Genomic DNA, 133,780 nt, shown 5'->3' with positions numbered 1-133,780 from the left:
TCCCGGCGGCGGGCGGCGCGGGGCGGCCCCTGGCGGGCGGGGCGGCGGGGACGGGCCTGGCCCACACACGGCGACGTGGGGACACAAACACACAAACAGCCCTAAATCCCAGCCACAGGATGTCCCGGGAGAGTGGCGGCCCCACCCCTGAAAGTGTCCAAAGCCAGGCTGGAAGGGGCTCCTGGTCTAGTGGGAGGTGTTCCTTGCCATGGCAGGGGGTTGGAAGTGGGTGATTTCAAAATGCCCTTCCAGCCAAAGCCATTCTGGGATCCCAGAGCTCATGGTGCAGGGCTGTGCTCAGGCCATTCTGGAATGTTTCTAGTGAGGGAGACTCCGCAGCCCCTCCGGACAATCTGTTCCTGTACACAGTCACTGCACAGGAAAGTTTTTCCTCATTTTCAGGCGAAACCTCCCGTGCATCGCTTTGTGCCCATTGTCCCTTGTCCTATTGCTTGGCACCGCTGAGCAGAGCCTGGTTCATGTTCGTGGCACCCTCCCTGCAGACACGGACAGACGTGATGAGTGCCCTCTCAGCTGTCTCTGCTCAAGGCTGGATGGGCCTGGCTGGTGTTTGAGCACAGGGGAAGGACACAGACCTTGAAAGGGTCACAGGAAAAAGTGTGTTTGTGGCCTTTGTAGTCTCAGAAAGGGACTCAAATGTGTTACACCAGAGCCTGTGCCTCAAAACAAGTAGATGACAAATAATGGGGGCTCTGAACATCCCTGGTTTCAGTTGTATTTCATCCGGGATGGTGGGGAAGTCATACCTGACTCTGGCCTGTGTTCACCTACTTCTCATTTTGTTTTTCTTGATGTTTCTCCATCTGTTAATTAAGTATCTTTGATTTTGTCTTTCCTGACCTCGCACAGCAAACACTGCCAGTGCTGGAGCATGTTCCCTCCCTTGGGAACATCAAGTGGAGATGGTGGCAGAAGGGCTGGGTGGTCCCCACGTGTCCCCACTGACCCTGGTCCTGCCCTGCTCTCCCTCCTCACCAGGGCTGCCCACAAATTGTCTGTGCCACATTACAGATGGGGCATTGACTGTCATAGCCCTGTGTGTGGAGCCCTTGAGGTTCATCCCCAGTTGATACCTGCTGTCAAACCCTTTTGTTATCCTTGCAACTCTATCTATATCACCCACTGTATTCCCTTGGAAGCTGGCAATGAGATAAAAGCACAGTTGGTGCTTTTGGAGTGGAACACAGCTGGTGGTTGGGCAGGCACAGGGTGCTTGGCTCCTGCAAAGGGCATTTTTGGGTGCCCAGGGCTATCCTGTGGGATGCAGGATCCCACCCAATCTCCTGGACCATGCTTGCTGTACAGCTGAGCTCCTCCAGACACATTTTGACGTTATTTGTTGGAATTGGGGTTTAAGCACAACACTTTTGGCTGGTGCTTCTGTTTTGGAGTTGTGCTTTGCATCTGGGTGATGGGAGAAACAGTTCCCTTGACTCTTTTGGCATTGTGTATTCCCAAGACTGGCTTCTGTATATTGGGCATGAATTATTGAGGAGCTCACTGGAAGAAACAGTTGCCTGCTGTGTTTTTGATAAGTGCTAGTATTTTTTACATTGATTCTGACTTCCCCCTCCCCTTTCATTTATTGGCTTGTAGTTATAGTATTTTAGAATAAACAAAGGAAAAACTGTGTTTTAACTTGGCAGTTCCTTTGTTTTTTTAGGAGCAGTCATTTTTTCCTTTGTCTTCTGTTTCTCTTTTGGAGCCACAATCACTTTTGTATCGATTGCGCAAGGAGCAGTGGCTGTGATGTTTTGCAGGGAGCAGCACGCTGATCTCTTGCAGCAGTGTTTATGTTATTTGCCTCTTGGCCTTTGCATTTGCTCAGAGGCCTATTAATTAGTTTTATTTATGACACACTTTTAGGCATCTTGCATTTTTTTTTTTTTTCTCTGCATCTTGTCCCCAGCTCTATTCCTTAGGCAGCGTGCTCTGGAGCTAAGGAATGCTGTTTATTCTTTGCATGCCTTGTTTGGGAAGAAAAGGATGCTTGGGGTTTTTTCTGCTAAGTAAGGCTGATGTTCCAAGTGCTCAGGCATTGCACACACGGGTGAATGTGGCTTGTGTGAGTGGCTGAGCTGGGATTAGCTCACAAAAATTGAAGACGGAAAAAATTGAACCAGCTCCAACATACAGTTATTGCAGACAGTCCCTCCAGCGATGGGTGGAAGGTGGAAAGTATGTGCAGCTCCCTTGTAAGCAGATAACCTGGCTGTCACCATAGCTCTTCTCCTAATCCCTAATAAAGATTGGTTTGCAGCCACAGCTGGAGGTCTGCCCTCTTCCAAAATTCACATCATTTGTAACCATTATAGTTCTGGCCATTCTCACTGTCCACAGAAACACCCACACCCTGTCAGCCTCGCTGGATTTGGTATCCTCAGCTCATTGTGGCAGTAAAAGCCACAGATTCATTATGTACTGTGGGAGAAAAATTTCTTCATTCTCCCATTTCTGGATTTGCCACTTTTTAATTGGCTAAAAAATAAGCTGTTAGGTGTGAGAAGACTAAGGGAACTGAGTTTTAATTTTCCTGGGTTTAGTTATTACTGAAATGTCGTGTTTTGGTTTGTAACCATATGAAACACTAGTTAATTACCCCACACAGCATTTTTTGCCTGTAAATATTTGCCTATGTTTTCATATTTATGTGTATTTCAGGAGAAACAGGGAGAAAAGGAGCTGGGTACACACATGTGACATTCACTACTAAATGTGAAAAAAAACCTCAGGGAGAACACTTATATCTCAAATATTTAAGTGATGAAATAAGGCCTTGTGGTGACCATAATTAAGTGAGGTCTTACAGTATTCAAAAGGATCCAAATAAATTTTTTTTTTTTCAAAAAGGGATCTCAAATAATTGTTTCCTTCCTTACAAGGGCACCAGGGCAGTGAGGAGCCCAGTGATGGCCCCTAGTATCTCTTTCTTGGAGTGACAGTGTGGACGTGCTGCAGGTGGGGTCCCGAGCCCGTGCTGCCCTGGTGATGGTCACATGCATCCAGAGCTTTGTTTGCTCCTTGCAGTTTCCTGGGCTGGGCACATCTTGTGTGGTCGGTGCCCCAGACAGTGGTGATGGGCATCCCAAGTGATGCCACCCTCCTCATTATCATTTTTGTAGCTGTGGGAGGCCACAAACAGGGCTGGAAGTGCAACTACAGATTTCCAGATCGCCTCCTTCCCCAGTAGCAGCTGTTAATTATTAAATGCTACCCAGAGCAAGGTGGCTTTTTTATGCATCTGTGTGATGTTGCTCCTGCCTGTGTCCTGGCTCTTGGAGCCGTGCCCAGGCCACCCCGATGTCCAGCAGGACAGTCAGACTCAGCGTGTCCATCTGGAGCTGAGCTGCCACAAGGTGCCAGTGTTTCAGAGCAGTAACTGCACGGTGTCTCTGCCTTCTGAGTGCTTTGCTGGGCTGTTTTACCCTCTCAGGGTGCCAAGTGAAGCCCTGCTATTGCTGAATGTTGACTGAAATCTTTGGGGACTGCCAGCCTTCTGCAGGGTCACAGACCACCGAAAACCTGCTGTGTCCCCTCCCCAGCCACTGCCTGGTTTGCAGACCCCTGTGTCCAGCCAGACACCACTTTGCTGCTGGCAGGGATGTGTAACATACCTGTTATGGCACTGTCAGGAGCCAAGTATTTTGCTTGCCAGTGTCATCAAGGGAGCCGGGGACTTTATCACCAATCCCTCTGCTTGTCCAGCTCTGCTGAGTGCAGGGGCTCCTCTCTCCCAGCCCATAAAGGGAAAAGCTCCTGTCACTCAGGGTATGTGGCACTTTCCAGCAGCAGGTCACAGAGTGCTCCCCTTTCCTCTCCAAGGAGGTCCTGCAGCCCTACTTGGCTCTCCTGGGCTTCAGAGACAGGGACCATGCTGGCACTGTGAGCATCCTCTGCCAGCAGATCAGGATCTGCAGCAGGACCCAGGATTGGACCCAGGTGCTGCTGAGTGATTTTAATTCCCATTGCAGGAGGCATGAAGGGCCCTGGAAGCCGTTGGACCTGTCCATGCTCTAACAAAAAGCTCTTTATGCGCAGCCACCACGCTGTGAGCTGCAGGCTCACCTCAGCAATACCAATTACGCTTTCATACCTTGCTGTCATCCTCAGGCATCTTCAAGGCCAGTGCATTTGTTTCATTTGCAGGGCTGGTTTAACTGAACTTGGGAAAAGATGGCACTTGAATCACGTCTGGCTTCATTCTTCGCCCTTCAGTAGTGGAAGTGTTGACAGCAATACTCACAGTGGCACTGTATAAGCATACAAGTGTTAGGCATTGATTTCTTCTGAATAAGCTCCTAGAAGTTGCCTGTTTTCCTAGGTAATTATTGTTGGCATAGGTATGGCTGTTGTCTCAGGAAGTCTGGCTCTCAGAAACTACAGTCTGTGTCAGCAGGGAACGAAAAGCACAGGGTCGAGCTTTCTGCTAGTACAGCTCCACAGGCTGGCTGGTGTTAAACAAGCTCTGGCACCAGCATAAAAACAGCTAGAAAAATGCCTTGGAGTGGGATTTCTGCATCTCTTGAACCTCTCTGATATTCTTTTATCATCCTTTCTGTGGTTACCAATTGCATCTGATCAGCCAAGTATCTGTTTCACAGCAATTAGTGTCTTTTCTTCCCTTGCATATTTTCAAATCAGTAAATCCTTGTTTTGAAGGACAACATTTTACATAGTGTCCAAATTAAGTCTTTTGCAGCATTAGAGTCAGGGTGCTCCAACGAACAGACATGCTGGGGGAGTTTATTACCCTGGAAAGAGAGGGCTCCTGCATCATTACTTAGAGATCTGAAAAGCTATTAATGTGTAATGGCCATGAGAAATCAAACTGACAGGTAGGGGCAGTGGAGGAGCCTCTTCCTTTGCTCCACACCTCTGGCAGCCCTGGGTGCAGGGAAGGGTGATGGCATACTGCTGCCTGAGGCTGGATATATTTAACACCATTGCCTCAGGAAACCTCAGGGGAGAGGCTCTTTCTGAACAGGTGAGAACCCAGTGGATTTGGTGCCATGAAGACGTGCAGCAAGTGACAGCTCCTGGGTGAAATGGCTGTAATGGGGAGTGGGGGAATGCTGGCACAGGGAAGTGAAATCCTGCTCGGTGTCTGTCCCATCATCAAACCAAGAGACACTGAAATGGCATTTATGGAGATGTGTAAATACAGACACACACACACAAATGTTTTATGCTTAAGCCTTTTGTTTCAGATCCTGTGTTCCAGCTCGCCTGTTACAATGCAGAAAGGAGGGTCCATGGGAGATGGTAGCCTGCTAGTCTGAAATCAAAGTGAGGTCTGTTTATTGCATCTTGTCTCCTAAGTATCAATTTAGTTAGAGAAAACAGATACTCTAGACCAACCCACTGATGTATTTGTTTCATACACAGCAACAGCACCCAGTGTTTCCCATGATAAATGGTGTCAATATTATCACAGGCCAGTGCTCGATCTGGCCCACATGGAGCACAAATATTGATACCTCCTCCAGACTGATGTAACAGTTTTAGGGAGGTACCATGCATAGAGTAAGGTGTGCTGCTGTTTAAGGTACCCTATTATGTGTAGAAATCCACAAATCTGCATTAATTTGGTGGCTCCAGCTATGTGTCAATGTCTGCCTTTTTTTTTAGGTAATTTGTGCTGTATGCTTTCACCCCATGGTTACTTTTATTATATATGGATCCTTCTGTTGGGCACTTCTCTGTTGACTATGATTACTGCCACATCAACTGAAAACGCTCCTGTACTGTATAATTAACTTTATCTGCTTTGCTACAATGCCTCTCACTGGTAATTACACACACTTCAGCTCTTTCACTACATTTTTAAGAAGTGCTGATTACTCTTGCCCAGCCTCTGTCCAAACTGGAGGGGTTTTACATGCCTAAAATGATATCTTTTTCCTTTCAGCCCTGGCATAATCTGGATATTGATTGTAGTACATATAATGTGATCTTTAAATAAACCATCTGTTTGGAATACACTGAGGTTTATGTGTCCTGGTGGCAAAAAGCTTGTTTAAATCCTCAGGTTGTTGGCGGGTTGATGTGATAGTTATCAGTTACTGACATAATTTGAAATGAAGAGCAAGGAATTTGAAATCTTTCAGTCACTTGGGAAGCTACTCCATTTTCTTCTTCCTTAGCTCAGCCCTCTCAGCCTTCCCTGCGGTTCCAGAGTGACTTTTGTCCTTTGATGATTTTTTGTAAGCCTCTTTTTCTCAAGCAATAGTCTCATGCGATTACACCCTCTGCCATCAGCCTGTGTTTCTGTGCTCTAATGCCTTTGAAGCCCTTGGTCAGCTTGAACCAAATCTGATCGATGTCATGAGCTCTTAGTAATGTCCAATTCCTCGAAGTTGCGGGAGATCAGGGAGGGCGGATCCAAACTGGGAGGATTAGCCATTCTGCTAACCCACACCATCCTGCCTGCAGTGAGGGGATTCCTGTGCCTTTTGCTCAGCTGGTGTTTAGGGAATGTGTCCAGCAGTGAAGATTGCTGTGTGGCCATTGCAGGGTGCATGAAGGGATGGGAAACACATAGGAGTGAGGAGAAGAGGAAGGAAGAGCTGGGGATGGCACAGAGTGGGGAGTAGGGATATGGGATCCATGGAAAAGCAACCTTTATCCCTGACTGCTCACATAGCAGTAGCTGCCACTGTAATTGCAAATATTGATGTATTTTCCACAGCTTCTGTTCAAACACACAGCCTGGGGTTTTTTGTTTGGGGTTTTTTTTCACTCTTTATAACACAAGTGATTTTCACATCATGCAAGGAAAAGCACTTGGCTGAGAAGTGTTGTGCAATTTCTACTGAGATCTCACAGCAAACAAAGCACACATCTATTAATTAAGGCAAAGGGTGTTTGACACAAACAATAGTGTGATGATTTAATATTGTGTTGTTTTCTAAAATAAACCTAGTGTTGAAGTGACCACAGTCTGGTAAGTTCACAGGACAAGGTATTTCCCTAAAATATGTGGGAATTTAGCTCTGGCTGTTTCTGCAGACTGAACACCTACCTGGAGAACACCTGTGAAATGCCCATTGGCTTGAACACCAATTTAACTGTGCAAGGTGCTCTTGTTCCCTTCTCCTGGGTGCACCTCTGAGTCCCAGGGTAGGATTTCAGGGTACATACAATGCTGTGCCCTTGTGCCCAGACACTGATCTCCCTAAATGTTTTGCTTTTACTAATGGGCAAGTTGCTAGCCTGAGAAACTTCAGTTTTGGTGAAAATAGCTGGATTGTTACTTTAGGGGTTTTAATGTTGGTTTTAATAAGTGAGCAGAAAATTCAAACCATCTGGAATTGAGAGTCTGTCTCTGTGCAGTGCTAGAGGATCCTCCTCAGCTGAAGGAAAGAGCATTGCCATTGCACAGAGTGACTTTGGGAAGCAGAGAACTCAGGTGCCCTGAAAGATAAATACCTCCAGTGTATTTCTTTCTTTTATTTGCAAGACTAACTCTCCTTTCACTGAGTAGGAATATCCGTCACCCGATAGAGGTGAGGAAAACTCTCCAGATGATTTACATCATGTCTTGAGATCAAGCCTTCAAAGGTCAGAGAGAAAGGCCTTAAGCAAGGAAGGTGTGATTTAGCCCTTTATAAATGCTACTCTTATTAGTGGCATTACGTCAATGTAGGTGACTTCTGGTTGCATATTTAATCTTCCTGAGCTTCGACCTGCAGCCAGCTGCACTCCTCCCCCTTTGCTACATCTTTTTTCTCTCTTAAGTACTGGTCGTTACCATCTCTTGGTAACACATGGCACAAAATTCCATGAGAGAAAGAAACAAAAGGAAAAATCCTAACCCCCAACACCAACCTCTAAAATCCCCCCCACAACTCATGTGAACCTGCTGCAATGCTGGAACACCTCTGGTGCTCACCTTGAACTCTTGTCTTGCCTGCTGAAACACACTCATTGGCACTTACTAGAGCATATATACTATTTGCTGTGGCAGGATTATTCCTGGTTAATTCACTGTTTATTCCAGTGTGGCACAAGAATTGGGGTGGGATTATCCTGGCCACAGCCAGCAGCAAGTACTGTTGAGTGATGTAACATATATTCTGCTGCTTCTCTTAGCTTCCTCCAGCTAACACTTTTCTCTGTTACAACACAATTCATTACTCTCCAGGTCCATAAACCACCCTTTAACGTTTTTCTAGTGTGGCCTGCATAACAGTACCTCCACATCTCACTTGCTTTCCTCTGTGTTCACGCTGAATTCTGCCCTGTCATTCCCAGCATCATTACATGAGGCTGTACCTGCTGCTCCACTTTCTGGACTGGCACCCCTGCTCCTTCCCCTGTGCTTGCAGCTCCTTGTACCAGCAATTTTGGCTGGAAGAATATCCCTGTATGTGCCACCATCCGTCTGGCACAGGGAGGTGTTCCTTGGAGCAAGGAAAAGGCACTTTGTGAAATGCAGTTTGCTGCTTTTTTGAGCAGAGACGAAGGTGTCTGGTTTGTGGCCATCTCTGCTTGCTGGGAATTGCTGACTGCCTCCCCGTCGGCTGGAGGCTCTCTGGCACAAATCCATTCTGCTGTCGGGTGCTGGATCTCACCCTCTCTGTGTGTTCTCTGGTCACAGCCATCCTTGGGCAGATGCCATTTAGACACTGGTCCAACTCATCAGACAACTTGCTTTCCTGCTCAAGGCCTTGGACTTCAGTCAAGTTAACCTCTGAAAAGCCCTCTCATCTTCAGTTGGATGCAGGAAGGATTTCATTTGTGCTGCCTTTGCTTTTCAATTTTTTTTTTTCCAGTAGTATATATATATTGTGTATACACCTATATATGTATGCATACTCTATGTACTTAAAAGTATGCACTCTGTGCTCTGTGTAATCACACACACATGCATTAGTTTATCTGTCTGTCTATACATCTGTACGTATGTGTATTGTAAATCTTGTAGGAGTCATACTTGCATTCATTTTTCTCTCAGAGATTTTTTTTTTCCTGGAGTATTCCCTGAGCCACAGTTTTGTGGTTTGCCCCATTTTTCCCTTTAAAATCCATTTTCCAAGAACATCTAAAATTACTAAGCTGTTTATTCAGTTGCCTTTTAATGTCTAGAACCTTTGCAAAGAAATATTCCAGAGCAGCTATTTTCAGCTACCTTTTTCATACCTACTTGTGTTTTGTGCTGCTTTACTTGTAGTTTCCATGACAATTATCCCCAGAGTTAGAGGCAGCCTTGTCCTCCATTGCTGTTTTGCAAAGCAGCCATTGCTCTTGCCCACTTGAGACTCTGAGTGCAGAAGTTCATGTTTAATACAAGTTTTTATTTCCATAACTTCTCTATATCCCACTAGCACTACTTGGGTTCTGCAGGTTGCTGTAATATATATAGCATCCTGCCTATTTGCCATGGTAATGATCTGGAGGGCAGAGACATCCCATCCTCAAAAGGAGAAGCATATTCTGGCTGGTGGAAGAGGACACAATGTCCACAGAAGGACTGACACAAAGGATTAGCTTCACCTGCTGCAAGGAACCCACTGCCCCACAGTGCCCTGGAGCCAGGTTTGGTTCCTGGTAGGATGGAAGAGGAAGGTGGGCACAGTGGCTTTGTGCAGAACCTGAGCCCTGGCTGGCTCCTGCCCCCCTTCCCCCAACACCAGCTCCCCACTGGGCACAGCCTCTGTTTGGCCACATCCTCCCTCCTGGGCACAGGATGCCACTTTCTTCCTGCACAGTTGTTCAAACATGAAAATAATGTACTTTTAATATTTTGGACTGTATACTGTTCAATATATATTTCAGTATCTTTTAATGTTATTATCATTTTGGTGTTTTTCTCTTGCTCATTCTCCTTTTCCTGTTTTCTCCATCCTACCTCTAGTGACTCACAGCAATTTTTGAAGTGCCCAGCAGCAATCCTTTGATATATTAGCCTTATACATTTCCTTATCTATTCAGTCTGGTACGTGTAACTGAGCTTTCTGTATGATCTACTCTCAGTCCTGCCAGTACCTCCTCACCCTTTCTGTGCATCTTTTTTTTTCTTTAGTTGACTGTTTCCTTCCAATTTTCCATGTGCTGTCTCCTTTCATTCTTACCTACTTGCATCCTTTCCACCCACCACCCCCAGTTTCCTCTCTTGAATCCACTTAAGTGTAATCTAAAACATACTGCTTGAAAGTGGAAGCCCAGAGAAATATTTGCTCTGGCTCTCGCTAGCACCTCTCAATGCCAGTGAGCTCTGGGACAGTGGATTCTCAGCCCTGCAGTAAAATGAGCTTTTCCTGTAAGTTTAAAATTTGATTCTTTCTCACAAGCTACAGTCAAAGTGATTGTCAGCTCAAAAAGTACCTTTTAACTAAATTCAATGGAATGCATTCAGAGCAGACTTTTGAATTTCCACATGATAAGATTAATTACAATTAGCAGCTTGTTACTGAAACAGAAAACATCCAGAATGCCACAATATTTGAAATTGTATTTTAAGGAAAAAACACCGATCAGAGAAAAAAGCTTCAAAGTCCAAACTGATTATCTTCTTAAAGAGTCTTAATAGTTTGTAAGATAAATGGGAATGAAGAACTAGGGGAAAGAGAGCTCTTGGAGAGAGAGTGTGATCTGCCACAGCACATGAGCTGTGAGTGATTCAGTACTGAATAGCCCCAAATTACCAACCCACCCACCCAAATGGCACCAGTGACCAATGGCCCAAATGCCACCACTGACCAACGGACTGACTTGGCTTGTAGTGTGGCAAGGGAGACTGAGAGCTCCCATTTCAGGTGACTATGGGATAATGAATGTGGCTGCTAGTTACTGAGAGCAGCTCTTCAAAGCTCCTGAAATGTTTGTTCATCCTTGTATTTGCTGTTACTCATCTCATCCTTAGTCAGATGAAATGCAGGGTTTTGCAGTCATGCGGGGTGAATTGCTGGCTAAGTTCCTTGACTTGTTCCACTGGCTGCTGGAGGTGATCTGCACAGATGCACTTTGTCAGTCTGATCCTTGTACTGTGTATTGCTCACTGTGAGATCCAGCCCAGCTGCAGCAGGGTTTGAGGCAATATTCCTTCTCTGATGTGCCTCACCAGGGACACCCCCTTGTGGGTACCTTTGGCAGTAAGGGGTTAACTTCCCTTTCCTGAGGATCATTCCTGTTTGATGTTCTCCTGTCCCCATGCTCCGCTGTGTATCCAGCCCCTGCTCCTTGGTACAGCCTTGGTAAGAGCTCCATTTCCAAAATGCCCCATGCTCAGGGCTGTACCCAGCCCTGGTTGTGCCAGGATGCCCAGCTGGACTCCTCCATGGGCAGTGAGTGGCTGCTTGCCCGGTATGACATTGTCTATCCACACTTCTTCCCAGCTCAGCCTGGATTGTTGGATGGGCTGTGGGGAAGTACAAGCGGTAGCAGAAGAAATCAGAGGAAAGAAGGAGTGGAGGACCAACCTGTACATTGACCAGCCCCCACCATGCACCACAGATTTGTCTCAAAGCATTAGCCAGGAGTGGGGCTGGGACCCTGAAAAAGGGCTAGGGTGAGCAATGGGGAGACAAGGAAGAGAAGGGGATTGTAACCAGGCTGGTGAGGTGGGCCTGGAAATTGCATCTGGGAGCTGAAGCTCCCAGACTGCATCTTTCCTGTGTGGTTGGACTTGCCACAGTGCCCCAGGGATGTGGATTTTGGAGGCAGTCATGCCTCTTGTCGAGCATTGGTGTTTATGGCCTGCTGTGGTTTTGGCACACAGTCCCTGTTTCAGCTTCTCCCCAGATGCATGGTTTGGGTATGAAGGTTCCCTGTGGCATGGGGGTCTGCTCTAAAAGTCTGAAGGCTGCATGGGCATTGTCACTGGTGACTTTTCCAGAATCCCTTTCCAAAGAAGATGGAGCCAAGGTGTGGCTGCCCTGCAGTCCCTTCTGTTGGTACAAGGCAGCTAATATTTTATTCCAAGTAGGACTAATGATGAAAATGTGCTGGACACTGGAAAGAGATGTCTTGAGCACACAAAGCAGCTTACAAGCCTGAGAAGCAAGGAGGGAATTTTTCATTTGGCAGAATAACACGCATAGCAAGCACTCTTGTTTTTAATAAGCTCACAAAGCTTTCTTGAAAGCTAGGGATTTTTTTCCATCCTGAACACATGAGGTATTTTCATTTCATAATGAATGTATATTACGTCCAACTTCCAGAAAGCCTTTCACATGAAAACAAACAAAAAAAAAAAGAGCAAAGAATATTTCAGATACTGAAGTGAACAGGGTGGAAGTAATCATGAAACAAAATGCTGGAATATTTTCTCTGTGCTCAGAGATTGTGTGGCATCTTGTATTGTCTGAAACAGCACCAGATAATAATCACAAGTGCAAATCTCTCAGGCTGGGGCAACAGGGAGAGGAGCCAATCTCTGTGTCTCCATAGAGCTGGAAGAAATTTCAGATATTTCTGTTTGTCTGCAGAACAGCTGGGGACTTCTCAGACATGAATCTAATTAAGCATATTCCTTGCTACAAACACTTCAAGTCCTATTTCTGAGATCCAAATGTCTTTCCAAAATGAAGCCGTAGGAATATAGCTTTCATGGAGCCTGCTTTTTCTAATTTGGTCTGGGCAAAATTAAATTACAGTTATAAGCTCAGAGGAGAATTTACTGAAGTCAATAATATTGATTGATATTTGGGTATCAGCATAATGCCATGCATTAGTGATAGCTGAATTTAATCCACAGGCCCACGAGGGCTGCCAGAAGCAATGTGGGTATTGGATTGGACAGTGACATTTGACATGCCTGGTCCCCTCCATCCAGCATGGGTGTCCTCCCCACCATTTGGTACTGGTGCCTGTCCCTGCCTCCTGCCCTGCCCTGGGTTTGCAGGTGGTCAGGCTAGGATCAAAACTCAAGTATTAAATATTTTCTTTTTTTTTTTTCCTCTGTTTGCCAAATCCCAAGGTTTAAGATGCAGCATTTATTTTCTCAGTAGAGAAAAGGACTTGCCAGAGCAAAGGGCTTAACTGGAGCCATTTCATTCTGCTGGGATATGAAGTGGTGCAAGCCTGGCTGCCTGAGCACAGTGTGAGCAGCCAGGCTCCAGCCTTGGCATGTCCCTGCTCCCTCTGGCACTGGGCATACTGAGATCCTTCAGCTGTTTTCATGGCACAAAGCCCTGGTGGCACAAACTCTCTGCATGGCTCTGTGGACTGGCTGCTCGTTTGGCAACCACACCCAGAACACAGGGCAACTATGCCCAGATCAGCCCTGCCACCCCCTCTCTGAGAGCCCGCGGGAGCCCCAGCCCCACCACAGCAAACCATCAACTTCCAGTCTGCAGCCACTTTGTTTTAAACTCTGGGTTTCAAACCAATCCAGAACAGAAAGAACATTCCTTCCCGCTTGCTTTCTTCTGTTTGGTTTGTTTTGTGGCACAAGATTGCCGCTGACTTCTCTGCTGCTTGTGGAACTGCCCTCTCTGGAATTCCTGCAGATTTGAAGGAATCTTTTCCTGCTGATATTGCAGGGAGTACACTAATCTGAGCAAAAATCCCAGTATTGATGTATTCATTAGAGTTTTCATCTTTTCCTTGCTGTATTTATTCCTCTCATAATCCAGCTGAAGCCAAACATGCGGGAGGCTGGTCCTGGGTTTCAGGTCCTGCTCTCTGATGCAGGTCACAGCCACAGCCATGGCAAGGCTCATTGGCAAAGCCGCATTTCCTCAGACCATCTCATGCAACTGGAAAAAACAGATAAGCTTTCAGTCAATAAGCTTGGGTCTCTTTATATGCAAAGTTATTTGTCTGTGCTCCTCAGAGAGTTTGATTTGTGTTCATTTGCATGTACCAAGTATAGTGAAACCCAGTGAATTCTCCTGACATGTTTTCACTCCTGCAAGAAACATGATGGGAAGTGGAAGATACGATCATCTCCCTCCCTAGTGGCATCAGTAAGTATCACACATATCAGATTAAACCCTTGACATTTTTCCAACAGTGTGAAATTTGCTTGAAGATGCTGGAAAATGAGTTATAGATGTGAAAGCAAGTCTTGGAATATGAATGCAAACATGTTAACCCTAAAACCAGCGTAATTTGCTTTTTCTGAAATCCTGGTGTGTGGAGCTGGAGGAGCTGGCAGGGAGAACTCCCAGCACAGAGCCTGGGGGTGAGTAAGATGTGGGCCATGAGACAGAAATGCCTTTTGGCTCCTGAGCAGCGATGGACAGCTAAATCCTGCCCAGTGATCCTGAGGGGTGCACCCCAGCAGTGAGGGGGGACATCACTTGGGGGTAGCTGGGTGGTGTCAGGTGTGTTCCTGCCCCAGTACTGGGTGCAAACTCCAGTGTCATTGTGGCCCCTGAGGAGAGCTGCCCAGCTTTGCATGAGGAAAAAAAAATACACTTTTCAGCTGAAAAGATAAAATCCCTTAGCTGCAGTATGATCATCCACCTGCAAAAGATTTCAGGAAAGATGCAGGTCGGTCGGGGATTTGAGGTGCTCTTGTGGGTAGAACTGAGCCTTTGATGTAGAATTTAAGTCAGGACTCTTTTATGTCTTACAATGAGACTGATTTTAGTGTTTTTACTGCAAAAACTCTCCAGTAGGTTTTCAGACACTTCTTCCTCTGACATGCTGAAGCTGAAAGGCACACTAGGGTAATGATTTTGGATTTTCCATGCTTGCATTTGGGATCTGTCATGTTCTGGTGGTGAAACCTCATCCTGGTAGAATAACCCCATTTGAGCATGGCACATCCCACTCAGTCCCTGTCTTGGGGATGGTTTATTATCCCATACCATTTCTGGGGTTTTTGATCTGTTTTGTTTTGTTGTGCCCAGGGTGGCTGCTGTCCCTGCTCCAGCCTCCATCCTGCCTGGCTCTGGGGCTGTTGCAATAAACAGGAGCCAAGCTGGGGTTTCTGGAGGGAGTTGGGTGCGGGTGAGAGGCAGCCTTTCCTTTGAGCGTTCTGTTCCACTGGACACACGCGGCCGGTACCTCTGACCAGGGATCCTGCTGGATTTTTTTGGTTTGTTTTTTTTTTTTTTTTTTTTTTTTTTTTTTTTTGTCTTTGGCACTGTGACTGAGCTTGCCAGCTTGCTTTTGCTGCTTTGTTGTCGGGAAGCCCAGAGCCAGTGCGTGCCCTGCCAGGACTCAGGAGCAACTCAGGAGCATCCTTGTTTTCCCACTGGGAGCTGCCCCCACCCTCCGCACAGCCCGGACCCAGGGATCAGCCAGTGAGAAATCCCAAGGAGTCTCTCGTTCTGCCATGTTTGGGAGCTGCTGCTGCCCAGTCCCTGCCGTGCCTCTTCTGCTGCTCCGGGTTTTTTGCTACACTGGAGCCATTTCACCCTCTGCCTGCCAGGCCGTCCCTCAGTCTGGGTACAGCTGCCGACTTTCTGCTGCCTCTTGCTTGTTGCTCTGGGGGAGCCCGCTTTGCCATACCAGCTTGCTGCTTCAAAGGTTTCTTGCTACAGCCCCTTTCGCTCTCCAGAGGAGCACCAGGACCAGCTGTCCCTGTGAGTTGTGAAGGCCGCCCTTTCTCCATCCCTCTCTGCCGCCCGCCTGCCATCACTGCGTGAGGGAGGCGGCCGAGCCCGCGCCACAGCGCCCCCTGCAGGTGCGGGGGAATCAGCTCAGCCCTGCCCGGCCGGGAGCCAGCAGCGCCCCTGCTGGCCGCGCTGGGCTAAGCTGGGCTGGGCCGGGCTGGGCTGGGCTGGGCTGGGAAAGGCTCCACAGCCTCCATGGCTAGCACTTGTTCCACTTTCTGTGGTTAATAAACAGCTGGTTTTCTTCACTTTCATCCCCTGTGATCTGTTTCTCTCACTGGCAGAAGAAAAGAGAGATATTGATATTTTCTCCTTAGAGGAAATGCTCATCCCAGGGCATTTCCTCCTGAAATTTGTCTAAAAACTGAGGCAGTCCCATTCTGCCTCCTCCATGGATTGCACAGGGCAGCAGTGAGCAGCAGCAGCAGAACAAAAGCTGAGAGACACAAGAAATATTGTGCATTTTAAAGAACAGACTAATTGTAATCCAGAGGAATTGTTGAGGCAATTACACTGTTCAAAGCGCTTTCAGTGCCTCTTAATAATTTCTTCTGCATTATCCTCTTGCTCCCTTGGAGATGACCAAGCCAGAAGTTGATTGCAACTGCTGCTTGTGAGAGTGCAGCGGTTCCTTGGGAGCCATTAGGGATACAGCATCTGCTGGAGTTGCCATGGAGATGCCAAGACTGATTGTAAGCCAGGTGAAGTGCTCCTGCTGCTGCTGGCTCATCCCTCCTGGGGGACATGGCCACACAGCCTGACACTGCGCTGGGAGCACCAGCAGCCTGAGCCTGGGCACTGCAGGGAGGGATCAGAGCCAGGCGCTGCTGGCTGGAGCAGGACCCATCACCAGAGTGGTGAAGCTGTTGGGAGCAATACAGACATGTCTGAGATGTACATTTGCAAAAGGAGATTGGCCACAGGAGGGGTTTGCTACACCAGGTCTCTGTCCCAAATATCCTGGGTTTTGTAGGTTCTCTCAGGTTGGTGTCACTGACCTGGCCAGGAGTTGCTCCAAGGGAGCCGTGCCTGTCACGGGGTGTTTATACCCAGAGGAGGAGGAGGAAACTCCTTTTGGGGTTGTGTTGTAGCAGTGAGAAATCTGGTCTTTCAAAATCTGGCAAGCACAGTGTGACTTGAAGTACAGTCTGAGCATAAATTAGCTGTGAACACATTTGTCTGTGGCAGAGGGAAGGTGGCTCTTTGGCAGCAGGTGGCTTGGCTTGCTTTTATGCAACAGATATTTTGTCTTCACTTAATAAACAGATAAAAAGGTGATGCAGTTGACATCAGGCTCATCTATTCTGAGATCTGGCATTTGGGAACATGGTTTCACTGCCTGGATTTGCCTGGAAGCGTGTACCATTTCACAGGCAGGAAGGTCCTTCACTGTTAATAAATTCTGACTGAGATTTAATTGCAAGATAAGCAGGTGCCCTCTGTGCCCCAGCTTTTCACTGCAGCCACTGCCTGCACTTGTGGTTTGCCTGAAAAATCTGACTTGCACCCAGTGCTGCCCTCTCCTATCTTTCTATCTATCTATCTATCTATCTATCTATCTATCTGCATATATATATATATATCTCCTACTTTATAAATATCCTGCCCTGACACAGTGATCACCTCCTTTCAAAGTTAAAACAGTTCTTACATGTTTCAGTCATCAGACTGAAGGTCAAGAATCCTTTTTTTTGTCTTCTTTTGAGAATGGTAATGGAAAAAAAAATATTACCAGATATGAAAACAGGGTCAAAAAGTTGCAGATAAATGGGACAGAGCATCAAGTGAAGTGACAGGAGACCTAATTATGGGATTGAAGCTGTGGCATGAAATGGGTAAAAATCTCCCAGGAATTTGTATCTCCTTTTCTTTTTTTTCCCCAAAGAACTTTAAATGCTCTTTTCTTTTCTCACCCGAACCTTTTAGAAATCAGTATATTTTTAGCTCAAAGTTGGAGACAAGGACCCAATGGCCTTGGCATTAAACGTTTCAGTTTTCCAAAAACAATTGGAGAGGTGTTCGCATTTCCCTCCTGGTATTCAGGACTGGGTGACTGACCTTGGAAATGTGGGGGAAGTCAAGGAAAACCATTGGGCTTTTTTCCTACCATTTTAAATTGGAGTTTATAATCACCACCACCACACACCCAGCTGTACTTTATACCAGCTACTCACTTCATGTGCTTAATTTAGAAGGGCAAAATTGTGTGGCACCAAAATATTATACCATGATTGCAGTTGTCAGTTCATCCTTGCTGTGTGTGGGTGGAATGGGCCGTGTGGACCTGTGGTGGGAGGTGTTCCATGGCAGGGGAAGTGGAACTGGGCGATCTTTGAGGTCCTTTACAGCCCAAACATTCCAAGATTCTGTGTTTGCAGAGTCATGTTTGCACACCCAGGAGTGACCGCTCACATTCATGCTCAAGGACTTGTCCATCCAAAAGGTCAAACTTGCTGGTGCAAGTGGCATTTGACAGGAGAGATGGGTCAGCCAGCCACAAACCTCAGAAATTCAGGCTTCTGGAATACAGAGACACACAGACTGAGGGAGGAAATTAGCAATCAGGTTAAGGTTGAGAAAATGCCCCCCGTGCCTTGTGCTGTTTTGTGAGAAGAAGTGTGTGCTCTGCAGGTGGGCAGAGGCCTGGGAAGATGCTGGTGGGCAATCCATTTGCACAGTCCTGTGCTGGGAAAGTGGTGGTAATGCATCAGTGAGAGGGAAATATTACTTTGTGGGTATGTAGTGTCCTCCCACTGCTCCCGAGGCTCCTCATTTCCCAAGATTCTATGAATAAATAATGCAGTATGAAAATACAGGCAAGGTGTTTATCAGGGCTGTTGGATGGAAGCATATCTGGAGCTGATTTTGAACTGGCTGTTCTTCCTATAGGTTAATGTAGTGGCTTTTGGGAACATCACTTCTCTGGAAAACTGTGCATGCTGGTGGGGAGAGGGTATCATGCTGGTCCCAGAACAGGCTTATCTTTAGGAAAGAGTACTGGGAAATCTTTCTTCACTTTGGTGAAATGATTACTGCCTTATCATTCAGAGCTTGAGGGATATATCCATGCTGTTATTATAACAAGTTATTTCTTCACAGTTCTTCATATAAATGGTGGAGGCTGTGATGTCTGTGTGTGTATGTGCGGGAGAGGGAGAGCCTTGTGCCTCTGTAAATGAAAATCCATTTGTTTTCTGTGCTGGAGGTGGATGCTCAGTGCCAGGCAGAGGCTGCTTGCTCTGGTGATCACAGTGAGTCAGTTCAAGGTGTAAAGCTGCAGGCACCAGGAGGGAGAAACAACCTCCCAGATCCTAAAGCTGCCCAAAGCAGCAGCTCAGGGTACCTGGGAGGCTCCCTGTTTCTGCAGCAGAGCTTGTTGCTGGTTCTGTGGGGAGAGAATCCAGACGGAAACAAACCAGGGCCATGCTGGGGTGCTTACACCACTGTTCCAGTCCCCAGAGCAGGACCCTGGGCAGCCTCCTCTCCCTGGCTTGTGGACAAACACTGGCCCCAGGACAGACCCTCAAACCAGTTCTTTATTCCCAGCAAACCAGGGATTTGAGCTCCACTTTGATGCCAACAGGCAGGGAGCCTGCTGGTGGTGCTGGAGGAGATCCACACCGCAGTCCTCCCAGTCTCTATCCAGGTGTGGAGCTGGAGGTGCCTTCTTTGTTGGTGGCTGCACTGAAGTCTTTCAGGCTTTAGCATCTTCCTCAATGACAAGTGAGTGGGGATTTATTGGGAGGTGGAGTCTTCTCTGCCAAGAGCAGAGTGACAGCCCCTCACAGAGACCCAGAGGAACAGGGGGAGCTCTCCATCCAGCAGATTGTTAAAAAATCATTTCATGAGAAGGCAGAAATCCTGCTCTTAGAAAGGCTGTGTCACTTGCTAACCACTGTTTTTCACTTCCAGCCAACCCATGTCACATGGAGGATGCTCTGATTGTCTTGCCAAAAGATAGGTCCAGGCCACACCAAGGGGAAAGCGTTGATGTAGGTACCAGCCCTTTTTTGTTTTTATAATGAACAAAACCTCAGACTTCTGGGGTCCACATGTGCAGGGACAGAGGATTTACCTCCTGGAGAGGACCCTGTTCCCAAGCACTTGGTGCTTACAGCATCAGTGTTTGATCTTGGAGCCTCACTTGCTGCCTTCAAGCCTTGGCACAAACTCCTACTCAATTTTCTATTATTTTTGCCCATTCTTTAGCTTGTTTCATTCCTCATCCCAGTTTTCTCCTGTACATGTGATTGAATCCAATACTGCTCCCTGGCCAATTATGGAGATCTGGAATATTGCATTGAACTCTGACCTTAAAACTGTCACCTGTGGGAAAAAAAATTGCATTACCCGTGGAAATAAAATCAAAATTTAAATTTCACTGAAAGGAAAAATGAGGATTGAGCAATTTTCGTTGTAGTCTTCACATCTTAAACCAATCTTAATATTCTAGCAATAATTTTGGGTTGTTTTGACCTGAAAGAATCAAAGTCTTTCTTTTCTGACAAGGCTGACAGATGCTTTGACTGATGACAGCAAAAATCAGGTCTTTTAGTTTAAGAAATGTTACAACATGATTTGCATACAAACAGGGACTGAGACAAGCTCTTGAAAATCTCTTGCAGTTGCAAATCCTGACATTGGAGATGAATAAAAGGAATTTTATTCCCTGAGCCCAGTGGATGCTCAGCAATAATGACATTGTCATAAACATTGGTTTGAAACTCCAAATTATGAAAGTGAAACTGGGAGATTTTTGCCTTTTCCCCCTAGACAGGCTCTCCCCACCCTCTCCCAGCTGTTAACAATCCAGGAGCATTAAAGGCAGGGATTTCTGGGGCTGCAGTGGAGCCCTGTGGGGAGCCAGGCTTGTTTGCTCCACTTCTCTGTGCATCCCAAATCAACTTCTCCTCTTTGCATCTTTTGCCGTAAACAATTATGTTCATAAATATGCAAAGATTTGCCTGCTCTGAGCAAAACTCTCTTCTGTCACAACTGGGGCAGGTTGTGAAGCCAGGCACACTTATTCCCAGCACTATGAATTCCAAAATGAACTGCTGGAAGGCCAAGTGTTGGGAGAGGAGGCTGCTCTAGTGCTCCTGCCCAGGAGCTGCCTTGCTGTGTGCCCAGCGAGGAGAAAGCTTCTCCCCTTCCCCTTTCACTTCCTCTTCTCCTTTGCCTTTCTGCTTTTCCCTTGCCCATTTATTTTTCCCTTTTCCCTTTCCCTTTTCTTTTCCTTTTTCCTTTTTCCTTTTTCCTTTCCTTTTCCCTTTCCCTTCCTTTTCCTTTTTTCCCTTTTCCTTTTCCTTTCCCTTTTTTCATTCCCTTCAGGCTGGCAGACCCCACCAGTGCTGCCAGCTGAGCCATCTCCAGGCTGGGCCCACACCAGCTCTTTTGGAGGGTCTCATTGGGCTTCCCCACGCTCAAACGCTGCTGTGCCGAGGCCTGGCCTTCCTGGCATATAAAAAATTTGCCATTTCACCCATGATGATTCACCCAAGGATGAAGTTTTTAACTCTTCAGTGGTGGGTGAGCAGAGGGGTGTAGAGCTGCAGGGGGGGCACAGGGCAGCATCACATCTGTTGGACCAAAATCTCAAAATTTTTCATCTAAGCCGTGAGGATTTTGCAGTGACTCTCCTGGCTCCCCTTTGCTCCCGTGTGGTCACATGAACAGAGAGCAGTGTGAGATGCAAGTGTTTCACTCAACGTTTTAAAACTGTTTGCTACAGGAGTTTATGAATTTAGTAAAATTTCCTAAATAGTCACAAACTGCTCAGCAGGCACATGATGAAGGATGGAGTGGATAGAGGGAGCAGGATTTACTATTTTGAAGAGTCATCACGTAAATTATTCAGCATCCCTAATGTGCCCAGCTGTGTTTACTGTCCTGGGCCAGGAGCTCCAGAGGCTGCTGCTCCCAACAATGAGCAATTCTGCTGCTTTGGCTTTTGGTGAGGAGTCAAGGTCAGACCTACGCCAGGCAGATGGGGCAGGAGGATGAGGGGGGCTCATTGGAAGCATCTGACAGGAAAAATCTCCATTGGGCCAGTACATGAATGGCCTTTCTGACAGGCACTCTGTGCACTGTGAATGAGCAGTGATAATTACAGAATTGCAGCAGCTCCAGATGTTTTGTGTATGTTTCAGTCTTCATTTGTTTGTTTTCTGTGCCAAGTTACTTGGGATACCGAAAAATGTAAATAATGAATATGTGATGAGCAGCAAGAATGAATCCCTGCCCTGCCTCCCTCTTCCAATAAAGCTAATTAATCCAAGTACCAAAATAAAAACTGCTTGAATCTGCTCCAGCATCAGCCATGAAAGCGTTCTCATGAGCAGATAATTGACAATTAAGGCCCAACTTACAGAAAAGAAGAAAAAACCCAAGTTTTATAGAGCTAAAGCTCTATAGCAGCAACGATCTAAGGGAGGAAACAACTCTGATAGAAATTGCTGGCATGCAGTGCCAACAAAGCTGGCTCAAACCCTGAGCCACTGGTTTAAATCAGAACTCATTTGCCAGCCTCCTTCACCCCAGATTTTTTAAGTTCCTTGTTGTTGAAAGCACGATTGTGGTGGAGGTTTGGAGATGGGGAAACTGAGGCACGGAGCACACGCAGGGCTGGCAGCTGAAGGGATCCCTGTGCCTGGGGGGAGTGGGTCGCCTGGCTGGGTTTGGCAGAGAGCAGGGCATGTGCTGGTGTGTTCACTGCCTGATGCACAGCCAGCCTGGCTCAGGGCTGCTTTCTCCTGGGTGTTGGTTTGGGATCCCAGTCCAGAGGGCTGTGCTCTTGACTGCAGGAATTACATGGGATATACATACATACAGACATATACTGTGATCTGATGTGTGCTCTTCAGAGTTTAATGCTTTATTTAGACTGAATTAACTTGCTTCACAGGGCTTTGTTTATCCATTTTAATAAATCATCTCTTTCAGCTAAATCTTGCCTTAAGAGTTGATCATATCCAGAGCCTCTAAGAGCACAGCAGATATAAATATTTGCTTTTACAAGGGGAAAGCTCTCCTGAGAATGCTTTAGCAACTGACTGGGTTTGCCTAGAACAAGGAAACTGGTAATTTGCTGAGTGCATAATAAGAAGTGAAGAAGCAGAAAGGTGGGGCTGCCTTTGGTCACTGACCTGAGGGCCAGTGTCCCATAGGTGGGTAAACCTTTAACCTGGCTTCCTCTGCTCCTCCCAGCTGAGGATGAAGGCTGGCTGCAGATGAAGCTGATGCTTTAACACAGAGGGAACACACAGCACAACACTGGAGTCCATTGTTGATGGGCAGAGGCAGCAAATTCAAATCATTTGAACTCTTTAATTTTTCTTCCCTCCTCAGAGATTCAGACAAACTTGCGGACGCTTTTGAAAAGGGGCCCCAGCTCTCCAGTGACTGCCCTTTGTACTCAAATCGCATCTGAATTCCTGAATAGTTTTAAGGATCTAGGTTAAAAGTGTATTGCATAAAAAAAGAAAAAAAAAAGAAAAAAAAGGGCTAATCTTTAAAATAAAATCCTCTGGAATTGCTGTAGTTAATGAGCTTTTCTGGACATGGAGGATGGTCATCTAATAAGTGGCAGATAATCTTCAGGAGAACGAGGACAGCCTAGATTTCAGGAATAGCATCATTGTATGTAAATGCAAGGAACTGGGAGCTTTTTTTAGCCTGAAAGAGCAAAGTTCATCAGATACCAGGGCAGTTCAAAGCCCAGGAGCCCAGACTAGCTGAGAGCTGGGGAGGGGGCACAGCAGCAGTGCCAGGTGGGTGCTGCCAGCCCCATCCCGCATAGGCATGGATTTTTTGGGTATAAAACTGAGAGGGTACATGTGTGTCTGTTTCTCAGGAGCAGTTGGTCTTTGCCAAACTGAGGTAATTTATTAACCCTCCACTCAGCAATGCTGTCCCTCCCTTCAAAAGCAACTAGGCTTTCAAAGCCAGAGTGCTTTGGGCTATGCCAGAGTCTCTTGGGCCTTCAGCAAACGTGGGATTATCTGTGGATGATAACTTCCAGAAAATGTGCTGCTGAACATTTCTAACTTTACACTTCTGATCTTTCTGCAGAGGCTTTGCTCATCTCATTATGCTGTATCTGCCAGGTTCAAGGCTTTTGGCTTCCTGAAAAGAAAAAAGCCTTAGGTGTGCTAGAAGCTTCCCTGCACAGCTCTAGTGGTTTTTGGGCCAACATGTTGTCATGCTGGGGTGTTTCAGGTGTTGCAGGGACCTTAGAGCCTCCCATGCCTGCTGGGGACCATGGGTGTGAAGGATGCTGTGCTCCCACCATCACACGAGTCATGGCCAAGCATGTGATGCAAACCTTGGCTTTGCCATGGAGGTTAACACCAGCCCATCCCATGCTAACACTGGGTGGGTTTTGCCAAGGAATTTCTGGAGAAAAAAAAAGGGGGGAAAAAAGAGATATTTTACAGAAGAAAATTGTGGTAGCAATAGACCTGATCAGATTTAATTATTTTTGTAAGCAACAGTGACAGCGTGCCAGGCTGGCTCTGGCAGCACAGCTGCCTGGAGGAGCCCAGCAAAAAGCTTTCTGCTTGGCCAAACCAGGGACGCTGCTGGTGACCCCAGGAGAACTGGGGGCCTCTGACACTCACCCTGAGCTTTGGGTGGGGTCACTTTCAACAGTTCTGGAGACGCAAAAGCAAACGTCAGCACATGGGCCCCGCTTCCATGGGCACACAGAGGGGAATCAGCAGGGCCAGATGGCAATGGAGCAAGATTTTACAGACTTGTAGCTCCATCCCTCAAGCTCAGTGGGTTTGTCAGAAATAGTTAATCATACTCCAAGTGGGCTAAGCAGAAAAAAAACCCCTTCTTTTTTCTTTTTCAATCACGTGCCTCAAAGTGTACTGGACTTCTGGAGCCCATATGAAAAATCAAAAGAGTTTGGAAGCTGCATTTGCATTTATTGCTGAAATTTGTACCAACTTTGACTTTCCTAGAAAATGTGATCTGCCACTTTTCTGTGGGGCTGGTGAAGGATCCATCAGAGGAGAACATCACTCTTTTTTCCCCTGTTTGTTGCCCATCTGTTCCAATTCCAGCACTGCATTAAAACTGGGGTGCATTGCAGGGATGCAGAGATGCTCTCCAGTGAGGAGAACCAAGAGCTGCTTCCAGCAGCAAAACCATTGTGTGAACAGAGGCACTGTACCTGGGATTTTAGTAGAAAAACTGCATGTGCAGAGTGCTGCAATTCTGCTGCAAGGAGTCTCTAAAGTTGTCCTGTTACCCCTGGGGAGAGGCAGCAAGCAGGGAAAGGGGGAAGGCTGGGATTAGTTTTTTACCATTTCCTGAGCAATCCAAGCTCCTGCTGCACAAGAGCAGCTCAGCTGTGCCAGAGCTGACAGACACTCGTTGTGCTTTTAATCACTGACAATGAATTAAACTGTGCATATTTAATTCCAATTATAGAATAACCTGTAGTTACAGTGTCATATTTGTTGCTGTAAGCAATACCCCTATCCAGCTTAACAGGTCTGTTTTGGAAAGCATGGAAAGATCTGAGAACTTCTAAGAAAAGGCTGTTATTTATACATTTTAGGTTGATAGTCTCCCCTAGTATGCCAGAGGCCCAGCAGGGATTTCAGCTGAGCTGTGCTGGCTTTCACCAGGTCAAGACTTCAAAAGGTGTGTGGATATGGCTCTTGGGAATATCCTTTAGTGGTGAACATGGTGCTGTTGGGTTGTTCTTGCTCAAAGATTTTAGAGTTTTTTTCCAGCCTTAATGAATCTATGATGTGGCTTTTTAAACAACAAATAATGGGTCCAGGTGTTACAACAGTGGGTCACCAACCCTGGGGAAGGTGTGTGGTGTGCAGGAGAAGCTCCTCCACCAAAACCATGCCAATGATGGAGCTGAGCTGGTTTTTGTGCTTTCATTGCAAGACCAGCTCAGTAAAAATCAAGTTTTCTACTCATGATTAACCAACACTCCTTAAGAGCAAAAAATGTACACAAGACTCTTCCCTTTGGATGAATATTTCCATTTATTCCAACTGGAAAAAACATTTTTTTAAATATATTTAAGTATCATTTCTTTTTTTTTTTCTTTTTAAAGGAATAATAATTATCACATTGTCCTTTACAAACAACAAAAAAAATTCCTAGCAATAGTCTGTGGTATGGAGACATCCATCTTCTAGATTTTTCTGCATCTGCTGCTTTGAGTAGGCATGGGGGTGTCCCTGTGTGTGCCCAGGGCTGCCAGTGCCATCCCTGCAGCGGGATCCACATTCCCAGGGTGCAGGGAGGGGCTGCCCCAAGGTGCAGGGACACCCTGAGGTGCCAGCAGCACATGGGGCGAGGGCAGTGCAGCTGCTTAAGCTCTCAGCCCTCCTGTGGCTCAAAGCCCAGCCTTATCTTAACCCCACAGGTGCTCTGGCACCAAGAGCCCCTTTTGCAAACTTGCTCCTTTATGGGAAGCACCGGGACAACCTGGCCTTGGCTTGCAGCTGGGATGGCAGAACCCCAATGGATTAAAGCACACAGAGAACAAACTCACATCCACCAGAATACAACACAGCTGAGCCCTATGCAGGGGCCCTCTGCCACGGCGAGGGGCTGGGCTGAGCCCCCCAGGGGACAGCCCTGGCCTCAGACAGCCCCAGAGGGGCCAGGGAATCTCGCCAGGCAGGAGGGGCCCATGGGGAGCAGTTTGCAGGTGTTCTCACATGTCGTAGGCAGGAGGCAATACTGAGACTTCCACTTGGTAATGAACAGCAGTTAACCCAGGAGACTAGAGCACCATAAGACAAGTCTATATTCAAAACAACGTCATGCTGACATCACACAATTGCACCATTTACACTTTATTTACTCCAAATAATAGTTCAATGTTTAGTAACTTCAGCGTTCTCTACAGAGGTGTGAAATTCCTTCTCCAGCTTTGGTAATTTACAATGTTGCAGACATTTGGTAGTTCTGGTCTTTCCTATTTAATAATAATAATAATAATAATAATTTTTTAAAAGGCCCTTTTGCAGCTGTCAGGGGTTCCTGTATCTGACTGATGGAGTGTACCTGCAAATCATAGGATTCAAAATGCCACTGAGGCTTGTCAAGATTTAATGAATCAAAAAACATTCTGTTTATTGGCCAGGACCAAAACAAATAAACAGAAAAAAAAAGGTTAAAACAAAAAAAACCCTCAAAACCAATAAAAACTCAGACTCTCACTGATAAACTTAAGTGATGATGAAATGGAAAGGGGGTTCCAAAGTACTGTTTGGTTAGCTCTGACTGAAAACAATTCTGAACGTGCATGCATTTTCCCAGTGACTCCTAAGATATAGAAATTCCTCTGATATTACAAAATACAAAAATATTTTCTCCAAACTCTCATTTACATCGCATTTACAACAATCATGGAAATAACTTAGGCTCCCACACTGTCCAAGAGACAAATCACCTACCAACATGGCTAATGGAAAACAAAACTGTGGTGGAAAGCAAAACCTACCAGCAAACTGATGCTGAGAGTCAACAGTGGCAACCAAAACGTACGGACAAACAGAGCTCAAGGGGGTGGCAGTATCTGGGAGAAGGAAGAGAAACTACTGGGTAAATATTACAGGCTAAAGTGAACTTTTAAAATTTTTATCTCCAAAGTAAGATGTGCAAAATATATTCACTGTGCCCAGGATTATGACTATTTATAGAAGCCGGTCTACAACCTTCTTAACAAATCCCTACTCTTCGGGCCTTTTTTTTTTGTTACAATAAAAGCACTTACATGATCTAAAACAGTGCAAGATCGTGAGTTAATTTACATTCTCCCAAGGTGCCTGGCAAGGATGCCATTAGGATATGATACAGTTCTTGCTCTTCTGTCTTTTCCGGCTGTGCAACTGTCCCCTGGCCCCCACCGTGGAAGACTTGGGCATGCTGTACGAGCCGTACTTGTGCAGCAGCTCCTCGCTGGTCACGTACCGGAGGCGGGCAGGCTGCGGAATGGGCTCCCCGAGGAAATAGCCCTCGTTGTCGGACTCCGAGGAGGAGGAGCAGGTGGAGCACCAGTCGTATTCGGCAAAGTAGGGCCCCCATCTCTCGCCCAAGTGGTTCTGCAAGGCAAGATCCGACACCGTCCGGGGACAGTGGCCGTAGACATCCCTGCAGGGACCCTGCTCCATCGTCTCCCTGCAGCTCCTCTGGTGCACGAACGGGTCGTAGTCGTCCCTGGCTCGGAGCGAGGGTCTCTCCTTGAGGCGGTAGCACTGCTCGCTGGCCAGGTGCAGGGCGTTGTCGGAGCGGGAGCGCCGGGAGCGCCGGGGCCGGTGCGGGCGGTAGTGCCGGTCGTCGTCGCGGAGCACGGTTCTGCGGCGCGTGCGCTCGCTCATGGGGGTGTGCCTCGGGATCTCCTGCGCCCCCAGCTTGCCCCCGGGCACCCCGCTGCCGTAGTCGAAGCTCTGGTGCATCCGCCCGTGCGCCGGCCGCTCTTGGTAGCCCAGGGGGCTGGCGAGGTCGTGCAGGGTGGGCTCCATGTCCTGGTACTGCTGCACCGACAGCAGGCTGCGCACGGACTCGGCGCTGCGGAACTGCATGGAGGAGTTCAGGGTGCCCATGTTGCTCATCTTCTCCGAGACGTTCATGCCCGAGTCTTTGCTCAGGTCAGGCATGGAGAACCTGGAGAGGTGCTCCTGGCGCTTGGCTCCGCCGTCTGCTGAGAGGCCTTTGCAGGAAAAGGGTAAAGGGAAAAAAAAAAAAAAAAAAATTAAGAAAGAGAATTTTCTGTCAGCCAAGATGCAGGGTGGAGGCTGGTTTTGGTCCAAGACTTTTGCTTTAAAAAGTAACTCAATGGTATTGATCCTGTCCTGAAGAGCCCTTTTTAAGAAGAGAGAAGAGGACTTTAATTTTTTTTTTAAAGAGCAGGCAGTTCCTCCTTTGGGGAAATCACACCAATTTAAGGTGTTTTGAGTTGGACTCCAAGCTGCTTTTCACGACTTCCTTTCCCATATGTCTACACTGTCTGCGACTTGATAGGAATAACCAACGATGCCAGGGAGAAATCATGCATCAGAGGTAACCTGAGGCCTCCTGCACGCCGAGCTAACTAGGGTGCCATGATCCAGCACTCACACCTTCTGCAATGACAACACATTTTGGAGGACTAAACAATGTCAGTGGCAGATGAAAACATGGCCACTGAGTTAATTCAGGGCTGTCACTATGCTGCACCTCACAGGCCCCCTGAATGACACCCGTGCAGAGACCAAAGCTGCAGTTGGGTTTCCCAGGAAGCAAGGAAACACCCGAGCACCAGAGGGTCTGCTGGAGCTTCCTGTGAGCAGCAGGACAATGGGATGGCCAGACTATCCCTGCAGATATCCAGGGAGTTGTGCATGGGCAGGAGCCAGAAACGTGAGCTCCACCTTGATGGGCTGCCCTGCTTGGGAAGGTGACCCATTAGACCTCTCCAATGTGCCAACGAGCCCTGAGCTCCTGCAAGGTGCTTTCCTTCAGCCCAGGAAGCCTTCACCTGGCAGAAGGGAAGAAGTGGGGTGTCTGCTCAGCACCTGCCTGTCAACAAGAAACTCAATGCACCCCACGGTGCCCTAGTCCTTAGCCTGTTTCATGGGTATTTCCTGACTATTTTCTGGCTATTCCTGTTGGCTTGACAACTGGCAGCAGTCACTGGTTGCATTGCAAGCTCAGGACAAGATGTTTCGCAAGTTATTTCAAAGAAAGCCCGTTCCACCCCAAATCAAACGTGGAATGTTTGCTTTGGCACCCTTCTCCCCGTCCCTCTCCGACAACATCGTGGTGCAGACCCAACACAGCACCGTCAGCAGAATTTCCAACATGACACACAGCCTTTATGCAATCACCAACAACTTATGACTTTGTAAATTAATTATAAAAAATAACAACCCAGCCCACAATTGAAGAATAAAGCCTTTTTTCCCCTTAACAAAAGCTGTTTGCATTTCATCAAGAGCTCGGCTCCTTTCACATTAGCTGCTGCTGCTAAACCTGAACAAGAACAAGGGTTGCTGTCACTAACCCCATTCAAGAGCTGCTTGAGGGTTTCCTTGGGCTCGGCCTTGAAAAGATCAACAGATCCTGCAAAGCTGGGCAGAGTTTTCCAAATCCTGCTTTTGGTGATATCAGGCAGAGCTTTAGTCATTTCTGGCCCTCACAGGGTTTGGATTTGCTCCCTGAGTCCCAGCTTCTTTGTTTTTCTGTTGTTAATGGGGATGGTTTTGGAGTTTATGATTACAGAGGAAGGTAAAGTGAAGGATCCCTGAACACCACAGGAAGGGGGAGAGGCTGGGTTAAAAAGAAGGGAAAGCCACACTTTTTTTTTAAAAGGACACACTTTTCAAGTCAACTTCATGCTTTCTTTTTTCCTCCCTAAGTCACACTGACTTTGAGGGAGCAAGCTCAACCCCACCCACTGCCCTTCCTGTCCCCTTTGAAGACCTGTCCCCCCACACTCCACACTCCCATCATGTTTCTCCTCCTCGCTGGAGCTGCAATTTTCTGCCTGTGAACCCAGCAGAGGTATCTGTCACAACAGGCACTGCTCCCCATGTCCCTCCTGTGCCACTGTGGAGGATTCCAGCAGCCCCAGGGGAGGGAAAAGCAACTTGGGAACATGCACAAAGACTTCCTGAAAAGCCGGAGCAACAGCGGGACTGCCGGCAGAGCTGATCACAATGAGAATCTTGGCTGTTGACAGCCCAATGTGGCCTTAATCACATCTGTCACACAATAGCTGACACCAAGGAAAATGAGCCCTCGGTGACATTTATGCAGCACTTCATTAAGGAAGCCGCTGCAGCTCCGCAAGAAGAACGAGCAACAGCAGCGCCGTGCACAAACACAGCTCCAGCACCACAGGATGCTTCTGTGCCATCAGCACATTGATTCTGGCAGCACCATTAAAAAGGGGCTGACCTTGCCTCACTCACAGGGGTGTGGTGTGAGCTGGTGCTTTGCTCCCAGCTCCAGCCACATCAGATGGTACCCGTGGGTCTCAGCTGCCCCTCACTGCCATCTCCCTCCTGTGCTCCTGCATCCAGCAAGAACAGAACGAGTGTCTGGGCACAAGCACTGGAGACATGGCAAGAGTGAAACAGTATTTTTGAATTAAACAAGACATATCTGCGTCCTTCACATCACAGAGAGGAATGATGTGGCCAAGATCAAGCAGGACGACCAGGAGGGAAACCTGTTTCATTTTGTGTGGAGTAAATCAAGCTGTGATAAGCAAGGTGCTCCAGCTCGGGAAGGGCAAAGCCAGAGCTTCACTGGTTAAGTTTGTGCAGGACAGGGGTCTGCAGCCCCTCACACACCTCCAGCAGACAACCATGAGTGCTTTAGTCTCTTCCCCTTAGAAGGCAGCACGGGGCAGTGAGTTCAGACAAGGATCCTGTGACCACGTGAATGGCTCATGCTCGGAGTGTGAGGTTTAATCAGTCATGGGGATGTTTCTGGCTGATCATTCAGACAGCTTGATTATAATTAAGCACAAACATTCTGAGATCTTGATTTGCTGTGGAAATGCTGATTGTAAGAGGAATCCAGCACTGAACATGTCCATCACTGTTGCCAGCACACAGAACTCAGGGTGTGATGGAGCCTGTGCTCAGGAGGCTCCGATGCAAAGCCAGTCCGACATTCAGTGGCTTCATATCTCCATGTGACAGAGTAGAAAAGGCTCTATGCTGAGGGCAAAATGTGTCTTTCCAGGTAGGCTGGGCAGGCTGCACATGCACAAGCCTTTTCTTTTGGGAGCCATACTTGGAAGTGACCGAGCAAGCCGTGCAGCTGGGACAGAGAAACTTTATTTTATCTCCTCAGGGTGACAGCGAAGGATTTATTCCACTTGCTCAGGAGCAAAGCTCTGCTTTTCCAGCTGAAGGCACTGAGAGCTCTGCATGTGCCCACAGCAGGTTACAGGTCCAGGATGCAATTTACAATCCTTGCAGAACACAAAGGTGTCTCCAGGCTGAATTTGACATTTATGCCAAGGCATCATGAGCAGGGCTAGGCCCAGATTAGTCTTTCTAAGGTCTCAAAATGTCCCTCTCTATGGCTCTCTGTGGAGTCACAAGACCTCAGGAGGCATAGTGGGAGCAAGCCAAGAGTGCTCCAGTCTGACCGCAGTGAGATCAGGGGATAGCAATAACCATTTGTCAAAAAAAATTTCATCTAGAAAACATGACCTGGGAATAAAGTTTTAAAGAGCAGAGGTTGTTTAGTCTAGAGCAGAGAAAGCTGAAGGGGATATAGTAACAACCTTCAAAGGCAGAAAAAAATGCTTGCAAAGAGGAGGGAACACATTATTCTCCAGGTCTGCTGACTCCTGCAATGAAAGTTTTAGATTGGAGAAGAAGAAAACTCTTGCTGTGTAATCACAGCAGAGGGTGACTGGGGCAGGCTCTGGCACTGGAGGGTTTCCCTGGCACCCAAAGGCAGTGGGTGCCCAGGCACATGCAGGCTGTCTCCAGATTCCCACTCCCACACTGCCCTGGATGGGGCGAAGGTGGCACCAACCCTCGTGTCCTGAGGTCATTTGCCATTCCAGAGCTACACCCATCCATGAGCTGCCAGTATTTACGTGCTGCTGTTGCAGCTCCTGCTTAATGAAATGTTTCATCTGGGAACACAGCTAATAACCCAAGAGAGCTGCAGTCTGGAAGAGCACACGAGGTGAGACCCCACCATGCAGCCCTGACTTTCTCCTAATGAAGAAATGTGAGATTCTGTTTCCCAAGGCCATCCAAGGGAGCAGGAGCCCTGCTCTGGCCCGTGGTGTGGGGTGGTTGTTACCACATCACCAGGACCATTCCAAGGGTGCAAACCCAGGTATAACATGCTGACTCCACCAAAATTTACTTCTGCATGATGACACTGTTGGCTGCCCCAGAGGCTCACGCACTGGAGGAGATGTCACTGCTGCCTCCAGCACGGTGCTTCGGCCAGTGGCTGTCCTGGAGCCAGACTGGTGCCAGCACCACAGCACACACAGACACAGCAGGTTTTTCTGCTGCTGCTCTCCACTGCATGGGGCTGCCAGGCTCAATATTTCACCCAGGAGCCATGGAAACACAGGCTCTCCCAATGAGCACAAGGGAAAGCTGCAGCTTGGCTGTGGGTGCTCGATATAGAAGTGGAGCTAGCTGCAGCACCAAGAACACCAAGCAGCTCTCTGGTTAACATTCAGGCTCACTAAGAACACCCTGTACCATCCCCTCTGAAGTCTGTCCCCACCCCTCCTGAGAACCATGTTTATCCCATAAACACTGCCAAGGGAATTAACACCCGAATAAGCAAAGCCACAGCACAAAGTCACCCCAGGAGAACATCACCTCTACAGCCTCGCCACAACAAAGCACTCGGAGTGCTTCAGTCCCACTGTGTGCTTTGGTAAACAGGGGCTGCAAGTTGCATTATGAATTATTAAAGCACTCAGCAAATGACAGCAGAGAGGCCCCAGAGAACGTGTGGGCTGGGTGTGAGGCTGGGAATGGAGCCCCCATGAGGAGAAGCAGCTCCGAGCCCCCATTTAATCAAACTCCCTGTGAAGCTGTGCTAACACGGGGTGAGCCAGCATCCCACTGCAGGAGGGCACCAGCCAGGGAATGCAAAATATCCTGACATAGGATATTGCAAACAACTAGGGCTATGCTGACGCTTGCTTCTTGCCTTAACATTTATCACAGCAGACACACACATCTGTGCATCACAGCTCTCACCACAGAGCCCCACAGAGGCGCCTGCCAGCACCAAAACCCAGCACCCAGCCCTGACAGCCAATGTTTAAATGCAGCTACAGATGCACAGGAGGATACAGCACAGGGTCTCTTGTGTCCAGCCCCCTGTGCCAGAGCCTTCTCTCTCACACAGCATCAGGCATCCTCACCATCCCTCAAACAGGGTTTATTTCAAGGTCAGTCTATAGAACTAAAAAGAAATTTAAGAAGAAAACAGCCTGCACAGAGCTTTGTTTATAGCTCAGCCCTGTCTCACTTCTGAACGACCTCAGGGCATGCAGAAATAAAGCAGAACCTTCATGTAACTGGAAATCATGGAAAATAAACAATCTGGGGGAAAGCACAGGCCCCACCAAGTGGGTCACAGTCCCACCAGCCACCCATGGTATGTCCCCATGTGTGACCCATGGATGTCATTTGGTATTTCCCACCCAATGAGTCCTTTCCTTGGTGGAAGAAGTCTCTTGCTGCTTAGAAAAGAGTTGGATTTTAACCTGGAAGCCCCCATATAGCTCCTTTATCAGCACTCCCATCTCCTGCACCCTCCCCAGCTGATGGCCAACAAGCCATGTTGGGGATGATGCTTCCCCCAAGAACATCTTCCAGAGTCCACTTTGGTTGTCCCTCTGGTTTGCGTTACCCCACCTGCACTGTCCATGTGTGACACTGAAGGGGTGAAGACATGCAAGAGGTTGGCCCCACAGCAGGCACACCAAACCTCCCACTGTTGAGTGGCAAAAGGTAAGTGAGGGGGAGAAGAAATATTCCTGACAGTTTTACAGTGGTTTGGCACTGGGCCTTTGGGGTGGAAAACCTTTATCTTCACACTGGTTTTGAAATTATCTGTTTTGGATTAGGAAATGTTATACCTGTGCCTCAAAATTGCAAGAATTCCCCCCAGGGGAAGATCTTCCAGCTTGGAAGCACTTTTGTGCTGGCTGTGTCTGGGAGAAAGAGAGTGATAAGAACATGGTGGAGAGCTGGGAGCTCCTTTTTTTCACAGAAAAACTCAGGAACAGCCAATGTGTCACTTTCTGCACTGCCTAACTCAGCTGGAGCACTTGGGGCAGCCACCCTCTCCAGCCCAGGGGAGAGAGGAGCACATGGGGAGGGAGATCAGCATCCAGACCCCTCACTGCCATCCCTGAGCACGTTCAGGAGCTGCTCCCAAGCCCCCAGTGCAGGAGAGGCTGGGTTAATTAATGTCTCTCCAGAAAATACCACCCTGGCCCTTAGTCAGGGCTTGTTCTTACCCTCACCTGCCCTGCAGCTTTTAGCTCCTCTGCAGGCAGAGGAAGAAAAGGGACTGGAGACAGATGACGCTGTTCTGTCACTCTGCACTCAGACGTGCAGGGATCAGCCCTGTTCTCTCTGCTTTCTGGTTATATCACACTTGTCTAGTCCTGGAAAAATAAACTATTTGGGGCCTTTGGGCATCACACAACACATGATGACAAGCACAGTGTGTGCCATACAAACGAAATCACATTCCACCCTGTAACAGCACCAGTTTAACATATTTTTAAACTAGATTTATGCCTGTGACAGATGTTCCCCTCACCCAAACTCATTTTCTCAAGGAATCCTTAAAATCTGTTTCTCCTTTAGCACGCAGCAGTGTCAGCATTCAACATGACTTTTACCTCCAAAAGGCTCCTGCTCTCTGTAAGCAGCACACAAAGGGACTGTTCCCAGAGAACAACATTTAGCCTGCAGGTACTGTCTTAAATGGGCTATTTGACCAGCTGTCGTTTTGTTGAAATAACTGCTTAGAATCAGCAGAGCTCAGCTCCTGATTTCCAATTCCACTGCCAGGCACATGCAGCAACTGCAAAACCTTTCTGGAAGGAAACACAAACAGAGAGAGCAGGACTGATGGGCCAAGTATCTTTTGGGAAGTGATTAACCTCTGGTAGGATCAGGCTTCTCATCATGAGCAAACCTGCCTAAGACGGACAAATTGCATCTTAGTATTGTCCCAATTGTTTAATGCAGGGAGCTACAAGGCAAACATTGCTACAGGATCCACTGGTTTTTGTTCTTGTTACTGCCATTAAAAAAACAAACAACCCAAAACCCCCAAAAGTAGACAAAGGAAGCACAATATAAAAGATAATATAAAAGAAAATCAGCAAAAATGAGCTCTCTCTTAGAAAACAGGCTGAGAAATGTTGTTTCCTTTTTGCTTCTCCATCTAATGGCCATGTAGTGCAGGAGGATACAGTCTAAGAAGCTGTAGCAGACTGGAGTCTGTTGCAGCCTTCAGCTGATGGCAGAATAGGGTTTTTCAAATAAAAACATGGAAGGGAAGGAGAGATGCCCTCCACCAGCAGGAGACACTGCCCTTTGCCACTGGATGTGCTTAAATCCCATCAGCATTTGTGGCAATTACACAAGCACAAACCAGAGGACAGCAGAGACACTCCCACCTAATTCCAACCCCAACACAGAGCACAAGCAGGGTCACAGCCACCTCTGCCACTGACATGCCTGCCGTTGCACACTGCCCATGGTGACAGCAGAGCACAGCCCAGCACTGTAAGGGCACGTGCCCAGGATTAACAGCGTGTCTCACCTCTTTACTAACCCGTGGGGAATTGGCTTTAAAGCGATTAAATAGAGCCTTTTGGTAAGGCAGAAACCTGGGGTCTTGCAGGAGATTGGGGTCATGTAGATCTTGACCCACACAATGGCTGACCCTGAAATATTACAGGGAGCAACATCTGCTCACGGCAGGCAGCCTTCCGGCCAAAGGCCAGGGATTAGTGCTGCACAGCCCTGAGTTATCTGCATTGCTGACTGTCTCTGCTTAATTAGCAGTTCACTCGTAGCAGAAACATCACAGCAAAATCCGCTGCCAGGGAGGTACCAGCTTTTAACATGTGCTCTCCAGGTCAGGGACTGTTTGCCCTTCAGCTCCTTGTAAAAAACAGACTGTTTTCAGTGATGCCATAAAACCTTAGATGGATGCGGTGTTAATTATTTCAAAGTGAAAGGTGGAGCAACTCTGCAGCACTGGTAGCTCAAAGGGACTTTGTATGTGGATGCCTGGGAGGTTCTGGCAAAGCAGGACTGGAGGATGCAGGTTGGAGGACATGGGGTGAGCCAGACCCCCATGCTGGGGCTGGGGGGAGCTCTGGCTGTGGCGTGATCAGCCACAGCAGGGAGTGCAGGGATGGGAAAAGGCAGGCAGCAGGGTGCTGTGCCCTGACATCACTTGACCAAAAACCTGCTCTCTCACAGACCTCATCCAGGTCACCAAATCTCCCTGTACTCAAAACACTGCCAATTAAATGGGATGATAATTGTGCCCTCCATAATTGCAGACATGGCCCTGGGGGAGCTGCCTGTTGCTGCTGCAGTGCCCCTAGCTCAGCTGAGCCAGCTCCCAGAGCAAGGAAAATTATTAGAACCTTACACATTAATAAAAATATTATCACCTCACTCTGCAGAGGAACTATGAACACTCACTGCAAGCCCCATCACGCTGAGCATCTGCTCCAGAAAGCTGGAACACAGCAAGCCATTAAGGCAGTCACTGCCCCTGAGGAAACTCAGACTCTGGCTCTGTATGGTGGACAGATGCCTTTGGGAGGTCTCCCTCCCAGCATTTTAAAAAGGCGTTTCTAAAATGAAAGGCAGAATGTTTTTCACTGTGATATGGAAGCCTTGCCATATTTTCTGTGTCTTGACCTATATCCCCAATAATATGTTACACTTCAGCTCCAAAGCATGCAACAACCTCTCTACTGCTCAGGGATTGCTCATCCAAGCTTGGTGTTGCTCAAGACTCTTTGTACTTATGGGGTTTACACAACAAGTTTTCAGGAACACAAAAGGCTTTGGAAATGTGGAGCTTTGTTAGGGAAACCCTGTTTTGGAGAGCAATTCCCAATTCCCTTGCCATTTCACATCTATTTTTCCTCTGTGTATATCTGAGACTGTGTAAGCAAAGCCCTTCCCAGCTCATTAGCTTCTCCTCTCCCCCACCCACCCCCATTTTTCCTCTTGCTGGATAGGGAGATCCTGGCTGAAACAGAGATCATTTCACATCTTGGCACAGGGCTGGCAGCTTCCCTAAACAAACACACCAAACCCCAGATGAGGAGGCACGGGCATAGCAGAACAAACCTGTCCACCCAGGCAGGGCAGAGCCCAGAACTGGGATTCTGGGGGGCTCAGCTCCCTGTGGGCAATCCTCACCACCCACTGCCAGCAACCTGTGGGGGATCCTCAGGACCAGGCACAAACACCCCACAGGCCCCTCCCTGCCAGCAATAAGGCAGAAGGGCTCCATGTTGCAGGGGGTCAGATGCAGGACCTGCCCAGATCTAAGCAATGATTGGCTGGAACAGGGAGAAGCCAGGGGAGCCGCAAAGAAAAAAGCAAGGCAGCTTCTCTGGTGAGCAAACCAGGCTCAGAATTATTACAAAACTACTCTTTTCTGAGCAGTTTTGTGCTGAGGGACGTGGGAGCTGTGGTGGGCGAGCAGAAGCAGAGCAGGCTGCAGGAAGGACAGAGCCTGCCCAGCGCCAGCTGCAGACCAGAGCCGCACACAGACACGTCCGTGCACACACACACCCATCCCTGCAGCCACGAGTGAAACCCAAACATGTTTAGGGTGAGAGGACTGAGAAATATGACCCTGGGATGTGCTCGTGAGAAACAAGCTCAGCCTGATGGGACGAGCATCTTGCCTGTCTTTACCCTGCAGTTTCTACCAAGGGGCTGGGGAAGAGGAATTAAAGAGTTGCGCATAGAGGGGGAGGAATTTCTTTTAACTAGTCACGTGCTTGAGGACTGCATAACATTCAAAAGGGGTTAACTGGGCCTATTTCAAGGCATTTAAAAATATTTTCAGCCTGCAAGGGCAGCTGACAGCAGTCCTTCAAGTACTGAAATCTGGAATCTGCCTCTTCGTTAGCAGTTGGCCTTGATTTTCCCCCTCTCTTCACAAAAGGGAGCATTAAAGAGTTTGAAAACATTTGTTTTGATCTGCACAGAAAGGCCAGCCATCTATAAAGCTCTGCATTTGGTAAACAAGAAAGCAAATGGAAAGGAACTGTCAGGCTTGTCAGGACCTGGCAGATAAGCCTGTGTCACTGAGGCTTGGTTACCCTCATATTGGGAAGACACCAGAACACAAGGGATTCAGTTGCATGGAGGGTGTGCCAGGGTGGTCTCCAGGTGGCAGGAGCAGGGGTGACATACCTGTAGCATTGGAGAGTGCCAGGGACTCCATGGAGCCCCGGGGAGTCTGCTCGGTGGGCGTCAGGTCCTCTGTGAACTTGAGGGCATTGATGGGGTGACGGGTGCGGCACTGTGATGCTGGCATCCCACCCTCCTCTTCCTCTTCATACTTGGGGACTTTGACACTTCCTCTGGTCTCTGGGAAGCTCTGGTTGGACATGTCACTGTAGCTCTCCTGCGAGCGGAGCCTCCCTGAGTAGTAGTCTTCTCTGCAGTCCTGGATGAAGCTGCCACCGTGGCTCTTCATGGCCAGCGAGGAGCTCCTCTTTTGGTTGCTGAAGTGTTTTGCCCATAAATCCGACTGCGAGCCTGGGACCTGGGTGGGGTTATAGGAGGTTCTTATGTTGCACTGGCTGAGAAGCTGCAAGGGGGTTTGAGACTGGCTTTGCTCCATTTTGCCCCCATAGTGATAGAGCTCATCCCGGCTCCTCCACAGGTGGTCCCTGTTGAGGCTGGGTGTCTGGCTGGCCAGGCTCAGCAGATCCATCTGCAGGGACAGCGGGTCCACGTCGGTGGAGAGGCGGTTGGAGGTGACCTGCAGCTGGTTGCAGGGGCTGCGTGCCCCCTCCTCGCCCTTCCCCTTGTTCTTGCCGATCTTGGCGCTGCGGCGCGATTCCTTGGCTCGCGCGCTCTGGAAAGCCGAGTCGGAAGAGTCGGAGCCATTGGGGTCATCACCAATGCTGCAGGCCCTGGAGCAGAAGATCTGCCCCTGCTTGGGCAGGAAGGGCCGTCCCAGCAGCGACTTCTTGCACTGGGCGCAGCAGAAGCAGGTCTCGGTGGCGTGCCAGTGCTGGCCGTCGTACGTCATCTGGCCCTGGTCAATACCTGGAGGGAGAGGATCACAGTGTCAGGGTCATTTAGCACTGCACCATTAACACCTGCATCAAGGCCAGGCAGGGTCGGCTTCTGAGCAATCTGGTCTAGTGGAAAGCGTCCCTGCTGGTGGTGGTGGCTGGAATGAGATGACCTTTAAGGTCCCTTAGGAGTGACATGCACTCAGCCTCACTCTTGAGAGCCCTTTTTCAGGATTTCTCCAATGCATGAAGTTAATCTCATTTTTAATTCCTCCCAATTCTAATTCCAGGCCTTTGCTTGGGAGTTACTCAGTGTTGGGAAAGGCAGCAGAACCATGCCTCAAGCTATTTTGTATTAAACGGGGATATTTCCGATCATAAAGCAAAGGAATGCAAGAAGTTCTCCATAAAGTCCTTGAAGTAAAAGCAATATGCTGCTTATTAAAAAAAAAAAAAAAGCCTCCAGCTAAACCATAATGAGGAATTTGTTCTGCCTTAGTTAAGTATGTAACAGAACAGATGACAACCCTGTCCCTTGCTGCTACTGTGGTCCCATCCTAACTTTATTTTGGCTTCAAAAGAGCTGGCCCCAGGGGCTGAGCACACATCCTTGCCTTGCACCCAGCCACATTTCCTGGGTTGCTTCACCAGGCCCCACTTGGGTTCAGAAAAAGAATTTACACAGACAGCCAGCCAAACCCCTGGGAGCAACATCTGCACAGTGCTCTCAGTCAGAGCCGTGAGCAAAGCTCCAGAGGTTTCAGTTATGACATTTGCACGCTTGTTTAAGCTGCTGTTCCTGGCCAAAGCCCTTGCTGCCCCCGTTCCCTGAGAAACTGCCACGCACGGTGTGGGCTGGCTGGCACGGCGGGTGCTACACCACATGTGCACAGCACGTGCCTGCTCACCCGCTGTGGGGCCAAGTGCTGCCAGGTAACTTATAAATGAACACCGTGTTAATGGTCTGGTTTATTCCAAGCTAAATTAGGTTTAGTATAATAGGTTTTTTCCTCCCCTTATAGTGAGCAAAATGCTTTTATACAGATGGGAGTGCTATACTGTGGGCAAAAGAGAGACAAGATGGTGGGTGGGATTTAATCAGCTCCTTTTCCACTGCCCAAAGCCATTTTGCAGAGGAAGGAGTGCAGCCTCCATACTCCATCCTCACCTACCCAACCCAAGCCTTACAAGGCTTCATCACATGCTTACCTCTGATTTATGCAGCTTGTTGGCACAGTGCTCAGTTTACTACTATGAGAGACCTGCAGCAAAATGGTTGCAGTCCCTCCTTTGCTAGAAATGTGCAAATATCCACCAAACCAGACAATTTACCCTGAAAACCTGACAGTCAGCAGTCTCCAGCGGGCCAGCTGGAGTGAAGGACAGCAGATGGGAGAAGCACAAGAGAAGGGACCATGCAAAAAACATTATCAGCTGCTTTTTCACCTTTCTGCAGCTGAGCTTTTGGGAAGGATGTGCTGCAGGTCACAGTAGATGCATCTTCCAAGTGCTTCACTGAAAACCCTGTGTTTCCCCTCCCTGTGCCATCTGGCTGCTGCACAGCAGGAAAATGTTGGTTTTTTTTTTTTTTTTTTTTCTGCAGCATATTAAGTATTTGAACAGCTCACCTCCATGGACAAAGGAAGGACTGTCTGCGTGCTTGCTGTGCTCAGCCAAGTGGCAAAGGGAGCTGGGGAGAGCAGCAAGGGGCTTCCCAGCCCACCCAGCTTGGGGACATCTAGCCCCCTGACTGAAGTGCATTTTAAATCACTGTTCTAGAAACACAAATTGACCCTGATGCATTATTTCTTTCTCTCTGAGAACATCTATCTGCAAGTTGATTGAAAAAGGCCCAGAAACAATAATGATGCCTAATGAACAAGCATCTTTTCTGACAGTAGCTCATCAAATCATGTGATCCTTTGCCAAGCTTAGATGGGAAAAATCTGAGTCAAAGAGCCAGGCTGTTTACAGGAAAAAGAGATTTAAAGGGAAAAAAATGTGCCAGAGAAATTTTATTATGCCAGAGAAAGCTTCCACTAGCTGCCACTGCTCCTGAAGTTGCCCTCTGATAATCCTCGCCTCTCTGACTACAAAAAGGAATAAACAGCAGTTTAACCAAATAAATCACCATGTCACCTCCTTGGTGGGATGGGAGAGAGGCATAAACACATTTGGTAGCCCCAGCCATGCACAGTCCTGCCCGCAGCCCCACGGTGCTGTCAAGAACTCAACGCAACAGCTCCTGTCAGCAGCAAGCCCCAGCGGGCCGTGCCCCCCGCGCGTACCGATGTGCTGGGCGCAGGTGTCGCAGTACTCGGCGTACAGGGACTCGAAGCAGCTGCAGCAGTAGGGCCTCCCATCCTTCATGATGTAGCGCTGGCCCCCCAGAACCGTCTCGCACTCGAAGCAGCAGAAATGCTTCATGTGCCAGTGCCGCCCTTCGGCCTCGGTGCACTCGTCGGCAAAAATGATCTGCGGGAAGAAACACAAGTGTGGAACGGAGCTGGTCGGAAAAGGGACCCGGGATGCAGACACCAACCTTTGTGTCTCCTGTCCTGCATGGCAGCTGGGCCCCTTTGTTGATGCACCCTCCAAATTTTACAGCTCACTCCTCCAGTCCTGCATGGGAAACTCCCATAGTTTGGTTTGTGGCAGGGGCACCCATCATTTCTTAGGAAAATCCATTAAAATGCAAATTCCTCAGAAGCGTGTTAGTGCCCAGACTACAAAGTGTTAAGGCAGAGCTGCAGTAATGTGCTCGTGAGCTCACCCATCAAACAGAGAGGTCGATCAGGGTAATAAACACACTTATATACAACCTATCGATCTGGTGGACTTCTGAAGAACAGAGCAGCTGCTTACTGGAACACATTTACTCATCTCTGAACAGAGACCTGACCACAAAGCATGAGCAAAAACACAAGGAAAAGTGGAAGCTCTCTAGAAAGAAGAAAATATGGTGGAACCTTGGCTCCTCATCTTGCTGCTACCCCAGCCTGGCTGACTGTAAAGGTGATTGCAGTCATTATACCAGTGGGGAAACTGAGGCACAGAGCACTGTTAAGGATGAGCTGAAGAAGCAGCCATCTAAAATGTCTTCAGCAAATACTTTCTTGCTGTGTCTTCTTCTCATCCCCACCCCATCTCAACTCCCAAAGCCAAGGGAGCCAGCAGACTCAGATCTGCTCCCTGGTTCTCTACGCTGGCACAGAATACACCAAAAGCTTTTCCCTTGCAGATCCTCCTACCCCTGAATTACTGCTTCTCACAATTAGTACTTGATGTTTTAGGGGAAGAAAAGCATGCTGAAGAATGAGCTGAATGAAAGAATTAAATAAGAATTTGCAGGGATAAAAAATACATGAAAAAAAACCTACCCAGCCTAAGCTACAAAGAAATAGAGCCGGTTGAACGGTTAGGGCTGTCTTTCACTGGTAACACTACAAATTTAATTGGACACATACATCAATGCTCTTTATATTTGAAGTGCATATAGCCTTGGATATTTACTATTACATGCTTACAAGGATGGGACGTGGTATTTTACAGTATATACGGTTTTCCACTCTATGGTTTTCATACCTAAAAACCAGAGCAATTTCCTTCACCAGCCTTTTAAACAGAGATTGACAACTGAGAAGTGCTCAGAGGCGACTCTGTATGGTTTTCTATCTCAGTTTTGTATTCTATTTGTTCAGCTTCCTATAGCCTGTTAATCGCCTCTCTCAAAGCCTATTTCAGCTCGGCGTGTACTGAGACATGACTGACTTGTAAGAAATACAGCCCTCATCCCACCAGGGGCTTCTTCTGGGGCAATGGAGGAGAAGGGAGGATCACTACACTCAGCTGGGCTAAAATCACAAAGACAGGGGGCTGTGCTTCTACTTAAAACACTCATGGAAACCCCCCAGCTTCCTGTGTGTAGATGAGGCCCTAACTCATAACAGTCCTAGGCAGACTGCAACCAAGAATATTTGAAACCTCAGGAAAAGCTTGCTCGAATCCTTGGCACAACCAAGCCACCAGTTTGGTGTGCATGACTCCATGAAAAAGTCAGGGATGGAGGGGAAATGCCACCCAACCCTCTGTGCCACCCAGCAGGCGGCAGCTCATGGCAGATGCTGTCTCTTACCTCATCGCATGCGGCGCAGCGGGGCTTGAGGCACTCGGCGTGGTGCCTGCCACAGTAGATCTTCCCATCCTGGTAGAAGTAGATCAGGTCGACCAGCAGCTCATTGCAGACACTGCAGATGAAGCAGGGAGGGTGCCAGCAGACGCCGTGTCCCGCACGTGAGGCGAAGACGGCCATGTCCCCTCCATTGATCTGGCCGCCGCACTGCCAGAAAAGCCAGGGATTAACGGAGGCGTGTGGGTGACCCCACTGCCCCCATCACCTACAGGATGCTCTCACAATCAGTGCCCTGCACAATGCCAGGAGCTGAACTGACAACTCCATGTTAAATATCCTGAAAGGTGCCCTGACACACTCCAGCACTCACACCTGGCAGGGCCACAGGCAGATGCTTGTTTCGTGATTGTGAAATGGTGTCACTTGGAAGGGACCTGAAGATCATCCAGTTCCAATCCCCATGCCATGGGCAGGGACATCTTCTACCACTCCAGGTTCCTCAAAGCCTCATCCAATCTGGCCTGAACACTTTCAGGGATGAAGTAGCTGCAGCTTCCCTAGGCAACCTGTGCCATTGCCTCAACACCCTCACAGGAAAGGATTTCTTTCTAATATCCAACCTAAACATGCCCTTTGTCAGTTTAAAGCCATTCCCTCTATCAATATATGCCCTTGTAAAAAGTCCCTGTTCCGCTCTCATGTAGTCCATTTAGGTACTGGAAAAGTTTTTGAAGCACCCCAGAAACTTCTCTTCTCCAGGGTGAACAACCCAACTCTCTCAGCCTGTCTTCAGAGGAGATGTGTTTCACTTAACTTGGGTGATGCAGGTACCAGTTCATCAGCCACTACCTACCTGCTCACAGATGGCTCCTGTCATGGTTACAGGGAATGGCCGGACATTGCCTCTCCCTAAATTTTCTCTCTTCCTCTGGTTGCTGAAGAGTTTGAGCTCCCTCTTCTCCTCCTCATCCAGTGAATTGCAATAGCGAACCTAAAAAACACAAGTGATGCTCAGTGCCTGGGGTGTCCCTGGCTCGCTGCCCTGTGAGGCAGGGATGTTCCATGGGTCCTGCAAACCTCTGCCCTTGGCTGTGGGGAGGCTGGAGAAACAATGGGCTTCAGATATCTGGGGTTTGGTCACAATTTCAAGAGGCTGAGATGAGAAAAAAGGGCAGGAGGATTGTTGCTCTTTGGGTACTCAATTTGTAGAAAAGTCTTAAAAGCAGGGTTCTCAGAGACCCACCCAGAGACCAGCAACTGGACTGATGGGTTTTCCTGCTTTCTCCATCAGCCTCCTGTGGCAGAGGTCTTAATAATATTCCACTGGCATTTCTAGAGCACAGACCCTTTTCTCTGCACGAAAGACAGAGTTCCAGTGACTTGTGAACTATTCTTCCAGCACAGGATCAAGCCTGCTCATTTGCAAAACCTCTGCATTGCAAGGTAATAAGGAAATAAGTAAAATAAAAGGATACAAACAATGAATGATGCAATTTCCCTGAAGCTTATAAAACTCTGAGGTTTTCCTGGCTATTTCCATCCTGCAGGCTTAGCCCTTGGCTGGTTGCATTTCAATGGGGAATACAACTGAAGAGCCAGGGAGGTCAAATGTAGCACCAGTGCCCAATCCACCCTCCGTTACTTGGGAGAGCAGGCTCATGGAGCTGAGCAGGGTTATTCACATGAGCAACCAGCACACCTTGAATGTTAAAAGGAGGAAAACTGAGCATGAAGGGAAACTGGATGCAAAATCTGTCAATTTGCAGAAAATACACACAGACCTACAAGTCCAACTTGCAGGAAAACAGGCTGCAGTACCAGCATTTGTGTGTATTTATTCTTATGTTTTTTGGCTGTCAGAGGCTGTGGGTTTCCAGCAGCTGCCAGGGAAGCAGGCAGGCAGGTTGGGACCCAAGGGTGTACAGGAAGAAGTCCCTTCTTTGTGCCTAGAGCTCCCCCCATGCTGACAGTGCTGTGCCCATGGCACCCAGCCACACGCAGGCAAACTTGTTAAAATCTGACTGAGATCAAACAAGTTACCTGCATGTATTTCCCAGAGTGGCTTCTTCAGAAAGTAGCATGAAAATATTTTTTTTTTTTGTTTACACAGGGAAATTTTGTGGGTTACCAGAAGCCATTGTTCTCACTGGTGAGATCAGGACGTCAAAAACCAGACCCTTTTTGCTGCCTCACGTCATTCCTGCGAGATGCAAGAAGGTTTATTTTGCTCTGACTGGTTTTGACTCAACCTGTGGCCTCTCAGGCTCTCCCAGCTCGCAATGCTCAGCCCAGAAAGCCCCTCCTTAGCACACTCACTCCCACTCCAAGGTGAGTCGGAAGCAGCACCTGGGAAAAGGCTTTTGCAACTTTGGATCTGTCTCTAGATAATCTCAACAGCATTCCAAGCCACTTTTAACGGGGCCCTGGCCTCCAAGGGCTGAGGAAACGCTTTTATTTCAGACAACTGAAGAAAGACGACTTAAAAAAAATTTAACTTTAGAAACAAACAACTCCCCACCTCCAACAATCAAAGCAGGAAGCAAATACAGCAACTTAAATAGCAACATGACTGAAATTCAAGTATATCCCCCTGAAGAGCAAAAGGAGTTAAGAAAGGAAAGCCACGCTTCCCACAAGCAACCCCAGGAGGAGCGTCCGTTCCCCATCCGCAGCCCTGCCGATGTCCAAGGACATTTTCTGGATACTGACCTCATTGTCATGTGGTGGCAGCTGGTGAAGAAGTTGCTTTATGCGAGATTTTTCTCCCGGGCTGTTGACATAGGGAACCTTGTCCTCGGGCAGGCAGCTGTAGTACTGGTGCACCTACGGAACAAAAGAGGGGACTGCAGTGGGGTTCCCTGGCCGAGCCCATGCCCCTGTGCCCGGCCAGCAACCACCCCCCGAGGCAGCAAGCACTGGGTCTTCCCCAAGATTCCGAGCAGAGAAACACTGCCAGGAGCTGCTTCAGGTTTGTTTTCTTTTCTCCTTCAAGGCAGGGGGGTGGCAGCCCCGGCGAGGTGGGCACGTTACCGTTTGCTCTGTCAGCCTCCATAGCGTGAGCATTGCGCCGGCTGCGGGGATGTGTCGGCACCTGCCTCGGCAGGGAGGTTAAAAAGGCTGCGCCCCAGCAGTCTCCGTGTTGCCGGCTATCTCAGCCTCCACCTCCATCAAACCCCTGAGGGCTTTTTTCTGCAGCAATTTGTGGAAATAAACAGCAGATAAAATCTGTTGGAAGGCTTAGTTTTTCTCTTTCGTCTCAGAGCGTGTAATTAAAATCAGCTATTAAAAAGGCTGAGGAACAGCGTGCCCGACGCTGGGAGCGCAGTGCAGCCCGGAGAGGAAGCACACCCTGAACCCCAGCATCTCTCCTCCGACTGCCACACCTGGGATGTGCACTCAAGGGCCGGGCCAGCACCAGGAGGGGACTTGCTGGCTGAGGATCCGCTCCAGAATGGCCACAGGGACACTGAACAGCTTGGGAAGAACCAGGAGAAGGTAAAGGTAAGCTCAGCTGGGATTGGGCTTCACTGCAGCCCCAGATGTCTCCGGATGCTTGGGCAGAAGCAGAGGGCTGGCTAGCTTCCTTAAATCTGCTCCTGGCTGGAGAGATGCAGGCTGTTCTCCCAGTGTGCACAGCTCTCTGCCTTTGCCATGGTGGGATTAGCCCCGAGATGCTCCCTCAGCTATCAGCAATTCATTCTGGAGTGGCTGCACTGCCTGCAGCTTTCACAGGGCTTTTCCCAAATAACACTTCATTTGCAGTGGTTTCTGATCAGCTTTGTCCCTTGCTGTATGCTTTGGACTTTGGCCTAGAAAGCACCACCTGGGCCAGCTCTCTCCAGAGAAGCCCCCCCTGCCTGCACAGCCCCACAGCATCTGCAGATCACAGGGTGCTGCGGGCCACTGGGAGGAGTGGGGACACGGGCTGGGTTACACAGGGCTGGCTGGCAGAGGAGCTCACCCATGGGCTTGCAGGCTGATGGGGGTGGCTCACACACAGTTACCTTCTACAAAAAGGAATACCCTTTTATTCCAAAATAACTATCCAAATCTAGCTTTATTCAGGAATAATTGCTCTGCATTCATCTCACTCCCTGCTCTCATTCAGAACTACCTGAGAGCAAGAGCTGCTCCAGTGATTTTCTCAATTTATGGTTCCTCCCAAACCGATGTCACCATCCACCTTTCCCCATCATCAGGCTTTCCAGAAAGGGAGATTTTAGCAGATTTCCACAGGCAGGTCTGCAGTGCTGATGACAGGGGAACTGCTTGTGTTGCAAAGCTGAGGAACATGCTGAGCATATGCCACTGCAAAACCCTAAAATTGTTTTGCTAAGGCGCAGCAGAAACAGACCCACCAGCTATGGAAACTGTCAAAGAAAGAATGGCTGCGAAATATTTTGTTATGTTAAAAAGAAAACAAACTACATACATTAGAATACTTACTTTGCATTTATAGAGCATGCTTCATCCAGGAACATCAAAGCACATTAAAAACTAAAATTCTTATGACATGCTACACAAGGTAGCAAATATACACATTGCAAAGGACGAATTGTAGCATCATGACGTTAAATGAGTTCCCTAAGTTCATGCAGCAAGTCTGCAGCAGTGTTTTTGAGTTGAAAATCTCCCTGCAATGCCCTGGCTGCCACACCAGACCCTTTCCTGGGCTGCCAGGCTCCCACACGGCCACGCTGTGCGTGCCCAGCCAGCACACACTCCTGTGGCTTCTCCTGCCAAATTCCCCACGTGCAGAGAGGCTGTACACTGTGCCCTGTGCTCACATTGGTTAGCTTGTGTTTTGATTTCTTGCAATGTTTTGATTTCTTGCAAATGCAATGAAGCTTTTTTGCCCACCCAGTCCTTGAAGTCGGTGGAGACCATAAATTACTTTTTTTTTTTTTAAGAGCTGCCAAATTACTACAGCAACGAGCCCCAAGACGCTCACCCTGGGCAAAAACCAAGGATGGGAGCTCTTCCTTCAGCTGCCTGGGTGCTGCCTTCCCGGAGCACAATCCAGCAGGACGTACGTGCCCAGCTCTGCTCCTGCTTCCGCTGGGAAGTTTTCCATTTACTCCCAGCAGGACTGCAGGAACTGGTTCCCATCACACCAGCAAACATAGCTTGGCAGGGATGGGCAATTTGGTTTGAGAAGCAAAACAAAATAAATACAACAGGCTCCAACCTGTGCTCTGTTGCCTGAAATAACCTGAAAGGGTTTGTTTTGGATCTGCATCAGCTACAGGGACCTTCTAGAGGAGTGCTCATGGAGAGGATGGAGCAGAGGCAGTCGCCAATCCTTGTCCAGTACCTGTGGAACATCTCACGGGGAGAAAACCCTTACGCCTGCCAACAGCTTTCTGCAGCCACCAGCCCATTCTGGGGAAAGTCTGGAACCAGAGGGATGCACAGATCCTTTCACCCGGGACATCACTTCTATCCCAGGAGATCCATCCAGAGGGCAGACGAAGAGCAGAAGGACACTCCTTGCCCAGGCTGACATTAGGCCACGCCTGTGCATGTAACTCTCTCTCATCCATCACCCTGATCCCATGGCATGAACCCAGCTCCTTGGATGGGAGACCCAAGACTGGGAGGGACAGGGTCACAGGCTGCCAGCCTTCCTGCCTCTGTGCCCAGGTCTGTGCGATGCTCAAAAATATAGAAGGAAAAGGGGATTCTTAGATCAACCTGGCTTTTCAGGGAAAAAGCCTGCAGAAAGTGTTGACTTGCTGGGAAACTAAAACTGCTCAGTCTGCACTTTGCTTTTGTACAAAAGGTCACTGTTTTATGGAAAAGTAACTCCTCCTCCATCCAGCTCTGTGTTGCAGCATGCACAAGCCTTGTAGCTGGCGAGCCTTGCAGGGCCAGGGCCAGACCCCCCACGTGCCTGCTGATGGCTCCTCACTGCCCTTACAGGCTCTGCCACAGGAGTTCACCCAGATAAGGGTAACAGTGCAAGCAATGACCCCAGAGAGATAACATTTCCTCTTTAAACTATGCAGTATCTGTAACTGTTTTATTATTAAATACTTCTGCTGTACAACCCAGCAGCTCTGCATCCTCCCACTTCCCCTCACAACAGATTTGCTCTGCCCGTGGTTATCCCAACAAGCATCATTAACACACAGGAGCCCCTTGTGGGGCTGGACTAGGTTTCATCCTCAGTTTTCCCATTTTTCCCACTTCACTCTGACTTCTGCTCACATCTGCATGAGAGAAATCCCAAAAGAGACTGGAAAACATCACCCTGAGTTAAAATAAAGCTTCACACAACATCTCAAGGTTGCAGATGCTATGGGCAAGGTCTGGCACTGGACACAGGGACAGCTGTGGGTGCTAGCCTGTAGGTGCCATGGGATGCTGGCAGGCTGGGCAAGCTCCATCCTGCCCCAGAGAAGTCCCACTTGGACAGGCTCCATGCTACCAGAACCTGGCACAGCAGATTCCCAAGGTATTATTCTCACCTTCACAAGGAAAATGTCCAAACAACAAGTTTTGCTAACAAAAACTGATATATTTTGGAAATTAACAGCTGCTTGATGCTAAAAGGGAGGAGGGGAAAAGGGGGAGGTAGAAATTAAAAAAGTAACAAACCAGGAGAAAGGAAAGAACATAATGTAAAGACAGGGTAGGAAAAAACCTTTAAACTGGAGCCAACTTTATTCAAAGGCACTGAGGAGAGTAATTACATTAGTTTACAAATGCCTTTGTGCTCTGTGGTCTTCTTAGGAGTATGTTTCCAGTTTAACTTTGACAGTTTACAAACCTACCCTGGCCCTGCTAAATAAAGGCAGGACTACAGCATGTCCTGATGGTCCCAGGGTGACCAAAGACAAAACCCACATGAGCATATCTGTGAGCAAAGCCTTACACCTTCTAGAAGGAAAAGTTTGCAAACATCCTGTAAATTCAAGCTATTGGCGAAGGATCTCTTTGATCAATGAATTAAAGTAGGTGGAGGGGAAATATCATATTTCTTAGGCCACAAATTGCTGTTGGGAAGTAGCATTTGGTCGTACTCGCCCTGAGCACAACACCCCTTCCTAAAGCACCCACCAAACCGGGCTGTTTGGGATGACTGCATGGCTGGGATGGACTACAAAGGAGCTCACAGTGTCCTGGCACGGGTGCTGACTTGCTCAGCCCTCACAGCTCCAGCTGGGCAATCCTGCCTGGCTCTCCTGAAACCAAACCAACTGCAAAACCAACTGCAAGGCTTTTCAAAGAGCCCTGTGAGAGCAGGACGTGCTGGCCTGTGCGCAGTAGCATGCCTGAACGCAGATGTCCCCAAAAAGGGGGACCTCGGTGAGTGAGCCAGCACTCAGGCACAGTGCAGTAAAGCATCACAAAACACAGCATTCCCCAGTGTCCCCCCCGTACCCAGGACAGCATCATTTCCCCTGGGAATGTGCCAGGGTACCACAGCCCTGGCAGCCCATTCCATGACAGCCAGGGATGTCCCGTGGCAGCACAGGGAGCTGGTGGCACATTGATGTGTGTGTGCTCAATTGTGGCCCCTTCTCCTGGCTCACTGCTGCGTGCAAACTCCCACGGGATCTGGCTGCTGAGGGAAGAAGGCAGCCAGTGGCTCTGACAAGCCTGTGCTGGCCTGGGCGAGCAGGGCTGCTCCTGTGGCTTGCCTGCTCCTCCCCAGTGCCAGCTTCTGAACAGCACACGTCAGGCTTTAATGATCCTTTACACTGAGCACTTAAAATTGACAGAGAAACAAACCTGATGCTTTTGTATGTCTTTTGTATGTCCTGCTTGGAAAACCAAGGGGGAAAAAATCCCAAACAAACCACATGCAAATAACCTTCCCAATATGTCTGTGAAATATTGTTCTTGTACACACTGACTCACACACAAGCTCCACAGATGACAGCACGTGTGAGCCTGGAAAACGGGTTCAGTGTGCTTTGGCCCGAGTCTGGCACGTCCTCCTTTTCCAAGGCCATTAGGATACAAAGCCCTGATTTATTTTTTTGAAGCAAAACAATCCTTACAGCAGGGCCAGATGCTCTGAAATGAAGAGTGGGAACTGCTGGCTGGCTCTGCCAAGTGTGGGGATGCAGGCAGGCACCCTGGAGGGATCCCGAGTGTCCCCTGAGAGCCCAGAGCCCCGCTGGGAGCAGGCCTGTGTCACCCCCAGAGCCGCGAGCGCCCATCCCGGCACACGGCAGTGGGAGGCAGATGCAATCCTGGCGCCGGGCAGTCCGGCATCCCGCAACGCCGCGCTTGCTCTTGGAAACCCGCTCCTAAGGCAGAGGGACAAAGGCAGGGAACAAAGGAAAAATCATTTTTCTAAGTGCTATTTGTTCTGGCACGCTCTGCGGCTTTCCGCACGCTCCTCTCCCACGGCAGCCGAGGCGTCGGAGCGCTGCTGCTCCCCAGTCGAGGACGACATCCCTCCCTGCCAAGCCTTTGGAGCAGCTCTCGGCTGTAAGAGATCCCGCGGAAGCGCTGCTTCCTGCTGGCATCAAAGAGGAACATTTCAATGAAGGCCCTATGTCCACACGTTTTAGACTTGTGAAAGCCTATGACATGATTTTTCTTTTTTTTTTTTTTTTTTAAGCAGAAATTGAATTTGGATTTAAAAGAGCCAGATCAGTGCTTTCAACAGCGTCGAGAGCGGTCTATGCTGCGAGGTCCATGCAGGGCTCAGGGTCCCCTGGAGCACCAGGAATGATAATGATAACGATCATCTGCTGCATTGATCATCACTGATCATTCCCCTGGGTATCCCACATAACATGCTCTTGGGATTTCTAAGGGGCAGCACGCTTGCATAACACTGCAACTCAGAAAAGCTGTAATTGCACACTGGAATAAAGCTCCAGGAGAAGTCTCTGTTGGGTAGGCCAGGGTTTTTCAGTTTCCTTTTCCACTCCCTGCTCCTCCCCAGCCTCTCACCTCTGCTGACCTCCACACATACTCTTCAAATTTCAGAATTGAGCAAACCATGTCAGGTGAGAGTGGTTTGATTTCTGTGACCCACCAAAAGTAGCTGATTCCTTCCCTGACAATAAGATTGTTCAAGGATTAAGTAATTTTTTCAGCTTCCACTGGCTCACCACAATCAGGGCAACACCCCAGGATATAGAAATGGAGCAAATGTCCAGACATGGTTTTGCCATTGGCTCTTTTGCAGCATGGGATGTGCTCACACTTCATCTACTCCGTTCCAGGGCAGGGGAACAGCTCCAGGACCTCTTACCCCACTCCAGCTGCCCCCAAGCCATGCAGCACCGGCATCACACACAGAGAAAGCATTCCGTGTGCAGGACTGCTGCTCCATCCAGCAGCTGGGAAGCATTCGGCACAGTCCGATGCCTGGAGGCTGGATTTAGACAGCTCCAGCCTTGAAATAAGAGCCGCTAACTGCCGGGCTATTTAGATACTGAGAGAGTTCACCGGGGAGGTGATGGACTTAGCCTACCTCAAAGTGAAACTGGAGAGCTTTTCAAAAGGTGCTGAAAGGCAGCTTTTGGGTAAAATACTCCAGCGTGCACATGTGTAAGCGGGCAAAATGAGAGGCAGCTGCAGCTCCTGGGAGCAGGGTACACGAGGAACAGCTTCCCCTCGGGGCCATCAGCTTTCCATCCACGCTGCTCTGCTCTCAGGATCTACAGCAAGGAAGAGCTCTTCATGGACCTTTTGTCCTTCCTCTACCAGGCTGTAAATTAGTTTGTCTGCTTCCCACTTCTACACAGGTGTGGGGGACAGGGTCGCTTTGGTCTGTTTTACTCCTTCCTTGCCCCATGCAAGCCTTCAGTCTCTTGAGGAGTGAAACAGTTTGCTGAACTCAGAGGGCTCAAGAAAGAACAAGATGGTACAATGACCGTGGCACAATGACAGGCACAAGTGAGACACACGTCCCCCAGAGATGCCTGGCCCAGATAATGTACTTTCTGCCTCACCAGAATGGTGAAAACCTTTATGTAAGGTGTAAATGCGTGTTCAGTGTGGGTTCATCTCCGTTCTCCTTTCCTCACTTTGTGACCTGAACAGCAACTGATGAAACTTGAAGGTTTTATAACTCAAGCCCTTGCAACAGGTCTTGCAAAATATCCAGAAGAAGGATTAACATGCATGCTAGCCCCTGGATAAATTCCCTGTGACAGCTACAAGTTTCACACCACTGCCAAGCTCTTGAGGTCCAAGCTCTAATGGCTGCCTTAGAGAAAAATGGTCCCCTGAACCTTCATGCTGCTAATTTTAGCTCAGATGAGATTTTCATAACTTTTTAAGGGACTCAACCAGAGCAACTGTGTTGACAACAAGAGGGAATTAAGTTCTTACAGCACATGCAAGGGTCTCAGATGCTGGCATGCCAGAGCCATACAAAAAAGCCACAGCAAGGCTGAAGTAGAGCCCCATCTTTTGTTTAATTGGAAATTTCTGCCCATAACCAGCTGCTCCTAATACTGAGACACAATAAAGACAGAAATCCTAAAAAATCCCTTGTATTCAGAAATTCAAAGTGGCATGTTATAACCCCTCTGGATTTCTCCAAACCACAGGCCCAAGGAATTCAAGGCTGCACATTCACATGTATTTACACATGCCTTGCCTAAAAATGTGAAAAACAATCACAAAAGGACTTATTTTCAAGCATCTGCCCTCAAACTTATGTCAGTGCAAGGAGGATCAGCTGTCACACTGCCAGCCCCAGCAGACAAACTGGCTCCCAAAGATGTCTTCCTCTGCCTCTGCAGCCAGGCTCAGCCTGGGATTTTGCTTTGCTGAGGACACACTTCTAAAGGTGTTTGCCCATTTCAAGACTTTGACACATTTCTTTATCCAGCCATTGAACTACAGGCAGAAGAAAAGAGCATTTCACAAAGCCCATGTCCCTGCTTCTGTACAACCATCTCTGCCATTCCCATCTGCATCCCTATCTTCCAGAAGAGAAGTCCCTCTTCTGCCATAAAACAACTTCTCATTCAATCCAACCCAAGTGGGATTGGAGCCTCCGAGCCATCCTCTGTAGCTGATTGCTACTACAAGGAACTCTGTTTCCTTATCACATTGTGATTTATGGAGCTCAGTCCTGGGATTTTACCTGTCACTTTCCTGGCTTGCAGGTTGTTGCTGAGCATTACACCTCTGATGGTCTCAAACTTCTTCCAATTTCCTGCCTGAATGCATTTGGAGACAGTTTATGTCTATGTTCTTGGATAACTGCTCTTCCCCCTCTAATGAACAGGGGGAAGAACAATTCTAATGAACAATTTGCTAGGCTGGACAAACTAAGCTCTTGTAGGCTCCTCAATGAAATAACAATTCCAGTGTCCTTCCAGTTTATGCCCCTCTTTCTTGAGCAGACATGTCATACATTTTAGTTGGTCTACCAGAACAATTTTTATCATACCTTTTAAATTACTATCCTAATCCCTGTGTTATAAACGTATTTAGAAATATATTACATTTATGACTTTTGAGTAAAGCCCTTTTTAGCCTTACACACCGTAAGACTTTTTAGTTTTACACACTGATGAGCCATAATATAAGGGATAACTTCCAGCTCCACTCCTCATTACAATGTTTGGATCAGTATCTGTGAACACCAGACCAATGCTTTTTTTGTCTTCAGTACTGGCACTGAGTAACCAACATGATTTTCACTATGGCATGTACCACAGACCAGCTGAGGCCTGAGTTAGTATCCAGGAGTACAGTGAGACCTTATAGGTTTGAGTCGATTCCCCTATATATGACAGCAATTTAAGCTTTGGATTGAAGGGATTCTTCAAATACTGAAATGACCTTTGGACACTGCCAAAAACAATGTCATGTTTGCAGGCCAACTCCTCCCCACTGAAATCCTGCAAATTGCAGTGTTGAGTGAGACATGAGCGCTGTCTCCCAAGAATAGTGAGGTAGGGAGGCTGTCGTCCAAGTAAAATAAGAAATTTGCATTAGTCTTTCAGGGGAACACTTACCTCCCCAGTTCATATACTGCACTGAGATTTTAATAAAGTAGAATATTGCGGAAAAAGTTGTTTCATTTAATCTGTTTCACATCCAAAAAAATACAACAGCTAAACAGCAGGAGGCACAGAAAAATTCCCTGTCTGTTAATCTGTATTTTCAGCCCAGCCTGACAGCAGTACCCTCAGCCAGGGCAGAGCCCACCAGCTGCTCCATGGCAGGCACCAGCCTTGCAGAGGCTCCACATCACGTGCACACACCTGACTCAGTGACCAAAAAGCCACACATCTGCCTGCAGACTGACACGTCCCCAGTGAGTTGCTGCAGAGGCATCTCCTACCCCTGTGGGAGGTAAATGGCCCCTCCTGCACTATGGGGCATCCCCAGCCATGGGACAACCATTCTGTGATTCCATGAAATTCAGGGTGCTGCTCTTCACCAGGGACAAAGGCCAGGCCTGCAGTGTGGCTCCTGCACAGCCCAGGGAAGTCACACCTCGTTTTTGTCATCTCAGTGGCTCATCCAACACGTGAAAAGTCATGACAGGGCTGGCACATGAGCTCTGCTGGGTGGATTTCAGGGCCTGTCTCTGGCTCTGCTTATGGCTCATCTTTATCTCCATGGTGATTAGACACAGGTCTGAAGTGGCAAATTTGCAGAAAGGCCCAGTGATGCAGACTGAGGAATATACTGACAAAACAAGTGTTTGGACTGAGGAGCACCATGACCTCTGCAAGAAACAGATGCTGGAAGAACCTAAAATTACATTAACCTGAGTGATGCATGAGATGTCAGTAGCTACTGGGAGAGCTAATGGACTTCCATTTCCTCCTGAGCATCCCAAACTCCCTGATGCCACATTTAAAGAGCACCTAAGGGATCAAAGAAGCACACGGGTCTCCTGGAATATGCCACCTTCATGCTGAAAGTGGGTTTCAATCACTACCCATGCCATGATGTACTCATTAGAGACCATGTATACCTGGTCAGGTGCCACCTGTCACAAAATACCTGTATTTCCACCCAAAGCTACAGCAACATGGGCCAGCTTGTGCTCCAGAAGCTGCTGACACATCTGGTCAGAAACCAGCAATGAGAGCAGGTGGCACCAGCTTGGGGGTGGCCCTCCAATGGCATCCCCCAAACTCAACCAGTCCACGTTGTCACAGCATGAAGGACCAGCAAAGCCACTTCAGAACCATCTGCATTTCTCCACACACCACGTCTTGTACCTCCTGTGAGGCAAAAAGAGAGCCTCTGACATAAGGGAGGTGACAGAAAATAAGGCTGCTGCCTGATTTGCACTGTTGGATGGCACCAAGTGAAACACATGGTGCTGTGGAGTTTCAAGTGAGCACTGAGCAAGGCTTATAAAGACAAGGGAAAAAAAAAAAAAAGAAACAAGCTACCAAACAACTGGATTTTCTCTAATCAGACAGTTAATATTTACAGCCTACGGGTGGAGCCAAAATATTTCAGGAAATTCCTAAGCCTGTCTGAATAAAAGCACAGGAAAACACAGCACTTAAGGACAGCAACTATGGCAGTAAGAATGAAAGCTTTCCACCCCCTTCCAGCCTCCTTACAGTTTAAAATTATTGCCATATCATATCATACTGCAATTATCAAGACTAAGCTCATTTTACCATCTCCACTGCAAATGAAGTTCTGACTTGAACATATAAAGGACCAGCGTAAAAAATCAAAGGAATCATGTAAACTGGAAGGAGCAGAATCAATGCACGCTCCACAGAGCACACTGAGGTCTAATCCATCCCACTCAATCCTGCACCAAGAGACTTGAGCTTTATTTAAGCTATTCCTTCCAGCAAGGCATAAACATCATACTAGGAAAACCCAAACCACAAAGCTTTTGGCCCATTTTTCAGAGTTATCTACCAGCTTTGACTGTCTGCCCTGGACTCACCACAGAGAAGAGCAGTCCAGGAGGGCAGAACACAACACTGAGCCCCTGGGAAACACTTGAGTCCCATCGCCTCTTTCCCAGTGAAACATTAGATATGTCTTTTCCCTTGCACAACCACAAGAAATCCCATCCTGGAGGTATTTTGTTTCCCCCCTCTCAATTACCAATTACATCCACAGACGCAGAAAACCACAGGTCCTGCAAGGATCACATGTCTGTTTTGTTCCATTTGAGCACTCAGACCCTGCAAAGCCTCTCTAGTGCACCCAGAAACAACCACACACAACAAGTGCTTGCACCCCTAGAAAAAAAAAAATCAGGTAAACTATTTTGAAAGGACATGCAAAACCAATTATTCTCTGGTAGCTGGGTGGTGTCATCGTTACCTGCTCAGGCTTCAGGCCGGGGGGCACCCAGGCATACTCCTCCAAAGCACAGCCTGAGTCGTCGTCAGAAGTTGAATTCCTCTGGAAGTCAAACATGAGCTTCGTGACTGTCTTCTCCATCTCCAAAGGCATAACTGTTACAATGTGCTCTTCCTGGGAGCACTTACAGTGAAGGCAAATCTTCCTGTAAGGTGAGCAGAGAGAAAAAGAGATGCCTGTTGAGCAGAGCTTTAAATCAGAATGTTATTCCTGCCAGTCGTTGGCCTGCAGAGACTAAACTCAACCCTTTCTTATCCTCAGGCATTTTCTAACAGAGGATTTGTCTCTCTTATGAGGAAATAAAACTCCATATTTGCTGGAACAACACTTGGCAATCCATCTGAGTCAGACTGCCCAATGTTTGGGGATATGCAATTGCTTGTCCCTTTACTGCACCATGCAGAGTATTTCCAGGGGCCAGCACAGGCACAGGCCAGGCCTGGTGGGGGTCAACTTGCCAGCCAGAACTGCAGTCATTACTGAATTTAGGACAACTGAGCACTTTGCTAAAATGGGAAATGGTGGATTGACTGGGAAGCTGTGAATGACAAGTCTCTTTAGCATGCTGATAGCATAAATTTGCTTATTAAAGTAGCATAAAAATTGATTATAGTCTGAACATATAAAGCTAAATTAAATTAAGGGAGGCTACAAAGCCCACAGTCACACTGCAATGGAATCTTAACCACCTGGCTCGGTGGCACACACCACAGCTCAGCAGCACTGGAGGAAAGCACAAGAACTGAAAGAACAGCCCACAGAGATTGCCATTCAACAGCCATTAGCTTAATTCACTGCAACTATCAGCTGTTCTTAATACTTCTTTAAAGGGGCTGTTCCTGCAGCCTGTGGCCTGTGACAGACTTTCTTCACAGGCTTGAACCTGAATTTTTACCTGCAGGGCTGCCAGGACAGTACAGACTCATAGAATGGTTTGGGTTGAAAGGAACCTTAAAGGTGATTCAGTTCCAACATCTCCTGCCATGGGCAGGGACACCTCCCACCAGACCAGGCTGCTCAGGGCTCCATCCAGCCTGTCCTTGAACACTTCAAGGGATGGGACATCTGCAAGTTCTCCAGACAATGTGTGTTAGGGCCCCACCCCTCTCACAGTAAAGAATGCCTTCCTAATATCCAATCTAAACCTACTCTGCCTCAGTTTAAATCCATTCCCCCTTGTCCTAACACCATAATGCCCTTGTATAAAGTCCTCCAGCAATCCTGTAGGCTCCTGCAGGTACTAAAAGACTGATAAGGTCACCACGGAGCCTTCTCTTCTCCAGGCTGAACAATCCCAGTTGTCTCAGCCTTTCCTCACAGGACGGGTGTTTCATCCCTCTAATCACCACACCCCTTCACCACGGTAACAGCGAAGGACAAACCCGGCTGAAAACATCTCCTGACAAAGAAAAAGAGGTTAAAGGGAATGCTGATAAATTGGCTTCTATTTCTGAAAACTCCATGCTTTTCCACAGGCTGGGTCAATGGTATCTATTTTAGAACAACCACACAGGATTCTGAATTAATTTGCACTAATGAAGCACCACTGACTTCTGAGGAATGAGATAAGGTTTCACTTGGGTAGCAGAAGGGAGACATCTCAGGAATAAGAAGGTACCACACAAAATCAAGGGAAAATGTACAGTTGCTATTGCAGGTTTCTCTGCTCTGCGGTAAAGTCAAGAAATTCAGAGGGAAGCAATAGTTAAACCCAGGGGCTGGAATTTTTAAACACCTTTCCTTCTCTTTCACTGCTGTGTACAAGCCAGCTAAGCATAGCATAGCTCAGATCCAGCTTCAAGTCTAAATTTCCATTTGGCCATTACAGCACAAAAAACGCACTCTAGCAAAAGTCAAGAGGCTCCGTTAAGTCAAGCCAGGGAGATTTGCCAGATTTTCCCATTTCCTGCCTTTCATCAGATCTGAACCACACAGCAACCCCCACACACTCCAGCGTCTGGTTTGCGTCCAGTCGGGGAGTCTCGGCATCACCTCTGGCTGTTTCCTTAAAAAATAATCAAGGTACCATTTCATGTGAATATTTTAATTAATCAGCTACTGTGGAAGGGTGTGGAAGGGGTACTCTGCCTCAGCAAAGTCGCTGGTATCACTGCTGTTTCCATCTCATTTTGTGATACGATTAAAAGCAGCTTAATAGGAAACAAGATTTTAAGAATAATTCGTGGAGCCCCAGATTTGGCCCTAGAGTTAGTTATTCTACAGCAGTTCAGGACTTAACCAAATTTTGACTTTTGGGATATTGATCGTGCGCTTCAAAGGAGGACAAAGCCAGGCACAGGCTTCCTCCTCCTTCCCACGCTAGATACATCTGCTTCAGGAGATGGGACACAGCAGGAGAGCATCAGACATCTTGGCTTTTAATAAATTAAATAAATCAGGACTTGTAATAACGGCGTCAAAGACTGAATAGGTGAGATATGTGATCAGTTGGACCCCAGAGATCACTCCCACCCCCCCAGCTCACACCTCGTACAGCCAGGAGCCTGAGGACGGGTCAGGAAGCTGGTTTACCCCACCCTCCCTCCTGCCCCATCCCAGGCAAGCAAGTACTGCTGGTGAGTGGCTGCTCTAGTCAGAAAAGCAAAGGATGAAAACAACACAGGTAGCCTGTCTACTCAGTAGTGATGTCCCCAAGCCAGGACAACTTTGCACCATTAAAACCTGACCATCTCCAGGCATGGGGCTTCTGCCACCTCCCTGGGCAAGCTGTACAAAATTCAAGATCTTGTCTCAGATATTCAGCTTTTTCCCCCTCATTAAAAGCAGATGATTAACAGCTTTAATTACAATTTTCTTTACATTAGGATATGTTGTTTCATGGGAACAATACCCAGTGTCCTAGGAGTGTCTTTCCACTTCTGTGATCAGGTTTCCATGACTTCTTCACATAGGTCTCACTTACTCAACTTTATTTTATCATCTTCCAGCTCACTATAATTAAAAATAATTCCCCATAGCAAAAATTTAATATCAGAATGTACATTTCAAATGTGAGATGAGGTTGAAAAAAATCTTTTCCCCTGCTGCACTCAGAGCAGAGCAGCACAAAGCAAGACAATGCACGTGTCAGCACTCGCCTGTGCCTGCAGTGCCCACAGTGACAATGTGGGTGCCACAGAGGTGAGCTGGTGGGTGTTGGAGAGGAGCAGGGCCATGGCTGGCAGCCTGCCTGGCTGCTCCTGCCACCAGCAGCTCCTTAGTCCCTACTGCAGGAAGAGCAGCACAGCCTGCAGATGCTCAGCCCATCCGTGTGTCACACACCTCACCCTGGACAAGGAGCTGCAGCCCACGTGCGGTGGCACCTCCTCCAAAGAGAAACCCCTTAGCTTGGCTCTGGCCAAGCCTCACCACCACCAAAGCCTCAGCAACAACAACCTCTGCAGCCTTGCACAACTTGAGAAGAGAGCAGGCAGCCAGGTTTTATTTAGGAAGAATAAATTAACACCAATCACTGTCTGGAAATCCCGTCTTCATTCACGAGCCTTTCCATCTTGCTCCCATCCCAGGTCTGCAAGCTTGTCTCAGGGAAGAATCAGAGATATCACGAGCACAACGAAGCAAGGATGGCTGACAGCATGACTGGCTGTGAGCACAGAGGGTGAATAAAGGAGCTTTTAAGCAGCTGTAGCTTGTGGACAGGGAGGAAAGGCAAGTGGGAGCCAGCCGGCAGGCAGGCTGCTGCAGGAGGCACGGGCTGGGGAGCATCGGCAGGGCTGCTCTGCACAGAGCTGCACACAGAGCTGTCCTGTACTGGGGCCAGGACGGCGGGAAGCAAATGGGGAGAAAAAGAACATTTCCTGGTGTCAGATTTAGCTGGAAAGGAGCCTGCCTTGAATTGACTTCACATGGTACAAAGCAGCAACGTCTCAGAAACAGACTGAAAAATTTCTTCTCCTCAAGGCCAGTGAAGTTACAAGATGGATGTGTTTTATTTTGCACTGGCTGCTTTTACGTGGTGCTCCTGGCACAGTGGGCAAGTCCTCTCCTCAGAGGAGACTCTAAGCCCACTTCCAGTCACATCCTACCCACACACTGGTGCAGGAGGAAGGTGCAAATAGATCCACCGCCCCACGCCAGCCCTTTTCTCTCTACAGATGAAAACAGGTACACAAGGGGAATCTGAAGAAAACAGGAATCCAACACACCAAGGAGAGAACATGGCTTCAAAGTACCTCTTGTTTGGGATGCTGAAGTACACTCCCAGCTTTGGTCCACCTACGTGGACCTCGACAGGAAGCCAACTGACCTCGAGGTCTCTGGGATGAGGCAGTCCCTTGTTGTACAACCCTGTTAGCAAAGCACAGCCTCTGCCATCTCTGGAGCCTCCCGCAGCCCGTTCATCTCAGCAATGGCACCAACAAAAAGCTAAACCATGCTGAAAACACTGGTGCTGTGCAAGAGGCTCTGGAGACAGCTGTGAGCATGACCCCAGCTTTCTGAAGAGAGATGAGGTCTCCCTGCTGTGAAAAACTAGCAGACTCCAATTCGAGAAAGCATGAGCAGAGCTGAAAAGTCAGGGAAGAGAGATGGAGGGCAGCCTGTCATCACGGCAAAGGGGGTCCTTGCCAACAGTGTGTAGCTCCAGCAAAGGAGCCAGGTAAGCTGTCCTCTCCCAGGGAACAGCCTGTATGTCTGCCTTTTGGGATGGGACTCCCTAGGATGCTGAAGGCAGCATGCCCCTGCCTGCAGGAAAAGCTCCTGGCCACAGGGCTCTTCTCCTCCCGTTCAGTGAGTGGGCATGCAGAACATAACACAGCAAAGAGCACCAAGGCAAAGCCTGCCCAGGCTGAGATCCACAAATATTCTGAGAAAAGGCAGAGCCCAACGCCTCCCAGCAACAGCAGGAATGAAGGCAGAGTTTAAAATTGTGGCAGAAATGTTAAAATTCCTCTTGGACAAAGAAGGAACTCGGTAAACAGCCCTTATCACCCACCAGCGGGTGCTTATCTCTGCTTCTCACTTGTTTCTTCTGGGATGGAAATAAATGGGCTGTATCAGGGAGCAGCTCCCTCTCCAGACAAAGCGAGAAGCCGGAATGCCATGGCCCTGCACGGCCATGTGATGCCTCTGCTGTGCTCCCTAATACAGGATTTGCATGCATTTGTGCACACATTAACATGCAATATTCGGAATCCCTCAAAAAGCAATTGTCTGCTCTGCTCAGATGGGGTGTGTAAATGCAGACGGACAATTCCCTCCTCACTTGGCTTAGGACACACGTGGCAGCCTGATCTCTCTCCAGCATCCTGCCATCATTCTCAGTGCAATAAGGCTTCTGGGTCAGCCATCAGTCAGTAAATCACAAAACCCCAAGACCTCTTGGAAAAGGGAGAGGATGCTCAGGATTTGGGGCAGCTCCTATGACCCCTGAGTCTCTTAACGAGGGTGTCTTAATATCCCTGCTTGTTATCTCCTCCCCTCAATTCAGAGTTAATGAGGCATCTTCCCATCCCAAGTGAGCTCCAGCCATACAGACCTGTTTCTCAAGATCTCACAGGCAGGGCAAATATTTACCTAAATGGAAAAATTAACAGCCCTTCACTGCCATAGGGAGAGCCCAGCAGTTCTTCTCCAGCACAGGGAAACTGAGGCATGGAGCAACCACAAACAGCACCCAGCTGTGGTTTCCCCATGGACTTCCGAATCATCAGAGGAGCCCCAAGCTTTTGTGCTCAAAACAGACATTCAGGCTGAAGTTCTGCCTCTTTCTCCAACTTCTCTAACACTGTATTTTGAACTAAGTGGTCCCAGCAGTTCTCATCCAGCTGCTACCCATGGCTCAGGGCCCGTGGATCTCAGTGACAAAGGCGCACCTCTCCAGATAAAACATTGCAACTTCCTAGCTCTTCCAGTCACTGCACCTGAAAAAACCCCAACCTGTCAGTAGGAATGAAATGCAAAGACTCTGTGTTACCTGGGTTTAAATGGAAGCTTAGCAAAATCTTTTACCTGCCCACTGTGGTGCAGAAGGAGGAGCAGGTGAATTAGACGTGGGTACCTAAAATAGCAGGAATTCAAAGTCTGAGGACAAGGTGCCCTTGGTGGCCTGCAAGGACAGTCAAGGGATGCCAACATTCACTTGACACAACATGTTGTGGGAACAGCTGGCTTGATAGATCAACATCAGGTGGTAGCAACAGAGCTGGCAGAACAATAATGCCAGGAAATCAAGGAAGAGAGAAATAATCCAGCCACCAAACTGGTTGCATCCTACAGATACAAGTCCCCCAGATCCCGAAGGCCATAAGAAAAGCACATGTGGCCATCCATCTGCATGAAGGTCCACATTAGGTGAGGAGGCACTAAGAGGATGGAGGAGTTGCAAATCAGACTCTTCTCCATCTTCCCCATCCGTTTTTTGCCTCCCCCCTCAATTTGCTCAAGGCAAGTCAACTTTCTTTACAGTATTGTTTTATTTGTAGTTCCCCCTTGACCCCTGCAGTGCCAGGAGCAGCAGTTGTGAAGGTATCCAGGATGGCACTGAAGCTTTTATGACAAAGCCCATTTCCAGTCCTGGAAAAATTCTCCTCTCCGGTTTGTCCATGTTTGGCCTCAGGCTGGAGACTAATTTTAATTTTAAAACTCATCCTTTACCAATGCAAAAGCTATTCTTGCTTAATTAAGAAAAATAAGAATAAAAAAAGAACTATCCCCAGTACTGCCAGATGCAGCCAAATATGAGCAAAAGCAGCCTTTGAGGATTTTCCATTTGTTCTGCTTCCATCATGAATCAGGACCACTCCTTTCACAAGCAGGTAGAACACCTGCCCGTGGGTTCCACTGTCCCCAAACCACTGCCTCCCTGAGGCACAGCCTGGGGCAGCCTCCAGGCTGCTCCCAACCCTGCTGTGCTCTGAGGCACCACATGGCAGAGAACAACCATCAGCACACCAGGGGCAGACCAGGAAATTTGAACAAAACACAACACAATGCACAAACCCCGAGATTCCTCTTCTGATCTGTCTGGTGCCCTCTTTAGGCAAACAAGGAGTCACAGAACCACAGACCAAAGCTGTGGCCAGATGTTTCAGCAACACCCCAGGATGAGAATGAAAACATGACCAATCTTTCCATCCTGTGGTTAAACCACAGTGGGGGATCTGGGGTGCATCACAGGCCATTGTGGAGAGCCCAGGTGCACCCCAGTGCTCTGCAGTGAACACAGGTCCCTGCTTGGCCTCCAGTTTCTCCTTGTGAGCTGGGTAAGAGCAGCAGGGTGTTGAAACACCCTCTTGACCTCAGCCACAGTGCCAGGCTGCTCCCATGAGCCACAACCCCTGACACAAACTGTGAAAATTCTGATGCATAAAGATGAGATGGTTAAATTAAAGGGTATTAATAACTCAGCAGCTCTCAGAAGAACCCTCAACTTGGATCTCTCAGGATATTTTGCAAAGGATTCAATAATTTTTTTTCATAATAGAGATTAGACAGAAGTGGGCAAAGTGCTACACCCACGTGAGCTGCAGATCAAGCAAAGGTGGGAGAGAGAAGGGGCAAAAGAAGCTGCAGTGAGCCCCAGCCTGTTGCCCAGCCATGCTACCAGGAAAAAAGGCATCCAACAGGCTGCTCCCTCACATCCAAGACGATGGAGGCAGCCTGCCAGCTCACAGGCTTACCGCTACTCTCAGCATATTTATATTAGGGTTGGTTTTTTTCCCCTTAAAGATCCAGCTCTCAGCATACAGAAACAGTAATAACCACATATTTTTCCTCAGTCATGGAGAAGAAATGTAAACCACTAGTTTACAAGTTGAAGAGAAGAACAGGCTCAGCAGCAGCAGTAATAACCCTGAAGCTGGTGGGCAAACAATGCTGAAGGCAAGCTCATGATTATAAAAGGCAGAAGGTACAGGACGGGCAGATGCAGGGGCTGTGGACACCTAAGAGGGTTTGGTGTCCCCCACAGCAGGACAACCCCAAAACCATGGATCCCAGAGACCAATGGGGCCTCTGGCTGATGGGGATGGGACAGGGAAGACACTGGAGGAGCAGGGCCCTGAGGAACTCTCCCTCTGGGCTCCCCATCCAAGAGCCAATGTGGGTCTGTGCAACAAAGCCCTCCCCTAGAGGGTTATCTTGTCAGATTTTAATTATAGCATTGGGTGGCTTTCCAGCCTAACAAGATGCAGAGCTGTATCACAGGAGGTCCTTTCTGCTTTGTTCTTAGCTGAAGATGAAAATTCTCAAGTTTTAATAACTCTGGGCTCTCCACAGGCAGTATTTATCTTCCTGCCTGTCTCTTTCCCCCATGCCATCCCAGGCTCCAAGCCCATCACTCCAGACTAGCTAAGCTAAGTGAGTTCCCAATGACGTGCCCCAGGGCTGTACAGGCTATTTTAAGGCCCTTCACTTGTATTTGCAGCATGACAAGCAGAAACCACGGGAGCCAGTAAACATGCTGCAATCCAAGCATCTCACAGGCCACACATCCCAAAGGAAAATAACCTGGCTGATGGGCAAAGCGCTCAGAAGCAGGACGAGCTAGGCTGAAAATTGTCATTATTTCAGAAGTTAAGGCTCAGCCGGTGTCCCCCGAGGCAGGCAATACTGACCCGCATGTGACAGCAAACACTGCCAGCCTGATCCGAGCCTGTGCTGGCTGAGCCCAGCCGGGCTGCCAGCAGCAAATGCGCAAGGCTGCCTCATTCTGTTAAGCCGAGTCTGGCTGGCAGAAAACACACAACGGGAGAAGATTAAAATGCGAAGCAAAATATAATCTTGTTAGCTGCAGACAGTTTTACTTTACAAATCTTTATCACTGGCTCAAGCCGGCACCCTTATGAACACACAATGCAGTGATGCGAGTCATGTAAGTGCTCCCACAGCAGGCGAAATAATCGCCGAATGAAAATAAGTCAGATAAGTTACAAGATAAGAGAGCTAAAACTGAAAGGATGACACTACATCTGGCGCAAATAATTATTTTGGCATTATTCTGTCCTGCGCTAATCCTCAACTGCTCAAAAAGATTCAATCACTGTTTAGCACCGCCAAGGACTCATGACTAGAAAACAAAGAATAACTGGATTAAAATCTTTCCACGGTCACAGGTCACGTCTGTGTCACATCTGCTTAAAATGTTCCTTCAAGGGACAACAAAAAAAAAGGAAATTGGACTTGAAAAGATTGCACTGAAAAACATAACCCCTCGGCTGCAGTTCTAGGTTGGTTTATAGTTTGCCATTCTGGCATGAACAACAAGGGCTTAGAAAGATTATTACTTTAAAACTTCCTATTCTCAGGAAGGCAAAACCACCAAAATAAACATCTGAACGGCAGCATCCTCATTCACAGCCTCAGCCTCCATCCAGTCTGCTCAGAAAATGTGCAGAAAATCCAGGCTTCTAGGGGCTGCATTTACCAGAGCAGTACAATTAACACCAAGAGATGAAGATTTTTTAACTCCTATTAGAGCCAGCTGAGCCCTCCTATTATTTTTAAAACGAGAACTCCATTACAACAGCATCAGCATTTCTCCCTGACATCCTGCAGCTGCAGAAACACAATTTAACAATTAACCTTATACATCCATAAACACGGAGAACAGCAAAGGCTGGGAAAACAGCGCAGCCCCTCGCAGCTCACCACCAGCAGCACACCGAGCAAAGTTAACACTGCGCGCATCCATGGAATGCTCCTCATTCCTCCTCCTCCTCTTCTTCCCTTCTACTTTCTATCCCTTCTAAAAACCCACGGCTGGCCAAAGGCAGCTCCTTACCTGTTCCCACTGGCGATGACAGCGCAGGAGGGAAGGCTCTAGGAGCTGCCCAGCTGTCCTAGCTGTGCCCGGTGCCTGCGGGCTGGCGGCTGCTCGCAGGACCAGCCGGAGCACCGCAGTGCCATAAAGCATCCCTCGCTCCTGCTCGGGGCTTTGTGGAAGCCTTTCCGAGCAGGCACGCACCGAGCACGGCGCGTTCCCGAAGGAAACCTGCCCTGGAAAATCGTGCCTTTCCTGCCCCGCGTCCGCAGCTTGCGCGTCAGTCGCCTCGCTTTGAAATCCGGAGGGTCCCTCCCTCTCTGCTCCCGATCCGAAGGGACCCAGCAGCTCCCCCCTCCAGCCTGCCTTTCACTAAGTGACCCCCGGAGGTGGCGAGAGGATGTCCAATTTGCTCGCCGAGCGCAGGGCATTAACGAGGAGCGATGCAGCCCACGGAGAATAATTGGCGGCGCGGGAGCGGCGCGGGGCTCTGCTGTTGCATTGCTCTCCTCTCCTGCATGTTAATGAGCAATGATGTCAGCAAGCCAAAGTCACCGCATCCCGCCCGGACCGCCGCCACGGCCCGGCCACCCGCCCCTTTATTTACATGGGAATCAGCCCCGAAATCAATACATCCTCTGGGCTGCTTGGGCAATGGGAGAGGGGGAAAAAAAAAATCCTCCTCGCTCACTTGCGTGTTTCAAAGAGTTGGCTGCGCACCAGCAGCCTAAATTGAATGGTGTGAAGACGTTAATTATCCTTCCCTTCTTATTTGATGCTGACCGAACCTCAACTTGCTGTCAAACTTCAGGTACCGCTTCTTAGGTACGCGGGCTATTAACGCAATGATCCGCTGGCTCCGAGCAATGCATCCTTTTTCTCCTGTCTTTCAATGCCCTCTCAATTATCTTCTACACTAGTTTGCTATGATTCCCTACTGGCTTTTAGACGCAGAATGTTTGTGACCAGCAGGGCTAAATATTCTGGGGAATACAAGTTATTAGCGTGGCATTTCGGTCACTGCATTTTTAATACATTTCCTCTCACACAGCCAGATGAACGATTTACACCTTTATATGTGTGTCCCAGATGAGTACTGCGAACCCCAGGAATACACCACCTCATCGGGGATGCTAAGCCTCTTCCCTCTGTGTTTCCTTCCCCTTGGAAAAGAAAATGCAGAGAAGGAGCTATGCTGCCAAATCCCTCCTGCTGCTCTTTAAGTCCGTTGTTTGGGAATTCGGTGGTCACAAATGAATAATTCGAGTCATCTGGAGGACAGTGTACTTCTCAGTTTATAGCATTTGCAAAAAATGCGTGAAATTAAAAAAACACATTTCTGTGGACTCAAAAAAACCCCACAGAAAGCAAATAAAATTTTCCCAACACACAGCGCTTCTTGTTGATGAATACACCTGGTCCAGGTAGCTGGGCTCGAAAACTGCAGATTGAGATGGAGGCTGAAATGCACTTTAAACTCTGGGTGGGATCCCGAGACAAGAGGCCATGAACTGCCAACCTTTGGGATAACAAAGGACATGAAGATGGGGGATGCCAGCCAGAGAGGGGGATGCCGCTGAGAGACATGGCAGGAACTGGGAATTGCCGACCGACCTTTTGGGTAACAAAGGAGTTGAAAACCAGTGATACTAGTGAGGTGGATGGACAGAAAAAGGAGAGCAGGAGATGGAAAATGACTGGGAGGAAGGGCTAGACTGGGAGAGGATAAAAGCCCAGGAGTTCCTTTCTTGGAGGGTTCTCAGAGGCACCAGCTTGGGCTACGTCTGTGTTGCTGCTCTGGGAATAAATGGCTTTATGGAACAGGACATCTGAGACTGCTGTGGGAAACCTGGGGCTGAACCGGTGAGGAAACCTGGTCTGGCTGTGAGTGGGGTGTGTGGGGAAGCCAAGCGGGGCTCAAGGCTCACTGGAGCTGCTGCCGCGAAGGGACTTCAGTCCCAGAAGTCAAAGTCTGTGGCCTTGGGAGTGTGACTGCCAGAGAGTCTTGTGAATGGTCAGACTGGGAAGTTTCCTTAACATTCTGCTGCATGCTCCTGACTTTTGATGCCTGACTCCAGATTTCAGAGCCCTTGATTTTGGCAATATTAGCTATGTTTACAGAACACAGAAGGATGCAGAAACTACAGCTGTGAGTCTTTCTGCAGCCTCAAATGCCTTAAATTGTTATTATTAAGGCTCATAAATTAGGTTTAATTACATGGAATTACACACAAAATCTCAAGGATGAGATCTGCAGCTGGGACAAACCAGCCCAGCTCTAAGAACCTCCCCAACTTACTCAGCCAAGTGGGACAAACCAAGAATGTGCAGTGATCTGAACTTTTTTTTTTTTTTCATTTATATTAAGTCTGAGAAGCAAGTTCAAGAGTTGAGCACTGACTCTTAGTGCATCCAGCCAGATCAGACCTTCCTTTCATGGAGCAGGGGCTTCTGCTAGAGATGGCTGAAGTGCTGAGGATGGTCTCCTTCAACTACAAACAACAGAACTTGTAGGAAAAATCTTCCCTGATTCTTCAGCTTCCTAAACTGGCCCATTTTGCCCCTTCCAGCCTGAATCAGCGCTGCAGGCAGGCTGTCAATCTTGCCTCTCTGTGGTTAATGTGCCATGGCCCCAAGATGATTTACTTTTCCTCTTACACTCAGAACATGTTAATTACAACACAAAGGGAATGAGACAAAACTGAACTGGGCAGAAGCAAACAAGGAAGCCTGCTTATAAAATGATAATGTTGAGCAGAAATGCTGTAGAGCAGAAATGACGTGTGTTCCTTGGAAACATATCCCTAAAAGCAGGCAGCAGTGACTCGGGGCTACAAACAGCACAAGGAACACATCCTGCTCCATAGGGCACGTCCTGTAGACACTCATTTTCACCCAACATGAGTAAAAATGTCTGACTTTATCAGCATTAACTTCCAAGCAGGAAAGGCCCTTCAGCTGCAAACACTTTTCTCTATTTGTGCTCCAATGGTCTCTATCAGCCGGCCTCACCCTCAGGGGAAAGGTTGGTAAGGCATGAGTGTCCAACCCCACACTTCTTCTGCAACACCCTCTGTGCCACCATCTACAGCAGCTTCAATCACCCTGCACCAGCCTGACAGGATCCCACCCCAGGGCACGTGGCACTGTCATCCCCACACAACCAACCACCCTAAAGGCGAGTCCTGCTTGGCTTGCTTGGCCAACTGATCATCTGCACAAAGGGATCATACCAGGAACTGCAAAGTTTTCAGTGTAAGTTCACAAAGATAAAGTGGGAGTGAGAATCACAAACTGAAGTAAAAGATCAGTAAAAGACCAATGTCTGTAACACTTCAGCTGCAGGGCTAGCTGTGAGCAGAAGAGCTTTGTGTCTCCAAACGGTGTCTCTGACTGTCATCGTTCCTGACAGACTTCTTGTTCCAATACTTGCAAATCTAAATATCCACAAAATCCAACGAACAGCCTCTTCTGAGACAAGAAATCAGATCAGAAGCTGTGTAACGTTTGGACACACAACTGTCTCAGGGAAATGGAAATGAGCCTTCCTGCTTTGAAAGCTGCCGGTTTGCTGGCAATTGCTCCATATTACCGTTACCTACTGTGAGGCTTGTGAAAAGGTCATGTGTTGGAATAACTCCAGAAGGCACACAAGATTTCTTGACGGATTCTGCACATTATGCAGGTGAAATGGCTGTTTCATTAGGCAGCAAGGAGAATACTGAGCTGGTGGGGCACATTATCAAAGGTTAGGTGAAAGACTTGCACCATTAGAAGGATGGATGCTGACAACTCCCAGCAATGAAGCAAACGACCAGCAGGAAAAAGCTACTAAAATAAAGAAAGATCAAGAGCAGGAAGCCCCTGCTTCAATGCAGGGGTGTGAGACAGACAGCTCAGCTTGTAAATGTAGCACCATCTTTCTTCCCTTTGTTGCTAGCTTTAACGACAAGGAGTCAAACCCAGTCAACTCTAAACTTTCTGCCATTTGCACAAACTCAGACCTGTGGCTAATTTAACAAATCATTGCAAGAGCCCATGTTTCATAAATGCTGTGTTTTATCACCTTGATATATTGGTTGTCTGTCAATCAATAGAGTTCCACGTGACAATGTTGACTCTCCTGATGACAATGGGCTGCACAGCAGAGCCACACGCAGCAACAGCAGACTGGTGTCCTCAAGGTCACTGGGCTACTAACCTGATGAATGTCAGATCAAGTGGCCTTTCTGAATTATTTAGTGAGCATCCTCTGCTGCAGCATACCAGGGCACTGCACAACACTGCTACCTTGGGATGTCACAAGAGGCTTCAGACTCTGCCATCCCAAAATGCTGCCCACAGGGACAGACTGTCCACTGTACATCACACACCACCAGCCTGTTCTGGACCAGGGGGGGTGCAGGTCCCCACCACCACTGAGCTCATCCTGGCTCACAACCACAGGCATTGTAAAAGATTACTTTCCCATCACTTTTCTGACCACAGAAATGAAGGATTGGACACTACAGTGGCATTTTCCTGCACTGTTCCCACGCTCACCCTGTAATTTGCAGAGCAATCCCCACTGGCAGAGCCAGTGCTCCCAGCCCAATGCCAGCACAGGATGAGTCCAGTGTGGTCCCTGGGTACAAAGCAGTGATAAGCAGCTGAACAACAGGCTGGAGAGGGCACAGCTTTGCAAACACTGCATGGGAAAGGCAAGATGACTGCAAAAAGCTGTTAGTGACAGGGAAGGGAAATGACCCTGTGTGGCAGGGTAAAGCCCCACTCTGCCCAGCCAAATACCTGGCTCTTCAGGAGACACACAAGCATGTGCACAAAGTATGGGGAAAACCCCTTGGAGAATCTGAGTCATGAAATACAGGTCAGGACTTCAAATGCAGATGAGCTTTGTTTTGTCTTTATTCTTTTTGAGCAAGGTAGCAAACGCTTCCTCACGGCTCTCAATGCTAGAAGCAGGGATGCCTTATCTCAAATAAAAATGGGACAGACAGAGAGGCAGAGAGACGAACATCAGACGCAGATCATTAATCCCCAAACTTGGCCTCCTCCACTTTTCCTCAGGGTTGCCATTTGTACCTTCCTGTGGCTGCTGCCTGAGACCAACCACAACAGACCCAGTCTTCCGGCTGTCACCACTGCTGCCTTCCACTCATTTTTGGCAGAGCCACGGGTAAGGATCTGTGCTGTCAGTCTGCAAGGAGGAATTTAGTTTTTAAGACACCATCGAGCCCAGCAGTAGCTGACGCAGAAGGGAGGTACAGCCCATATGCACTGCAGCTGATTCTGGAGACACTTTTCTGTGTTTTCTACCAGCTCACCCAGAGAGACAGGCCTGACCCTGGCTGGCACCTTCGGGTGCACGGCCAGAGCTGGACAGTGAGGTGTGGCCATGAGCTCACGCTGTGCTGCCCATGTCCTCTGGCAGCACTGAACCACATAAATGCAGGGATGATCAGCACACTGTGCTGATGCTCCTGAGCATCACTGCCTGGTACCCCAATCCTCTCCATGGCAGGGCACCCCAAAAGGACCCTCACCCACTGACCGTGCCTACCCCAGCACTGCACGCCCCGGTGCACACAGAGCACACCACAACAGGGTTTCATCAATCACTATCTCTTCCTCTCTCTCTCTTTTTTTTTTTAATCACCTTAATGTAAGAAGCTTTAGAGAGCTTAACACAATAAGGCTTTCATAGCCTCCAGCTTCCACTCGGCACTAATATGTTTTTTACTTTTATATGCTGAAATCAAATTTGTAACTGAATGTGAACAATCCGGATGCTCCTGTGGTTTTCTCCCCTTTGCTAGCCTGATAGGGTTCTCATCTGAAGACTTTAATTGTGTCCTTTAATGATGTCTACAAAAGCCTCATTAAAGCAGTCTATCGTAATTTAAGCTAAATAAACTCAACACAGTTATTTTTGTAATCATATCTTTTTCTTGGGACCTTTCCACAAACAATAAAGTGTTCACTGAAAATACGTTACAAAGGAAATGCATAAATCTTCAGCTTATCTGGTGGTATGTTGTCCAAAGATCTAAACCTTTGATCAGCAACAAATTAATTTTCCATTTACACAAAACAGAAGATGTATTTTCAGGATAACCAACTAACCCTGCATTGACATGTGCCTTGGCAGCAGCTCAGGACTCCCTCGCTGCCGCCCTTCTCACTGCCTGACACTGTCAGGGTCGCTGTCACATCAGATGATTTTTATTTTATTTTTTGGCTTCAAACCTGTCTGACAGAGTGTTTCGGGTCAGTGGTTATGCACTGAGGATTTCTTGCCTTAAGTCACTGAGCTCTCCTCTGCACTAGTCATGCACTGCCTGTCCCCACCACCAAAGCTGTGCATTCCCCAGGACCAGGGGGATTGACCACCTCCATGCTCAGAGTCCAGTCTTGAACAAGTGACACAAGCCTGGTTTTTACCTCTTTAAACTACACTGTACACATCTTCCCTGGCTGCCAGCAGGATTTTGGTGCTTCCCTCACTTTGGCTGGCACCACATGAGCCCCTGCTCCCAGTCAGGTCCTGCAGGGCTGCACAAACCTCTGACACCAGCAGAGGTCTGAGATGGCCATGCTTCTACTCCCACCCAGGAGACACAGAGCCAACTAAGGGAAAAGACCTGTTTGCTGCTTGCACCTAAACTGTGTTAAATGCACAGGGAGGTGGCAAATTCAGTATGTTTTTGGATCCAGCCAATTCTCTCAAATGATGTCAGGGAGGGAATCATGCACGCTGGGTCATGAACAAGAAGGGGCTTTTGCAAGTCTTAAATTTCCCCGTGTATCTGCAAGCACAGGGAGATCAGACATAGTCAGGAATGCAGCTGGCTCCTCAGCTCCCAACAGAGCAGTAGGAAGAAAGGTGCCCAAATGGGTTTTTATTTCACACCTGAGAACAAGAAGTGGCCCTGGATGACACAAAACCAGCTAGTGCCAGCAGATGGACTAGCATGTGCTGTTCCAGTACACCCCAAATTCCACAAGACTTCTACAATCAAGCCAATCTTGCTTTAAAAATAACCCTCCAAAACACAGAAAACAATACAATTCTGAAAAGTGGCATCTTTATTTAAGCTTGGGTGGTTTCTCAGCCCCAGCCCTCTTAGGATCATGGCCCAGTGCCCTTCCTGGAATGCACAGAGAGGGTTGTCCTGTCTTAGGCAATGGCAAGGTTCCCAGTCTGGCTGTCCCACTGGTTGAAGCTGGATAGAGCTCCAGTATCCTCCAGACAGCCTGGCAACTGCACACACATGACAGGAGATGTTTGCTATTCTTCCCTTTGTTTTAATTAATAATAACAACTTGTTATCGTGGTTTGACATTTGTTCATACTTAGGAATAAATTGCTTCCTTGAATGATATGCTGAGATTACAACAGGCTTTCTGTGTTTCTGTTGGTTTTAGTAGCTCATAACAAACCATGAAATTCATTACTCTTGCCACAAGCACCCACGAGATGTGCCAACCAGGGTGTGATTTATACACAGCTCAACTCATGGAAATTAAAAGGTTTTAATGTTGCCTACAAGAAGTCCAAGGTTTGAAATTTTATACAGCTGAATTACAGAAAAAGAGAATCCCAAATGCAAGCCACTGCATTGTTTTATCTGCCTCAGGACTCAACATTAAAGTCAGAGTAAAAATAATTCACTGAATATTAATTGTGTAATTTGGACAGCATTTTTAGTGATAAGCCTTCTGGCCTGCAAGTTACTTCATTCTCATCTGTTTTTAACTGCTTTGAAGCTATCAAAAGGATGGTATTTAACAGCAAAACTTCTCTGCTAAATTGTAATTCGTCAAAGCATTCTCACTGAAAGGAATCACTAGAGAACAGCCTGTGCCTCCCCATCCTTAATAGGAATGGGCTGTCAGTCATACTCCAGTCCCATCTCTCCATGCCGTGTCAAGCCTTGTACATCAAACCCAATACACAAATCGCCAGCTCCATCAAGATCATTAGAGCTGCTCAGCCCGTCAGGGAAAGGTCAGCGCGTCACTGCCTGCTCCAAACACAGCATCAATCACAGCCCTCATCAAAGGCGGCCTCGGCGGCAGCTGGAAACCTGCATCCCTTCCTCCTGCAGCAGCCTGTCATCCCCTAAACCTTCTTCTCCTCTTGTACAACACGGCCAGGCTTTTATCTTATCATCATCTAGAGGGAAATGCAACTATATAGTCTGCTCTGGGAACAGGGGGATCAGCGGGAAGCAGCACCTGCAGGGAGGGATTAAGACTGTATCAGGAGAGGGCTGGCCAGAAACGTGGCCACTGATTCCTGCACTGGCCACTCTCTCCTCCATGGGGTCCCACTGATTCCTGCACTGGCTCTCTCCTCCACAGGGTCCCATTGATTCTTGCACTGGCTCCCTCCTCCACGGGGTCCCACAGTGTCTCCACTCCCCTGGATGGGTCCAATGCAGGCAGTGTCACAAGAGCATCCATTCTCACTGTGCCAGACTAGACCCACACACCTGGAAACAGTCCTAGGGAAGGCTCAAAGCCATCCTGTAAGATGCTGTTGCTTCCATCATAGCCACACTGAGGCATGGCTTGCAGAGAGACCACATTACCCTGCCAGGCTGCTGCTGGCCTTCCACCAGCCTGAGCCTCAGCTGTGGGGCTTATGTAAGCACACGAGGGCATCCTGCTCACAGCTCAAGTACCAGGAGGGGTGGAGAAACCCAATGGCTGGCAATTAACAGGGGACACCAGCATTATTGAATGCTATGGCTCCCACCAGCCACTGCTCATTAAACATGATGAAACTACAGGCCAGTAATTCCTCTTTTTTCTCCTACCAAGCTCTGTCAAACATGCAGCAGTATCTTCAAAGGGCAAAGTGAAGATGTTTGCTAAACACGAGCATACTAAGTACATCAGCCTTTTAGAAGCAGCTATTGCTGCTGCAGACTTACTGAGTCCCATTGTTTTGTGACTCAGCCAGCTTCTTTGGAAGCTGAGCTTCTTTGGGCTGTTCTGCAAAGCCAGCACTCCGTGACAAGGTGTAACCCCTCCCCAGGGAAATAGAAAACAGGTGGGCATCCTAGGAGTGGGGCTTTCTTTCTGCTGAGTGTTTAACTTACAGTGTCTCCTTGCAACAAAACAACAGCAGTTTGGGGTCAGCTCAGCAGCTGACTGAAGGCAGGGTTAGCCAGGCTCCTGCAGCAGAGGGTTGAAGCTATTTCTGGAAAACTGTGGATGGGTTAAAGCTGGGAACCTTCCTGAAGCATGCCCTGACTGGAAGGGACTGCTCTGACCAGTAGTTAGCTGGTTGCACTGGTACAGGGCAAAAAAGAAAAAAAAAGTAGGAAGACAGTCCTCTTCCCCCCATCCCAAACAAACTGGCATGCTCCAGACCAGGGTGGCTCACCTGGCTGCGACTTTCAGAAATGTGGAGTTGCAGAGTAAGGGCAACAGCTCCCTTTTCCATGGCCTTAATTCAAAGCAAACAGCTCAACCCCCACATCCCTTCTCTGTACAAACTGCGACCATTCTCTTGTGTCAGCAGGGAGAAGCAGAGGGGGAGCACCATCAGGCTCTCTGGGGCAATAAGCACTTCAAACCTATCTCAAAGGGATGAGCAACCATGGATGGCCAACCTGACAGATGGGGGAAGGAGAAGGGGAGCTCAGATACCAGCGAGACAATTGTAATTAGTGTAATAAGCAGCAATCACAGCCCAGCAGCTGCCTTGCCCTCCCTGAGCGCACGCACCGGCACCAACCATGGCCAAGGATTTTGACACTTGCTGCACTCTGAACGTCTCTGCTGTGAAAAAAGTTCTGACTTAGATAGTTTTCATTCCACACAAGACAGAGCAGAGCACGTACGTGCTTTTCCAGCCTCTCCACCTCCACCTGAGTGAGCAGCACCGTATGCTTACAGAAGGGACATGAAATTAGGTTTAGTTTTGATGTCAACTATGATTTTGCCTGTGACTTTGACCAAAATGTTGTTTCCTCTATGTTGAGGCAAACCTGCCATACTCAACTTTCTGAAGTACCTGAAGCCCCAGAGACAAGCTGTTCTACACAAAACGGCAAAACATGACAAATACAATTTTCGGTGGGCATGTACAACCATCCTCCACTGATGGCTATTTGTCTGATGTACTTCCCTGACACATCTTTAAGCTAAATTCTTTTGAAGCACAGTGAAGTTGTCAGTGAGCATATATCACCGAAAAAACTATGTTCTTCCACCAGTTTTAGGAGCTGGATCAACATCCACAGTCAGCACAAGGGTTTCAAATCTGCTGATGTGACAAGCTACAGGACCTAAATTGCAAAAATATGCTGTGGCTTAGACCCAGACTAATTCTGAGTAATTTCTGGTGCTCAAGCTCCAGGAGAGAATGCTCTTCTCACTTCCTTTCTGTTATCCCTAGGTCTAATGGAGGTGGTCAGGGGAAGCAGTCAGATTCTCAGGGTGTCTGCTTATTTTGGCAGTAGTTAAGGATTCAGTTCCCAATGATTTTTAGTGGGTGTTAAGACACTCAGAAAGTATCTGCTGTGAAGATGTTTGGAGGTATGAGCTCGAAGCTCTTCAAGCAAGGGAATATTTCCTGCAGTGCTTAAGAAAATGAGAGTATGAAGACAACAAATAAGGACAAGCTCGGAGAGCAGAAAATGTTCATGTTGAGTAAATTTAACCCCTCATGAAAGGAAGAAGCCCAAGCTGGGCAGGAAGGTTCAGGAGTAACTGCAACAGGAGGTCTGCTGAATGTTCCCTGAATGACCAGTTAGGCAGTGAAAAGTCAAATTAATCAAAGCCATCTACATGGGATGCCACAAGGCATCGCTTCGTGCACAGTGAAAAACAGGACAAAGCAGAGGCTGAGGCCCAGTGAGAGCTCTGTCTGCTGCACACCTGGCACAAACCACACCTCTGTCCTGACTGCCATCAGGAGCTCGTTTCTCATACAAAGGACAGGGGACAGGTATCAGGAAGCCAAGAGCACAGCTACAGTCAGATCTTCCACTTGCTGCTCTGCTGAATGGTTCCAGTGGAAATCAGTGGGGGTTTCAAGTACATAAATGGATCACAAGAGACGTCCACATTGAATCCATTTGCTAATTAGCCAAGATTAACATTTATCTTATCCAACAGGCATTCAGGTAAAGGAGGTAATTCTCTCTCTGTATGTCCCTTTTACACTTGTTAAAAAGTAGGACAAAGCTGTCTCCTGATGGCAGTAATCCTAAGAGGAACTTTCTCTCCACCAGGGAAGGTGCCCGTGGGCATAGCCTGATCTGGGCATGTCACTTGCTCTGGCTGGACAGGACCAGCATCATGGACCTTCAGCCCCTAATCCCAAATCTGGCAGACCTGTGCAACCATTGCAGCTTTTGACATGAGCCTGAGACCAGTCTTGGGCTCACAGTACTGGTCCAGGACAAGGCATCCTAAAATCTAACACAAGACCCCGTGTCATCTCGAAGGAAAATTTAAACCATCAGGCTGCTACTGCTTCAGACCTTCCATTAACACTGGGAAATCTAACACACTTTGCTGTGATCCTCTATCTGAGGATGCAATGGCCAGCAAGTGAATGTATTTCAACCATTTAAATAGCTTCACTTAACAAATATAAGAAACCCTTTTGAGTTATAGCACCAGAGTAATTTGATACCTCCTATGCTGTTAATGAAGCAAGCATTAATAACATTTTATCATCAGTTCTAATCTTCCTGGCATCATTTCATGCCCACAGAAAACTCTGTAACTCAGTACCTACAGCTCATGTTGGATGAGGCCCCTGGCCACAGCTGGTTTCCAGCACTCTGAGAACTCAATCTCTGCTAATCCCAGCCCTTTACATCAACTCAGAGCAATCTAAAAAGGAGACACATGAAGTCACTTAGGCTTATCTCTCTAATTGCCTGCCTGTGAACCAGGGGTTCAGTGTCAGCCACTTGCACTCTCATAAGACAAAGCAGCCAGAAAAATCAGACCTAAAATATTCACCACAAGCATTTTGAGAACGGTAAGTGAAACTACCAAAATCCTGCTTACTGCTGCAGCTCCAAATGCAACGCCAGCTACACGTCTGGTAACAAAGGCAGCGTTCATGCCTTCCCTCTGCTGCAGCCCTTTCCAGGTCTGTGGCTGTGCAACACAGACTCCAATTCTCTCAGCAGCTTTCTTGAACTGCCCAGTGACAACAGAGTGAAAATGTTAATGAATACTGTCCTATAAATACTTAATGCACATTTTCCAGCGAGTCCTGCTGTGATTAAATAGCCACCTCATTACTCAGTACCATCCTTCTCTCTTTTTTATCTTTGCATGAAATACCAAGAGTTGGAACTATACCCGTACAATCGAGCTGCTGGAAACATCACTGCATAAACCAACACCAACAGGGCAAAATCCAAACACAGATTTCCAAGGAATGCAAAGAGAAATCGAACCCTGTTAAGAGCAAATATTTCCCCTCAGCTACCTCCTCCCAGGATCAGCAGAGGAAGAAAAGCAGAGGGGACAAGCCTGCAATATATTTTCTTCTTGAGTCTAGCTTATTTGGTTTTACTGTCTTTTTCCATTGCATTGGAGGCCCTTGTGACAATGGGGGTCCACTGCAGGTATGCTGTGGATACATGAAACTCTGGGTACCACTCTGGGGCTGGCTCTGCTCTGACACCAACTCCTCAACAGCTGCAACAGGAACTCTGCTGTTCTCCCCCATCTGTGGCTTGGAGGGTGTCCATGATTTGTCCAAGGTTACACAAGCAATCCAGGACAGACAAGTATGGGAACATGGATCACCCAGAGGCATTGCTGTATCAGTGACCAAAGCACAGCTGACCACAAGATCCACCACCCCTGCCTGCACAACATCATGACAATAATTTTGGAATCACGACATACAAATATTAGGATATTGTTTTCTAGACCATTACAATTCCCATATTCGACTCCTTCCCACTAACCCTCAGCTATTTCACAAACCAGCCCAAAAGCTGCAATTCCCCTGGGATAGCCAAGACCACAAGAGTAATGCTGAGAGCCCAGAGCCAGCCGGGGTTGGCAGCAATGGGGCTGGGGGTTTGTGTGTGCTGCCAAACGCGACACGTGGGATTTCCAGCACTGCCATCCAAGCAGGTCCCAGCTGCAGTGAGTGCTGGCGCTGGAGACACGTCTGTGCTGCTGCTCCCTGTGGTTTTGCTTTGCAGGGCAATGCTCTGCCTTTCACACAGGCCATGGGAAATGTTTCCTCTGACAGAGGAAAGTCATACAGTCCACATTCATGCCAAATGGCTAAAAATGTAGAAGACTCAAAGGACTAAAGCTTGTGTACATCAGAACTTTTGGTAATTCCTCCCAAATACATAATTTTTTGGCACAGATGCTTCAATGTAACTGAAGGGCAAGCATTTAGTTCCATTTTAGCTGGGAGAGTCCCAGCTCTTGTTGCTCTGATTTAAATATGGAAGCAGGCTCATTACGCAATATGTGTTTCAGCGAGTTCTGCACCAGGGAGAGTGTGAAGCTCAGGCTAACGAAGGGAATATCATTAAAATAATAAACAGTACTAAAGCAGGAACAAATAGACTGGTCTGAAGCACGGGCTGCTGCCACATATCACAAGGGGTCTCCAAAGAGAAACATTTGAGTCTCTTTGAGATGCAGGAAAAAGCGCAGCAGAGGATGGTGTGTGGGGAACACTGGTGAGGAATTGGTGCCAGCTGGAGAGGTTGCTTTTGAAATGCTATGTGGAGACACTGGGCAGCCAACACAGTGCCACGTGCTAATGCATGGGAAAAGTAAAGACCACTGGCCATAAAAAAGTGCTTTATCCCCTCCAGAACTGGTCCTGAGACACAACCCCAGCCACAGTCCAGCTAATAAACACAAAGGACCTCTTCAACTCATTTTGTTTGTCTGCATGACACAGATGCCAGGAATAAACGTACATCTACATCTCATTTCAAATTCGTGCTGCCAGGAGAGTCAGCCCACAAGAAGCAGCAACATCTCCTGGAGTCAGAACTGCACATGCCAGCACATTTCCACTGCCACCCTTTAAAAGAGAGAAAAAAAAAAAACCAACAAACTTTTCCCCCCTTCTCTGGGTGAACAAATAGAGTAATTTAAGGTGTAAGCAGATGAAGTAGCTAATTAAGGAAATAACTGATAACTTAAATCAAGATCATTAGAGCAAGCAGCATGTTGCTGCCATTACTTAAATGGCAGCTGAGCTAAAACATGCTCACTCAACCTGAGACTTCAAAATCTACAGTCAGCCTGATCCACACAGGGAGAGCTTCCCATGTCACCCCACCAGTGGGGCCAAAGCCACTGAGGAAAACACTCAAATCTCCTGCTAATTTCCTACAGTCTGAACATTTAATCATCCCCAGCCACCACCATAAAAATCCCAAGTGAATAATTCACATGTTGAGAGAAATTCGCAATAAGCAGCAGCAGCAGGGTCTTCTGCCCTAAGAAGCAGCCCCTGCCTGTTTTTGGCAGCAGGGAGAACAAACCCTCTGCAAAAATAAAATCAAATATGTTGGGCCATATGAATTTTGCTTCTGGCATCTTGTGCTGACTGTGCTCCTCAGCCAGCTGCTCGCAGGATGGACTCCGGGATTTCTCTACCCACCCCCAAGGTGGTGGCACACCAGTGCCATATCTCTCACTAATTATTCCACCAGTTACACAGACAAAACATCTGCTGAAGGAGGGAAGGAATCCTAAAGTATACAAATAATTTGCACTGCCTAAACAAAGGCAAATAGAGGATGCTGTTAAACCCCCCACCCCCCCGCCTAGCAAACAGACCCAGGAGCTCTGCCCACAGGCTGTGGCTTCCTCTGCCTTCTCCAGCAGGAATGAATACTTGTTTCCAACCAAAACCACAGTTTGTTACTAACACAGCCTCCTTCTGTTTAATTCCTAAATTATCCTAAAGCAACTGAATTCAGCAAGTTGATTAAGTACTTAAAACACTTTGTTTCCTTCAAAAGCTTTTGTTTTGCCTGAAAGAAAATTGGAGTTTTTCTCCTGAATTCATATTAACAAAGGCATAAGAAATCAAACATCCCAAAGTTAAAATAACCCTTTATCCTGCATTAAACACAGCTGCCAAAGACCCAAAATCCACATTCTGTCATTCCACACATATCCTTGCAACAGCTGAGAAGACACACAGCAGGTCTGGAAACTCAGAGCTGAAGATAAGCTGCAGCCTCCCGCAGGGTTTACTCTTCATGGGCTTTAAAGAGAGTGAAAAAGCAGGAGCAGCTCAGGGACTGGCGACAGAAGTCATGTCTGCATCAAGGAAAAGTTTTACTGCGTCTGGATATTCAGGCAAATATTAGCAGAGGATACAGCACAACCCTGCTCCTGTGCCTGGCCCCCGACAGCCCCTGCCTGCAAAGGGAACCGATGCTCGCAAAGGCAGGCAGGAATCAGAGCTGAAAGAGAAAACCATCTCCTAATGCAAACATTTGCAGAGCATTAAAGCCACTTATACTTTCAGATGCTGTAAATGCGGCACGATTACTTACCCCGGCTAAACAGGCATTCACAGGCTGGAACAGCCCCATGGAAGGGCTCAGGACAGAGGCAAGGAGCGGCAGGACAGACCCTGGAGCATCTTCTCAGTGCTGGCAGAAGGGAGCTGGGGCTGCCTGTGCCCTGCCAGTGGCTGTGGTCATCTGGGGAGGGCAGCGTCCTGGCGGCTGCCCCAGCTGCCGGAGCGACGCCCACAGCAGTTTGAGCTTATTGGTGAAAATCCTAAACCCTGATCCAATCCTGTCCCTCTACCCAAATGTAGCTCTCTGCAGAGGCAACATCCTTCCCGGTTTTGACTAGCGGTATGAAAGCGAAGTTACCTTGCCAATGTATAAATCACACAAAGAGAAGCAATAAAAACCACCCCCATGCTCAAATTTACTTCTCCTCTTTCTCACAAAAAAAAAAAAGTTGCTTATTTACTTACCAACAGCCATGTGAGAGCATTGAAGAAAGCTGGCAACTCTCAGCCTGTATCGCCAGATCAAAAAGTATGGTAAATATCAGGATGCCAATAAAAAGACTGCTTGTAAGAAAGCTCCTGTCACATCTGGGGCAGAACTGTAACAAGCACGGAGAAGGTTTGCAGAAACCGTCAGCACATGAGTCCAGAAGTTATACTGAATTTCACAAAGGTAACTACTGCATCATAAAGTGCTGCTGGCAAACAGCCTGGCCGGCCAAAACATACAGTTTGACTTTTATTTTTCAGCCCGGCACAGATATTTACTGTAGAGACACATCTTTCTCTGCTATACACACACCTAGATGCTTGACCCTGATTGACACTGTGGCTGCACTGGTTCTGTGTTTCTGGTCTCAGAAAGCACAGGGCTACAGGCAGTGACCTGGAAACTGCATTCATTTGCAAACAACCAACAGGCAGGGATAACGGATAAAAGCCTCTCCTGCAACTGCACATTGCTGCACTCACTCACAGATGTGCAACCCTGGAGCAGCTCCAGAGCGTGGGCTGGCATCTGGGTGACCCCTGAATGTGCTCACACAGCCCCTCCAACGAGGGGGGAGCCAGTGGTCTGCACTCCAGGTGTCCCGGCAGACAGGCAGCAGAATCCAGATGTGGGCAAGCTGCCCCAGCCCAGCACAGGCTGGGGATTCAATGAGATCTATTCATGGAGGAGTGTGCTGGGCTTCCAGGAATACAGAGGAAGCATTTCGGAGGGGTATTCCCATTGCAAGTCCAAGAAGACTCTTTGCATTCTAACCCCACCACCATTGCAAGCTTTAAATATAGAAGTAATCAAAATGTACATTAAAAGAAGAATTTAGAATTTAGTAGTGTTAATCCAAGAAACATTCCACTGGGGAGCGGGGCTTGAAGAGCACTGGCAGCCTCGGCGAGGCTGAGCCTGGCTCTCCAGGAACAAAAGCAGCTTACAAACCAGGTTTGCCACGTGAGAGCCTAATTAGAGACCGAAGCCCACACAGCAAACAGACAGACTACAGAGGAAATTGGAGCCTAATTTACATGGAGAACGATTACTTACTGCAACCAATTAGTGTCAAGCTGACTGACAGACTACCCAAAATATATTCTCCCCACCCTCCCCTGCAAGTCTGAGTTTTCCCCGCTGTGTTATTTAACCCGGGTTGTGAGGTAGGTGAGCAGTAGCACCTCAGCACTAGACATGGGACAGCAAACAGGGACCTTCTGAACTTCCCCATAACAAGAACACAGTTAAAGCCACCCTTGTGCCACCTGGGGCCAGCCTCAGCTGAGCCAGACAACACCATCAGAGATCAGTATAATGTACTTTTTCCCCTGGTCTTAAATCCTTGAATGACATCCTGAAGATCACAAAATTAATTCTTTTGGAAAGGAGTTCACCCTTTCCTGAGCATGTATTCTGCATGGGGACTTTCACACCCTCACAGGCTACCACACAGTAGAACGTCAGGTAAAGGCTGTGTCCACATAGCCTTTGCAATGTGCTCAGGCTGTGGGTTTTGTGTCCCAACCCACATTCCTGGTCTCTGTCACCATTCCACAGTGTTGCTGCTGCTCAGGACACTCAGCTCATGAAACAGTCCTTTCTTTCCAAACCATCCTTTCCTCTCTGGCTGTGCTGTTCCCCATGCACTGGCAGAACCATTGCTGCTCTCTGAGGAAATAGGGAATCCCACTGCTGCTGGAGGGAGCCACGTGGACAGAGAAACTCCTCCTTGGCTGGCACAGCATAGGGGTGCCACGGCCCCATCAGTGCCTGTGCTGGGCAAGGACACCACCTTCATTCAGAGCATCTCTCTTCAGCTGCTCTGGAAGAGGACTAGTTCATCACGCCTCCCAAAGTACAAGCCTGCTGATAGTTCTGCGCACCTCCTCCCTATCAATTGGTACCCAAACTGATAAACAGACTTTAAAAACTCCTGAAGTGCACACATGGAACTGAGCAAACGCCATTTACATTCCTTTTACTGTTACAAAAGAAACAACTCATTCTATCATCATTTTTTGCTTCCCAGCACCATACTCATTATTAACAGGACTGACTAATTGCTGTCCTCTCTTCCATGCCCTGGCACGTGCATTTGGAATGCACAATAACAACAGCATTTCAATGCAACTTGCTGTGTTATTCTTCACAAATTCCTAAGTGTGGCCTGTCTGAGCAGCCTGTCTGACTACTCATCAGAGAGCTCTTGTGCACACACACTCAGGCACACAATGACCACATTCTGGATATTTGAAACCAGATAATCAGCCCTTCCTTTGAGAAACACCAATATAAAGCATATTTAAAGACTTTATGAGTCTTCTGCATGGATGAGATAAACATTTTTTAATCTCTGCAGGCTGCATGGATATATGGCATTTTAAAAGCAGGTTATCCTAAAAAGAAAACTTGGAGGAAATGCTTGGTGAAGTTTATCTAGTAGCTGTTTACTAATATCTGCATAGAGTTGGAACCTCAGATAGGGTAAAACATCAGGAGGAACCCTCTGAATTTCACTTCACAACAATGGGGCTAAATTAACTTACACCACAGAAGTCCCATCAAGAGAGGTAATGCAGGATCATCCCACCTGGGTTTCCTTTGGATACAGACACCAGAAAGGTGGCAAATCCTGGCAGCTCTGGTCTCCCTCTTTGCTAAATTAAAAGTCTCCGTTAGTTACCAAGTGGATGCAATGAAAATGCATGTGTGCTCATGCTCCTGAGAATTAGGCTGTTAATCTGGTGTTTGTGCTCCTGGAGTTTATCTCCTCCACACCTCCCTTCTCCCCAGGGAATGGCCTTGCTGCCACTTTATCTGCAGCTCTAAGGACAACACACGCTGCTTCATTCCTGAATTCCCCTCCAGTGCTACCCCTGAAACAAGCTCTTCAGAGAGGGGGGGCTCCAGCAGCTGTAATTCCCATTAATTCCCCTTATGATTAACAGGTCAGCTCACTCCACCCTGATGACAGCAGGTTTCAGAAGTCTAACTCTATCAAAATTATCTATGCATAAAAGACAATCATTACAGGAACAAATGCCTCGCTGAGACTTTTATCAGCTGTGTGCTTGCTGCTCACTGTTGTGCCACTAATTTAGAGAGGCACAGGCTTTAGAGAGAGTGGGGAAGGCTTCAGCCTCACTGCTCTGCAGTGGCTCCAGGCACAGGAACCTCTCTTCTGTGGTTTTGATGTTGATTATAAAGCTGTGGAGGCAATCACTCCTAGAGAGGGGCAAGGGCAGGTGGGAGTGCAGGGAAATTACAGAAACATTCTTCTGAGTGCATCCCATTAGGGCTGGTGGCAATTACACATGCTGATCAAGGAGGCGGGCTTTCCAGAACTGAAATTACCGGGCTCTGAAATTACCAGGAGGGAAGGGAAGGTGAGAGAAAAAGGAAAAAAAGGAAAGAAAAAACCAGAAGCAGCAAAAATAACCCCCAACAAGGACCACAGACATCCCCTGGCTGCTGGGAGCAGGGACAGGAGAGCCACCTCCACCCTGCAGGCAACCCCTGCTGGCAGTCACTCAGGGGAGACCCACAGAGATAAAAGGCAGTAAGGCCAGCTGAAAAATGCTTGTAAAAACACTAATGGTCTCAGGTCCTTCTGAGACACCTCAAGCACTGCTAAATCACTTTTACTTGCTTTCTGGTGGGTTTTGCTTAGGTTTATACTGATGCACTGCACTTCCCCATGTGCAGGTCAAAACCTGTGTGGATCCACCAGCCAAACCACAATGCAGGCATCACTACCAGGCTCTGCAGGTTATTCTTCCTCTCATCTTTTCACTTTTTTCACTAGTTGCACAGGAATAAATGAAGAAACCAACTTAACAACATCTTCCTTTCAATACACACTATTGGGAGTTACTGTAGTAATAAAAAACAGAAGGAAAAGGCAAGAATTTTCATTGCAACCACTCTGCAGCCTTGCAGTCCTGACTCTGGAACTCCTGACAATGTGTCACCACACATTATTAAGAAATATTCATATTAATCCCAACTGTAAAGCTCCACTTTCAGCCAATTAAACTGCCTGAGCAGCTGAGCTCTCCTGGAGACCTTTGTACTCTCCCCTTTATATTTTTTTTTAAATGCTCTCTTAGGGAAAGGAATGGTTTCTGCAGAGATGAGCCACCCAGCTCCTTCCAGCCCTGCCGTGTGTGTATAAAATGTTCTTGGCTGCTTTCAAACACTGCACATTAATCTGTGCTATGGAGCCTGCCTCCTTCAGTGTTCCATCATTTCTCTTCGAGGCGGGTGAGACAGAGCTGTTCCACTTGGCATCACATACCCTCCCTGCCCCTTCCCAGGGTTTTTTTTTCCCTTTTGTTTTGTTTGTTTGCTCGTTTTGTTTGGTTTGGGGTTTTTTTTAGTATTGCCAGAATAGCTGACAAGCCATCACCCCTAGCACATCTGGACCTGAAGAATATATGACTGTAGCAGCCCACAGATATATGAGACAGCCAGGGAAGATTATGGTTTTAGCACTTCAAATTATGAAAAATACCAGTGCTCCCTTCCTGCATCTTAGGACACATAACTTCTTTCTCCCCCTGCCAGTTCTTTGCCTATGTCTTAACCTGGAGGGACAGAAACTGCTTCTTGAGTTAAGGGCTGCTGGAAACAAACCCCAGACACGAGTTTGAGTAGTGATGACTGGGATTTGTTTGTGAGCAATGTGAGCCCCACTGTCCCACCTCGACAAGCCCTTGCACTACTAAATCAGAGCATCTCCCACACACAAAGGGCTATCTGATACAAAGCCAAGTGTTTTTACTAACCCCACTCCTGGGACATGGATTGCCTGCCCAAAATTTGCCCACGTGAGGATGCCTGTTGCTCAGGCTATGCCAGCCAGGTACCTCACTGGCTGCTTGCATGTATGACCACTACCACAGCCAAAGTACCTTCTCAACTACCCATGTGCCACCAAACTGGCAAATCATGACATTCCTTCAAGTCTTTATTAAATACTAAAATGTTCTGCAGGTGCAGCCAATAGGGTTCCCCCCATAGGAAGCTTCAGCTGCAGCCTTGTCTGCTGGGAAGTGTAACCTTGGCTGTGCCCCACACAGAAGAGACAGATTCATTGCTGGCCAAGTGGCTCCTTGCCACAAGTTATGAAGGACAATTCCCTTCTCTCTCCCCTCATCATCCTGGGTATCACCTCCTCTCATCACCTTGGGTATTGCATCCATGGAAACAGCCAGAGCCTGAAGAACAGAGAGGAGCTGAGTGAGAAGGACCACAGAGCTCCTTCATGCCCAGTGCCAACTGCTTCACCACACCTGGGTGCACCACGAGAGGGATGAGTGCCTCTTCCATAGATGGGGCTTCCCAGGAGAGCAAAGGGATGTGAAGGATAAAAGCTGCCTAAGAATGCATAAGCATCCTGAACCCTGCCAGTTGCTGGTAATCCAGCAGCCGCAGGCGTCTGCAGCACATCTCATGTTTTGGAAGCTGCAATGGGAACACCATGCACTTTCTCTTTTTTCCAAGCATCCCTAAATCCTTGGCTCCTGGCATTTCTACAGTGATTAAACACACAGTTCTCAACATTGAAACACCATAAAAACAAAAATCCATATGGGGAGTGTCCCCATAAACCAGGCAATACCTGCCAGCAGCTGTAATCTTGGTGCCATCAGATCTGCACAATAAATGAGTTCATTTTATTGGGGTAGGTTTTTTCTACAAAATAGAAATCAAAATTGGCTTGTGAAGATGAACGATGCCTGTGAAACTTTTTTGCTGCACTTGATTAAATACACACAATAAACCCATTTTTTTCTACTTGAACAGTAAACTCAATAGTTTAAAATTAAGCCCAGCAGGGTAAGATCCTGTATAGATTTCAACAGATACTATCATTTTTTTTTTTTGAAAACCTGACTGTAATGTATACACATTGAAAAATCACTTGAGTACCTCTGGCACCAAACATAAACACAGGGAAAGCTAAAAATCATGTTGCGTTTTTATCTTGATACATCCTGCACTGCAAAGTACAGCCCTGTTTATTTCATGATAAACCAACCCTCTGCTTTTGATCACTTTCGTGTGTAACCATGGATGTGAATGTACATTAGTACCACGAAAAGAAAAGGGGAAGAAAAAGTCCAATCACAGAAGCACACCAACCTGAACCACATGCTTCCCAACCAAAGGGTATTTGTAGATACCAGAATTACCATTTCTCTTCAAGACAACTGATCCTTTTAATGAAAATATAAGAAGCCCTAGAGAAATTCTGGTTGGTCGTTATTAAATGCACGGACCTCATGCATTTTTTTTCCAGGAAAATGACTGAAGCTTGGCTTTAGCATAATCCTGAAGATTATTTACATCTTCTGTATTTTTTTCCACTGCTGCTGAATAATCAAGGCTCCTTAGAAAACCACTGCCAGAGAATCATAAGTATTTTTCCCCTTCCTTTCCTCTCTCTTTTACCTGCTTTTATACATTCTTTCTTGCACAGGAGCAGTGAGGAGGTGTTGGAGGTTAGGATTTTTTCTTTTCTTTCTCTCAGGGAATGTTGTCCCATTTGTTGCCTAAGAGATGATAACGACTGGTAACTTAAGATCCAAAAGATGTGGTTAGGAGAGGGAAGGGGGTAAGGGTGCAGCTGGCTACTCTCTTTGCTGGGGGGTTCTCTGGGGAAGGGCAGAGACACCTCGTGATTTTGGCAAGCAGACATGACAGAAATCCCTGGGGAGCAGCTAGGAAGGGGCAGTGTGCACACTGTCTCAGTCTCCCTCCTCCATCCCCAGCTTCCAAACGTTTGATGAAGGGGAGTCAGGTTGCCTTTCAAACTTTTTTTTTTTTTTTTTTTCTCAGCAGAAATACCTAAGAGAGGAAAAAATTGTGGCTCCTCAAAAGGCAATGGAAGGAGCTGTCTCTCCTCTTTGGAGGAAAGGGCTCCAAAACACTGCAGGTTCCCTGAATATTGGGATGCTTTGGAGGGGGAATCTTACAGGGATCAAGACAAGCACTTTGCTTTCTGCCTCAGCATTCTTTATTATTTCCCACCACGCAACCTCCCTTCCTCTCCTGCTTCTACCCTCTCCACTCAAAGGGCTGTGCACAGGGAATGAAAACAATTAAATACTCCTAAACAGGCAGGGCTGCAACTGGCACGGTAATGAGGTCATTATGCACCTAAACATGCCTTCTAAAAATAAATTACAGCCAGGTACAGAGATCTCCTGGCTGCACTCTGTCCAGGGAATTATCTTAATGCAAAATCTCTAACAGCCTGGTTTGGTTTGGTTATTTCAAAGCAAACCTAGCCTCATCAGGACAATAACAAGAGCTTGGCTGATGCGCAGCATCACAAATTTCAGCTCCTCTCAGGGCAGAGCCTGTGTTAGAGCCAGCGGTCACCTCTGAGCCCACCAGGGCACAGCCAGGTGCCATCACAGGTCAGGACCAACACCTTGTCCCACCTGTGTGACATGCTTCCTGTCACCAGTGTGGGGACAGACACTGCCAAGGTCTCGTCTAGAAAGGACCCCATCTGGCGAGCAGACTTGGTTAGAATTACACAGCAGCCTGGGCTGCAGGAGGCTCATTTGTAGTAATTACAAGAATGATATGGGCACATGGGAGGACATCAAAGGACACTGGTAGCTTCGATGGCACAGGTCTCTTTTTAGTGGTCAAGAGGCAAAAACTCCCCTGTGACCTTGAGCTCCTCTTAATAAACCAAAATTATACAGAATTCTTTTTTTTGGGGGGTAACCAGGCAAGTCACTACAAAACCCACTCCAGGGGAAAATGAAAGGTCAACATTTTTATTTTAACATGTGCAATTCATAGAATCATTTAGGTTGGAAAGGACCTCTAAGATCATCAAGCCCACCCATTAACTAGTACTACCACATCCACCACCACTGAACCCTGTTTGAAGTGCCACAAGAGACCTGTGCATGTGTATGCACAGACACACACATGCCTTGCTCCAGTGCACAGCCATATGGGCTGCTTTGCTTCCCCAGTCTCCCAAACTGAATACAAACAAGGCTCCACGTATATTGGAATCTGTAGGAAGCTTAACATTTACTTGGCTTTTATGTAAACACTTACGTGAATTACACAAGTTTCAGCCAAGAGTCTCAGCACCCCGCTGAGCTGAGCCAGATAATTCATTACAATTAAAAGCTGAGAGGGAGGCAATCAGGCTCACCCACACTGGGTGGGTATGGATTTGCTTCCCAAATGGTTTCCAATTTGTCTTCTAGGAAACCCCACCGGCATTTGCATGGGAATGCTGCTCCTGCACCCCAGGGCCAGGCTGTGTGAGCAGGGACCCGGGACACGGAGGTGTCCCAGCCACCAAGGGAGATGTTTTGGGCTGTGCCTGTGTAAGCACCACCAGAGTGAGGCAGTACCTGCTGAAACTCACCTTGCAGCAGGTGAGCACTGTCCTGGGTACACACACAGAGCATCACACCCTGACAAAAGTACTTCAATAATAACAATACTGATAATAATAATAGTAATAATAATAATAATAATAATAAACAAGAGGGCATGTGGATGTTGTTGGGGATAAGGTTTAAGTGCTGAATTAACTGTTTGACTCGTGATCCTAGAGGTCTTTTCCAACCTTAAGGATTTCATAATAAAAGAACTCCCCTGCCATAAGCATATGCATCCCCCCAAACTGCAAGGCAGCATCTATTCCCCAGATCTGCCTTTCTCACTCAGTATCCATAACATGCTAAGATATTAAAACTATCCTATGGAAAGTGCTGTGGCTTACAGTGCTGAAGACAAGTGGTGTTATCATCTGGTATTTCTTCTCTTGTTATTACAGTGAATCTTCACTACAGCTCTGAAAATAATCCAATTATTGCTTACCACTGGTAAGGTCACTGTTGCTTTGAACAGAGATTTGGGTAATACTCTGATTACTCTTAAGCAAATATTGCTGAGACTTGGGCAGAAATTTCAGAGAGACTGAAAATCCATTTCACTGGAAACCACAGATGGGAAAATATTCACACTCTAGTGGATATAAACAACAAAAAGAAGCTATCATTTCTCTGTGTTATTAAAAATACTGGTTTATCTGAAATCAACAGCACTGATATATTCAGCTATTAAACAATATATGATTTCTCATATCATACAACCTTCAAAACACAGCAATCACTGAGTCTTTATTAAATGTTCCCATATGGGCATCCAAAGGTATTGAACTACTTAAGTGTAATATATGGAAAACAGCAAAAGGTTTGCATCACTTGTGGGAATAAAAGAGCTCCTGAAGAAAAGCAGATATCAAAGATCAATCTGTAATAAGGAAAGGAAGTTAACATTCCTTACAGCGGTCCAGGAGATAATTTTTCTGCATGGAGCCAACAAGATAACAGCAAAATCATATGAAATACAGATGGTGCCAAAAATGGTGTCTATTATAATTCATTTGGTGCAATTAATCATAGGTTCTTTACTGTCAGACCATCTCCAGGTAATGGCAAAAAAAAAAAAAAAAAAGAGGGAAAAATACCCAACTCTTTTTGTTATTTTTCCTTAAGAAGGAATTAATCATATTGTCACTGGAAGATGCTTTTTCTGACATTGCTTTACTTGAACTGACCAACTGATTAAAAACAAAACACAGCAAGGACTTGCTGTCCTTCTGCTGAAAGAGTGGAGAAATGCTGAGATTAACCCCTGAGTGTCCTGACAGCTAGGAATGACCCAGCTCAGCAATCCCACCAGAAAACCCAAACAAGCATCCCTGGATAGGGCAAGGATGAAAAATTCCAACAGCTCTGGGGGTGGCCAGGGCTGCCTGACCCATGGATGGCTTCTCCTCCTCCCCTTCTTGAAACCACATTATTTGCTGGAGAGTTTCCTCTCAACACCCCCACAACACATCTTCATCCCAGAGCAGGGATCTGTGCTGGGGTCTGGGCTGAACTCCTGCTCAGCCCTGGTGTGTTTGGCACAGTGACACCCCTATAACCCTTTCAGAGCTGCTTCTTTTTCCTCTCCACACTCTTCCAGCCTCACGAGGTTTCCAGCACCGCAGGCGGATTACGCCAGGGAGGGATGTCACAGCGCTGTGCCAGGAGTGAGACAGCCAGTGACATGGCCCTGGGGACACAGACGGGTGAGCAGGCACAGCGCTGCAGCGTCTCTCTCCTAGGAAACCTGCCCCGCCTGCCTCACACGCGCCAAAACCCCAAGGGGATAGTGAACACTGGAAATCGCATCAAGAAAACCTATTTAATGTGATACCCCACTGTCATGCAGCACAGGAAAAATGTGTGCCTCAGCTTTCCAGATGACTCTATTCCCTCCAGAGAGCTGCCTGCGAGCAAGCTGCCTGCCCAGCACCAATGAATGATATGGCAGCACTATCACAAAGCCCAACCCTGCCTTTGTCCTGCCAGTCTTTGCCTTCTGCCTGCCCATCTTGGACCAAAAAGGGGACAAAGAAGGCCTGGAAAAGAGAGGAGAGAACCACTGCAGGGCAGCCACTGCCTAGTGAAGACACCAGGGGAGCAGGATGCTCAGGGAATGAGGATGCCCAGGGGATGGGCGAGATCCCAGACCCAGCTAATTCCTTTCTGATGGCTAATGAGTACAGTGGGGCTCCCACTCATGCTTTTGCCCTCTCCCCCCAGAGCCAGGAGGCAGCGAGGGGCTGCACAGGGATTCAGGCATGTTTTCAGCAGGAGGCAATGCTCTCATCCACATTAACATCTTTTCTATTTTGATGCCTTTCTCCTGGGTGTTTCTTAATGCTTTCCTCATCAATGCCCACACCCACTCTGCAGCACAGACACCTGCAGGCTTTTAATTGCTCCTGGATTGCCTTGATTAGATGCTTTCGGGAACCTTTGACTTTTCTCTCAAGAGGTATCCAAGAGACAGACATAAACTCACAGTGCCAACCCAGAGCGCTGGACTCTGTCTTCTCTTGTACATACACAGAGCCAGGGCTTGGGTCTGCTTACACCATCCCTGGGCATCTACAGGAAATGAAATCAGCATGCAAAGGGTATAAAATACTGTCTAGCAGCAACTACACTTCCACTGGGCTAAGGACTCACACCTCATGGGCTTATTTCTACAAAATACTAAGTATGTTGCCAACTAATCCCCTCTTTCCTACATAGTAACTATATCTGGTTTTTATTTGGCTTCTCTTTCTCTGAAAACTTGTTTCTTCAGAGAAAATGCAGCAGCCTGAAAAACTGAAAACTGACTATTTAAGAAATAAATTGTATTGGTGCCTTAGGAAGAACACGGGCTATTTTTAGCACATTAGACCATTATGTTAAATATTAGCAAACAGAGGAAGAAAAAACCACATGGTTTTGTGCTTCTTGTTAATGGCACTAATCCCCAGCACACAGGAAAGCCCATGGGACAGGATTTTTAAAACCATTCTGTGAGCTGCAGAATAACCTCCAGGTTAAAAGTCCATTAAGACAATTATAATCAAAAACATCTCTGTCAAAGGTGGATCTCAAATCCCTGTTGAGGGACAGGTTTAACTTTTCAGCAAGTGAACACAACCAAACCACACCATTGTTTTGCTGCTAGTGGCTGGAGTAAGTTATCCTGGCCACCTTGCTGGGGCTGGCACTGGCACAGGGACGCAGGATCTGCTGCTGCAGGATGCAGGCACTGTGGGGGAGCCTGGCATGCCAAGGGAGCCCAGCATGCCAAAATGCCCAGGCTCCTCACAGCATCCCCCTTCCAAAAAATTGTCTGGGTGAGACAGGCTGAGACCTAAAAAATGATGGACAGCTCTGAGACAAATGAACAGATGCAACATCCAAGGAGAGGCAGGGCAAAATGCAGAGCCAGGTAGCAAGCACTGCCTGTGACTATGCTGGCACAGTCCAGCCTTGATGCTGCCAGGGTTTCCAAGGAAGAAATAAAGAAATAATAATTATAAAACCCCCTACACTCACATTTACAGACATTTGCACAGACACTGGAGGAATATCCAAAGTATAGTTGTGTTTTATATTGTAAGTTTACAAACAACACCTGATAATGCTGATTGAGTAGAGCACTTCCCAAATAAACTCTACAGTCAGGAGGACCAAGAGAGGATACACTCCAACCTGCTTTTAGCCAGGGCTGTCTAAATGTGAGGAGCCTAGGGAGGCTGCAAGCAGGAAAACAAAACATTAAGGGTGGATTTAATGCAGAAACCTGAGCTGGCTCATTAGTGTGGAAGCAGCTGTCAAAGAGCTCAGATCTGCACCAAAACACCTACCTGGCCAACTGAGCCCAGCTATTTAACCCAGAGAGAATGAGACTTCACTGATGGTGAAGTCACCACCATGACACCAGAGCAAGGCAGCTGAAACAGCCAGCAAGCACCACGTGTGGTGGGATTTCATAAATCCACTCCAATAACCAGTTGCACAGAGCAAATGCACATTGAAATAATGTCACTCGCAATATCAAGGTTCTCATCAGGGACGATGTCATGAATCACTGCTGAAGCCAAATTTAAAAGGATATTGATGCCCAGGCATCCCAATTGGTGCTCATATAACACATGGCACATGTGAATTTTATAGCTTTTGTATTAATCTGCCCAGAATGCCATCACTTTGTGAGATTTCATGAAATATTAAAATTAATGAGGATAATTTATTTTACAACTCTCTGGCAAAGGCCCTGGGAATGAAGAGAACCTCCCCATTAAATTCACTCAGGTTTGTGACTCGCAGCCCTAATATCTGGCATCTGTTTGCCAAGTGAGAGAAAGACATGATGTTTTTCAAACTGATTATTTGATGGATTGGCCTGAATTTATTTATTAAGGTTTCTACAATCAATTATCACTGCAGGAAACAGAGAGGGAGGGATGATAGACTAAGCATGTTTATCAAGCCACGTGAAATCTACAGAGACATTCAATACAATTCTCTAGCCAGTGCAGGAAAGTGTCAGGCATGTTTATTGATAGCCCAACTGTGCACTGCACAGTTGGCTTTCAAAAACCCAACAGAAGACTATGATGTATAAGGACAATATAGGAAAAGGCTGAATTTTCATGTCTTGTGACGAATACAACAATGCTAGAGTCATTTCTAAAAGGACTCTGTCCACCTGTGCAAAACAGTATTTGAGATATCAGCAGGTGGCAAAATGTACGTGTGCCAACGCACAAACCAGGCAGTGACAGCATTGGAAAGCAGCTGGAGCCAAGATTTTCCCTGCTATAACGATTACTGTGGAAAAGAGTGGTTTCTGCAATGTGTATCTGGAAGAGTCAAAGCCAACAGCTGCTGGGAACTTTGAACAACCACAGAATTCAATAGTAAATGTCTGATGAATGGTTAACACCTTGCAAATCTTTCAAAGAGCAGGGAATGGTATCGAACTGGTAGCCAGCTGCAAAACTATGTGCGCGCAAGATACAAAGTCAATGTTTCGACCCACTAATAATGAGAAAAGAAGGGTTCATGCAAGGTCCCTTAGTCCAACCACCTGCCCCAAGGGGTAGGGAAATTGATTGTGTGAGTAATCGTGTGCGTCTTGGACCTTGGCTACGTCTGTGCACGCAGGAAGAGGCAGCGGAAGAAATCAAGTGCAGCAGGATATTGTGTGCAACAGCCTCGGCTGTGCTCATGTCTGAAAAAAGAGTTAGCAACCCCTGTACCTGAAACAGATCACGCACCAACTTCTGCAATGTTTATTATTCTCTTATTTCCTATCGCAAATTGGTTGACTGAAATTCTCGAAGCTTCGCAAGCAAACAAATCATCCTAATAAACACAAACTGAAGGGAATGGGTGGAGACACATCTGCTTAAATGAGCACACGACTAGTAGTTACTGAAGAGACAGCTATGAAAACTTGAGTCTGTGTCTACAGAGATGTTTCCCATTAAAAAACATCTTGTTAATACCAAATACTCTTGGACTACTTCTCCACAATGTAAAATATCATGTGCAAAGTTACATTCTACTTCCAAGGCGCCATACACATGAACAGCAGAAAAACAGTATTACGAAAAAGGAATTTCACAGTTCATGTTATTTTGCCAAAATAGCTGCACTGTGACCAAACACACCAACCACACCATCCACAAAAGAGCCAATATCTGCCCAACAGCAGCCCACAGTCAGAATCACAATTGATAAGGACGATGATGATGATAAATGAAATTGGACCGACAACAACTGGCTCTGAATTACACTTTGATTCTACTATTTCCATCTCCCAAGACACACATGCTCACTATATTGAGAACATATGGTGACATGGTGACACGTGGATTTGAATCTATTTCAAAGGTATATGGAGTCATATAAGCAGAGCAGGAACGTGTGCTTGCTCCAGCCAAGATACTCATTTATTCTTCATTTATTCTTCATATGCATTTATGTGTGGGAATGGGCTCATCAGCAAGGCTGCTTGGTTCATCCATAATTAACATCTGGATGCCTAAGAGAATGAAAGCTGACACAAAATCCAAGTATTCCAAAACTCTGCAAACTCTCTGGGTACTTGAAAACTAAAGAAATATCTTGACCTGAAAAGGAGACTTTCTATTCCCAGTTTAAGCATGTGGTAAATTGCACAGACATGTTGGTCCAGAGTGCTGACCCGATGAGGGATGACCTTGCAAGACTGAGTGATCAAATAGTAATGCAGAAACAAGAAGAGATTTTACTTTAAGAATTTTTTCTGGGAAATGATCAAGTGGAATCACAGAATCACAAAATTAACTAGGTTGGAAAAGACCTTTGAGATCACCAAGCCCAACCTATGACCTAACCTAACACGCCCTCGTCAACTCAACCATCCAGTCTTTTTTTAAACACCTCCAGGGATGGTGACTCCACCACCTCTCTGGGCAGGGAGGTGGAACGGACAATTCCATTGCCCAATCACTCTTTCAGTGCTGACATCTAACCTAAACTACCCCTTCCAGCCTGTCCAGGTCCCTTTGCAGAGCTGTCCTACCCTCCAACAGACTGACACATGCTTCCAGCTTGGTGGCATCTGCAAATTTACTGATGGTAGACTTAATCCCCTTGTCCAGATCATCAATGAAAATATTAATCAGGACTGGTCCCCAACACGGATCCCTGGAAATGGTGCCATTAAATTAAGCGGGGCTGGTAAGCAAAAAACAGGGAGGGGAGAAAAACAATACAAAAGAGCTTTCATGTACCACCAAAATATGACAAGGATGCAATGCCCATACCTTGCTCCCACAAGGGGGGCTTGCTGGAGAAACATCCCCTGAGAGATACCTCAAGTCCCTGCTCATCATACTCCAGACTGGGGCCCTGTTCTCTTCTCAGGGAAATCACAGTGCTCAACTGGCTGGGATGCAAAATTTTGGCTGGACCCAAAGAATCTTGAACTGGCTCTGCAATTTTGTTTCTGGAAACCTCAGAGCAGCTCTGTCCTTTCCTGTCAGGCAGCCCCATGCTGCTCATGTATGGTTTCATAGAGTCTCCTTGCTTTTAAAGGTCCATCAGACATAACTAGGATCAGGAAATGGACAAATACACTCATAAGAAGTCCTTAAAATACTTGTAATGTTCCTTTAAACATTCACTGTTGTGCTTTACTGGAGGACACCACATGCCCTCTGTGTGCCGTGATCTCTACCAAAGATGAGAAAGTAATCCTAGTTCTTCTAGGCTTTAACCCATAGCAAATCAATCTGGATCACCATATCTTACCTGTCCCTAGAAACAAGGAGGCATTTCTCCAGGCCACTACCTTCTCCTCAGCTAAACCCCTCTGGGAAACACCTTGGCAGACAAGCTTGCCCAGAGTTTTTTTACACTTTTTAAATTTTTTACAGCTTTTTTCAGAGGACATGGGCAGAGTTTAGATGCTGACTGACCTAACCCTCAGCCACCACCTCTGCAGTACTAGGGCTTGCAAATCCCTGCAATGCACCAGCAAGGTGGGGTTGTCTGTGGTGTAACTGACTCAGGAGCAGATGTGAACCCTGCTCACCCCTTGGTGAGGTGAGGGGCTGAGGCTGGTGGACAGTTTGCTTTCAGGTAGCTGTCAGAGATGGAGGTGAAGTCTTCACGAAGCAGAGGCACTGTGGTAACTGTGAGGTGAGGATGTACAAGCCCCTGTGAATCCTCAGCCACTCTTTTATGCCAAGCAATTAGGGGCAGACTCCTTTCACTATAAACATGCTTCTTGTTTGCAAACAAAACTAATGCCACAACAGAATCTGCTTACAGAATGTCAACACAAGTCTGAGATATGTTTTCTCCCCCTACAAAGAGAAGATTAACCACAGTACTTTTGGCAATTCACATTTCAATTAATAAGAGAACTATCTTATGAATAAACCCAATTATCAACTATCAAAATACAAAGTTTCCTACACGAGAGGTTCAATCAAATGAGAAAAACAAAGCCTCACTTGCTGTTAGCAGAAGGATCTTTACCTTCCCAGATGCTCTGGGCATTTGGCATCACAACCACAACACAATGAGTCAACAGACATATTATATATATTACATATGTTATGTATCAGTACTTTGGGTCTCCAAAGGCACAGGACTACAGACCACTCATCAACTGCAAAGCTTATGTGTGCTATTATCCACGTAGTTCATGCTTCCAATCTGCCTAGTGCAACTGTCTTGGGTGATTTAAATATGAACTGAAAATCTTCCCACAAGACTGAAGCAGCACCATCAGATTTGTAAATACCTTGGGCTCCACAGAAGGAAGTTAATGCTAATACAGGGAATCCGATGCAAATGAAAAATGAAAAAAAACCCCTCATTACAGAGTTTCTTATAATGACAGTGCTCAAATATAACCACAACAGTCTGCTTTTGATTAGAGCAAGCCATTTAGTGCCGCCGTTATTATTTGTTGTTTCTATGGTTCTTTGGGTGCACATCACTCCTTCCAGACAAACACAGAGAGAGGCTCAAGAGCTTCTTCACTGAGATAACAAATCCTGCTGGATTTTCAGCAAGGTCAAGCCTATGCACACCTCTGCCCTCATCCTGGTTCCAACAGGGCTTTCCATATGGACTTGACTTCTCTTTCCTCCTTTTTGGAGGAGTGGGGTTCACTTACACATTGAGGACTGGGCACTTTCCATGCTCTCCTATCCATCAGCAGAAAAAGTTCTCACTTTTATTACATCTGGAAAAAAAGTCATTCCCAACTTAAGTAGAATTGTTTGGGGTTCATTTAAATCTGCATAACTGGCATGGATGCCAAAAAAAGGGCCCCAGGTTAGCACCTCAAATTAAGCACATGATCCCCATCCAGATGCCTCCAAGGTACATCTACATGCCCAGCACGCAGTGACCCTTCAGCCATCACAGAAGTACCCTTCCTTCAGACTTCTCATCTGAGGCTTATTTTGATTTTTTTTTCCAAGAAAAATCCCAGCAAAACAAAAAACCTCCAGCAATCTGTTGGGTCAGAGCGTTAGAAAATGGGATTCCAACTTTAATTAGGCTGCGGTGGTTAACGGCCCTGTAAATCTGTGTTTTTACACTGCATGTCCAGATCTGTGACCTGGGTTCCCTGGCACGTGCCTTCGTTTGGCTGCAGAAGGTGACACCAGGCACACAAAAGCAGCTCCACAGCTACAGGGTCAGTTTGTGCAGCATTAATGAGGCAATATAGATGATAAGAAATACATCCAGTGCCTGGATATACCAAATGCCCGGGGGAACTGGGCTCATATTAAACAACAAAATAGTGATCTGTTGCATAGGGATGCAGGTCTGAAAGAATGGTTTCCAGATGGGACCACACCACTGGTAAAGAGAGAGTGAAAAAAACCTATCTTTTTAAATAAAACAGAATAAAAAGAATAGTATCTACACATACAGTATATCTATAGCACACACATATCTTGCTTACATTTTTCCAAGGAGCCTTTACGATAGCTCTCCCATAATTTGTGCCTCTTTTGTACCAAGATTTATCTTTTAAGCATAAGATATTTTACTGATGCAAAATGGGGCCTTCTACTTTAGAAAATAATTTGAATGAGAATGGCCACACCTTGCTTTTGCCCCCCCCTCCCCCAGATTCTCCCAGCTGTGGATGGCTGGGATGGACTGTGAGGCTGGAACTCAGACAGCAAGAAAAACAAAGGTAAAGTTGTTTTAATTTTTATAGTATTTCCATGTGCAGTACATAAACTCCTATTCAGGGTAAAGAAACCCATTGTGGAGCTGGAGAGAGAGATAACCAGAGTACCGAGATCTCAATAAATACGTCAAACTATGGAACTGTCAGATTTGGCTCTCTTCTATTTCAAAGGCACCAAACAAACACTTGGAATTAATAAAATATCATTTAGAAAGGCCATATAATAATAAGGCCAGTAATAAATCATGTTAGCAAAGCATCTCAGTACAAACTTGTGTCTTAGAGCAACAGATCCTGGGAGTATAACACTCCTCATTATTAAAAACTTGCTTTGTTGCCATCAACATGTTGTTCTCAAAGCTGTTGAAAAATTTCCTGCTTCTCAGTGATTTTAAAGAAATGTTCAGTATGGGTTGAAATTCCCACCCGAAGCTGCTTGGGTTGCTGTGGGGTAGGTCACCACGTGCCTGCTCCTCTTCTCTGCCTGGATGCTGGACCAGAGGAGGAGGGGAACTAGGACACTGAATCCTGACAATATTTTACCTGGTTACACAGTTTGATTTCTACTCCACTTCTCACATCTGTTTGCCAAATCCAGCTATTTGCTTATCCATTTCATTTAAACATTATTTTCCTCTTCGACATAAACAGTTTATCAGTGGAGAGCTACTCTACACCAGACGAGGGCTGTGAGCAATATTCCACCCTCTTACTTATGTAAATCCTGTTTATTAATGACAGAGACAGAGTGCAACACCTGAACCAAGGCTGCGAAACTTTGCACCCACACTTTGGCAGAAAATCTGAGAAATGTGGGAAGGTTTGATGGGGTGTAAATCAGAGGGAACCCCAGCTTGCTACCAGGGAGATGCTGCAGCTCTGAGCACCTCGCCATGCCAGGGAAGGCTCTTAATGCACCATGAGCCAGCCCTAAACGCAAACCCATTTTCTGCAAGTCCCAAGAGGTTTTAAAAAGGCACATTTTTCTGAGGGCCACTGTGGCAAGGTCAGGACAGCTTTTTGCTTTGTTGTCATCATTTTACCCCACAGTTGGAGGGAATCCTGCCACAGGAATTGAGTGAAATGGTAGTTATAGTATTATGGCAAGAGATTTGCACCGCAGCTGATGTGATGAACACCAATATTCTCCAGTAAAATGGTATTCCCTGAATGACCAACCAGGCAACTCAAATGAGTTAAGTACAAAAAAAAAAAAAAAAAATTCTACAGGTCAAATTATTTAAAATCCTGTCTAGCCCTTGTTCACTTTACTAATGACAACAAAATCTCTCACTTTTCATCTGCATTACTTCAGCTGTTTATCAGAATTTCAATGAAGATTCTTTTTCTTATTCTGTTTACTTCAATTTTCTATTTAGAGATTTCAGACTTCAGCTTTGAACACTGGCTCCACTCTGCTGCTTTTCATCTTGCACCAGCAGACTTGCAGCTGACTGAAATAAGGTAACCTCTCCTCTGCTTGTCCCTGGGCAGAGCCGAGGGCAAGGTGCAGCTCCCTGGATAAACACCCTGCGAGCCACTTTGTTACTGAGGCTGGGTGCAAGCTAATTAATTGACTTTATCTGTTCCTCTGTACTGTATTTATTCAAGGCAGCCCCCCAGAAAGGCTGGCTGCCTCGCAGTTACAACATTCAGATGTTATAAGTTCATGAGCCAGAATCAGTAAACATGATGCAATTATAAAAATAAGTTGGTGTGGAAAATCAATTTAAAGAGTCCTCGAGAGAAAAAGCACTTCTAGATAAAATGCCTCATAAAAATGCACATAACAGCACCCTGGCTGCAGCACAACCAACAGTTCAGGACTGCATTTTATTTCATACTGGGTGAGTTACCCCAAGACAGATATCTGATTCTGCCTTTCCCATCCAGTCATGAGTCCAAGGTCCACAGCCCTGGATCTGCTCCCCCTTCCCAAGCCACTTACACTGACCACATCAAGCACTCAGCCACTTGGCAGGCTGACAGGATGGGTCTTCTCCTGTTGTACTTCTTACTGTTTCCCAGGGTTTCTTCTGATTTTACTGTCATGTTAATTCTCCTGAAATCCTGTGATAATCACCCTTAATCCAGCTGTCAGCATCCCAGCATTTGTTACCTTGCGTTTAGTCCAAGGAAGGTGTGAAGGTGTTTTATACAACCGAGTCATAGACAGATGAACTTCTAATTGTAGAACTGTTTCTACTTGCAAACCAATTTCCATAAGGGAAATGAGAAAGCCTTTGCACCACCCTGCACTTTCACATGGTCAGCACATTCTATTGGCTCTCTTGGCAGCTCACAAAACCACTGCCCACCAGCTTCACTGCCTGCCTGCAGGACTGGACAAGAGAGGACGAGTCTGTTCACCAGTGGCTTCTTCCTGCCTCAGAGGTCTCAAGAAATTCAAGTGGTTAAATCTCTAATCTCATCAGAGGGCTCTGGTGAATCATGGCCTCTCACAGTCTGAGGTCATCAACATGTGTTCTCAGCTGCAAGACCATCTCTTCAGGATGCTTTGCACTACATCTCCAACAGCTGGTGCATGGGCAGGAGGAAGGGCACCCACACACCTTGGGAAAAAAGCCCAGCTGCCAAGCAGGCACCATACAAACATGTGCCCATGGTGCCTGTAATCATCTTGAGGGCAGAACAAGTTTATAGAATTGCAGAATTGTTTAGGTCAGAAAAGACTTTCAAGATCATCAAGTCCAACCATTAACCCAGCACTGCCAAACCCACCACTAAACCCTGTCCCTGAGTGCCTCTTCTACTCTGCTTTTAAATGCCTCCAGAGATGATGATTCAACCACTTCCCTGGGCATCCTGTTCAATGCTTGACAATCCTTTCAGTGAACAATTATTTCTTAACATCCAATCTAAACCTCTCCTGGTGCAGCTTGAGGCCCATTTCCTCTTGATTGCTGCCTGGGAGAAGAGGCTGACCCCCACTTCTCTACATCCTTTCAGGGAGTCGTAGAGTGAGCCTCTCTGAGCCACCTTTTCTCCAGGCTGAGCCCCTGCAGCTCACTCACCACTCCTCGTAAGCCCTTAGGAGTGTTCCTCCCTTTAACTTCTATGAGCATCTTCTGAGAGAGCCCTGTGAGGAGCCTCACCTTGCTGAAGCCAGGATTACACCTTCCTCACCCTCAGCTCAAAAACAGCAGGAAGAGCTGTCAGGGTGTGCAGAGAGACACTGGCACAGCTACTGCCTGAGCACAACTACAGCCACACAGGTTGGGTTGGTGTGTGATGCCCTGAGGGGTCCTGGGGCAGGTATTGCAGAAGAGCACAAGTTTTGGCATCTCCTGTCAGAGAATCATCCCTGTGGCCCTTCCTGGGCTCCAAGCAATGAGACAAACTGTCTGAGCATTTGGGCAGAGTGCTATCCCAGCCCTTGTGCCAACATGTGCCAGATGCCATGGCAACTGGGGCACTGAGCTAATGCTGTCTGGCCACAGTTACATCACCTCATTAGAAAGCCTCTGCCTGGCATTGCCCTCTCTCCGTGCTCTGCCTGCAAGGGGAAAACAGCACTTCAGCCATTGCACTGCCAGCCCTCCTTCCAGCAAAAACGACAGGCTCCCCATCGAGGTGATGTAGCTGGACCTGGCAGACTCTCCTCTGCTCTTCCCCAAAAAACTCCACTCCATGGGGCAAACAGAGGTGGGTGAGCTGGGGAGGTGATGCTATCCCTTGCACCCAGCATGGCCCCTTCCCTTTGCCTCTCCCCACATGGTGTTTAAGGCAGCTCAGCAAAGCATCCCTGACTTGGGGCTGGCTCCCACCCACCAGCACCCACACAGGACCCTGCTCGGCTGGACGGGCCAGCACCATTTCTGTGGTCTCTGTGTGTGGTCCCTGATCAAGCACCATCTGTCTTGAGTTTAGCACAACAACACTGCAGCCCCACCAATTAAAACAGGCTGCAGAGCTAAATCCTGAATAAATGCAAAGTTAAGTAAATGATCAGCAGTGAAGATAAATAGCACAGGGATGGATCTGGCATTGAGGTGGGAGCCAGAGGGGCTGGGAAACCACAGAAGGTGATGGCACAGTCTCCAAACTAACCCCAGGTAGTACCAGTCCCCATCCTGACCCTTAGACTGGTGACAGTGTCACCAGGACACTGTTCACTTTCTTTAATGCAGACTTAACTGCTCATTTGCTGCTGCATGGCACCTCACTACTACAGTGTCAGGTGAAAATGCAATTATTATCCAGCCTGTCTGGCTGGCATCCTCCCCATTCCAACCATTACACGTCATACTGGAGGACAGGGTGGGATGCTCCCAGTGCCTGCATTCAGCCCCTGCACGTGACAGCCCCTTTGAGTCAGCAAGCGCTGCAGGTCCTGCCTGCTGTCCCAGTACTGTAACTAGCAAGGATTTCAGCAGATGCAGGAGCTCTAAGATGCTCTCAGAGAAGCAGCTCTGCACCATGCCCAGGGCTGCCCTGCTCCATCCACCCCATGGGCACCTTGCAATAGCACATTCTACCAATACCACTGGAGAGGTCCTGCTGGCTCCTGTGGGAAGAGGACCATTTCTTAACCTAGAGGATGCAGGTGGAAGCCACTCAGTGGGGATAGTTTAGATAAGCATCATATAAAATAGCTGAATCCCAGTTCCTGTGCAGAAATGTATCTGCTTGTATTTACCACCCACATACTATTTTATTAAGACGTAATCTCAAACAAGAATTGTTGCCATTGCTGAAGTTTATTTTAACATATGGCCAACTGAGCCTAAGAAAAACACGTAAAATACATTTTAATGTGCTATTCTTGCCTAATAGTTTTTATAAATTTTTTAATGTGCAATATATATTTATACATTCCAAACATTTGGGGACATTAAAAAATTATATCAGTCACAAGTTGACTGTTAAATGAATAAAGTACTGTGGTTCCTTTGTGTTAGTCCAAAACCACTAGCATTGCATTAATTTTCAATAGGTAAAAGGTAATTTGTGGCTTCATAAATTCACTTCAAGACATGGTAATTCTTACCTGGTCACAGCTGTCAGACATTGATAGGCTATACCATGGTGATGGGTTTTTAAAACCAGAGATGGATGTCTTATGAAAATCCTGATGTATTTAAAAAGCTGAAAAATTATTTCAGTCCAGAAAAAGCCCAGCTGAAGTCCTGGCTGGGGTCAGCTGCTTTTTCTACAATTCAACAAGGCACTGAAACACACATCTAATACTGAGTACAGGAGTCAGTTCTGCTGCCTTTGATAAACCATTTATGTATGCAACTTTAAGTACACAATTTGCCACATGATCATGGATATCAGGATCCCATTAACTGAAAACCATTGGCAGAATGAGCCAATGGTTTTGGGATTTCCAGTTCTCTCATCCCATCTGCACACAGGTATGGTGCAGGCACCCATCCCACATCTGCAAACAGGGAATGCTGCTTGCCTCCCCACTCCCAAATGATTCCCCCAGGCCTTAAAAGAGTGTCTGGTGGTGCTGATCATCCCAAGAGCGAAGTGCAGTGACACATCAAGCCACCCTTGGGCTGCCCTGTATAGAAAGCATTCCCTCTCCAAGCTGTTCAGTCACTCTCTCTCATGGAGGGGCACCCTGACAAGAGACCAGGATGTGCCACCCAGCCAGAGGGATGCTGGAGCCTCAGAGGGTGCAGCTCATGGAAAGAGACCACAGGGCAGCCCAGGCTCCCCCAGCAAAGCCCCTGAGCTGCTGTGACCCACCAACCCATTCCCACATCCATATGATGCAGACCCAACCAAGGACGGCAATCACAGAATCATTTAGGTTGGAGAAGACCCTTAAGAACATCAACCCCAAGCATAAATTTGACACAATGAGCCTTGCTCATTCCATGATGCAATACAACTAGAACATGCCAGCCATTCCCTATTGGAAGACAGGCTCCCAACTCATCAGTGACCACACCCAGGACTGGAAAAAGTCCTTGTCAAAACCATGGATGAAGTTACAGCTAAACACCTCTTCATCAGTCCCTGCTTCTCATGCATGAAGGGACATGGCTCTAAATGTATTCATCCTCATATGAAAGCCCACTCTGCAGAATATAACTGGATACATTCTAAAATATCAGCTTTGTTTCTTCACCAATAAACCAGAAAGCAGCTCTCTCATATGTTTATTTGAAATAGGGATTTAGCAAGTATTAAATGCTCTCCTCTTAGCTACAGTTCCAGGCCAGGATTTAAATATCTGTGTTACAAGACGAATTCTAGCCTTAAACCTCAGTAAGCACATTCTAAAAATGGAATAAAATAATAAATTCCATGTGCAAATCTCTACCCTCCTGGTAACCTTCCTGACCCAAATACAGCCCATACTCTGACCGGCATGGGATGGTCCCCTTGCTGTATGCTTCAAGTAAAGGAAGCCAGAAAGCCAAGGCACAAAACACTCCCTAATTTTTGCAGTTTTCAGCTATTACCCTCAGAGGACAGAGGGTTGGGGAGGATGAACTCTGAGACCACTTGCAAAGGCCACTCTGCACACACGCAGCATTCTTTATTCAGCATTTACATATTGACTCGCATCCTGTTTTGCTGTAAACCATAATATTACTTCACTGCTGTCTGAAAAATGCAAATTCCAGCAGATCTGGCAAAACACTTTAGCCACTGCTTAGCTTCCAGTCCAGCAGTTGATCAATGGGGCTATTCATAAGCCCTGCACAGACTTTAATCCTTTCTGCACCAAGCGGTGCTGAGCTCTTTGCCTGGCTGCAATCTGGAGTTCCCAGCAGGAGATATTTTCACTTCTGCCCTCTGGCTTTATCTTCTCTCTTCGTGCTGAACATGATGCAACAGCCAAAAAACCAAACAGCCCAAACCAAACAAACAAAACTAAACAAAAAATCCCCCAAAATTAAATAAAACCAAACCAAACCCCGCCTCCCTCAAGAAAATAATAGAGAATGCAATGACTTTGATTTGTTTTCAGTGCTGGCCTGAAGGCAGCCACGGTTCAGCGCAAGCAGTGGGCAGCAGAGGATGGTATTGCTGATCACAGCCTGGCTCACCACTACAGACACAGCAGAACTGTCATTTTCTACATTCTGCCATTTCTAGGGCACCACTCATACAGAAAACATTCAAGACTAACCTTACATTAGGTACAGGGTTATCATTTTATGAAATGCATTTTTAATTCCTGTTTTTTAAAGAGAAAAAGGAGAATCATATAGCATTTTACATCCAGAGAATCAAACTCCTTATAATTAGGACTGCTGGTTTCCTAGGTAACAAGGATCCAACTCTTTTATGTGAAGTAAAAATAAAGAATAGCTCTATCCAGCTACCGTAGTGGTGTGGGCACTTTATGCCAGTGACGGGATGGTGCTGCAGACGTGGTGGAGCTTGGAGCACCCAGGGCAGCTCTGCTCTGCTGCCAGTGCCACCACACTGGAGGAGGGACACACAGCAGAATATTATCTCCAATCCAGCCAAAATCATGGACATGGACAAGGTGTAGACAGGGATTTCTCCAGCCTTCCCACTGGTGCCTGTGTCCCCTTGGCCCAGGACTCCACTGCTGCCACCACCCCTCTTTCTGCAAGAACAGCATCACCCACACCCCTCCCCAAGGGCTACAGCCTCCTCTGTATGACTTCACCTCTAATAATAACTTCCAGAGCCCCATGGACTCCAGAGGAAAATAAACTCCAGTTACTTTTCCCTTTTACACTCCTCTTATTTTAGGAATTTGATGTGGGTGTAAAATAAAAAAGACACACCTATCATAGCTGGAAAAAAGCGCTGTGGGTATGATGTGACTCTGGCAAGCACAAAAGTGAATCACAGGAGGATCTGCACCGGCTTTCTAAAGCAGTAATTTGCCTGGACCAGGCTTCCGTAACAGATGTTGCCATTTATATATGTAATTTAGTACTGCTTTTACAAATATAAAAGAGGAAAATGTGTGTGAGTGTGTCTGTGTGTTGGTGTGTGTGTAACTCCATGTGTGTGAGTGTATTTGAGTGTGCAAGAGCGTAGCACAGTCATTACACAAAGTCAGCACTTTTGCACCAAGGCCTGGGCACCTGGAGAGCTCAGATGTCCCAAAGCCCACCAGTCACTTGTATAAAATGGTTATTTTCTGGATGGTTTCTCCCTCTTCCCTTGCTTCTGGCAACCCAGAGCCAGAGCCTGTCTCGAGAGCAGCTGAAGGGACATGGCCAGAGGGACAGCCCCTCTCACAGACAGCTGGCCTTTGTACACCCCATGTAATGTGTTGGAAGTTCCTGGCCTCTCTCTGTCACCAGTGTCTGGGAGATCATTTTCAATCAAGCACCATGGATTTCTGTATCCCTCAATATATTGTACTCCACTGCAGATGTCAGGTCAGAGTCATTCATGCAGCCAAAAACCTGGTTACATCCACAAACCATCTAAGCATCTGAGCTAACAGAATGTCTTTTGAACAAAACCCAGTTATTTGCACAACATTGGACAGAGGGTTGTTCACTTCTGCAGAAGAATGCCTGTGATGTTTAAATGCTTTCCAAGAAAACTCTTTTCCTTTTTTTTTGCTTTACATCCAACCACAAAGCTTCTTCCTTATCTATTAGGAATCTTTATTACAGATAAACTGATGAGAGAATAAGATAGGCTGAGTAAATTTGCAACTGCTGCTATATTAAAAGCCAATAGGGGAAGAGATACAATTTGCTTGAGCTTCCGAGTACTGCTTTGAGAAGAAACGTGGCCATCAGGGCAGCTCTGGTGCTGGCAAGGACCTATAGGCAGCCTGGGAAGGTCTTTCCCTCCCCCTCCTCTGCTTCCCCACCTGGATGGTGTGACCTTGCTGAAGGAAGTTACCTGGGTTCAGAGCAACCTCAGCAAGGTGGTCCCCCATGCAGGGGCACCGAGCCATGGCGAGTGATGCTGGGGATGCCACAAGTCCATGTGGGCTCAAAGGAAGAAGATACCTTATGGAACAGAAAGACAGCCAGGGATACCTAATACCTGGAAATCACCATGGTTTGGAAGTCCCCAAACTGGAAATATCTTGGGTGTGGGAACATGTGCAAGGCACCGTCACACAGCTTTCTGCCCAGCACTGTCCCAGACACTCCCAATTTCCTGACTCACTCCTTCCTCCCCACTCTCAGGTTGTGTTCACCTCAGCATTCCAAGAACCAGAGCATCTTGCAACCACCAAAATTAATGTTTGCTCTTCTGGTTTTTTAGTTGAAAACACAGAAATGCTATATCTGACAAGTTACTCCTTTTGCTTCCAGATACTTTTCAGACCTGTTTCCCCACTTCTCCCCCACATGCTCTGGCCAGTTATAAGCACCAAGGAAGTTTTACCAAGGAGCTTTTCAACCCAAGTCTAATGTTAAATAAAGCTCAGATTCATGGGACACTCTACATAAACCCAGCAGAGACTTAATGTGGCATGAGGCGTTTGCAGAATTCACTTTGGAAATCCACAGAGGTGCTTAAAAAGACATCTACCCTGATCAAAGTGATTTATATTTTTCATGAGTGAGCAATTTGCTTACTAGGAAAAAGACAAATTTAATTTTTAATTTGATCCCCATCAAAACAATATTTTCTTGTTGCTATGACAGCTGAAAGGAAAACCTCTTCCCTTGGCAAGAGCCAGCTAACAGCACTGCCGCACATCCCCCAGCAGCAGCTCGGGGAGGGAACACAGCCATGTGCATCATTTTTGGCTCTTGGTGGCTTTGATTTGATGGGATTTTTTAAAAGGACATTTTGAAGCCAGGAACTAGAAAGTGTCTTTGGAGAGACTGAGGGGAAAGAGCTACAAAACAGGGGAGCCTCGTAACGCCTGTGGGACCGTGGACTCTCCAAAGCCCTGCGGATCATCCCAGGGACCCTCTGGGCTTCACACCAGGCTCCTCAGACCAGCTGCCCTGCACCATAACCCAAACTGCATCTCTAATCCAAGATGCACAATGCTGGGAAGGGAGAAAAAAGACATCTGCTGACCATCAGAAGATATGGCAAGAGGCCAACAACAATAACAGAGAGGGCTTAAATGCAAAACCGTTCTTTTCCTTCCACTCCTCCTCCATGGCTACCATCCTTGCAGTACTGAAGAAGTGCCCTGATGAATAAATATCTTCTTTGCCTTAGCAACAGTTAGCAACAGAGTCATGGTTTTTTTGCCTTGCTCAAAAGAAACACATCTCAAACTAACATAGATGATTTAAACGGCAATAAATATAGAACGTGGGTGTAATCAAAAATCGCTGAAATGCAGATCACACTTTTTAGCCTGGGTTATTTTAAAGCACGAGCAAAACTGCTAATGATCTGTAGAAAGAGCAAGGAAAGGGCTAAAGGGGAAAGGAAAATCATAGCAAGATTTGAGGAGGACAGAGATACACTGTCCATTTCTCCTGAGCAAAGCTGAGGCCAGGAACAGCGATGAAACCTGAGGTTTGCCTTCAGCCTTGAGTACAATTTGAGTTTCTGCAGCAGATTTCACTTTTTACAAACTGCAAAGGTTGCATATAGTAAAAAATCTGTTAAATCCATAACCCCAGTGCACAGCAAACGTATTCTTTTCACGGCTCTATTCCTTTAACAGTTCATTTAAGATGTCTGCCTTGCATTTTTCCATTTGGTGTTGGGAAAATGTTTTCTTTCACCTGGCACAGAGCCCAATTCAACAGAAAAAGAAAGCCCTCCCCGTTTCCATGGGGCCCTGCAGTATAAGACATGGGACTGTTTTACCTTTAACCAGGCTACTTTCAGCTCTGCCACCAGTATTTTGGCCCCTTCCCTTCAGCCCAGGTTCTTTTCCTCCTGGTCATTTAGAGGATGAGTTAATCCTTGCTGCTACCTACCATCAAGAGCAATTCCCTACCACCACCTCTGCTCCTCCAAGGGTTGTCATCACCACCTTCACCACAATCCATGAGAGCCAGCTCCCTGCAGCCCTTTCCATCCCACATCCTCTAGCCTCGATCCCAAAGAATGCAAAGCTCTACTGCCACCAGCAAAGTGCCACAAGACATGGGTCTAGCTGGGGTTTTGGTGACATCTCCATGCTCTTTCTCCGCCAAGAGAAATACTCCTGATTTCCATACAAATCACAACAGGAATCACAGCTGGACCACAGAACACAGCCTGGCTTCTGCCCAAAACCAAACAATGCCAAATATCACTAACTGCAAACCAAAACCACGGCATGGTTCTGCTGATAGGGCACTGCTAAAGGGTAGCCTCAGGGTCCAGCAATTCCATGGGAAAGAGCAGATCTTTGGGATACCTGGCTCCCACGGATACGGGGGGAATGGCAATTGGAGGCAGACAGTTCCAATGTGTCCTGATTTTACCTCTCTAGAGAGAAATAAAATATGTCACAGGTAAAAAAATATCTCAGAGAGATAACAGCCTTTGGTTCCTGCTGAGTTTTTCAGGATAAAAACTGGTTGAATTTTTTTTTTTTTTATTTCAGACTGAAGCTGGGGATGGCAGAAGGCACCTCTGCAGCCAAGTAAACAGAGCTCCCCAGCAGACACTGTGTAATGCCACATCCCCTTCTTCATACTGTTCTATTCCAACAATGAAAACCTGCTAGGTGCTTTTATCTAATTACCTATTGACTTCAGAGAAGCAGCCCCCTGCTCAGTGATGAATGAGGAATGATTCCCATGCCACACTCCATCAGGACACCGCGTCGTAACGCACGTCACAGGGCTGTGCCCTATGGATGTGTAGCTGAAATGACTCAGTAGAATGATGCCAGCTGTGCTGACTGAGAATTGGGCTGCTACGTGGCTTTCTATTGTACGTAGATGTCTAAATCCCTAAGCCTGAAGTAAAATAATTTGTAAGCTTCAGGTAGAAAAGATCCGCTCCCAAATCCTCATTGCTTTTCAGTCCTGGTCTCTTACATATTATACTCTATCTGCATTTAATGTGCCCTTAAGGTGGGGATTAGGCAGACATTTGATTACATCTTTTATGTTTATGGCAATTCATTTCCAAACCTTTACAAACTTTAATTAAATGTTACATTTTTACCGCCTCATCCTGAATTGAGAGAGAACAGCAGAGAAAAATCTGTCCTCAAACAGAATTTACATTTCTAAAGCACCTTTTTCTGTGCAAGCACCTTAGGGCTACTGCATAAAATCATCCTGAGCTGCCTTAAGATGTATCAGTGCAGACATCAAAGCAGCTCTAATACCCAGCCTCACGCAGACCTGCACACAGCTGAGATCACTGTGTTTCCAAGCACAAAATAAAACACCTCCTGCCAAAACCAACCATCGATCCCCTCAAGAGGTGGCCGAAAGTGAGAGCAGCAGGCGAGCTCCAGCAGTAAAACCCAACCTTTGCCTTTGAGAAGGCTCACAGGAAGGGGCCTGGTAACCAAAAGCATCGCAACTTCATTCAGCCCCTTTTTTTGAGCATCTCTGTCCACAAGAGGAGACACCGCTGTGTTCCCATGAAGTTGAAGGGGAGCTCAGCATTCCCAGTGAGGAGATCTCAGCAAAGCCAGTTCTCCAGAACTGGGAATCTCCAAATTTAATCCCCCCCTTGACTGCAAAGACTTCCACTGACTGGGAAATCTAATGCCATTTCCTTAAAATTAGGTTGCAGTTGGGGTCACTCCACCCCTGGCTCAGTGAAAGGCCACACACCTGCATGGATCATCTCCGTGGTCATTTTGCAGAGGGACACAACCCAAAATTTGTCTCTGCTCAGCATTTTGGACCAAAGACATTGGTTTTGAAGCCAAATTTTAATTGCAGGATGGAAATTGGGAATTTGCCTGATTTTAAAGTCTGGGTGCAGCAGAAACCATTGTCAGAAGCTGTCAGATCAAAAAGACAGGGAATCTTGAAGACTGGCTGAGCTCTGAAGCTTTGCTCTTTGGGGTCAAGACAGAAGAAACGTTATCAAATTTTTATCATTTAAGAAACTAAAGCCTGGCTTGAACACCACCACATCACTGCAGTCCATTGGAATAAATTCAAACTACATAAGGAGAACACTAAAAAAGGTTTATTTGAAAATCTCACAGGTCGGCTAGCATCAAGATTGAAGCTGTAGACACTCCTGTGCAGTCACAGAAAACAATGAATCAGTAGCAAGATTCCTGTTTTGCCCATCCTTTCAATTACACATCCAGTGATGCTGCCCCTCACTTGCTGCCTCCCCATCCTACAGCACTCAGGGTAGCATGGCGAGATGAGCTCTCTGGTGCTACCCGAGCTGGCAGGGCACCCCAGCTCCCTGTGCCACAGTCAGCTCCAAGCCCTTTAAACAGCTTGGGGGAGGTAGGATTTAAATCACTGATCACCCTTGTGTGTGCCCCCTGTGCTAGGCTGAAATTTCACTCCTTGGGTTACCATTGTTGGAAGCACCATGCATACACAGAGCATCCCACTCTGCAAACTCACTTCCAAACAGCTTCACTTTTCCTGGATCACACAAAGGCATTTCCCAGCAATAACCATGATCAGGCCAAAATTTTAGCCTTCCAGCTGCTGTTGTTGCCATCAAGAGCATTAAGAAGATGTAAAGCTGTGTTTCACTTTGCCTAAAAAAATCACGCAAAGGCCAGACAAATTTTATTCGAGGACTGTCATCACAGGCCTCGCACTGATGACCACTTTCTTGGTCCCTGGGAAATTCATGACATGACTTCCCTGAGGTCAGGATTTCACTCCAAACTTGGAAGAGTTCAGGTCAAAGGAAAGTCTCAGCAGTTGCTGCGTGCGCTCCAAGGAGCGGCTGGAGCAGGGAGCCAGTGTTTAACAGCACTTGCAGCCCTGCAAAATTTTACAAGACACAACCCTCGCATTAGAGGATCCATTTCTTTCTTCATAAAATATATTGGGCCTTTCCACAAACTCCTTTTATTGGTCCATTTGGCTACTCACTCCTTTTATGAACTACTCAAGCTCCTGGATCATCTGGAAAAGCCAAGGGAGATGGTGGAGCTGAACCACAATGATGTGCTAGCCATGGCTAACAACCCTCTCTGCTACCAGGGCTCGGGCACTGTGTGCCAGCACACAGGGCAGCTGGATTTCATCCCCTGAAACTAAGCATGCAGCATCTTTTTAACACATTTATTCTCACTGCCTACGAGATTTTGGAGTCCCAAGGTGGAGATAAATCCCCCAAACCCCCCAAAAGGCCTTTATGCCTTTCACTTCAGACCAAAATCTACTTGGCAGCAAACAATACATTTATTCTAACTGCCTACAAGATTTTGGAGTCCCAAAGTGGAGATAAATCCCCCAAACCCAGGTGCCTTTATGCCTTTCACTTCAGACCAAAATCTACTTGGCAGCAAACAAGCAGTTAAGACTAGGATTTTTTTTTTAACCAGCCTTCTACATCTCTTCCATGGGGGTCCTTTAATTGATCTAGTTAGAAAGCAAGCTTGCATGGAGGTCCACATGCTAACATAACAACATATTTTAATTGTGTATTTAAATAGTTTCATTTCTATTGACACTGGCTAAGGTGAGTCATAAAGCTTGCCAGTCTCCAGCACAAGGCTGGACAATTCATGAGTGCAGCTTTTCAAGCTCTGCATTGCCACATCCCTGTTAACAACAACAAAACATTTCACAACCACTGTTTCCCAAGGAGACAGGTACCAGAGGCACTCTGTGTGCTAAGTCCAGTGCACTGAAAAAAGACCAGCAAATCCTTACAAGAAAGGAAAAGCCAAGCAGCACGAGTAGATACGTGCCTGGCTCTACATGTGTGCTCCTGCCCAAAAACCTGCAGCCAGAAGGGCAGAACCAGGATCCTGTGCTCCAGGCTGTGGTGTTACAACCTGCTTTTGGTCTCAGTCCCAGAGCTGCAACAGCTCGTTCCCAACAGTGTTCTCCCAGTACTTCCCAGCCCACCATCAGAGGCATGTTACAACCTGCTTTTGGTCTCAGTCGCAGAGCTGCAACAGCTCGTTCCCAAGTACAGTGTTCTCCCAGTACTTCCCAGCCCACCACCAGAGGCAGGAGCATCTAACTGGTGGTGGCAGCACCACACTGCTCTCACAGCCCCAAAATCACCAGGAACCAATCCAGGAACCACCACAATGGGATAAAACACCCATTCCCAGAGCCCAGCTCCAGCGACACCTCCAGGAAAGTAATTATCCAGGCACAATGATACAAGAGCATCTTTATCCTAGTGAGAAGGTGCTTTGCAGCACGTGGGCCAGCTTGTATCCTTGAAATTACTCACATATGTCATGTCTGAGCTGTACCAAGCCCTTGTGAAATAACCAGCCAAGGGCGAACGCTGCTTGTGACAATCCCACAGAAAGGTTGTTGTAAGCCATGTAACAAGGAGCTCTGCTGTCCTCCCAAATAGCAGGAGCTACTTTAAAAAACCCTTACTATTGTAATCTTGGATTACTCCCTACCACCCAAATCCATTTCATCATAATTAGCACCCATTATTATAAAGCCCCTCCGGCATTTCCATATTTCTCTGATCATTATACTCCACAGATTCTCTATAGCAAAATCCACCCAGCTGTGTATTTTGCATAAACTGGTTATCTTGAACCACATGCCCTCTCTTCTCAGGCCCATATTTTATACAACAGCGTTGACACTTCCAGACTCTTGCAAGGAGCCCTGCTTTGGGAGATTTAGATTAAGCCAAACGCAAGCAGCTCACTGGGGGAGACAGGAGGAAATCTGAATTCCTCTTGAATTAATTACTAAAATCTGAAAATTCAGCATGGCATTGTATGATTTTACCATGAAACATGTCACCCAAAGCATGGCACAAAATCCAACTGCCCAGAATACTTCAACAGCATTACAATGCAGCCAAAAGCTGACCAAGGACTTGGCTTTAAAGTTCTTTATTCTTAGGAGAAAAACACACGGTGCACTAAGAGTTAAACTAGAAACATACCCTGGCAGTACCTTGGCAGTATCTGAGCAATTACCTTAAGGGAAAAAAATGAAAAAAGCCCATTTTTGTTGGGAAAAAAAAAAAATCTTATTACAGAAGATGAGATGGCACCAATCTCTGTGATCATCTTTAGACCATGAAGCACACACCTCTGCACCTCCAGGATGAGGTCCCTCCCCTGGCAAGCAAGTGCTTCATTTTCCAACTAACAGCACTCCAGCCAGCATCCAGCCCTTCCACAGCATCCTTGGGGCTAGGGCTGCTTCCTGCTCCAGGCACAAACCTCAGTATTTTAGATCTCCTTACACAGACAACTTCTACAGTAAGGAGAAGAACAATATCGGGGACTTTCACAAGAGCCTCGCAACTCCACAAGCTTTGGTGCTGCTGGGAACGAGACCTCAGCACTGCAAACCCCAGCACAGAACCCCCCAGCCCCAGATCTGCTGCTTTTATAGACAGAAGGACTCTTAATTCTTCCCCCTCCAATATAATCCATCTTTCAAGATCTTTCCTTTGCTCGGGCAGTTCCCAGCATCCCAGGCTATCACCAGACTCTGTGCCTTCAAGAAGATGAAGATTGCAACCCTTCACTAGCCAGGGCCTCTTCATTTTCTCCTCTCAGCACACTTCAGTCCCTCTGAAGCTCAGCATAACAGCAGGCAGAGCATTAATCAACACAACATGTGCTTCACCTAACTTCAGCAACCACTACGAATATTTAAGTTTTACATTATGTGCTGGGATTATTTTTATATATACGCCACCCTGTGTCTTTTTATATACACACTCACACCCCTGTATAAGCAAACATACACAGAGTATTTCATTTCTGCAAACTATAATTTAAGCACAGGGATTTTTTTCCCCTTCGGGCAGCTGGAGCAGCAGCTGAGTAGTGCAGCAGCGATGCCGAGTGCCCTCTGCTGTATATGAGGCAAATGCTTCTTTGTTTAAAAATATTCTTTAAATACTTACAACTTTTCTTAGGAAAATATTTATTAACATTGCATTTGATCATTTTGAGCGCAACACGCAATAATGGTGCCACCTGATTTCTCCTGTCAGACTAAAAGATTAATGTCTCTTCCAAGTTACCTCAGCAGAAAGTAAATAAGTCTGGGCTGGAACTGCACAGGGTCCAATGTGAAAATGTTTTATTTATACACTTGAGAATGACAAAGGGAGATCAGAACAAACAATATAGCCTTATTATTCAGGCATTTATCAGATAGCCTTCACACTTCAGCAAATCACACATCTATTAGAGGTACAAGGCTGAAACTGTCACGTGGCAATGTGAAATCATTTTTCTATTGTAAAGCAGCATTGTTCCTGCTACTGGAAGGAAAGATAATATTAAAACATATTCAAATATATGTATTTCAAACTGCTACACCTTGTAATAAATTATGCACTTGATATTAAAAATCCAAGCTATGCTGCACAAACCTGATTTCAGAATATTAACTTTTATTGTCTTCTCACATCCCAGTTCTTCTCACATCTGACATTTAAAGGGGCTGCACTTTAGACATGTGGCCTTTATGGCACCAAATGCAGGTAATAGGGCCCAGCCACAGCAATGTGATGAGTGCTCCCACTGTTTTGACAGGTAAGAACAGAAAGGGAATCAGCCTTGTCCCTATCCTGCTGCTACTTCTTAAAATGTGTAATTTCAAGCAAAAGTCTGACTTTGATAGAGTTGGGGTTTTGGAAAAATCGGGATTAAATCATCTGCTAAGAGTCAGGGCAAGACAGGGGACACGGAGCCCAGCAGCATCTCTGCACAGGGTTCCACCTCCACCCAAGGCAGACGGGTCAAAGAGCAGCCAAAGGAGCTCTTTCTTCACAGAGCAAACCCTGCCATGACAAGCACCCAACAGCCTGGAGAGGTCAGAGCAGCACTGTCTGCTACACGAGCATCAAAATCCCAGTTACTGGCACCAGGACATATTTTCTCCCTCTCTGTGTCACGCTCCCACAGAAGGAGACATCTTTTTTTAACCTGTCTCTGTGCAATACCTTGGCACTGCAAGCAGGGCCCATCTGCTCTGCAGAGCTCCGTGAGGACACCTCCACACTGCCCTTTGAAGGTGGGAGGGGGACAGGGCGGTCCAAGCACCCTTGGGTGCTGGCTTGAGATGCCAAAGCCCCCAGGGTGCTTCCACACAGCCACTCTGTCCCTGGCAGATCAAAGAGCTGGTTGTCATCAGCACAATCACACCAGAACAACTGGTTCCTCATCCCTTCCAGTGACTCACTGCAAAACCTCTCAATTTCCAGCATTTGTATTCACTTCACAGCTTGGATTTCCAAGAGGAGGCACTACCCAGGAAAACAAGCCTCCTCTTACGCCCTCCTGTAAATGTGTCCGCATGAAGCTGATCAAAAATATTCCAGATTATTTTTTTAAACACAATCTTTTACCAGCTTTTTTTTTCCGCCAACAAAATGCTGTGGTTTTTTATAACTTCTCATCTTGCTCTTCTAAGAGCATTCAGGGATTCTTGTCCTAGATTCCCTGTCTTGGTTGAAGGCCAAGCATCACTAGCTGAGCCAGAGGGAATATAAAAGTATCTTTCTAAGACGCTATAGAAAAGACGAAGAATTGGACCCTGGGAGACAATTCGCTTTTATGCCTTGAGTATTTAAGGATCAAATGCACATTTGTGAGCTGACACCAGGTAAAGAGGTGGCTTTGAGACTTCATGGCATCTAAAGAAGCCTCCCAAAGCATTTTTTTACCAACTAGAGCAAAAGAGAAATCGAGGAGCAGTGACACAACCCCTGGTGTGGCTGCCAAGCCCCTGGGGACAGCAGGGCTCATGGGCCACTCCTGGTGACACCAGGGCCACTTGCAACCACTGCTCCGCTTGCAAAGCAAACAGATGAAGGCAGGGAAACGGGAACCACCCAAGACATGCTGAGGAGGTTTCCTATGGTTACTGCTGCCATGGAAATATGTTTTTTTGTTGGCTTGATCTAAATAATCTCTGGCTCTTGGCTGCAGTATGCTTCCTGCAAGGTTGGGTTGCATCCTTAGACCTTCACCTTGCTGCTGGAATGTCAACACACTGAGCAGCGGCCACCTCCAAGCTGGTCCAGGAGCATCTCAAACCTCAACTGCTTGAGCTCTCCTCTGGACTCCCTGAAGCCTGTGACTTGGTTTCAAGGAGAAGAGGAGGAAAGAAAGTGGAGGGAGGGGAAAAGACATCCTTTACTAATTGCTCACAGCTGTGTCCGAGCAGCTCCCACTTCAGCTGCCAGGAGCTGCAGGCTCCAGAGCAACAGAAACCCCTCAGAGGGAGAGGGACTCTCCATCCATCCACAGAGCTCTGCATAGGGATTTCAATAATTACACTTACACACTCCCCTTATCAGCAAGAGCAGCCATTATGTTTTTTATCACCACAGCAGCAGCATCCACACAAGGCAATGGATAGGGGATGAAATATTTGCTGCAATGGCTGAGTACAAAGTGTCTCGCTCCACAGTGAGAATAGTAATTGTCACACTGAGCTCTCCAAGTGATAAGCCCTGGTATCAGGGTCCTGTGAAGAGCAGAGCCACACGTGGGAAGAAACAACCTCTCCAGCAGCAGAGAGGAGCACCCTGAGTTTTCTGTACACCTCCTGACCCAAGAACTGGGGAACTGAGAAAGGTTCTGGCCATTGGGACTGCACTGATACATGTCTGGGGTCTGCAAGTATGAGAAAAATGTTCTTTACAGCCACGCTCATGAGGTTTACCCTGAAATTAGTTTTCCTCACATCAGACAATTCTGCTAATGTTACAAATTCCTTCAACATTAGATAGTGACCGCAGAGATGCTACAAGCACAGGAAGGGTCCGGCTTTCCACCACCACGGCTGGGAGATTATTCATTGGAGAAAAAAGCAAATAGCCAAATGAGCACCACAAATTGCAAAGCCAGCTGCCAACGGTCTCAGCTGATACTATCGGCCATCCTTAAACTCGGTGATAGACTTACGAGCCAGACAATGAAAACGCAATTCATTATTTGAAGAGTGACTCACTGGTGTAATAAGGATGGATTACTGGGCGGGGGGGATGAGGGGGGGAGAATGTCTTTGAAAAAGTCTAAAAGACTGCAGATTGACTTCTTAAAGGCAAACAGAAAGAACAAACCAAAGAAAAACTCTTGAACACCCTGAACAGACTCTCCACAGCCGAGAGCAACAAAGAGGAGGGCAGCGCTCAGTGGGCGTCAGCCAAATAGCTGAGCCCGGCCCCTCCAGCGGGGATCCCGGGTTCCAGCCTTTATCCCACCAAAGAGGTGCCTGGCAGCTTTTTCTTTCACGCCACACCAAGCTGGTGACAAAGGCCTGTTGCAAACCCTCTAATGAAGCAGTAGGAGTTTTCCTGCCGGCCCAAGACAGCCCACACGCAGCACAGCAGCGCCGGGCTCCAGCGGGACGCATCGCCGGGGCAGCGAGCGGGCAGCAGCGCCGGCAGGACGGCTCGGGAAGGGATAAGGATGGCGACAGCGGGGATGACAGCTCAGCTCTGCATGTCACAGCACCAGTGCAACTCTTCATCCCCCACCTCCTCCCTCTCACCAGCTCAGCAGAGGCTCCAACAAGCGATTTTAAGCCCATTTACCTGGGCTAGGGTGGATGCACAGGGAGCTCAGGACCTTACACATCCAGCAGCACTGTGGTGTTAAATCATTCACCAAGTCCCACTAAATCACAGCCTTCACAGCTCCCAAATCCATGACCACAGCCTCCACCACCAACAGCTGTCTGCTTCTAGGAGATGCAAGCGCAAGCCAATCCATCCCGCTTCCAGCTTTTGTGGATCTCTCCTGGGCAAACCCATCCCAAAAGGCTCCATGAGGGAACTGTGCTTTGCCAGTGTCCGGCAGCACAATCCCGTGGCTGAGACACCAGCAAAGTACTCACCAGCCAAATTCTGCCTTTGGGATGGCAAACCCCACTGGCTCATACCAGGCAGGTCAACTTCTACTCTTTGCAGACCAAGAAGCAGTTGTAGTCGTTTTCCAAAAGAATAAAAAATTAGTGCAAAAAAACCCGATCAAATTTTAAAATTATTTGTTTAGAAGTAAAATATCACACAAACTCAGAATTCAGTGTGTCAGCTCTGCAGACAGCTATCCATCATCAGTGTAATTCACAATCACACCAGATACAGAATAAAAATCAGCCCAAATCCCTCAACAGCTTATAAGTGTTTTTTCACACCATTCATAAAAATAGAATTGCACAAGGCCACTTCAAAACAGACAGAAAATCTACCCACACTGCCTGTTCCCTAGGAGAAATTCTGCTTTTCTGGCTTTTGCCAGCAGCTCAGTGGCAATGGAGCCAGGCAGAGCAGCTCCAGTTAGAGCAGCTGCAGAGCAGGGCTCTGTGCTCAGCTGAAATTCAATCAACAAGTGTCCAAACTCCTTTTGAGTTCTTGCAATACAATCCTGAGTGGCTTGTAAAGGACTTCAAACAGACTCCCTGGGCTTGCCCGGAAACAAATACATACCTCACCTGCTCTTTTGTACGTCGCATACAAAAAATTAAAGAATTTATTTTAGGCATTTTGCCAGGGACAACACTGCCTCTGACACTGTAATGCTCTGGTAATGTGGATACTGCGTCTCCCAGCCAACACAAACAGGATACCTTATCAGTCTTGGCTGTCTTAAGTGCTGTTTCAAGTGCTGTTTCAGCAGCAGGGCACAAAGAAATGGAACCCACAAGTAAGAAAAAATTGTTGGGAGTTCCTTAAGTGTAACTGTGCACTCAACATTTAGGAAAAGAAATGTCCCAGGGCAGGGCAAAGCTGATACCTACACCACAATCCACCCAAACCTCCATCCCAATGGCCCAGCTGCCCCCTGGTAGAGCTGCTGTTGAAACAGTGGGAGCAGCACGAGCCATCACTCATTACCCCTGCTCTCCCTACTACCATGGGGGTGAAAAGCCCCCCCAAAAAAGAAGACCTGATTTTCTAAACACTTACACAAGTGTTTAATCTCGCAGGTGTAAGAAAATAGGACAGCTGTAGTCATTGATGCCAAGCCAAGTGCACAGTGCAGCATCCCCCTGAGCTGAGCTCCAGTGCACACAGCCACCCACACCAAACCACCCCTGGCACAGGGGCTGAAGGGCACTGACTGCCACTGAAGAACCTGGCAGGGAGTGGCTTTTCCTTTCTGAACCTGTGACCAAATAAGCACACAAAAAATAAATTAAAAACAAGCTAATGATACCAACTGCTTTGTGAAAGGCTTTAAAATCACCAAACAAAACCAGCCGTTGATTTTTTTTTTTTTGTATCCCCTCTGCCAGGGTGATTTTGGGAAGCAGGTGACTCCTGTCCACCCCTAGGGACAGGCACAGGCCCCCCAGGGACTGCAGCCCTTAGCCCTCTGCAGTCCCTTGGGGTCAGCTCAGGAGTGCTGTGATGGATCTGCACTGGGCTAGACTTGCACTGGCTGAATTTTGTCCATTTCAGCAGGTTCCTAACTGCAAAATGATAAATTTTCTAAAACCTTCCAAGCTAGCACAATTCGCCATGGCAGTGATAGGAACATCAGACTATTCAAGATAAGGCATTGCTATTCTCACATCTCCAAATCCTTTCCAATAAACATGCAAGGAAGTGTGGAATATGTGAATCCTAAAGAAGAGAGGCACAAAGCCTGTTATTCATGCCAGGGAAAAGCTGGGAGTGTGTGTGTGCAAGAGACATAACCTATGAGAAATGCTGAAAACATATGGAAGCAATAATCTGTACTTTTTTTTTTTTTTTTTTGGAAGTAGAAACAAATGCTTCAAATTCGGTGTTATTCGTTCATGTGCTGTGTTACAAATATTATTGTTTCTGCTCTCTGGATGAGGAACTAGGCAGCAAACTGGAGACTCAAAGGCACCCAGGGATGTATACAGGAGCCTGCTGGGGTGTACCTCCCATGGGCAGGATCAGATCCCTACGAATGCAGACAAAGGCTGCAAACACACAGAATTTCTCACTCATTTCTAACACACAGAATTTCTCACTGCTCATGCACAGCAATCCCCAGAGCACTGGGCACTGAACAAACACACCAACAAAACAAAACAAACATCCACTGCCACGAGCAACTCCCTGCCTACAGTCAACAAGGCAGAGAGGGGAGTTACAAAGCGACTTGTGCACCATCACCCAACAACATCAAACATCACAGGGCTTCTGGTCTACCACTCATTTTGGGTCACTGTCTCGTGACACACATCTCTTTTCCTTGTCCATAGGTTTGTGTGATCCAGTGGTCAATCACAACCCTTCGGGCTGATCACCTGGGATCTCCAGGCAGCTCTCTCCTGAGAAGATGAGAAGTTTGTCTTTGCAGACACTCCCTGATCCAACAAGGCCAGATGAGATCAGACTTCAGCAGGACTGACTGCAGTAGATTATAGCAAGATGCTGAGTTATGGAAATAAATAAACAAATGCTCAAAACAGCTGTATGCAGCAAAATTTGTTAATATGGAACATTACTGAATACTACATCAGGTCACATAAATTTGCCCTGAAAGGCAAGGGCCAGGCACTGTGTGCTGTGCAAACACACACCACTGATATTAAGAGCGCAACGTGTGACAGCAATGCATGAAGAGAAACAGATCTCTTCCCTGGCAAAATGTGATTCCAAGGGACGAAGATTGTGTGATGTATGCAAGGAAAAAGATGCTCCAAGAAAAGATATAAGACATAATCTCACACTGAAACTAAAACCCTGGCAAACCAGTCTTTGTCTTCATGTCATGTTTATTACTGCTTTTCAAATGCTTCTGCAAACCAGAAGAATAACTATGGCAACAAAGACTTCTCCAAAGGTTTTCAGACTCTATTTTTAAAATTGTCTTCTCTGTCACAGCATCCAAATTCCTTCCCTCAGAAACCAGCCGTATGCCACTGCCTCTGCAGGCTTTGCAAACCAGGTGGCACATCCCCCCTTCCTCACACCAAAGCTCAAACACCATCCTGATAACTGGGTGTCCTGCTTCTATCTTTTTAGTTGGTGGGTTTGGAGAAGGGAGCAGGGAACAGCAAGGTCTGCTGAACTGCAAGAGTATTTTGGCTTTCTCTAGGAGCAAACAAACCATGGTTCCGTGGGCTAAACACACGCCAATCTCCCAACACGAAGGATCCGCTATTTTTACTGAGCCACTAAGGCTGTAATTTTACTTCACCCAGAGTAAATCTGAAATTAGTTCATCACAGTAAGCTTAACAGCAGCAAAAGCGAACCATTTGTCACCTTTAAGGTTTGCATATTCACACTAATTGCACCGGGACTAGGTTATAAATTCCCTTCCCTGCTCCTGGACCACCTCCCTGGAAGGCTTTTCTCTGCAAGACATTATGCAAAAGACACTGCTAATGGCTATTCATTCACCAAACTCCAGTGACAGCTTTATTTAATGCCAAAGCTTGTTAACAAGCTGAATGGCATACAGTTTAATGTAATGCAGATCTGATTAGAAAACAGCAACCGGGCTCCTAAGGAGTTCAATTTTTATTGAATTTGATTTCCCTTTTTCCACACAAAGCCACCTTTATTAATGAGGATTTGGTTACCTACATGCCATTTCCATTTTCTAGACTGCAGCCCTCACAGATGAACTAAGTCCTTTGGCACTTTGCTGACAACCCACCACAGCAGAAAGTGATGAGATGAGAGGAAGGAGTCGTTTTTCTGCTCAGCCCATGAGAAATTCAGGGTTTTACTGGTTATAGTTTGATAGCTGTGTCTTCATGGACTTTGCCCCCAAACCTTCTCAGAAAAACCACTTACTTTTTCCTCTTTGGGGGCTAAATGATTTAAAACTAAAAATTGAATTTCTGCCTTACAGTGAGAGGCAGAGATCTGCGGCATACAGAAGAGAGCTTTGAGGGAGTAAGATGTAGGCTGTAGTTGTGCTCTAGTTTAACTGAGGTGTTTTCAATTCCTAACTTCCACCACATTAGCATTAAATATACTGACACTGCTATAGGATAGTTCACCCACTACCTTGAATGTGGGATTATAATTATGAAGATTGAAAAACCAACTTTAAAAACCAGGGACGTTATTTAATTATTTAACAATCCCCTTTCATCTTCATTTTGCACATCACCTGCAGGAGAGAGACCAGGCTTATTCTGAAAACAGTTCTGCAGAATATAATTTATTTTCAAGAGGCTTCCCTGTCTCAGGAAGCATGCCTGTGCTTCCAGGAATGATAAATTCAGTGAATGCTCAGAGCCATCTCTGAGAAAAGTGGCTGTTAAGGCAACACAGGAACACAGGAATCTTCATCCTCTAACAAAGCAATCTGCTTGCTTGAGGGAGTGCCTGCACAGAACACACCTAAAATCACAGAAAGTTGAAAATACACAGTCCAGCATAATTGGGTATAGACAATGCCTGTCTCAGCAATGGCTTCAGTGTCTGCAAGTTTATAAATTCTGTCTCCCTAAAGCGTTATCACCACTCTGCATCTTTGAAGCAAAAACACGCCATTTACATTTATCAGCAAAACTCTGTTGTCAAAGGATTATAAAAAGCCTTACAAATCTCTACTGGTCAATTGATCTGGATTTATACTCCTAATGTGAGGACCTCCTTGCAAACCCTTGTTTTTTTTCATTTTCCTTCTCATTCTGGTGAGCAGCCCCACCAATGAGTGACTGCAACATCTCCTGCACAGAGGGCACAGGCTCCTCAGCATTTCAACCTACAAACTACTGGGAATAATTTGTCTGCTTACCTATTCCTGGCATTTAATAGACCACTGGCTAGTGAAAAATGAACCAATTTCCTCTCTATTGTGTTCTGGCAAATAGACTACTTTATTTGGTTTAATTGCATAATTATTCTTACATCAAGGCAATTAAATGGGAATGTCTGCAGGAGGGCTCTCAGCTAATGGAGTCCTGGTGTAAGGAAACTTGGTGTAAGGTCTAACCTGCTCAGTGGGATGCAAACCCTGGAGCACAAAGGCTCCAATGCCTCTGGGGGCAGACCCCACCCATACCCAAAGGGTCCTCATCCTTCTCCTGCCCTGGGGGATATAACCACTTCTTTCCTGAGAGAAAGCTGCTGGAAAAATCCACAGTTTCAGCAAAAATCCTCTCCCATGGCTGGGGGTCCTCAGCAAAGGAGATGGTTATGGGTAGTCGTGGCAGGCTGGAGGCTCCTGCACATGGGATTTGGCAGGATCTGGTCTAGAGGAACAGTGTGCCAATGCAGAGGGCACAATCTGAAAAGAGCTGCAACATCCCCCTCATCTGACATTCCCCAGGCAGCTGTGTGCCCCTTCTGCTGGGCCATTTGGCCTCTGGTGGGATCCTATCAAAATTCACTTAATTATTCAAAAGCTACTGTACAGTTGTACTCTCTGACATAACGAAACATGAAGCACAGCACCTCTCAAGTCCTTGGGGCAGGGGAGAAATACTGTTGGTGACCATGGCTCTTCTTCTTATCCTGCATTTGAAAGTTCTCCTTGGCACTTTTAAGTATTACAAAGCGGCTCTGCAGGGACATGAGGAAATCCGGGACAGCCAGAGGACCACGGCGAGCCCCACCTGCTGCTGTGCATCCCTCAGGGCAGACCTCAGCCTATGGAACCCGTCCCACCACACCCTGGGGCAAACACCGAAGGGAACAAATGATTTGCAAGGCTAAACATTAAGATACAACTCAACAGGAATATACCAATTCCCATCCTTGCTCTGAATCCAAGCTTTAATCTGGTGAGACACAGCTCTGAGAAGTAGGGCAGAGGCTGGGAGGAACGCCAAGCACAGCAGATGCTGGAGAAAAGGGTATACCCTGAAAAATAAGGTTAAAAGGTCGCCAAGGGCTCCCTGGCCTACTAAGACTGTGTAGAGCTCCCAGGGCCCATAGCCCAGATTTAACATCACCAAGTCCCAGATCGCCCATCAGCAGGAACTCATTTCGAGGCAGCAGAACATGGGGAGGGGAGAAGGGGCTGACCCAGGACAAGGCCAGGGCTTGCTGTGCTTAGCAGGCACCGGCACTGTCAGGTTTGTAAAGAGACACATCACAAATAACCAAAAATACTATTTTTGCCGGAGTTTCAGGCAGCGGTTTGGTGCAGACCGCAAGAACCCCTTCAGCCCCATTTTTCCCTCCCCACCCAGGTTGTCCCTGACAGGGGAGGGCGGCTTCAGCCCCCGGCATGACCCGGAGCAGCAGGACGAGCTCCTGAGCGCACCGGGGAAGCTGCGAGGCGGCGATTGCCAAACCAGTTACCCCAGTCCCGCATCTGGATCCTGCTGCGCCCCGCACCGGCGGCGGCCACGGGCATACCTGGGTGTGGGGGTGTCCCACCCGTGTCCCCAAAACCCCCACCGTGGGTGGGCAACGCGCTTCGGGCTAACACAAGCCCTCCCAAAACAGCCACCCGGATGCGCACGGAACTGGAGGGCACCGCAAAGCCCCGCGAAGGGAGAGCCGCGATGGGACCCAGCGCGGGGGGACGGGGTGATGGGCCGGGGGAAAAGAGGGGGTCTGGCCGGGCCTTACCTCCACTTGTGCAGGGCGAAGCCGGGGCACTGGTCCCCGCAGGTGTTGCAGGGCTGGCCCCGCTCCGGCTCCCCCGACGCCGTCAGCTGCAAGGAACAGCAGAGTCAGCGCCGGCTGCGGGACGAGGGCGACGGGAACAGGCACCCGGGGGATAGGAAAGGGGCACGCCCGGGGGAAAGGCACCCGCACGGCTGGGAGAGGGCAGGGCAAGGGCTGGAGCGGGGACGCACCCCAAGCAAGCGGCACATGGGGGCGGCGGGGACCCGCTGGGCGCCGGGGCGCAGCCGGAGCGGGCGGCGGGACAGAGCCACAGGTGGGAGCGGAGCGGAGCGGGGGACGAGGGGCGAGGGGACGGCCCAGCACTCACCGAGCGGCTGGAGAGCCGCTTGCGGGAGCCGCGGCCGAACATGGCAGCGCTCCCGGCGCGGAGCCCGGCGCAGCCCAGCCCGAGTGCGCGGCAGCAGCGGCCGCCCCGTCCGGGCCCGGCCCTCCCCCCCGGCGGCCGCCCCTCGGCCGCGCTCCCGCCCCTCACCCGCCCCTCAGCCGGCAGGCACCGCCCCGGCAGGCGCCGGCTCCCCCGCCCCGCTGCCATCGCTCCCCTCAGGGTTAGCGGCGCTCCCCGAGCCCTTCCCGGCCCTGGCCGGGCTCCCCGAGCCTTTCCTGGCCCTGGCCGCGCTCCGCCGCCCTCAGGAGCACCGCGCTCGGCCGGCTCTGCGGTGGGCAGCGCCGTGTCCTCGTTAGGCTCCTCGGCTGCGGGGCCATAAAGAAGCTGAGCTCCCCAAGGCAGAGCTGGGGCTCTTCACGGCGCACGCTGAGGTTACCTGCGCCGTGCAGGGGATTTTACTGGCCCAGGCAGGGAGCGATCATCCCGGGCTCCTGCCGGGCGTCTGATCCCCTCCTCAAGGAGGACAGATTTAGCCCACAAACGCGAGCAGGGTGCAGGAAAAACCTGCTCACAGGAAATATATTTGCTGCCTGAGATGCTGGAGTGGGACACACAGCACCTGTTAGAGCTGCGGAGCTCACGGTGCTCCCGGAGCTGCTTGTGGGCTAGCAGGGCTGTGATCCTGAGATCCGTAGGGCTGGAAGCTGTGATCCTGGGATTTATGGGGCCAGCAGGGCTGTGAGCCTGGGATCCATAGGGCTGGGAGCTGTGATCCTGGGATCCATGGGGCTGTGAGCCTGGGAGCCATGATCCTGGGATTCATGGGGCTGTGAGCCTGGGAGCTGGGATCCTGGGATCTGTGGGGCCATCAGGGCTGTGAGCCTGGGATCTGTGGGGCTGGGAGCCTGGAATTCATGGGGCTCGGAGCTGGGATTCTGGGATCTGTGGGGCTGGGAGCTGTGATCCCGGGATCCATGGGGCTGGAAGCTGAGATTCATGGGGTTTGGAGCCGTGATCCTGGGATCCATGGGGCTGGGAGCCATAGGGATGCCCATGCATCAGCCCACTCTTGTCATACGTACAGTGCACTGAAAGCAATGCCCACCCTGTGCCCCTGGGGTTTGCAATCAAACAGCACATCTGGCTCAAGGCAGAACAAAATGAACCGTGGGGAGAGGAGGAGCAGCAAACGCTTCACAGAGCACAGGGCTCCTTGGAAAATCTTCCCCAGTGGGGCTGGAGCGGCTTTGCCATTAGCATTTCACAGCTTCACCCAGGGTTGTGGTTGTTTGCAGATCCTGTCAGCTCCTTCCCCTCCTTCTCTGCCTCTTTGTTCCCTTGCCTTGCTGCCTCACAGCTGGTTAAAATGGTAACCCTTTGATAATTTCTTTTTTTCATTTAATCAGTTCTCATTTTTGTCAATTCTTCTCTTGTATCTTCTTCCCTGGGAGGCTGAAATGAGGCTGGGAGCTGTGTAGCTGAGGTGGCCTTTTGAAGAGTCTCAGACAAAAAAATTTGGGGAGATTTTCACTCTTTCCTGCCATAAATACTGTGCTTCCTTTAAAAAAAGCCCCAAAAAACAAAACAAAAAACCAAAAAAACCAAAACCCAAAAAAACCCCCTAAGGTTTTAGGGGGAAACCTAAGGAAAAAAACCCAAAAGCCTCCCCATGGATAATTTTATCATGGGGAAAATTTCCTTTTCCATAGGCTTTCTTCATGGCACTGAGAAAATATTGAATGCTCCCTGCTCTGTTTTTCTGTGGTTGCTATTTTTACCTTTCCAAAACCCTCCAAGCTTCCCTCTATTGCTCCCTTCTGCTAAATTTCCTCATCATTTTCCTTCTTGGTTTCTCTCCCAGTTTCCAACTCACACAGTGGTGCATGAATATATTATAAACTGTCAAGGGAAGGGGCAATCTCTCCAAGTATACATTTCATCACACAGTGGGCAACTGGTTGCAGACTGGGATTTGACCTCATATTAAAATCTCAACCGACAGCCTGTATCCAGTGTCTAATACATGATCAGGGTGCTGAGTTACTGTTAGCTCTGCAGAAGGACAATGGGATTTCAAGGAGTGGGTGCCATGCAAGAAAGGGCCTGAAAATCTCCAGCACTTTGGATGTCTTGCATAAGGTTCAGAATATTTAAAACTCAATTAAAACTGCTGAAATAAAAGCAGTATTGGATACAGGACTTATAACAAGATTCAACGTGCTGTGGGAAATGCTTTAAAGGTGACCTGCAAATCCTCTTTAATTGCTCTGCTGTTGCAAGAGATGCTGTGCGCCCTCAATAACAGGGCTGGCGAGGACATCTGCTATGAGTTTAAAACAGCAAATGTAAGTCAAAGTTGGAGGATAAATTCCTTGGAGGTGTGGCTGTACTGAATCACAGCTCCAGTCTTCTGATGAAGATGCAAGTCCTAAATTGCTACTTAAAACAAGGCTGGCTGGTCTCCTCCCAAGCTGTCCATGAAGCTTGTCCTGCATGCTTGTGTCCTTCAGGCTCATGCCAGCAGATACTGCAGGCACAGGGGGTGACACAGGCAAAAGGCAGGGGAGGCTCTGAGCATCAAGGCTTGCGTCAGCGTGTTCAGAAAAGGGAAGATAAGGGCTCAGCCTGGGAGTGCAGAAGATGCAGATAAGAGGGATGAGGGGTGCTCACTGCTTCTGCTCTGCTGTGCCTGCAGAGGCATCTGGGGAAATCAAGAGCCATAAAAATGTCCAGGTAGCACAGACCCCAGTGAAGTCAGGTCCTTAGGGACTCCTGGTCACCTAAATATCTCATGGGAACAACAATTTCTCAGTGGTCTGAGACATCCAGGGTAAATGAAGGGCTATTCAGGAGGACCCCGTCCACTTTTAGGGATGCTCAGATGCTCCTTCTCTGTAAGGAAACAGCCAGGCCAGAACATAATCTCTGGGATGCATTTGGGAAAGGGAGGGGATACATTATCTCATTGGCCTGAATGCTCCTCTTCTCTTTCCTCCCCCAGAAAAGCTGCCAAGAGTAAAGATCTCTCAGGAAATAAACTCCCACTCCCTTGTTCTCACCATGTGCAGAGGGGATGATGCACCATCCTGGCATGGCTGGGTAGGCAGGGGACAGCAACACAACTCCAGCCCTACCTGTGCTACCATGGGAGCTACTTTCAAAAGGGGATTTTGCATTATTATTTTTATAGACACGGAGATCTTCCTCTTGAGTGGAGGCAGACTCAGCTTGGAGGTGGGGGGTGTCAGATACTGCTGTCAAATAGGCTCAGAAACAGACACACATGTATAATACATGCTAGACAGTTTGGCTGACAAATTATTGTTTCTGCTGTCACTTAAATTGTTCCATACGTGATCTTCCCCTCCCATTTCTGTTTCAATCAAACCTGCCTAGGGATGACTCTCCTTCCAGCCCTTCTCATGACTAAACCAGTTTAAAACCCAGTTTGCTCCATTCATGCACAGTGAGCTGGACTCATTTCCCTTTTGAAGTTGTGGATGTCCAAGAGGAGGGAAATGACAGGGATGCTCTTTGCTTCCTGCTCCCTGTTGTTCCTGATACTACAGAAATAATTATGATGAAAATCAAAGAGCTCAGGAAAAGGTAAAATACAGCTCCTGTGTTAGCTTTTGGTCACAAGGTAGGTGGAATGGGGACTGGCATGGGATAGATCTGTGCAGAAGAGCAGCCTGGGCTGCAGGGCAGAGCTGTCATTAGGCTCTGTTCTCCTGGTGACCTCCATCCCATGTGGGACACCAGCATGTGCAATAGCAGCAGTGATTGTGTCCCAGTCCAGTGGGCAGTGCTTACCACCTGGGAAGAGGAGCTGCAGGTCCACAGCAGTAGCTGCAACCAGGGGATGGGAAATATGGGGACAACTTGTGCCACCAAAGATCATGGAAAGTCTGCCTCCAGCTCTGGTCCAGCAATTCTGGATGGGACTTAGCTGGCAGACAAAACAGTTTTGTGTGTGAAGCCAGGAAAATTCGCTAGTCTTTCCAGGAAAGTGCCCCTGGCTTTTCTATCCTGCAAACTGTGCCTCATGTCAGGAAATCACCTCCAAAATACTCAGATGCAGGAAGGTCTCAGCATCCCTCCATCAGCTCTGACACCCCTGTGCCTCTTACAGTCCAGCCCTGACCATCAGCACCGAGGCAGGGGTAGCACCAACAGAAAGCGGTGGAGTAAGGCAGAAAGCAGCTCTCATCTTTATGCTGGACCCATCCATTTCTCTCCTCTGTGATGTCAAGGTGAATTTGGCTGTTACAAACCGAGTCAGTCCCCTCGTGGTTCCTCCTGCCAGCAGCCTGTGCAGGTGAATTACAGCTCAACATGAATCCTGTCTCCATCTAGTACCCTGAAGGTAAT

At 47.5% G+C, this 133,780-nt stretch overlaps 1 protein-coding gene across 2 annotated transcripts; it reads right to left on the bottom strand.

Annotated features, from left to right (window-relative positions):
* Positions 1–27,157: 27,157 nt before the first annotated feature.
* PRICKLE2 (prickle planar cell polarity protein 2) lies at positions 27,158–129,501 on the bottom strand. 2 transcript variants are annotated; one of them, XM_041466228.1, is made up of 9 exons: positions 129,392–129,501; positions 129,025–129,110; positions 57,701–57,884; positions 46,160–46,273; positions 44,304–44,441; positions 43,454–43,657; positions 41,607–41,793; positions 38,486–39,349; positions 27,158–28,224 (listed from the first exon to the last, which is right to left on the bottom strand). In XM_041466228.1, exons 1-9 carry the CDS (start codon positions 129,431–129,433, stop codon positions 27,356–27,358), a joined length of 2,688 nt encoding a protein of 895 aa, XP_041322162.1. In that variant the 5' UTR covers positions 129,434–129,501; the 3' UTR covers positions 27,158–27,355. The 2 variants fall into 2 exon arrangements, with proteins under 2 accessions (XP_041322162.1, XP_041322171.1); XM_041466237.1 differs by lacking the exons at positions 129,025–129,110; positions 129,392–129,501 and adding an exon at positions 67,482–67,667.
* Positions 129,502–133,780: the final 4,279 nt, after the last annotated feature.

Source organism: Pyrgilauda ruficollis, unplaced genomic scaffold, assembly GCF_017590135.1.
Source record: "Pyrgilauda ruficollis isolate IOZ18807 unplaced genomic scaffold, ASM1759013v1 scaffold10, whole genome shotgun sequence".
Classification (NCBI taxonomy): Eukaryota; Metazoa; Chordata; class Aves; order Passeriformes; family Passeridae; genus Pyrgilauda; species Pyrgilauda ruficollis.
Note: the sequence above shows the minus strand (reverse complement) of the source record. Positions and strands in the feature narration are given on the sequence as shown.

Bases quoted from the DNA above. Each gene is read 5' to 3' on its own strand.
- PRICKLE2 (XM_041466228.1), bottom strand. From the start codon at position 129,433: ATGTTCGGCCGCGGCTCCCGCAAGCGGCTCTCCAGCCGCTCG. The intron at 57,885-129,024 runs GTAAGGCCCGGC...CTCACCTTACAG, and splicing joins TTCGCCCTGCACAAGTGGAG to GAAGATTTGCCTTCACTGTA. The intron at 39,350-41,606 runs GTACGCGCGGGG...CTCTCCCTCCAG, and splicing joins CACCTGCGCCCAGCACATCG to GTATTGACCAGGGCCAGATG.